Raw genomic sequence first — 144,179 nt, 5'->3', positions numbered from 1 at the left:
AACACCAGAAAACCAAATCCATCATAGTAACCAAGAAGTCAATACACGTTATCACTGCAGCAACATTCCCAAACCTCCCAACCCCTACTGAGGCCTTCCCACAAACAAACACTCACAATTCTAGCTCTCTGCCTGCCTGTGTCCTCTCCTCCTTCCACTCTTAACTGCTCTCACTCATTTCCTCCCAGTTCTGCTCCACCCTTCCTGCTCTATCCATTCACCAAACTCCTCCTACCACATGTGACTTAGGCTTCCATGTGATTTAAGCTGGTCACATGGACCCATTAATGGGTAGGAAAGATCTTCAAATTAAACAAAAATGCATTAATAATACAGATACTTCCTAGCTGTGTGACCCTGGGCAAGCCACTTAACCTCTGATTACCTGACAAAATGGATCCACCAGAGAAGGAAATGGCAAACCATTCCAGTATCTTTGCCAAGAAAATTCCCAAATGGGATCATAAAAGTTTGCATACAACTGAAACAAGTGAGCAAGCATTTATATAGCACTTACTATGTGTCATATATTATGCTAAGTTCCTTACAAATGTTATCTCATTTGATCCTCACAATAACCCTAGGAGGTAGGTACTACTATTATCCTTATTTTACACTTGAGGAAACTGAGGCAAGCTGAGATTAAGTGACTTGCCCAAGGTCACAAAACTAATAAGTTCCAACTCAGTTCTTTAAGATTCCAGACCCAGCACTCTGTCCACTATTCTGTTTAACTGCCTAAATGCTACTTCTAGCCCCAGTAACAGCTAAAGTTTACCCAGTTTCCTGGAATCATAGGAATTTGCTGGGCATCATGCCAGACTGAGGCAATTTCCTACCCTCCTGAAATGACAGAAAATAGTCAGTTTCCAAATATTGACATGTAAGATAAGGGTTATCGCATCAGAATGAAAAGGAAGGCCATGAGACTAAGAGCCCATCTATGCATCTCTGAAGTCAGGGAGGTTTGTTACCTAGGGACACTTCTGAGTTTTGTTCTCCTGGGAACAAATGCTCCTCTTATGATATTAATGGCAAGACTAAAAAAATCATGACCTGGCTGAGCAAAGTGTAGAGTGTGGGCCAGGAATGGTTCCTGCCTTGGGAATCCAAATATTCTGCTAGATGGGAGAGATTCTGTTGATTTTGGAAACATTATGAATCATTTCCTGAAAGAGCAAAATAATGGAAGCTTCTTATTTCAGAATTCCAAGAAATGTTCTGTTGAAAGTCAGAAGGCACTTGGGGATTCCAGGCTCCCAAAAAGGGCCTTTATCCCATCTAAGAGAAAGCTTTGCAAACCCTGGGAAAATGATTTGTACAAATCAGCTTGATAAAATGTGTCTTTGTCTCTCTTGTGGGATATAGATATACTTAAGAAAAAGTCCATTAGGTAGGCACGCATGGTGAAGAGAGAGTTTTCAGAATGGTTTCCTTGCTCATGTTTTACTTCATGCCCTATCTGAAAGGGAAATACATGCACACACATGTATGTGTTTATGCATATATGTGTATAGATTTCCTATATTCCTTTAGCACAGTGTCTGGTGTGTATGTGCATGTGTGTGTGGAAACACATACATATATGTTCTCTGAGAATATATATAAATATAAATGAATAAATAAAAAATAGATATATATGCACACATATTCTCTGAGGGTCAGTGAGACATAAATATCCTGGGAACCATTCGTTTAGTATGATTGCTTCTATTGAAAACCTGCTTGTCATCATGGAATTTCCAATGATGTCAGTAATTTCACCATCTTCCTCACCTATAACCCCAGAAAACAACTCTGAGGTAAGAAACTTCTGTTCCCACCACTAAAGGACTCTGGGAGCTAATGCTGCTAGGGTCAGAAAGCACTTGGCCTTTCCATATCTCTCTCTCTCTCTCTCTCTCTCTCTCTCTCTCTCTCTCTCTCTCTCTCTCTCTCTCTCTCTCTCTCTCCCTCTCCCTCTCCCTCTCCCTCTCCCTCTCCCTCCCTCTCTCTCTCTCTCTCTCTCTGTCTCTCTCTCTCTCTGTCTCTGTCTCTCTCTCTCTCTCTCTCTCTCTCTCTCTCTCTCTCTCTCTCTCTCTCAAAATTCATCACAAGTTAAAACTTGAAACCAGAAAACTTTAGTGCACTGGGAACAATTTTCTCAAACCATTAATGGTGAGATCAATGTGACCTTTCCTAGGTCTGAGGCTGAAAGTGTTTTGTGGCTTTGAGGCTTAATGCTCTAACATGATGGGCAGTAAGGAAGACCTGCATTCAAGTCATACTTCTGAAATTTCCTGGCTATGTGACAACACCCCCACCCCAATGCGCCCCACTCCTCAGCCTCTGAATTTATTTAACCTCTCAGTACTTTAGACCATTTTCTAAGAGAGAAGTTATGGAGGTGTGAACCAACACTGGGAGAAAGAGTTTCCTCACCTGTGAATTCCATATACCAATGAATTCATAGGTGGAGTCCTTATCCTATCTTACAAAATGAAACTGGCCAGGAGTTAGGGGACTCTCCAGTGTCTCAGATGATTGACACTTCTCTGAGTTTTAAACAGAAGGGAATCTGGAGACTCTTCTAGACCCTAAAAAAACCTGTTCCCTAGAAGGTATGACCCCTCACATTTGTGGCTATTAACAGGGGGACAGTTTCCAATTCTGTCACACTTGTTTCACTGATGTGGACATACAACGTAACTCCACACACTTCTATTTCTACATCTAATGTAGGCAGTCAGATGATCCGATAGATAAGGAAGACAGATTCTGTGTCAGAAACTTACTATGTCACTCAGGCAAGAATGTGCTAGTAAATGCTGAACAACTAGCTCTCTGAAAAGCAATACATACTTTACAAGTTTAATCTTCAATTATTAACATTTTCTCCTCCATTTTCTTAAGTCTAGAATGGACAATCAAATCCTGATTATCTATAACTTTTGATGATTTCTATGGTGTAAATGCTCCCACTGAAATTTTAATTAATCTATGTAAGAGAGGTAGACGCAGTGGGCTCTAGAACACTCCTGGACCCAGGGCAAATGATTTAATCTCTCTTAGCTTCAGGTTCCTCACCTGTAAAATCAGGTTGTTAGACTAAATGGCCTATGAGGACCCCTTCAGTTCTAAAGTTATAATCTTATCATCATCCTCTTACTGGGGAGAAAACAAAATAAATCCAAGTGACTAACTGCATTAGGCAGAGTAAACCTTCAATAAAAAACTTTCTTTGGGCAAGTGGACAAATATTTTTACATATGTGTACATGAGTTCTCTCTCTCTCTCCCTCTCTCTCTGCCTCTCTCTTTCCCTATGCTAATCAATAATACTTCTCATGCAAAGTCAGGGTGCCAGTATCAACAAACACACCCTGTCTGGAGAAGGCTCCACATATCATAAAACTGAAATGCTTAATTAGGCTCTGTGGCAGAAATCATAAGCTTTGAAACTAATAATTGGTACATGCCATTCAAAGAATACATTTTGTGAATAGCCTGACTATAATAACTATTTTTGTTTAGATAGACATCTTTTATTTGAAGATTTCCAAGTTTTATAATTTCATTAATATCAAGAGACATTTCTAAATGTGATTTTGAAAATGTGCTTTTTTCACATCTCTCAAATATGGAAGGTAGTGTAGTACAATGGATAGAGAGCTGGCCTCAGCGTCAGGAAGACCTACGTTTAAGTTCTACCTGTGACACATACTAGCTTGTGTGACCCTGGGCAACTCACTAAACTTCCCAGTACTCTAGGACATTCTGCTCTAAATTACAGAGAGTCAGACTCCACTGGTAGAGGGAGATTCCTCACCCAGAAGTTGTCTACATTAATGAAATTTCTGGTCTGATTGTTATCTCTATCCCTAGCTCACCAGCCCCTATATGGTCTGCCTACAATGTTCATGTGCCAGAAGTGGTTTAGTTGTAACTGACTGCTACTTTCTCTCTCAAAACATATCCTTGCTGACCCACAATAATGAACTGGTCTATATTTTCTTATTTTGCTTTCTCTGTGACACCAGATACTACTAGTTTCTGCCTCCCCCTCCATCTATTCCTTCAGTCCCATCAATGTACCACTCCACAAACTGCTGACCAATAAAGATTTCAGGTAACTTTCAATCCAATAGGCATTTATTTTGTGCCTTCTGTATGCTGGGCACTGCATGGCAGGTACTGGTGACACAAAGAAAAACTTTTAAAACAGTTCCCACCCTGAAGGAATTTAACATAGCACACAGAACTCAACATGAAACACTCCTAAATTCCAACTGAGATACTGAGTATTAGAATGGTTTTTATTTAAGTCAATCGATCAGTAAACATTTTTATATTGCCTTCCATGTATTAGGTAATGTGCCCAGTGCTGGGATACTAAAAGAGGCAAAAAAAACCCAAAAACCCCAGCCCCTGCTCTCAAGGAGCTCGTATTCTAATTAGTACACATTCTTTGGCAACATGATACAATGGAATGAGTTCTGGATAAGGAATTGAGATCTCTGGTTCTAGCCCCAGCTCACATTTTTATTCTAACATTTTCAATTCAGTTCATTAACTGTTCAGTAACATTAACAATTCAATTCAGTTCAACAACTATGAGCAATGGAAATGGAAGATACAAAGATCTATCAACAAGAATTTATCAGGTGCTTACTGTGTGCTAGGTATTTTGCTAAACAATGGAGATGCAAAAGTAGCCACTACGGAAAGCTTACCATGTAAAGGGAAGCAAACAGGTAAATAAATAGATGCATACAAGATACACACAGAGTATGTATCTAAGGAATGTAACCTTGGAGAGAAAGGCTTTCCAGTTGCTGAGAGACCTGGGAAAAACCATCTCTGGTCTCAAGATTACCTTTTGCTCAGATTGTATACCATCTTGGGTTGAGGGAAAGGGAGGGAAGGGGAGAAAATTTGGAACTCAAAATCTTATGGAAGTGAATGGTGAAAGCTAAAAATAAATATTTTTTAAAAGATTATCTTCTGCTAAGGAACCTACATGCTGAAAATTTAAAAATTTAATTTAAATTAAATTTAAAAATCCACTCTGGCTAGAGCTAGCTCCATCACACTCCAGGAACATTGGGAGGGAAAGAAGTTCAAATAAAAAGGAGGGAGAAGATGGATGAGAAGGGTGATTCAAGAGTATGGAGCCCAAAAAGCCAGAAAAGCAGCTCTTCAATGAACTGGTATATATTGATGGGAAGAAAAAATTATTAAGAACTGAGAAGTTGCGATGTGGTTCAGACACTGGAAACCTCCCTGAACTTCCCTTGAATCTCCCCACCTGGACTTTCATACTCATATTTGCAGACTGGTTCCCCCTGAATCTTGCCACTTAACCTGGCCTTTCATACTCAAATTTGTAGCCAGGTCCTCCTGAATCTTTCATATTCAAATCTCTTTCCCTTGGCCTAGCCTGGCCTTCCATTATCTGTTACCTCTGGATTGCCCCACCTACATCCCACCCAAGGACATCACTAGTTAACCCAATCTCAAGACCCTCCATAAACCCTTCCTCCCATCACCCTAGACTACCAGACCACCCCCAGATCCCTCCTATACTCTTTTCTGTATTCAAGTTCCATTTCGCCTCCATGAAGGTGCTCAGATTCAATCCATCTCAGGCTCTACCTAGCTGAGATCTATCTAGCCCGCTTGTGAATACAAGCGTTACAAATGCTTAGGCTTCTTAAGGTTCAACCCAATATGGCAAATCTTTAATAAACTTTGTTTTTCTTTGGCTTTAAGAAGGCTTGAGTTGAATTCATTCAAGCAGGACCTGATGTCGGTATTTTGGGGTCCCCCAGCAACCCTGAACCTCAGCAGTTGGATTCACAGCCATTTTCATGTATTTAAGCTGCCCAATTCATAGACTCACCATAATAACTAGATTTTATATAGTGCTTTAAGATTTGCAAAGCACTTTGCATGTATTATCTCATTTGTTCCTTTAAACAGCCCTACAAGGTAAGTGCTATTGTCATCTTCATTTTACAGATGAAGAAACTGAGGTAGATGGAGTTCTAAGTGACTTGCCCAGGGCCACACAGCAAGTAAGTCTCTAAGGCAAGATTTGAACTCAGGTCTTCCAAACTCCGAGTCCAGTGCTCTGCCCCATATACCACCTAGTTGCCTCATCTACCTAGAGATGAGAGAGACCTCAAAGGCCATATAGTCCAGCCTCTTCCTTTCAGAAAAGAAAACTGAGGCCCTGGGAAGTTAAACTTACTCAAGGTCATGTAGATAGGATCAGAGATGGAATCTGAACCAAGAGTTAGAGCTATCTCTTTCCACTGTACCATGTTGAATCCCACCAGCTTCTTCATCCTAGTAAGTGAATACCCATTTAGTTCCATTCCTTGTAAGAGGCCCCCACACACATCTGTTGCCACAAACGCTGCCTGCAGTATATGTATTAACTTGAGAATTGACTGAAGTTAGACTGAACCAGTTTGCAGTCTGGACATGCAAACCCTAGACATCTGTTTTCATGTCCCTCCTATTTTTTTTTCCTATATCTAGATGTAACCTTCAGAAAAAAAGAATATGTTCTGGTACCCTGGAAGTGAAAGAACAGTTGTTAAATTTCTTATTCACTATCCCCTTTCAAATTTAATTTGCTTTAAACAGAATAATGTGATCAGCACAGAAGATATTCAATCCTTCTATCAATGTGGATGCCAATCCATGATCATTCTTACCCATCCTAGGGGATCACAAGTTGAGAACTGGTCCATCATAAGGGACTATGAGGCCATTTAGTTCAATCCCCTCATTTTGCATATGGGGAACCTGAGGCTCAGGTGACTTGCTCAGTATCTCACAGCTAGGTCACCCATTATGCTGTGAGTTCCTTGAGACCAAGGACTGTCTTCTATCTTGGTCTTCCCAACATTTAGCATTGTGCCAGGTACATAGTTGATGTCTAATAAATGTGTATTGACTGACTAATCAATGACAGAGGTAGAATTTGAACCCAGGTCCTCTGAATCCAGAGTCAGGGCTTTTTCCTCCATGTGAAGGTCCTTTATGTACCCAGTACAGTGGACACCCTCCTCCGATAGTTTACGAATACTAGGAAAGCACTCACTTTGTCTCTGTTGTCGGTCACTCTTGCCATCTTAATAGTCTATATTTTCCAGGCATTCATATTCATGACAGTGCATCATGCGCTACGTTTGGTGCACACACCGTCATTGGTAATAGACCGCATCCTTTTCATACCCATCATCTTTCTGCCTTCCTGTTATTCTTTGGGTTACCTGCCTTTTTAATTGTTCTAAGATCGCAGTATTTGAGATTCACACATGGAAGCACCAGGATAATATCAGTGTTAAAAGGAGGGGCTTTTGTAGCAGCAAGTAATTTGGGATCATTAAAAACAAGAAAAAAAGTTTCTGTTCCTATACTATTTGCCCTACAGATTTTACATCTCACACTTTCTGAGAGGTTTTGAGGCAAAAGATTTTTTTTCCAGTTTCAAATCATGATCTATGTAATATGAATCAGAAAACCGCAAAGCTTCTCTTTTGAGTAATAAAGCCTTTTGCCTTAGAGTTTATAGCAGTTAGCTGATAGATCAGAAGGGCAGTAGGTCACAGGATCTTGAGGGGCATAGGACTTTAAAGAGATCTTGGATAAAATAAAAATTCCTCTATATGGTATTTAAAGTTCTTTATAAGCTGACGCCATCCAGTCTATTGTTCTAGACTGATTTTTATGGAGAAGGAAATTGCTCCACATCCAGCATTCTTTGCTGTCTTTCCCCCAAGGATGAGGGAAGTGTCTCTCTCAGGAGGGCAGTCTGTGAGACCAGTGCAGGGCAGCACAGGTAGAGACCTGTGTAGAGACCAAATCTCCTTGTTTCCTCTTTCCGTCTACCCACACAGAAGCACATGGTAGGATTGAGCTAGCTACACTTGAGGTTCTGAGATAAATATCTAATTATTCCTGCCAAAATAAACTTTATTGGCAACTCCTATCCTATTAGCTTCCTTTTCATGATTTAAGTCAAAAAGCCTTTACATGTTGAAGGATATTTCTCCAGGGAAATGGATAACAATTTAGGCTAACAAAAATTATCTTTTTTTGGGGGAAAAGCATTTTATACACCAAAGTGGATGAAAATGAAATTACTTAGTCCAGGAGTCGTGATTCCATTATTATTTAAATAGTTTTAATTATTTGTCTCTTATTCTGAATGACAAGCCTTGGGATTATATTCTTCAATATTTCTGCCCCATACCTCTATTTGTATCACAATTTACATGGTACACATTTGGTTTCTTATTTATGTTGTTCAGTCATTTTTCAGCAGCGTCCAACTCTTCATGACCCCATTTGAGGTTTTCTTGGTAAAGATATTGAAGTGGTTTGCCATTTCCTTCTCCAGCTCATTTTACAGATGAGGAAACTGAGGCAAACAGGGTTAAGTGACTTTCCCAGGGTCACATAGCTAGTGTCTATGACTCCTGTTTAATATTGAAATGTCACCTTTATTAACTTTACACAAGTAGTACAGTGGATAGATCAATGGATTCAGAATCAGGAAGACCTGAGTTCAAATCCAACATTAGACACCTATCAGCTGTAGGACCCTGGGTAAGTCATTTAATCCCTACCTGCCTCCGTTTCCTCATCTATAAAACAGGAGTAATAATAGTATCTACCTCTCAGAGTTATTGTGATGATAATAATATTAGCTAACATTTTTATAGCACTGTGCTAAGCACTTAACAATTTTTATCTCATTTAATCCTCACAACAACCTTGAAAGGTAGGAGCTATTATCCCTATTTTACAGATGAAAAAACCAAGGCAAGTGGGGTTAAGTGACTTGCCCAAGACCTCACAGCTTGTAAGTATCTGAGGTTACATTTGAACTCATATCTTCCTGACTACAAGACTGGCACACTATTTACCACGCCACGTAGAATAAGACAATATTTGTAAAATGCTTTGCAAACATTAAAGTGCTATACAAATTCTAGCTGTTATTATCTTTATCACTGTACTAATTATTCATATTTTTTATAATAGGTTAGAAAGGCTATTCCTCATCAACGCTATGGCATAGAGTTCAACTCATTTTCTCTCTTTTACAGATCAAAAAACTGAAACTTAACATAGTCACAGCAACCAAGTAGTCAGATAAAAAGTTGAAATCAGGAGCTTACGCCTTCGTTACGTCACCATGCCTCTCCATGGTTGTTATTTCTTCTAAGAAAGAAACCATCAGGGCAGAGGTTCCCCACCTCCGGTAGACTCTAATAATCCTTCCAATTCTAAAATTCCATAAAAGAGTTAAAAAATTAACATCCTAAGAAAAGTCCAAATGATTTAATGAGGGGATCCCATCTGAAAATTGTACTGTCTAAAAGGGCTGACCATGGGGCTTTTCTCCCCTGTCGAGACTTAAAGCATTAAATGCAGAAAGGGTCTGTTAGACTGAAAGAAAATTCTAGACTAGTCAATGTTCCTTTCTGTTACTTATGAGCTGTGACATTGTCATTTTCTCTTTGCCTTAAAACAGGGATAACAAACCTTACAGTGCCTACTTCACATGGTTGCTTTGAGGAAAGTAAATGATGAAGAACTATGTGAATGGGAGTTACCATATTTATGGGATGTGACTCCAATAAAGCCACAGAACTGGAGCCCCACCCAGAAATCAGCCTTGTTAGTATTTTGAAACCGTTCTGTATTACTAAACAGTGAAATGAATCAGAATGGGATTAATCTCCATCTATCAAAGATAGGTTAGATGTGGTTCTGTTAGGAAGAAAAGGGTCACCCTGGACAGGGATCACAAAGTCTCTTCCCACCCTAGGATTCTCCCCAAGAATCTTAGCAGTGCCCTCAAGCATCATCCAGCATTAGGCTAATGTGTGTGGGGGCTTGTCGTTTATAACGTAACTCATTAAATATGGGAGAAATGTATTATTTATAGTTATCTTGCATTTTTTTCTTTATCTGAAGAATCTGCTCTAATTGTAGGGAAGGATCAGGAGGGGGAATGTTCTCTGTGCACCTCAGGGGATTTGTTTGAGAGACTGGGATTTGAAATAGCTCATTTAATCCCTAGTGGGTTGAAAATAATTTTTTATGTATCATCAAATACACCCAGCAACATTACAAGAATAGGAAAGTAAAAAATTTAGATGGCATTAACAAATCGTGTGTCTCCCTTCAATAATCATGGTTTGTCTGTTTTTCCCATTTCAATCCATGGCTCAACAAATATTTTCCTGACTGATCAGAAGAGCTAGGTGACACAGTGGGTAGAGTACTGGACTTAGAGTCAGGAAGATCTGAGTTTTAATCCTCCTTCAGACACTTACTAGTTGTTTGACCTTGGATAAGTCACAATCTTTCTCTGCCTCAATGTCCTTCTCAGCAAAATGAGAATAATAACAGCATCCACTTTACTGGATTGTTGTAAGGATGGAGAAAGACGATGCATAAATGTTCGCTACCTTTTTTGTTGTTTCATTGCTATTTCTACAGCATATAAATCACTCCTGTAGGCTCTATGGGAAAACAAAGAAGAACAAATTTTAATTAGGAAGATAAGATATATGTAAACAAATCAACAGCAAAGACAAGTAGGTAAGTGATGGATGCAAGAGGAATTCAAAGGGAAGTGTGACCACTCCTGGGGAGGTAAGAGGAGGCCTGGTGGAGAAAAGAGAATTTGAATTGGGACTCAAAGTCTGGTTAAAATTTATATGGATGCAGAAGATACAAAAAGTCATTTAGCCCAACTCCCTATTTTACAAATAATGCAAATGAGGCCCAGAAAGTTTAAGCAAGCAATCATTTATTAAGCACTCACTATGCCAAGGCAGTGTGTGTGTGTGTGTGTGTGTGTGTGTGTGTGTGTGTGTGTGTGTGTGTGTGTGTGTGTGTGTAAAGTCAAGGAGTCCTCAGGAACTGCCAAGCATCTCTAACTAGATCATAGAGAGATTCAAAGAACATGGTCATAAAATGTTAAAAGTGGAAGGGACCTTGGAGAAGATACAACTCAAGCCCCTTAATTTATAGATGAGGGAACTGAGGCCCATAGAAGGGAAATGGCTTACCTAAATTCACATAGCTATTGTTCAGCTAAAATAGCAACTGAGACAGGATTCCCTGTTCCATGTTCTTTCTACTACCCCATGCCCCACAATTCATCAATTCTATAATGAACATTTTAAAAATTGTTTTCTTTTTTCCTTAACTATGAATAATTTTTTTTTTTAATGTGCCCTTGTTTCTAGCAAACCAAGGGGAAGGAAAGCTTTTATCCACACACACTAGATGAAACTAGGGGAAATTCTAAGTACCTTCAGAGCCAAAAAGGATCGTGGCATCAGAAAGGAGTCAACACTTTAATAGTGCTACAATTAATGGGGGAAGACAATGCATTAAAGGTAGCTGGACGGTAGAGGGAGAACATCTGCAGGAGGACAAGATGGGAAAGTCCTGGGAGTCAGGAGGAGAGCCTGGGAAGAAGCGAGCATGGACGGCCTAGGTACTTCCTGAAATGGCGATCCTGGGCAGGAACTCATGAACTGGAGGAGGGGGACATAGGAGCCAAGCCAACTCCAGGGTGAGAAGGCTGCTAGCATAGACGTGGAAAGATATGGAGAATCAAGGATGTAGCCAGAAGAAGAAATTTATATAGTACAAACGTAGATGGAGCCAGATTATAAGGTATCTTGAACACCAGGCTAAGGAGTTTGGGTTTAATTCTATAAGCAATGGGGAGTCATTGAAGGTCTTTTATCAGTGAAGTTATATGATAAAAATAATATTTTAAGGAAACTGAACTGGCATCAGTGAATAAATAAATGGAATGAATGAGCAAACATTTATTTACATATATTACATTCAAATAATTTTTTAGATACTTATTACAAGAAGGCAGCTAGGGGGCTCAGTGGATAGAGCACCAGGCCTGGAGACAGGAAGATCTGAGTTCAAATCAGGCCTCAGACACTCACTGGATGTGTGACCCTGTGCAAGTCACTTAGCCTCTGTTTACCTTAATCCACTAGAGAAGAAAATGGCAAACCACTCCAGTATCCTTGCCAAGAAAACTCCACATGGGTCATGTAGAATCTGACATGACTAAATGACTGAACAACACTATGAAAAACACTTCGTTAATCGCTGGAGAAACAAAAAGCAGTATAAGAGGGTAAATTGAATTGGGGTAGAGGTTGGAACATGGGGACATATTATTAGGATCCCATGACTGCTAACATAGGCATGCTTGAGGATTAGATCACTTATATTCACATTCACACTTTACTTCTGGGACTACTTACATGAGACCTCTTGCCCTCCACCCAATAAACTTTTCCAAGACTCTGGTGGGGTGGGGCATAGAACAGTCATAATGATATATATCACTTCTGATAGGACGTTGTCATCATTATTCCTGCCCCACTCACTTTCCAAATATGCAATAACAATAATTTAATGCATGTATGACTTTTTCCCCAAAGATCTAGAGATTATGTTCACATATGTTATTTCATGAATCCTAAGTTTTTTTAAAAAAATTTTCTTATTCTAAATATATTTAAGAATCTGACATGTAATGAAATACATCTTTAATGCTTTCAATTTTTCAAAATGCTTCCATATTCATTTGAATCATGAAGCGACCTGTGAAGTAGGAACAGCAGATATTATTGTCCCCAATTTACAGAAGAAACTGAAATAGAGAAACTTATTCTGATAGTGGCAAAGCTTTACTAAGACAGATGTCTTCTCTTTCCCAGGCTTTTCCTATGATACTCACTGCCTCTACATACACTAGGCTCCTATCATGTCATAACTTACTTTTATGCAATCTGAATTCCTATTTGTTTAAATATAGTAGAGCTAAAATATCTATCTTCCTTTGTTTTCTCTTAATAAAAATTAACAAACATGTATTAAGTGCCTACTATGTGTCAGGCACTGTGCTAAATCTGAGGATACAAAGAGATAAGATGTACCCTCAAAGAGCTAACAATTTAATGGGGGAGATAACATACAAATAAGTGCACTGTATGTACGAAGCAAGCTATAAACAGGACAAACAGGAAATAATTAAGAGAGGAAAGGCACTGGAAATAAGAGGTGATGGGAAAGGCTTCTAGTATAGGAAAAGATTTTAGTTGGAACATAAAAGAAGCTAATGTAACCAATATAAATAATTAATATAAAACTGTACTTTGAGGTAGAAATAGGTGAATATTACTTTTAAAATAAGGAAAATTAAAGCAAAGAGAAAATTATCAGACTAGATCAGTATTTTTCAACCAGACTATAGTTCTAGAAGGGACCTTTGGGATTATTTAGTCCCATTTTCTTATTTTATGGATGGGAAAACTGAGGCCCAGAGAGGTGAACATTGGTAGCAAATCACTGTGAGCTGGTAAAAAATTTCCTGCATTAGGGAAACATTGAACTACATGAACTCTAGAGTCCTTGAGCTTCCAAAATACTGTGATCTATGAGACTCAATTTTTTCCATGCTCTTCTTTATAATTGAGTCCCTGACATTAGCCTTCCAAGCAATTCCTAGAATCATAGAAATATTTGAGCTAGAAGTGATGGCAATGTTTTAGTCTGGCTCTCTCTCTTTAGAGATGACAAACCTGAGACCAAGAGAAAATAAAGAATACTGATATCTCCTAAGAGCATTTGTTCCTTGTCTTCTGGCCATTTTAAAGAGTAAATTTAATTTAGTTCTAATATTATGGATGAACATAACAAATAACAAACAATAAAATATGCATGTTTTAAAATAAAGTGACTTGGTCACTCAAGAAAGGCATCCCTAACAACAGCACCATCTGTTTGCCGTGGAAGGCTGTCACCGTCAACCTGGCACTCCAATTTTGCAGTCAAAATGTCATTTGTCTGAAACACGTAAAAAGCACTTTGCAATCATTCATTTTTAGGTCAGTTGGCTCTCTAGTGGAATCTGACTCAAGCTCAGTCCATTCTTCTGTGGCATTCTTGTTTCTGACCTCTTTTTCTCTCCAATAACATTTTCATTTGATAAGTAGACTGTGACAAGGGTCTCAAGAATTCTGGGAAATGTTCCTTGGGCCTTGGATGAGCCAAATTGCTCTGAGTGTATCCATTTTTACCATCTGTGAAGAAAGGAAGACTGAATATTGTCAAGCAATTAGAAATACTTGGGTGGAAGGTAATGCCACATGAAGACGAGATGCCTTGTATAAATACATAATTCATCTTCATTGCCTTGCTATTTATTCTTCTATATGTCACCCTTTATCCTTATGAATTATTTTGTTACCATTATGTTCATTTATCTTCATCGGTAGCCAATGAGGAATTGTTATAATCATGGTATGCTTATCACACTAGGGTACAGAGGAGAGTTTTCTAGATTTCAATCTTCAGTCAACAAGCATTTATTAAGCACCTACTATGTATCAGGCATTGAGTTAAGTGCAAAAGATTCAAAGGCAAAAATAAAGTATTCTCTGTCTTCAAGGAGCATCTCTCAGAGATTAATTTCCATTTACTCTGCATGTATCTTGTACATAGCCTCAGCCCTCAGAGATATTTGGCTTTCCCATAAAGGCAGTCCTGGGATATTCCCTATACATAGAAAACTGAGACGCAGAGACCTCTGAGGAAAAAAGAGAGATGAGAGAAATGGATCAGGAAGATAACGCAAGGTACAGACTTTGAATGGCTAATCAGCATCTCATTTCTAGGGGTTCCCATTAGCCATTCAAAACACATGAGGCAGCAGGCCCGTCCTTGGCAGGACTGCCAAACTTTCCTTTGTATGGGGTACAGGGTTACACATAGTTATTTACAGGTTGTCTTTCTCCATAGAATATGAGCTAGTTGCTGGCTCAGTAGATAAGAGTGCTGGTCCTAGAGTCAGAAAGACCTGAGTTCAAATCTGATCTCAAATCTACTAGCTCTGCAACCCTGGAGAAGTCGCTTAACCTCTGTTTGACTCATAAGGCTATTGTAAGAATCAAATGAGATAATATTTGGAAAAAGTATTTAGCAAAGTACCTGGCACATAGTAAGTACTACACATAAATGCTTATTCCCTTTTCCTTCCATCCTTGAGGGAAAAGAGTATTTTTTTTACCTTTATTTGCATTCCCAGAGCTTAGCACAGTGATATATACTAGGTGCTTAATAAATGCTTATTGACCAATTGAGTGCCTGAATGACATTCTAATGGGAGCTGAAATTAGAAGTGCCACTCTTGGAATCTCTGTAATGCACGTTCTGCTTCCCTGGACTATATCTGGCTAAACAATGAGCTAGAGCCTATTATCGTGAAATGGAATTCAACAGTTCAACAAATACTTATTAACTACCTTCTAAGTGAGAAGCACAGTGAAAAAATTAACTAGCTAAATCACAATCACCTCCATAAATTACTTTAGTTAAGTAGTTGTGTCCTTTACACATGTATTTTCCATGTTTTGCACATCTTCACATGGATAATTGTTATATTGGTTACCTGGGGAGGGCCTAGAGGGAGGAAGAGAATTTAGAACTCAATAGTTTAAAAACTGAATGTTTAAATAAAAAAAGATAAATTAAGAAGCAGAAAGCAAACAAATATACCTCATATGCATTTTCCCATTTAATCCTCATAAATACCCTGTGAGATCATCATCATAAGTGTGATCAATCTCATTTTCAGGATGAGGAAACTGAGGAATTTGCCAACACACCTTAGCTCAGACAAACTTTAAGAAAGAGAATGGTGGACTTCTGGGACCAACAGGTGATGGAGCTTGGATCAGGACTAGATCCTGGTAATGAGGAACATGATGGTGGTAATGGCAAGAACAACTGTAGGCATACCTCGGAGATATTTCTCCGCTTCAGTCCCAGACCGCTGCAATAAAGCAAATATTACAAAAAAAAAAAATCCTGGTGCACACAAAAGTTATGCTTACCATATACTGTAGCCTATTCAATGGTATCATGTATGAAACGATGTACATACTTTAATTTAAAAATACTTCATCACTAAAAAAAATGCTAACCATCATCTGAGCCTTCAGTGAATCATAGTCTTTTGCTGGTGAAGGGTCTTGCCTTGATGTTGACGGCTGCTGCCTGACCAGGGTGATGGTTGCTGAAGGCTGGGGTAGCTGTGGCAATTTCTTAAACTAAGGCAACAATGAAGTTGGTCCCATCAATTGACTCTTCCTTTCATCTGAGCACTTACAGGCCATTGTCGCTTACTAACTGGCCTAATTTCATTATTGTTGTGTCTCAGGAAATAGGGAGGCCTGAGGAGAGGGAGAGAGATGAGGGAATTGCTGGTGGGTGCAGCAGTCAGAACATTTATTGATTAAGTTCACAATCTTATATGGATGTGGTTGATGGATCCCTAAAACAATTATTATAGTAACATCAAAGATCACTGATCAGAGATCACCATAACAGGTATTGTTAAAATAATAATGGAAAGGTTTGAAATATTGTAAGAATTACCAGAATGTGGCACTGAGACACAACGTAAGCACATGCCGCTGAGAAAATGGCATCTATAAACTTGTTTGATGCAGGGTTGTCCCAAATCTTCAATTTGTAAAAAACACACTATCTGCAAAGCACAATAAAATGGTGCATGCCTGTTCTGATATTTAAATGCTTAACCTAATTCAATGGTTCTCAAACTTGTTTTGTTCATCCTCTTCTTTGTTATAAGGAAGGACAGCACATCGAATATTTAAGTGGTCCACAAAGAAAGGCTGAGGTGTGGGGTGTTCCAGGTTGGTTGTTGTTTAGTCAGTCAGTTATATCTGACTCTTCATGATCTCATTTGGGGTTTTCTTGGCAGAGATACTAGAGTGATCTGTCATTTCCTTCTTCAGCTCATTTTACAGATGAGGAAACTGAGGCAAACAGGGTGAAGTGACTTGCCCAGGGTCACATAGCTAGTAAGCATCTGAGGCCAGATTTGAACTCAGGAAGATGAGTCTTCCTGACTCTAGGCCTGGCCCTCTATCTACTGTGACACCAAGCTACCCACAGAGTACTTTAAGATTTGCTAAATGCTTTATATGTAAGATCTTATCTGATCCTCTCAATAGCCCTATAAGGTAGATATTATTATCCCCCTGTTAGAGGTCACAAGACCGAGGCTTAGAAAGACTTATCCAAGGTTACAAGATTTGAATCCATATTCCTTATGATTCCAACTCCCTTGGTCTGCTAAAGTGGATTTGTAGAGGAAGTGCAAAGTAGAGTTCTTCCCACAAAACCCTGCTTATCCTATGGAGTTGTCCTGCTTCACAGAAATCCTACTGGTCAGCGGACTTCATCGGAAGGGTAAATTCCTAGTTACTTCTTTAAAGCCCATTTCATTTGTCTGTCTTTGGCTAGTTACTTTCTATGCTTGCTTTTTTATTTCGAATTCATTTGCATTATTGGTTTCCATTTTTAAAAACCTACTTTGAATTAGCTATTAGATCTATGTGCTTATGTTTGTCTTCTTTGATAGGCAGAACACCCTGATACTTTCAGTCTTTTTGTCAGAGTTCATAAGTTTTAAACTTGGAAGGGATCTCTCATCTAACCCTTGAGGCCCAGAGGAGTATAGTTATAAGGTAATACATAACAGAGCCATCTTGGTATGAATCCAGTTGTGTTGACTTCAAATCCACAATGCCTCAATTCTTCCTCTCAGAGGAATCATAATATAAGAGGGGCTAGACTTCCACAGAATCAGAGAATCTCAGAGTTAGAAGGAACCCCTTGACCATCCAGTCCAATTTATAATAAATAGGAAGTCCTTCTATAGAGTGTTCATCAGGAGCTTGTTTAGACTTTGCTTGAAGGCATTTCCCTAAATCCATGAATTTCCTGACACATCCATAGCAACTCACAATAACCATCTGCTAAGACATCAAGATGACAAGATATCTGGGTGTGGGTGTGGGGGGCAGTACCCACACAAGTAAAATCACAGATCCTTGAGATACTGGAAAGAATATTGTTGTTTTTGTTTTTCCTTCATTTTTGAAGAGGTCTAATGACATCATGGAGTGATGTCTTGACTCATGAGTGAATTGAATTGAAGTGAGGCAGAATTTTTCATCCTCAACCTCACTTTGTCTTCCAGAATCATCAAAGTCCAGTGGCAGGACAAAAGTCAGGACACTGGCAATGACTGGGGATGCAGTGGATGACGCTGGCATCTTTGATGTCTGACCAAGCTCTAAGCACTCCACAGCATCTGCTTCAGCTGCCTTCATGGACATTAGAACAAATTGTTCTCATCCACCCATTCCATAGGGGGAAGTTTTCACATGCTTGGCATAGACACCCCCAACTCACTGACAGGTTTAAGACCCATAAATTATCCTTCTCTGAGTTTAGCCCATCTGTTGAGATGATTTTAGCAGGGTGAGGCCGCTGTACATGCTACAGCTTCTCAGAACCACAAGTGAAAGTTGAGTGCCAGGTGGACACCAAAGGTGGATGAGCAGCCCTGAAAAAGACTCGGCAAGCCCTCCCACCAGAAGTGCTAACACAAGAAATATCATAGAGAAACTGAAGACCCAGGATTCACCCACAGAACACCAAAAAGTTGAGAGCAGAATCTAAAAGTCAAAAGAGTTATATTCTTGTCACAGCCTTACTATTTAGTAGACATACCTTGGGAAGTCACATTAACTTGATAGGTATCAGTTTCCTCATATTTAAAATGAGTAGGTTGATTAATGTAATCTCTAAGGACCCTTTCAGGTCTAACATTCTGTAACACTATGATTATAATTTTGTTTAAGATCGACTAAGATAAAGTAACAGAGCTACTCACAAAGCCGAGCTCTAGAAACATTGATCAGGTCATAAACCAAGTAATAGCTTCTACAAGATTATGGGTATTGATTAGCCATAGAACAAGAAAATAGTAACAGAGGACAAAAACACCCAACCCTCTGAAACTTACAGTTATTGTCATTTCCTTTTCATCTGGAACATAAACATTGGCTCACTTGGGTATAATAAAAAGGCTATCTCCCTATTCGTACAACAATGCATCAAAGCTGCAAGCAGAGGGAGAGATTTAGGTTGGAAACAGAAAAGTGTCTAGGATTTGGATGAAGGAAGACGAGGAGATATTGCAGTATCAAAGGGCAGACCCACTTTCAAGTTCTGACTTCTGGGTTCAAATGCTGCTTTTGTCATTTACTCCCTGTGTAAATCACTTGACCACTCTAAGCCTCAGTTTCATCATCTGTAAAATTAAGGGGTTGAACTAAATGGTTTCAAAAGGCCCCTTTGAGCTCTAAATCTACGTTCTTGGAATCCATCAAAGCAGAACAATTTCAGCAAAGGCAGAAGATAAACCTGGTACCTGAGGCATAGGATAAAGACACTTAACCTGACCAGGACCCTGAGACCTTATTTCTTCTATAGTTTCCATCACTCCTTTCCCAAACCATCATATATCATTCAAGTCTCTTGTAAGAGGAAAGAAAGCAAGTACAAGAGCATGGAGGCTAAAGGCAAAAGGGATAGATGGAAACATAGCAGCAGCAGGGAGAGACATCCACCATTCCCTGGCACGCAGCACTGTACTGGGAAGCCCTGGATTCCACAAGCCTACAGAACTATGCCAAGGGGTGTGTGACACCAGCTCCAATGACATAGACAATTGTTACATTTTCCATGTAAGTATGTATACCTCAGAATTTGGCAAATGCAACCAACCAGGGCTTGATTTATTGCTTTGCTGAATGTTTACAAATGAGAAAGTGATGGAGAACGTGTTTTTGATGCATATTAAACTTAAAAGTGTATCCTGTGTACATTTTTTTTTCAGAGAGTCAGTTGTAAAATCTTTGTTGTTAATCCAACTGATCTGTTAAACTTAGTTAAACTGGTTTGTTTAAACTGGCTATGCCCAAGCCTGATACTAGTGGTGGAGGCATGGGGTCTGCAAAGAAGAAAGCAGTTTGGGACATTCAGTCCTCAATAACCAGGGCTCTTCAATAGAGCTGGCCAACGCTGAAGGGGAACCAGACTAGACCGAGAAGCACAGACTCTAAGCTGTAATACTCATTTAAAAATGAACTACCTATATATCTCTCCTGCTATATGTGTGTTTGGTGGCATGAAAAACTGAAACCAAACATAGCCAATGCTGTAGAGAAAGACTCTTATATAACAATGCTATAACTTACAGCATGCTGTTCTTGCTGAGATGTTAAGGTGGCAGCCAATATAATTTCACCATGCCCTCCACTCAACTCCAAGAGACCTGGGAGAAGAGGAAGCAACTATTTTGGTAATGGATACTGGGAATGTTCTGTTCGATTTAACCCTTTATTATTTAATTTGATTTGTATTTCAAGTAAATACTCTTTTATGGTACTATCAATTTTATTATAGTTCAATCAGCAATTAATATTTTGCTAATTATTTAGATCTGTCACCATTTTTATAGAGTTGGGTTTTTTTGACTCGATGCAAAATCATCCACATCCAGAGAAAGAACTACTCAATTAGAACACAGAATGAAGCAGATTATTTTCTCTTGTGTTACGTTTTGTTTTGGTTTGTTTTTTCTCATGGTTCCTCCCATTCATTTTAATCCTTCTATGCAACATGACTAATGTGAAAATGTGGTTAATGAGAATGTATGTGTAGAACCCATAAGACTGCATGCCATCTCAGAGAGGGAGAGAAAATTTAGAAGTTATGGAAGTGATTGTTGAAAACTGAAAACAAATTAATTAAATTTAAAAAGTAAATACCTTTTTCTTCAGATCAACTGGTCCTTTGGTTACTATGGTAAAAGAATTATTGATGGAAATATATATATATTTATATTTATACACACACACACGCCTATTTATGGCTAATGGTAGCCATCTCTAGCGCAGGGGGGAGGGAAGAAAAAAAAGAAATTTACAGATAATTTTGTTGTATATTTGAAAGAAATAGTTGCAGGTTGTGCCTAGTAGATTTGCAGTTTCATGTACAGTCATCTTTTTTAATTTGACTATGTTATGGAAATGATTGTTCTATGAATTAAATAAAATAAAATTAAAAAAAGAATTATTGGTGGGGGCTTATAAACTAATTTTGAATTGAAATTGACTTAAAGCATGCCTGAAGCTGAGGCTGCTCCTGTGTTGTGAGAAAGGAATCACTCAAGTTTCTTCATAGTCCTACAGTGGAGCTGGTCTGATGTGTCAGAATGCCCTGAGGTGATCATTAGCACTGACCCTTCCCTTTCCCAAGAAGGAGAAGGATAATCTTCCAACTCATATAACTCACAGTCCCAAGCCAAATGATAAAGTAGGATTAGGTGAGAAAGGTACTGAATGTAAAGTCTAAATTAGAGTTGAAGGTCATAATTACAATTCATGCTGGGTAAGGGAGAGGTGTGTTGTGATCTACATCAAGATAAATGCACTGAGTAGGATGATTTCTAATCTGATACACAACAGCCTAAAGCTCTTGGGTTTGGTTTAGGATTTGTTTGACCCAGGTCTCCCTCCTAGGCACTTTGCTATCCCAATCTAAAATTTTTCTATTCCAATCTATATGCTTGATATCACATAAATAAAACTTTTTAACGTAATCATTGCCCCCTAGAAAATATGACATAGCACAAGCTATATGACATTTTTCCAAATGTATCAAGAACGGGTTAGTGAAAGTTTATTTTAAAAAGTTCTCTTATTTGTTATTTTGATTTTTCAAATACTTTTATACCCTCTAAGAGGTAGCCTTGATATGACTTGCTAAGCAGAAGGGGGAAGAGCTGATGTTAATGCTTACTTTAGAGTATGCTGCCATTCCCAGGTACATTTGACCCGACGTTGGGCACACTCTATATGCCTCTATGGTTCCACTATATTTTTGTACTTAAATGGTCTCAGATAATTTATAATTTTTCTTTCCCCTCCAATTGTTTTGAACTCTATTAGAATAAATTACTATTTCCATAGTCCTAAGGTCCATTTCATACATTTCCTCTTCCACTGGACATAAACGAGTCACAAGCTACCTGCTAAAGGGCCAGAGAAGAAATAGTCTGCATGTAACATTTGCATTTGCATACAGAACTATGAGACTAATCTGTCCTGGCAAACATGGAGTAGTGCTCTGACATACAGATAAATATACCATGGAGGATGATTTCCAATTTGATAGACTACAGCCAAAAGTCACTGGGTTTCAGCTAGGACATGTCTGGCTTAAATCTTCCTCGCAGACATTTTTCCAGGCATTCTCCCCAGAAACAGTAGACAAGTTCTGGGTGATTCCTATGTCCTGGGGCAAAGGGATCAGTCATATGTAGAGCCCATCTGAGTGCTTGGTGAGAGTAAAGAGTGCCCATTGAGAACCTCTGTTCTGTTTAAAAAACAAAAACCAAAAGAACAAAAAACCTAAGCCCTCTCTATAGTCTGCAGTACTCAATAGAGGAAAGATGACCTAGAACTTGAATCAGTTTTTTGGGACCACTGTCAATAGGATTAGAACCTTCCAGAAGAACTCTGAATTAAATTGACAGGGGAAGGGTGGGTGAGGGGGGTGGGTTATGGGGCAGAAAGGAGGGAGATATCACTTGAAAGAATGAAGGAAAACGACCAGAAGATTTGAATAGTTCTTATAGATAGCCTATTCAGAATGCACATGATCCAGGAAATTTCCATACATCCTTATTATTGTAAAATGCATGTTTACTAGTTGGGATATAATCAACCTCATTATAAGGGGGAATACCAAAATATGCATTTTTATCAGGTTTCTTGGGTAAGGGCTACCAACATAACTTAACTAACATATATATGTATGCATATATATACGTATACACATAGCTTAACTAAAATTGTGATGGGCAGCTAGGTGGCATGGTAGATAGAGTGCCTAACCTGGAGTCAGAAAGAATCTTCTTCCTGAGTTCAAATCTGGCTTCAGACACTTATTAACTGTGTGACGCTGGGCAAGTTACTTAACTTTGTTTGCCTAGCTCCTCATCTGTAAAAGGAGCTGAAGAAGGAAATGGCAAACCACTCCAATATCTTTGCCAAAAAGCCCCAAATGGGGTCACAAAGAGTCTGACACAACTAAAACAACTATACAACAACAACAAATGAAATTGGGATGTTTGGAAAGTTTTTACAAGAGGCTTGAAATTTTTAACAAACATTCTGGCAAGTCAGTGGTTTATGAGTACTGTGGGGATTGCAGTGAAGAGACTTGACATTTCCTGGACAAAGGTTGAACCTCAAATGATATCACATAGCTAGTGAGTGCCCAAGTAGGTATTTGAACTTAGGTCTCCTGACTTCAAGTCTAGCATTCTTTCTACCATGCTACATACTAGAATTGTTTAAGAAATGACCTTAAAAGGACTCTCAGGCTTACTCTTGAATATAATTTAGCATTATTGTTTATATTATCACATCTGCTCTATATATCTGCTTATATTTTGGGGATTGTCTTGGTTTGGGGTTTTCATTTTCTACATTTCAAATTCTGCTGGTTAGTTGTTTCACTGACCACTCCTCTACTTCTGTTGAACCTCAGTTAATAACTGTAGGGCTGATTAACAATATAGCTTATTATTTTTAAATTTTTTACTTATTAAAAAAAGCAGAGACAAAGAAGATGGAATGTCTTTGTAAACTGCCTTGATAACTGTTGATTCAATTAGATGGTCCTATGACCCCATTGATGAGGGTGCTCCTTTCATTCATACAGATCTCATCTCATTCATGCTCACATATTCTAGGACTCTGTCTACTTTTTTTTGTGAATCCTTCAAAAGAGATCTTCGAAACATGACAGGGGTATAATGCCACTGAACTGCAGTTTCTCTTTCTTTTTATTGGGGCTTTTTCAATTACTGTAAAGAAAACATTGAAAGAAATAAAAAGAAAGATCAACAACTTGAAATAAAGAGGAATAGAAGAGGATGAAGGAGAAAAAGCATAAGAATACAATAGAGGGAATTGATTGTAGAAATTTGTTGTCATTGTTGTCATTTCAGTTACGTCCAATTCTTTGTAATCTTATTTGGGGTTTTCTTGGCAAACATACAGAAGTGGTTTGCCATTTCTTCTCCAACTCATTTTACAGATGAGGGACTAAGGCAAACAAGGTTAAGTGACTTGCCCAAGGTCACACAGCTAATTGAGGTCAAATTTGAACTCAAACTGAGTCTTCCTGACTTCAGACCCAGTGCTCTATCAACTTTGCCACCTAGCTGCCCTTTTATTTTGCTTAACTATACATATTTATTACAAGAAATTTGTTTTTATTTTTCCAATGGAGTTGGGGTGGGAGAAAAAAATAGATTCTATTCATTTTTTAAAAAATAGAGTTGAGGGTGGAGAGAGCGACAGATATAAATAAAACTAACATGAAACACTCACTTTCAGATGAAGTCACTGTAGTAATAGTTCTATGCTTTACTTTCTTACAAGAGACCTCTCACCAAGTAGAAATAATCCATAAATGCATGGAACGTAAAAACAAAACACATCAATAAAACTTTTTTAGAAAAAAGAAAAAAAAAACTGTGGGCACTTCATTAGTGCCCTCTGCTGGCATCAGTAGACCTTGCAGGTTCTTAGATCTGGGCACCTCCATTTAAATCCATAAATCCCAGAATTCCACCCCTTTGGGTTAGGACATAGTGAATCCATAGGGTTCAGCCAAAACCAGCCTAGCCTTCAGGATAGAGTGAATTGAGTGGTTATCAGATTCTGAGCTCTTGGGTATCCTATAATAATGCTTGTTGACTAGAATATTTCTAGAACTGTCTACTTCCTGAGAGAATAGCCTTTAACTGTTTTCTCTTGAGGAGTCAGAGAAAAAGACTCAGGAAAAAGGCTGCTGGTGTAGAAATAAAGGTGGCTAGTTAGGTATCAGGAACTGTAGTTCTGGGTGGCACCTTTTGAATTTAAGGTGGAACTACATCCTGAGACAAGCAGCCATCTTACATTTTCTTCAGCCCTTTCTATAGAGCCTACCTTCAAGAGAACCCTTTCAAATATCTTGTCTGAACAGCTTCAGACAAGTGCAAGCTAGAGTGAAATTGTTAAGTGGAAACATTGCCCAACATGGCATTCCCTAGCAGTTACAGAAGTTAGTATGAAATCTTCTATCCAATCAATCAGAGAGACAAAGCAGTACTTCAGAGTTTGTTAAAATGGAGCCATGATAAATACCCCACAGTCAAATCTGCAATCAAAGTACCACCCGTGGGCCCTTTAGCACAGCAGTTTGTGGTGACCTAGAAGCCATCACCATAGTTACTGTAGAAGAAAATGGGAGCCTTGTATGAGCTATGTGAGATTCATCCTGGCTTCCTAGTGCCATTTGGAACCTATTGCTCCATTTAGGGTAATTTTGACATGTGTCTATTAGGACTTCATAACATAATGACCACAAGAAAAGCAAACTTTTTTAAATTTGGGATTATTGGGATTTAGAAGGCAAACTGTTGGCCAGAGACAGTAATAAAAAGGTAGTCTTGGAAGGGTATGCAAAGGAATGGGTAGGAAAATGAAAGGAAGATGGTGTCCACTGACTAGAATCCTGGGCTGAAACTTAGACTGGCAAGTATCATAAAGGCCAAAACTGAATTCGTTATCCTTCAAACCCAAATCTCCCCTCTTTCTAAGTTCCCTATTGCTTGGGAAGGTACCAATGTAGGTGAAATCCTTGATTCTTCATTCTCTTTACTCCCTTCCCCCATATCCAATATGTTGCCAAGTCCTGTCAACTTTTCTTTCCTTTACTTACCTTCTCTCATATAGACCCTCCTGCTTCCATCCCAGTGCAGACCTTCACCACCTCATACCCAAATTATTACAATGGATTTCTGGTATATCTCCCTGCCTTGTCTCCTGCTTCTCACCCCCGCCCCCAGCTCCCCCCCCCCCCACTCCAGTTACACTTAACTATCAAAGTGATCTTCCTAAAGCACATGACCATGTTACCTTCCTACTCTAGTGCCTTCCTGTCACCTCTAGGATCAAATGTAAAATCCTCTGTTTTTCAGTTCTTCATGAGTCAACCCCTTCCCTACCTTTATAGTAATTCTATAATCCAGTGCCATTGTCCTCCTTGGTGTTCGTGCAAGACACTCCAATTCTCTCCCTCCTCAGTTCTGCTTCCCGGTTTAAGTCCCAGCTAAAATCCCATGTTCTACAATGATATATTTCTTGCTTGTACACAGTCATTTGCAGTCCTTGAGAGCAGAAAATATTTTGTTGGGTTTTTTTTTCTTTTTTGCCCTTCTTTGTATCTTCCACACCTAACACAATGCCTAGCACAAAGTGGGCACTTATCAAAAGCTTGTTCATTTGACTTGTTGATTTGAAGTGACTTGCCCCAGATTGCAGTTATTAACCAAAAGATTCAGGATTCAAATCCAAGTCCTCTGGCTCCAACTCATGTGATCTCAAAGCTTCCCCCTCTCTAAAGGTATCCTCCATTTGCAGTGCGTCTTTCTCCTCAGCAGTTTTAGAGGACTTCCTTTTACTCTTGAATGCTAACCCCTTCCATAGAACAAACTTTGATATCAGAGACAAGTCTAAAAGTACACCCACATCATTCTATCACCATGGCTTATCTGCTCCTATGTCTACATCTTGTTCCTACTACGCCTCCTGTCAAACTAGGTCTTCTCCTTTCTCAAAACTGCTTGAAGCTCGCCTCCTCCAAGAAGACCTGACTTGGTTCCAAGAAGAGCAAACCCCTTAGCTATGGGGATATGTCAATTTCTAATATCTTTTTGTTTGTGCTTCTCCTACTTACCTAATTTAAGTATATGCTATAAACATATTGTGTTAGGCTCACAGTTTCTTTGTGATTTCATGGATTTAAGGAGTTCCCAAAAAGGAAAGGCTCTCTACTAAATCATACCAGCAATTACTCTATATCTTAAAATCGGTAGCTTAAGCTAATTAATGGTTCCATAGCTTAAGAGTTTCTTAGAGCAAGGAGTGAATGACTTGCCTAGGATCACCAAAACAGTCTGAATTACAGCTGGGACCTGAAACCGGGGTTTCTTGACTCAGGGCAGCTTTTTCACCACAAAACACTGACTATAGTGCAAACAGGAACTCAATTTCTGGCTGAATGTAATCAGAGATATTGTGAGGTTCAAATGAGATAGTGGATATTACCACTTCGTTAGACACTTTGAAGCCTTAAGGCACTATGTTGATGCCAGTTTATTATTATTATTATTATTATTATTATTATTATTATTATAACCACCAGCTGTTCTGCTTGGCTTTGCCTTCAACATCAATCAGTAGTAGCAGCAGCAGCAGCATCATAACCCCTTTCCCATTTGTGTATTGTCTTTCCCCATTATATCATAAGCTCCTCCAGGGCAAAGATTGTCTTTCTTTTTTCAAATTTGTATCCCCAATTCTTAGCACAGTGCCTGGCAGATAGTAAGCTCTTAATAAATGTTTATCATATCATATCATTATCCCCAGTCCACTGAGCTCAAGTCATGTTTAGGAGCAAAAGAGGGGCATGATGATAAATGTATGATGATCAAGTCCTCTGGGGGAAAAAAATGTACACACACTTTGAAATTTGATCTGCATTGTTAAAACTTTCTTAAGTCTAGGCAACTAACAAAACAATAAATCAAGTCCTGCTTTGTATTAATTGTCAATTTCTGAGTAAATGTTCACACTGAAATTTAACATTTGCCTTTCAGAGCTGGCTCCAGCAGTCTCCTAAGTATAATATTCTACATATCATGGCAACTTAATAGATTTGATGTGCCATCTGATTTACAAGGATTTAGACTAATATTACTATAGGGCAAAAGGTGGTCTCGCCTCAGTCCCAAGTGATAATCTTTAGTAAATAGGATTCATATCATCTTCCTGAGTATACTATATCAAGTATAAATCTGGAAAGGTCTTGAAATATTTGTAATAGAATTTGCATCTCTTTCTATTTGGAAATTAATTTTTAAAAAACTATACTTCCTTCTTAAAAGAATTTAGGCCACTTAATTTTTTCCCTTTTATTTAAAGTGATAAAGAAAAGCTAAAGGTTAAATGGCCCCATTTTCCCACAACCAAAAAAAAAATTACATCTTGGTTACTAGAATATTCTGACTGCCTCCCACGTTCCAATGTAGGACTCTTAGTATTTGGTGCAATCAATATACAGTAGAAGCTGCCATCCAGTCTTCTTCATATAATCTACAGAAATCAGGAAACTTTGGAGAAAGCTTTGGATCTAATCTGTAAGTAGCAGATGAGTGTGAAAGAAATTCACAAGTTTATGAATACATGCAGGGCCTAGTACATAGTAAGTAGATGCTTAATAAATGCTTGTTGCCTTAACTGTATGCTAAAGAGCCTACACAGATTGGTTTCAGTTCAGAAAGGGAAAGTAGGAAATGGGCCATTTTAATTTTCAACAGGAAAGAAAATATTCTTAGACACTTTTATGGGAAAACAGAGGGGGAATGGAACAATTTTCTGAGAAGCTGACAAACCGATGAGATGGAGATTATGTTGTCCTTGGGAGAGTGTAATAACCAAACATAAAATGAGAGTGATGAAGTCTTCTGGTAATGAGAAAAAGCAACCGATCACAAGAGCTAGTCTGTGAATATTTTATTTCACCATTGACAGGTCTGTTCAAGAGATGCTTTGAGTGTTTCATCATGACGCTTATTTGATCCATGGCAGCTAGGAGTAAGATTCCACCTACGCATGTACTGCTAAGTATCTTCCTACATACTCATGGCTAAATGACCCATGACATTGGGTGCATATGACAGAATAAACTAATAGTCTACCTTCTTAGGATTGTGTGTGGGTGTTGATACTTTAAACATAAATCTATGAAGTGCAAACTTTAAGTGGTGCAAAGATGACTCAGAAGTTTCAGAATGTGTAAATATGGTGCGCAATCTAACTCACCACGTCACTGAAAGTTCACCCACAATCAAATTAGCTTGGGTAGATGACCAGATTGTTTGGGTTACCAGGAAATACAATTAAGTTGCTGATGAGAAAAATTCCTGGGTTCATATTTTAAAGACTATCAAATGTGGCATTAACATGTCAGTTTTATGGGCCTGGGGAGGAATTTTATAACATTTAGTATTTGTAATAATATGCAAACCACTATCATTTCCTCAATGCAGAGTTTCTAGTTGGCTTTATGAAAATGCTGCATCATTAGAAAATTTGAAGGGCCAGCGCTGTTTTGAAGTAAAGACTGTATTTGCTCATTTTAAGAATAAGAACTTCAAAAGGTCTTATTCTGGGTAGATTGTACCAATTTAAAGAAACAAATCATCTGCTCTATCATGCAATAAACTGTTTTTAGATGCTTACTGAAGCATGAAAATTTATCAAGTACAAAGGCATGAAGGGTGAAGAGAGGCGTTCCCTTACTGAACAGTACCTAGGGGAAAAATAAGCAGGAAAAGGAAGGATGGCGACAAGAAATTCTTCATTCTTGGATATTGAAATTAAAGTGAAGGGTTCATAGAACCATCATCTTCAAGTTGGAAAGGGCCTCAAGGATCGAGCTGGTACAACCACTCCTCTTTACAGATGGTGCAACAGGATCACTGTGGTGCAACCACTTCACTTTACAGATAAGTAAGCAGGCCCAAGGGGTTAAATAATTGTCCCAAGGACTGAGAGTTCAGAGGCCCTCTAAAATTTAGCACTCTCTCCACTGCACCATATTAGTCTCTTCAACATGTACATTATTCTCCTGAGGTGAAAGAGGTGGAAAAAATTTTTTTTAATGCAAATGCAACAAAATACCTTAATTCTTGGTTAAAGAAAGTGTTTATTTGGCAAGTTATAAGACTCAACCTTCAACATTTTGGGGTGAACATTTTGAATGTACATCATCTAAGGGAATTAATACTTATTCTCTGCCCTGTCCCCCTTCTTTTAGAGGTCAGGTAAGAATAAGCAAAAAAGACTAAAGGAAGATAAGGTTTAAATGCTTTGTTACCCTACAGTACCTCCAAGAAAAGACTCTGGCCTTTAAAATTCTTAGTTTTTCCCATTCTCCATGGTGAGGTGGTGGCAATCTTATAAATTCACTAAATGAGTAAATGGTAAAAGGTTTGGTTTTAAAATTAATACATTAAAAAAAACCTTTTGGAACATAGTATTCAACTTTCTGGCACTCCAAAAAATTTCAGTGGTGATGAAGATAGCTTTAATCAGATGCTTATAAGCTGATAGTTTAAATGAAACATTTCCTAAATTTCTCACATGCACAGGTGGGACATACTCTGACCTTTAGTTAAGCGGCAGCTACCATCTTTGGTCATATGCTTCAAGCTGTTGTAAATACTAAATGTTTGCCAAATTCTTGCTAACTTTAGCTATTTCCTACTTAATGAATCTGTATCCTTTAGTGAACAGGGCTGCTAGATCATTCCAGGAGTGCAGGAGTTTCTTAATGAAATGATTCACTTCTGAAGACCTAGGTGCAGTGTTTAAATGAAATCTTGATCAAAATTAGTCTAGCAGCAAAAATACTCAACAGAATTTACTGAATATCCATGGTCAGCAATGGCCTATACTAGGAAACATAAAGTCTATTGATTTTTTTTTTAAGGAATCAATCTCTAGATACTAGGAAACTTACTGTTTGGACTAATAGATGTGAAACAGATAACTAGGAGTTGGAAAGGCCATTTAGTGAAAAATATTCAGTTTGTCTTAAAAGCTAGAAATATATGAAATGCTAAAACTTTTTTTAAAAACTACAACAGGAAGCATTCTTTTCATCAGTGGACAGGCTCAATAACTCACGGAGCTACAAACTTCACATGGTAAAGGTCATATACTGGGGCACTAACCCTCTTGAGTTGTGATACTGAAGTAACCGATGGAATTTGTTTGGAGGAAGTACTCTACAACATAGTGAACTTGCTAAGACAACTGAATCATATTTACAGTTCAAATAAAAATATATATTATATGCTTTAATGTATAGCAAATTTAATACATTAGTGTTTACAAAATAAAAATTATACTTTACTGAAATTTTTCTTGTGAGGTGTTCCCCTCATCACTACTTGAAAGATCAGCATACGAAGCTAACCAATCGTACATATCTATGTATTCAAAGAAGAAATATTTTGGTCCATGCACACCTTCTGGTCACAGGCACTGTGACAAATATTAAAGGGAAGATGACTGCATCTTTAAAAAAAAAATCTGTTGCTTACTGTCTATAAACTTGAACATTAATATTCAGATTTGTTGTTTTGTTTTTTTTTGTAACCTCACAAAATCTCTCAAAACATATTAGAATACGTGAAACGTTTCATGAAACTACTCAGATACTAACCAGTGCTATGGCTAATATTAAAAACTGAAGAAACATTCTATTTAAATCCTACTTATACTATTTCCACAAACAGTGAACAAACACAACCTCAAACTGGCAACAAAGTTGAAGCATACATAAAAAGCTTGGCCAATGGTCAAAACACTACATACAGTACAATGAACCATTTAGGGAGGAAAAACCACCTTTTAATAATAGAAAAGTTGTTGACTGGTGTTTCTACTATAAAGCTGTTCCACAAATCAAAAGTGATAAAACAATTATACACATTTACAGCGATCAGGGACTACAGTGCAGACACCTCATTTAACACTGGGCTGACAAATTTTAGTATGATGTACATGATGACTGAGTAATTGTTCCATATCTACAACGCAGAACTGAATCAGAGACAGAAAAGGTGCATTTCGTGGGACACTCCATGTTCTCAACTAAGGGTTGAGTTACTCTGTAACAAGCATGGAGATCTGTCTACTACCCATGAACTTATGACTCTCAAACCAATAAGGAAAGTACATTTTGGTAAAAGCCCCATTTGTATTTTATCATGGGGAGAGGATTCAAATGTGAAATTCTTATTCTTAAGCACATAGGCAGATATATGTTCTAAGCATGTGAATATGCTATATATATATGTATATATGCATGTACATATATATATGCATGCCAAAAGTCTTACGTTAAACTGTGGAAATTAAAAACAGAAATGCATTCAAAATATTATTACTTTCAAGACAAAAAAGCATTTGAAGAAATGAAGGTGTACCAAAAACTAAACTGCAAAATAAATAACAAATATAGGTATCCACTAAAAGCACATGTAGAAAAGAATGTCTGCACAGTGTCTCCAGTGATTGGTAAAAACATAGCATCACTTGGGCAGGAGGGCACCTCCTAATGGAATCTAGTCTCTCACATCCAGCTCTGCAGGCAGAGAAAGATTTCAAGATACAGAGGAAAGTTGTTTCAGTAATGGTATACAGATTTGGCCATTAGTCATCACATCTTTATCACCTTGTGGATGAACTCCTTCTGTGATCCACATTAGTGCTCTGAAACATCCATATTGAAACCGAGCCATTTGCACATCAGTCTATCTGTCTCAAGTTTTCTGTCCAAGGAAGATATTTCAACCTTTTTTTTTAAATGCCTTAATGGTTATGCTAAGCAAAGGCCAATGTTGTAGGTCATGTCCATATGGCAGCCACCATATTGATGTTTCTGGCTTTTCCCTAGTACTTGATTAATATTTAAAAGTACACTGATGAAACCAGTAAAATGACATTACATTAATAAATGTCATATATATATATACATATATATCTCCTCTAAAACAAGCTTGGCTTTGTCAAAGGTAATAGCCACTCAAACTTCCTTCATTAAAATATGAAGTACTTGTTTTCCATTTTCTCAGATAAAGTAAACTTGCTGTTCACCTGTCACTTTAATTAGCTTTCTTTCCTATAATCCCATACATTTCTTAATTCTGATGTATAACAATCATATTTATGCTAGATACACTTAAAGTAGACATTGAAATTTCAAGTAAAATAAACTGTATCCACATCTACTGGACTGAATACATATCTCAACACCTAGAGTTTACTTTTATAAGTTATACAAATACATTTTACATTCTTAAATAATGGATGCCTACAATATTAATTTGTAAGCTTCCCCACATAATGAAACAACTTATACAGGAATGTGTATTTACCGATATTAATGTTCTAGATTGTGATGTTTTGGCTATCCCTTCTCCCCCCACCCCCCTCCCCACTCAGTTTCCACAGACTAATGTACCAGTCCTTAAGCTTTGGCTATGAAATCTGTTTGACTTGAATGAGGCAACATTGGTTATTAAGGCTTGTTTTTATATTGTAGCTTTATCCTCAGATCTGATGTCATTGTTTTCCAAGGTACAGTGGGAGAATCATGGCTATCTTGTATCTTCAGGCTCTGTTTTTATGACTTTCCTTTCTAAGTTAAAAGCTGAGTGAGGAAAATCTTTTAAAATCCCAAGGCTTTCTGCATCAAAATGGAAACAAAGAAAAATGTAAGTATTGGGATCAATGAATCATTCAATAACTATATATATCAATTTTAGAAAAGAATACAAATGCTTACATTAGGATCGTCATGAAAAATGCAATTTAATAAGTTATTTATACGACACTTTAAAGTTCAATGGGTCATTGATTTAGGTCAAGACTAACACCCCTCATTCTATAGATGTGGAAACTGAGGACCAGAAAGATTAAGTGTCTTTGCCCAAAGGCATCAAGGTAAAAAGGAGCAGGGTAGTATTTCACTCCAAATCCTCTAATCTCGAATTTAGCCTCCCTCTTCTCACTGTACCACACTACCTCTCACATTTTATACACATTATCCCATGGAAGCATCACCATCATAATGCAGGGGGAGGTATCCCCAAAACTAAGGCTCAGAAAGTTCAGTAATTTGTCCAAGGTCACAAAGGGAGAAAGTGTGAGAGGTGGCACTTGAACCTTGGTCAGCCTGACTCCAACTTCAATATTCTACCCAATCCATCATGCCATCTTTCTAATCCATGATCTCTTTCATTTATCTAACGGGCTATTTTCTTTCAAAAAGAAATATAAGACACAAGAAAACTGAATGGTAATACATAATTACAAAAAGTTTCTGGTCAAAAACATATGAGAAAAGTTGAAAACAAAATGAGAGGAAAACCTTTTGCTGAATGAAATATAGGAATATTTAAAAGATTTTCCTAAATACACAACATGAAAATAAGAGATCTAGAACAAAGGAAGAAGGTCTCTCCTTCCTTTCCTAATTAAAAAGTAAACTTAACAATGAGCATTCAATGGAATAATATATGTATAATACGCTTCACATTTCATACAAAGATAACATGAAATCTTTAATTTAATACTAGGATACAAGCATCCTAGAAATCCCAGAAAAAACTACTAGGTATTCTAAAATCATAGAACTCACTATACAGAGTTTCCTGAAATATACAAAGGTTTTCCGACCAGTCAGTAACTCCTTTGTTTTGTTTTCTATCAACCCCTTAATATAATTATGTCTACACAAGGTACAGAAGAATATGTATCTATATCGATCCAAGACATACCTAACCAAAGATATATGAGCTGTTTCTATTTAGAAAGCTTTTCACAGAATAGGAATTAGGGCAAAATGTTAAAAAGAAAAAAAAAAGCCCTTTAAAGAAAGCAATATCATTTTAAAATGTGGTGGAATCCATGAGAGTAACAGGAGAGTTTTAATCTCCCCAATTTCCTTATGGCATTCCCAGACTCTTATTAAGTGATTCGCTTCCCCTCTCCCTGAAAAAAATCCAAGAAAAAAATTACAAACAGAAATGACAGTACACAGAATTAACTAGGGCTTTCTGTCTTACTGGTATCTGCTTATAGTAGTGTGTACTGAGAGTGAATGGCTCACCTCCCTCAATATCAAATACCAACAGCATACCATACACATATACTTACTTCAAGGAACACATGTACACCTGACAAGTTAGACAGAACTCTTAATTTTTGTCATCTTAAACACATTCCCATCCCCTCATTAAGTCACAGTATAATTGCCATGTTATGATTTTTCTAGTCTTTAGTTTCCTCATCTGTGATATTATAGCGTTGGAGGAGGCCAGGTGACCTAAAATTCAATTTGCAATTTAACTAGATGCATTCTCTTTTTCTGATGGAACTTCAATTAGCAGTGGAATCAGCTCTTTTAAGTATCTGCTTCCCCTAACTAAATGGTCAGTAAACTCTGATATACAAACAAACACTTAAGTGAACTAGCATTAATTAGGAGTTGCTCATTAAATAAATTTTGGTACTATGAATATCTCCTTTTCATTCATCTGCTTGGGAGATTTAAATACTTCTACACTAAGTTTTCTTAACATATGGACACATATGTAAATGTGGAATTCCATATCACTTTAAATTTATGATCCACATAAGCAGAATAATTTATTTTTGATAGGCTCTGATTTCATCATATAGGGAGCTTCAGGTTAACAATTCCCTCTCAGTGCAAGTTGGCACCATTTCATCAATTTAGTGGATTAGAGAATTACCACTAGGGACCCTGAAAATTTAAGTGATTTTTAACCCCTGGCTTCCTGACTCTCTCCACCACTACTTCTAAAGATATAACATTAAAAATAATGAAATTAATGGTTAACTTATCTATGTATGTAACCATCACTAGAGAGCAGCTGTATCAACACATAAAAACCATAAACTGTCATATCCAAAATCTTGTCTCTGCTATATATATGTGCCCTTAATTTGCAAATGCCAAGATGTGATGATTTGTTTTATTTTACTTGACAGATTTCCAGAAAAAAAAAAACAAAACAACCTAGGAAAATAATCAAGTGATAATTTGAGGCATAATTCTGGTTTATGATTTTTTTTTAAAAACAAGAACTTAGAGATAAGTGAAGTTCTTTCTCATCATATCCTTTATTCTCACCTGATGACTGAGACTTGGCCTCATTACTGGAATACAGTCTGCTCAGCTCCCCGTCCATCACAAAATGTGGAGGCTGTCTATTTTGTAAACTGGACATTCGGAGATTCAAGGGTCTTTCTCCTACTGAAAAAAAAAACCAAGAAAATACAATAAAAATTATATTAGGCAAAACCAGGATTCTTTTTATTAAAAAAGAGTTTTAAAAATGAGAAGAAATGTTTAGAACTACTACAGTTTTCATTTTGTTTGTTTTTTAAGGACAAAAGTGACACCAGAAACTTTTTGACAGTAGTTGTGGGGAAAAAAATCATAATTATTTAAAAGGGGGGAAAAAATCAAATTCATTGAGCAAAGATAACTTAAGAGCTAGAAGGAAGTCTAGAGACCTCTAGTCCAACACTGGGCAAGCGAGTCATGGAGTGGATAGAGTGGCAGCCCTAGAGCCAGGAGGACCAGTTCAAAGCTGGCCTCAGATACTTACAAGTTGTGTGACCCTGGGCAAGTCACTTCACCCTGTTTGCTTCATTTTCCTCATCTATAAAATAAACTGCAGAAGTAAATGGCAAACCACTCCAGTATCTTTGCCAAGAAGAACCCAAATGGGGTCCCAGAGAGATGGACATTACTAAAACAGCTAGACAACAACAACTCATCATCATTACCACCACCGTCATGTAAAAGTGAGGAAACAGGTCCACAGAAATTAAGTGAACTGATCTTCTCTATGGGTAGCAAAGCCATGATTCAATCTCAAGTCCTCTGATTCTTTTTGCTTGACCAAATTGTCTCTTCTGCAGGATTTTACCAGATTTTGAGAAATAAAATTCTGTTCCATGTGCTACAAATTATTAGATTTTTTTTAACAAACTTCACAACAAAGGGGATAAAAAATTGCGATTCCCAATCCTTATTACCATATTTTTAAAAAAAAGTTTTCCTACTTAAGGCATTTTCTTGCTATAGCTCTTCTCAAAAAGGTGTCCTAATTTTCAGTGTACTGCAAAGTCCTGCAAGTGGCATCAAGCCAAATGTAGTTTTAAAAAATACCAGTTTGTTCCAGTGAGAGACCACAAGAATGTGCTTAAGAGAATAAGAGTTCAGAGATATGACTGAAAAATGGTACATTCCAAATTATATACTCTCATAAATCAAAACACATTTGCAATTCATAATACTACATTTTTCTTTCCTGATTTTTTTTCTTCCAGAGGTGCCAACAGACTATCCATGAAAACTGAAGCTTTTTTTTTTTTTAGTCTCTGAATAGATGCTTTACATCTGCAGTGAAAGTTCTTTCCCACACTATTCTTTAACCTCACTATAAAAAGGATTCTTTTCATTTGGCTACCCATGACCTCCACATGCTGCTATCCCTTCTTCTGGGATTCTCTCTACAGATACACTAAGTTGGAAGCTATATGTGTTTCATTTAAGTCTACTCATTTATTTTAAAAGCAAACCTGTTAGGTCTAAAATTAACAGTTCTCAAGGAAAATAATTTTTGGTTACAGCCACTGAAATACTCAGGTCTCTGACTTCATCCAATTCCTAAATTTACAATTCTTCATAAGCCTGTCTTCATTACATATTTATTAATATTAAGCCCATGACAGAAAAGAAAGGCACAGTGAGACTTCAATGAAAACCCTTTTGTAATATACAAGAAATAGAAAAGAATATCTTTCCCTCCGCATCTGATGCTCAGACTTTCTTCCTATAATATGTAGTATTTTGTTTCTTAGTTTGGAAATGTAGTTAAAGAAAGCACGGTCTTAGATAGGAAGAAGCTTCTTGCTGGACTAAAACAACAACTATAGTAGATGAAAGTGTAGCAGTGATGGACTCACAAAAAAATGACAATGGCTCTGAATCTTTGGAAGGAAAAGACAGGAAAACGTTGCACAAAAATTACAGACATGAGACACTTCACTCTTAGGAATCCTCTCCCAACTTCCCTATTTTACACCCCACCCCCCAAATCCCACACTTTAGTTTCTTTCTGAGAAAAAGAAAAAAAATGTCTATGTCCTATTCTGATGCCTCGTGCTGAGGTGTATATAAACCCTAGATCCTTAAAGGCCAGCCTGGCCACAGGGTGATATTTTTTTTCTGTATCTAATAGTCATTGCCAATGACCCTTTATCAGGTCGAATGAGGTTATGATTATATCACTGGAAGGGGTATCCAGACAGATGAAATCATTAATCTTTAAAATAAGATGTAGTATACTACATAGATCATCTTTTTAGAAGATAAGGAATTTTATGTGTGCCATTGAATAAAACCTAATTCATCCTTCATATTTGTCCATCTTAACAGACATGTCATACTGCTTTGGAAACAGCCACCATATTTCCAAAGAAATTAAAAACCAACACCCAACAGGTTTCACTGCTGACTCTTTTTTTTTTTTAGTCTAAGTAATACTGTCTTTTGGTCCTTCTTAGAAAAATGGGTATTCACTCTGGCCAACAAATCTTTGGGTGAAATAAGCCATCTCATTTATTCTTATTCCATTCATTAAGTCTCCCTTTCTCACCCACACATTTTACAAGATCTACGTCAATCATATGTGTCAGATAAAGTTGGAGAATATCAAAGGAAACAAAGAAAATTTTCATATCAATAGATAAATGAATCCTAAAAGCCTAAATGCCAAGCCTTTATTAAGCAGCTTTTTCTTTGTCTTTGTAAAAATGGAACAATTTATGAAAAATAATTTTAAGTAAAACCTCTAAAATATCATTTGGAAAATAAGACAAATTACTCCTGGCTATAATATCATGGCAGAGTAGCATGTCTACCTTGTCCATCAGAATTATCTGCTATTAAGCCATTTGGACTGTGCTCCTCCGAGCTCTGACGGTAAAGTCCCGCAGACAATCGCCTTTCCGCATGTTGTAGTCTCTCATAACCAGCTTGGGTGCAAAGGAACTCCATCTGTTTTGCCATCACCTTTTCGGGCTGCTAATAAAGCAAAAATAAAATCAGTGACTAAAACTGTCTAGATCAGACTCTTGAAAGGTTTGAAGGTGCCAATTTAAGACTCCAAAGCAAATATATTTTGCATTCATTAAAATAAGTTCACACTTTCATATATCATACACACGCTCGATAAATATGCATGCATGCCTATATTATCATGCTACAACACACCAAATGGATTTTTGGCAACCAAGCTGTCTTCTAAGATCTATAAAAAGAATTCCTCTTCCAACTGAAAAGCAAAAGGTCTTAGGGATTGTGGTACAAGCTACTTAGCCCCCTTTAAAGACTCTTTTCCTAAGAAATCTAAATGAAACAGCAGCATCTGTTAGGAGCTTCTTCCAACACAGAGGGTGATATCCTGGCATTTTTATTTTGGGATACTACACGGATTCTGAAAATAGAGAAGGACATTATGGCTATAGAGAGAAAAGGTGTAAAACTTCTATCTACAAAAATCAGCCCAATTTACCTCTCACAGACATTAAACAATACAGAATGACACTGAACAGCTTCCACACTGCCAGAGGATATTCACTTTCTTTATGGAACAGAGCAGGACTGAAGCATTTCCCTAAAAACTAACAATAGTTCTGATCTAAAGAGCACTTTGCAGTTTACAAAGTGCTTGATATCTATCTCACTGGATTTCACAACAACCTTGTTAAGAAGGTGGCATATAATTTCTGCAGAGGAAGAGAGCGAGGGCTTAGCAGAGCTTCTGGTACACAGCAGGCACTATCATTGAATTAAACTGTTTAGAGACATTAAACTATTTGCCCAAAGTCAAACAACTTGAGATGGCCCAGCTTTGAACTGGAAAACCTAAAACCTCTGATTTCAAATCCTATCAAAACACCCCACTTCCTACAGCTAGGAAAAATGTGTAGTTAGCTTGCTAGTAGTTTTTCCAAATCTTTCTTCCTGCACTGTCATAAATAAAAATTAATTATGTTCCAGGTGGTTTACCTTTAATGTTTTGCTGAGGAGAAAACAGTTAAAATCAACCTAATATGAATTTACCTAAAATACTGAAATTAAATAAAACAGTAGTATGTGTGATGGAATTTTTGTAAATAATGTGCTAAGTAATGAAATAAAAGTCTTGGTTTTCAATACAAAAATACACAGTTGAAAGTCTTGCAGAGTTTTGTAGTTTTTCTCTGAAAATTACTGAATACCTTCACACAAGGCACTAAGAAAACTTCAAAAACATTATATACAGTAACAGCTACAGTGTGCAAGGACTGTTTTTGATAGAGTTAGCCCTTCACAGAAAGGCAAGTACCTAAAACATTTCCAAAGGCCTCAAGATGCAAAATGCCATTCACATTCAGAGAAAAAACAATGGAGTCGGAATACAGAATGAAGCAAACTATTTTCTCCTTTGTTATGTTTTGTTTTGTCATGGTTTCTTCCATTCATTTTAATTCTTCTATGCAACATGACTAATGTGAAAATGTATTTAACAGGAATGCATGTGTAGAACCCATATAAGATTGCAGGCCATCTGAGGAGGTAGAGGGAAGGGAGAAGGAGAAAATTTGGAACTTATAGAAGTCATTGCTGAAAACTAAAAACAAATAAATTAATAAGTTTGGGGAAAACACGAAAACTTCAAAAATGGAAATATTTTTCTTGCTACCTACTGCATCGCCTCTGAATTATGTTAGGCCACAAGTACAAAAATATACAATTAACAAGTAACTCAAAGGGAAAAACATACACTCCAAACATGTATATATATCCACATGCCTAGAGGCAGTGTGGCCCAACAGGTAGAAAGCTGACCTTTGAGCCAAGAAGACCTGGGGTCAAGTTCTTCCTCTGATACATAATGGCCATAGGACCCTGGGCAAATCAATTATTTCTCAATGCTTTTGGCAATTTTTAAAAATAATGTTTTATTCCCCCCCCCAATTACATGTAAAAACTATTTTTAACATTTAAAAAAATATTTTAAGTTCTGAATTCTATCCCTCTCTCCCTCCTCTTACCCTGTCCTAAGACAGTAAACAATGATACAGGTTAAACATGTGTAATCATCTAACACACTCCCACATTAGTCATTTTGTGGAAGAAAAATCAAATAAAACAAAAGAAATAGAGAAAAAGGAAGGAAGGAAGGAAGCTATCTTCCGTCTGTATTCAGACTCCGTCAGTTCTTTCTTTAGAAGCGGATAGCATTTTTCATCACGAGTACTTTGAGGTTGTCTTGGATCATTGTATTGCTGAGATATTGCTAAGTCATTCACAATTGATCATCTTACGATACTGCTGTTACTATGTACAATATTCTCCTGGTTCTGTTCACTTCACTTTGTATCAGTTCATGTAAGTCTTTCTTTCCAGGCTTTTCTGAAATTATCCTACTTGTCATTTCTATTACAATCACATACAACGACTTGTTTAGTCTAGGCAACTTTCTAAGATTCTATCTAAATTGTGAAGGAACCTTCTTGCACTGGTAGAGCAAATTTCCACACCTGGGAGTTCCCTTTAACCAATGTAATCACTAGTCCAATCTATCCCTATGCTATTTATACACTTATTTTCCTATAACCTTTAATCACAGAATCTCAGAACTGGATGGGACTTCAGAGACCACCTAATTCAACTCATCCCTGAAAAAGAATCCTCTTTATTATATAACCGACAAGTGGCTATACACACACACACACACACACACACACACACATACTTTTTGTTTGAAGGTTCCTAGGAAAGGGGAAACCTGTGGCAGTCCATTTTATTTGTGTACAGCTCTTATTGTTTGCAATTTTGTCCCCAAATCATGCCTACATCTTCCTCTCTGTAACTTACACGCACACCCTCACAGGCCAGGTAGAACAAGTCACATTACACTCTTCTACATGACAGACCTTAAAATGCTTCAAGTTCTGTTTCCCCTAAAGTCTTCTCTGCTCCAGATTGCAGATCCCCAGATCTTTCAACTGATCCTCATATGATATGGCAACTAGATGGAAGAGTAGATATGAATGCTCTACCTGTCAGAAAGACCTGAATACAAATCCAACTGCCAACACTTAACTAGCTATGTGAAATATGGACAAGTCACTTAAACCTCTCATAGCCCACAGTTTTCTCATGTGTTAAATAGACAAAATAACAGTACCTACTAAACAAGATATACACGTACATACGTGTGTGTGTGTATATAAAACTTGCAAATCTTTAAGTGCTATATAAATGCTAGCTTAATAATATCTTGAGGTCATTCACCATGCTGACTGTCCTTCTCCTTTCTAGCCTATCAATATCTTTATTAAAATATGATGCCCAGAACAGAACACAGTATTTCAGATGTGGTCTGAGCAGGGCAGAATACAAAAGGACTATGACCTCCTCAGCACTGAGCACCATACCTCCCATAATTCAGGCTAAGGTCACATCAGCTCTTTTGGTCAACATTTCATTATTGATTCATATCGAGCTTGTGGTCTACTAAAACTCCCAGATTTTGTTTTATACAACTGTCTTTCCACTATTTACTTTAAGATGCAAAATCATAGCATGAAACACTAAATATGTCCCATCAGCATTTCAATGGAGGAAAGAGATTAAAAAAAAGGAAAAGGTTCCACATGTACAAAAATATTTAGAGCAGCTCTTTTTATGGTGGCAAAGATTTGGAAATTGAGGGGATGTCCATCAACTGGGGAATGGCTAAACAAGTTGTAGTAAACGAATGTAATGAAATACTATGATGCTACAAGAAATGATGAGCAGAATGAGAAGACTTATGTGAAATGATGCAAAGTGAAATGATCAGAACCAAGAGAACACTGTACAGAGCAACAACAATATTGTATGATGATCAACTGTGAAAGACTTAGCTGTTCTGATCAATACAATGATCTAAGACAATTCTGAAGAACTCATGATGAAAAATGTTGCCCACCTTCAGAGAAAGAACTGATGAATTTTGAGTGCAAATTAATGTATACTTTTTAATTTTCTCTACTTTTCTTGTTTTTTAGTGTATGGCCAATATGGAAATATATTGTATTGTATTGTATGATTTCACACGTATAATTAATATCAGATTGCTATCTTTCTCAGTGGAGTGAGGAAGAGTGGGAGAGAGGAAAAGAATTGGAACTCAAAATTTAAAAAAAAAGTTAAATAAATAATAAGCTTGTTTTGAAAAATAAAAAACAGGCAACAACAAATATGTTTATCATTGTCATTACGATAAAATGCATTGATTTCTAAAATCAACTTGGAAAAATTATATTCATATGAAATGTCAATTTCACTAGAAACATCTAAGTAATTTAAGGAGAAACAAATACATGAGATAAGGTAAAATAATGACTAAAATTGCACCACCTTTTGACCCAGAGATCCTCCTGCTAAGCATATGCCTCAGACATAGGAAGGAAGGTCTTATATGTGCCAAAATATTCAAAGGCACACGTTTTTGTGGCAGAGAACATTAGGAAAAGAGCAGATGCTTGTTAATTTGGGACTGGCTACCAGGGGTAGGGAACTTGTGGCCTCAAGGCCACATGTAGCTCCCCACTCCTGGGCTAAATAAATCATGGTACATGAATGTAATGGAATATTACTGAGCCATAAGAAATGAGTAATATGACGAATTCCAAGAAACATGGAAGATTTATATAAAATGAGAAAGAGTGAAAGAAAACAGGGCAGCTAGGTGGTGCACTGGATAGTGTGCCAGGTTTGAAGTCAGAAACACTCAAAATTCTAAATTCAAATCTGGCCTCAGACACTTCCTAACCGTGTGACCCTGAGCAAGCCACTTAACCCTGTTTGCCTCAGTTTCTCCATCAGTCAAATGAGCTGGAGAAGGAAATGGCAAACCAATCCAGTAATTTGCCAAGAAAACCTCAAATGGGGTCATGAAGAGTCATATGTGACTAAAAAACAATTAAAAATGAAAACAGATCCAGGAAATCAATATATACAAGGCCTATATCAATACAAAGAGAAAAAACAATAAAACAAAATTGAATACAATTTAATTAAAATGACTAAGGTTGACCCCAAAGAAGAGTTTATGAAATGTACCTCCTTCCTTTCGCTGGAGAGGCAGAGGATTATGCATGGGGAATGCTGAATATGTTGTCAGAAGTGGGATTTGTGTTAGTACTGAACTATTTCTCCTTTTTAAATTTTTTTTGCAAGGAAAGGCTTTGGGCAGGGCAAGGGAAGAAGAATACATTTGCAAATGAATGTGACATAAAAACAAAAGGTATCAATAAAACAAACATCAGTATGATGGGTACAAAAAGAATCTATGATGTCATCAACTTGGGGGGTTCCTAGTGTGGAAACTATTCACCAATGTAAACTGCAACCTATGATAATGGGGCAGTGTGCAACATTGGAAAGAGCTTTGGATTTTGGAGTCAGAGGCCTTGGCTTCAATCCTACATCTGTCACCACCTAAGTGATCCTGGGCAACTAACTTTACCTCTCCAGGCCTGAGTTTCCTCATCAATAAAATGAGGAGTTTGGACCAGATTACCTCTAAGGTGTTCACCAGTTCCAAATCCATTATTCTATGAACCGAGGAAATGGTTTGAGGGACAAGCAGTTAAAGAACTTGCCCAGGTCACATAGCTAGTAAGGGTCACAATAAAGATCTGAACCCAGGTCTTCCTGACTCCAAGTCCGACACTCCATTCACTTTGCCACACAGCCTATAAAAAACCCAGCAGTGTGTGTGTGTGTGTGGGGGGGGGGGGGGGGGGGGGGTGTAGTACTTGCTCATCAATAAACATCACTTTAAAATTTAAAAGTATGGTCAGAGTATTTACTATACAGTTTACGATACTTTAAATAATACTACTATTATTCTTTCTTTTTAAAAGTTTTAGGGCATGAAATCATTGAAAGCAAGTGACTGTTCTGCCTTTACACAGCTAACAGTAGCTTGACTCTTTGGAGTCTTCAGCCTTGAATCTTCAAAACTACAAAGACTGTTTAAGTAGAACCAGATTAGATTCAGTTCATAAATTTAACCAAACTAAAAGGATGTGATAGATATCTTGTTTATACAGCTGTGGATCGGGGTAAACTTTAGATGCAACCAGAAATCATTTCAGTCATCAAAACTTTAAAACCAAAATTAACTGATGCACTTGCTTTTTTTACTAATCATCATTTCTAGGGAAGAAAAAGTCAATGGCTACCAAACTGATGGTTTTCATTACCTGTGAATTAAGTGCTGCAAATTCTTCACCTTTAGCTTTGGCCAATGCTAACTGAACTTTTACAGCATCCTGCTGGAAAAGGGTCTGTACGGTATCCTGGAAATCTGGGAATCCATCCTATTAACCAAAAAACAAACAAAGTTAACGGCACAATTCATCTTTTTCCATGAAAATATCTATGGGCTGTTCACAGAAAATCATTCATTAACTTCTTGTTTTTGTTTTTTTTTCATCTTAGTTCACGGAATGCACTATGTATAGGGCACAGAGAGCTTAAGTGAATTTCCCTGCAGTGGTAACTGGTAAGTTAGAGTTAAGACAGCAAGAGTTTAGGTATCAGTATGGTACTTCAGCTCATTTAGTATCCAGGTTTCATCCCAGGAATATTCTATCTAATAGAACATTAGCTACCATGTTAAGTAAAACAACATCATCAAGGATAATTCTACAAGAATAATTAATTAATTTGCCTTGGCATTTCTAATGTTACAGTGGAGTTTGACTACAATGTATGAATGATATGTAATGTATGTGATTGATGCCAAAGAAAGAAGTCACTTGAGATAATCATAATAAACAAATGAAGAGTAGAAAGGCATTGTGGTATAGTAGAAAGAGTGCTAGATTTGGAGCCTGAGGACTTGGGTTCGAATCTCACCCCTATCACTTACTACCCAGCAAACGTTGGCTAATTCAGTTAACCTCTTGAATCCTGAGTTTCATTATCTGCAAAGTAAAGAGTCTGGACTAAATTACCTCTCTGGTCCCTTCAAGACAAAAAGTAAGTTCCCAAGTGACCCAGTCATCACTAAGAATTCAAAAAAAAAGTTAGCAATAAAGACAATTTCCAAAAAATATTGGCCCTCAAAGGATGGACATCTCAGGATGAGTAGGAATTGACTATGGAGAAAGCACTAAAATAAACATATCAAGATCAGATGTGTCAATGACAATAATACTGTACATGAAAAGAACACCAGGTGTTAAGTAATATGGATTCTAGCCCAAACTATCATCAATGATTACATCCAATGTGTAAAACACCTAACCCCTGAGTTTTGGGTTTTCACAACTGTAAAATTCAGTGATACTTGCCATCTTACTGCTCTTCAAGTACGATAGGGAGAAATGGAATGAAAGCACACGTTAAAAATGAATTTTATCTCTCTCATCTCCATGTCTTTTCACTAGCTTTCCCTCATGTTTGGAATTCTCTTCCTTTTCACCCTCTAACACCGGCTTTTTTCAAGATTCAGCTGAAATTCCACCTTCTGAAGGAGACCTTTTCCAGTATGCTTCCACCCCCAACTTTGTACGTATGTAGTTGTTTACATATTGTCTTCCTCATTCCTTAAAGGAAGAGATTGTGTTTTTGTCTTTCTTTTTTATCCCCAGGGCCTGGCACATAATGATTTTGTTGGGTTATTTTCAGTTGTATCTGACTCTTTGTGACCCCATTTGGGGTTTTCTTGGCAAAGATACTGAAGTGGTTTGCCATTTCCTTCTCCAGCTCATTTTACAGATGAAGAAAATGAGGCAAACAGGGTTAAGTGACGTGTTCAGTGTCCCTTAAGTGACTTAGTAAGTCACTGTCTGGGTCCAGATCTGAAGAGGGGGGACATCCTGCCTCCAGACCTGGCACTCTATACACTGTACTACCTAGCTGCCCTATAGTAAGTACTTAATAAATACTGATCAACTGACTGGCTCTAAAGAAACCCACTCTCCCTACCTCACTGGGATGCTGGGAGGACTGAATGAAAACGATCGTGAGTATGTTATGAAATGTCAAAATTGCTATTTGGGTGAAATGTGATATTATTATTAACAATCTTGCTCTTTGAAAGCCTTGCCTTCCCCTCTCCACTATCATTAACAAATCTGCCTTCACCTTATTTCTCTTCTTGTCATACTCCTACTATCTTCTGACATTCATGGTGACTCGGCTCCCCTCAGAAGACACTGGCTCCTTGGCCATTCTTTCAACTACTGAAAAAAGACTTCCTCTCATGCCTACTAACACACTGTGTAGGGAAAGATGGAACGTTCCTTGTTTGCCATTGGCACTTCCAAGCTCTCTTCTGCTTCCATCATTCGACAGCCTTTCCTCCTGGGACAATCACTTTTTCCATACATACATATGTACACACACACATATGTGTGTATATGTATCACCCTATATAGTTCCTTGTAACAGTTTATCTACAGATCCTAAATTATTATCTCTCCTTCTCTAGGAGTTCAATACTCTCCTTTTCTCCATCCCAAACCCTGCTTTATACTAAAGGACTTCAACAAACACACTGATGCTACCCCAAATACCCTGACCTTTCAGTTCCTCAATCTACTTAACTCCCATGGACCATACCTTCACACATAGTAATGGTCATACCCTCCTCATTATCACTTATGAGTTTTCACTTTCATGACCATCTCTTCTGAAATTCATTTATAACGTGCTATCATTCCATTTCTCCCTATCCTATACTCCTTTCAAACCTGCTCTTCATCCACACTGTGGATGCTTCCAATGCTTCTACCCTCAGGACAATCCAAGTCACTGCTCCTGCTTAAAGCCTCAAATTCTCTCCTTCTATATCTTGACCCTAAAGTTAAACAGCTAAACTATAAATTGTTTTCTATTCTTGAATCCTTTGTCCCCTTGTCCTAGTGTGGCTCATGCCATACCAAACCCAAATTCTGGATTGCTTCTCCCATCTGCCTCTTCTTTTTCTTAAATTCATCCTAGTGAACAGTGCCAGACTGACTCCAATAAACATGTTATTGAATCCCAACTGTCCCCCTTCCACTGCAGCAACCCTTTTACTCTTCTCTAATCAGTGAACTCTCTTTAATTGTTGTTCTAAACCTCTTCTTTCCTTCAAGCTTCCCACACCACCCAAACCCTATTCCTGCTTATGGGAACCTCACTTTACAGTTTAAGAAGAAAACAGAGACGATCTGCCATGATGTCTCTTTTCCCCTACTCTACATCTCAAGACTCCTTGACGTCATCTCATATTCTCACTCACCTTATTCCTCTTTTATAAAGAGGAGGCTCTCCTATTTACCAAAGCCAACCCTTTCACTTTTACATATTTTTAAATATTATTTACATATTACCTTCCATTCCCTCTGGCAGTTTGCCCCTTCAAAATTCCCTCTTATTTTTGTTCTCTCCCTTTTTCTTGGTTCCCTGTTCCCTATAAATAAACAAGCCCAGGTTTCCCTAGCCTTAAAAATTTGACCTTGACCTTATTATCAAATCATTGCTTTATATTATTCCTCTTTTTCACAGCCAAACTTTTAGAAACTCTTGTCTACACACATTGTCTCCACTTCTTTCTCAACCCTTTAGAATCTTGCTTACTAACCTTACTGCGTAACTGAAACCACTCTCTCCAAAATTACCAATGACCTCCTTTAGCTGACAAATCCAATGTCCTCTTTTGATACTGTTGACTATATTTGCTTCATAGATACTCTCTCTCAGTTTTCCTATGGATCTGCCCATTCCTCAGTCCCCTTTACTGGATCATCCTCCATATTCCACCTCCTAACTATGAGTGGATCTCAAGGCTCTGTTTTTGGGGCTTCTTCCTTATACATACCCTTTAACTTGGTGATCTCGTCAGCTTCCATGAATTCAATTATCATCTCTATGCAGGAGACTCCAAAATCTCTTTGTCCAGACTTACTCTCTCTCGTGACCTCTGGTCCCATCTCTCCAACTATCTAATGTATATTTACATTTGGATGTCCACTAGGTATCTCAAATTCAACATGTCCAAAAGAGAGTTCAGAATCTGTCTCCAGAACCACCCCTCTTCCCAAGCTCCCTATTTTTCTTGGAGATAGCACCATCCTTCCAATCACTCTGATTTGCAACACTGGAGTTACTTCTGATTCTTTATCCTCTCTTTCTCCTATATCCAATCAGCTGCCAAGTATTGTAGGTTCTATCTCTACAAGATTTCTCACATCTGTCCCCTCCTCTCCATTCACGTGATCACTATCCTAATTCAGCCCTCACCCCCTTGGGCCAACATTATTGCACTAGTCTCTTAAGTGGTCTCCTTGCCTCAAGCTTTTCTCCTCCCTAATACTAATACTCCCTCTACTTTGCTGCGAAAGTGATATTCCCAAAGCACAAATCTAATCATTCCCCTGAAAAAAAAAGTTCAGTGGATCTCTAGTATCAGCTGAAAAAAATATAAAGTCATCTCTTTGTACTCAAAGTGCTTCATCATCTGACTCCAGCTTACCTTTCCAGACGTCTGCCATACACTCTACATTTTAGCCAAACTAGACTTCTTGCCATTCCACACACATGGCATTTCATCTCCCCAAGCTTGTTCAGAGTTCAGCCTATGTGCTACCTTTTGTTAATGCTCCCTCCAAAAAATTTTTGCAATGAGGAAACAGAGGTTAAATGAGTTACTTAGGGTCATATAGTCATACAGTTATTAAGAGTGATTTGAAATCAGGTCTTTCTAACTCTAGGTTCAATGTTCTATATACCACACCATATCACATAGCTTTCGAAGGTAAATATCAGTAGTCCCTCATACATATTTTTATTTACTTATGTGTACATGTCGTTTCCCTGATAGAACATCAGGGTAGAGGGCAGAGACTCTTCTGCATTTGTCTTTCTATTCCAATACCTGTCATAATACCTACTACATGGCAAACAATATTTTTGATTTATTATTCTTAGAAGATAGGACCATTTCAAAAGGGAATGGGAATGCCACTACACTATCCATATGTGAAATGTTTGAGGAAAGAGTTGCCTCAAAACAAACAAATAAACAAAACTATTCAACAAATGGCATACACATAGTAATGGATCTGTTTGCCAAGACCACCACCACACATATTTCTGTCACTGTTTTCTCCAGCTTTCTATATTATTCAAGATTCCATTGGTAGAAGAGCTACGTGGGTTGGGCAGCTGTCATTCTGAAATACAAAAGGACTAAAATATCCAAAACTCTAAAGCTTTAGAAATAAAGGGATAAAGAGGACACAAGAATCTAGACTCTTTTCCAGTTTTCATCTCCAGTGCTGAGTATATCTTTTACTTATCATTTGTTTTTTCATGCTTCTTCCTAACCCTCCCCACCCCCTTCCACTCAGCCCCAATTATCACGTATATCAAGCTGCAGGCAATTTGTTTTGGTGCCATATTCATGCTCCTGTAACTAATCACAGTTCCCTTGCTTTAGGCCTAAGTCCTGGGAAAATAAAAGCTCCGGGGTGGGATGCATGTTCATGACCTAATTACTCTCATCCCACTGGTTTCCAACCCCATTCCTCCCCCTGTCTTTTCCCAAAACGCTAGCAGAAAGCCTCTGTTACTTCTAGGCTGCTGCTCAGTGGTCTCTAGAATGGCTTCTCAGAGCAGATGTTCTCAGTCCCACATGTGTTCTATCCTTTTTTCTACTCACACTTTCTATATGACTAGCAGACTGTAGTGCTTCTGTTCTTCTGATCCAGAGGGGGAAAAATCCACATCAAATCATACTAGCTTTCTTTTTCAACCGGCTTAGTAACAGGCGTAGGTGGATGCACTGCACCCTTTTCCCTCCCCCCACACAACTGGAACCGCTTGCAGATGTTTCCTGAGTCTTTCTTCTTCACGCCCCAATTTCCCCAGGGGATGCCCCCCCACTCCCTGCACCCACTGAAGTTCTTTTAAAACTTCTTTGACTTTGAATCTCTAGTTCCCTGGTCTCTATTAACTAACATTACTTCTTTTTACCCAGTTATCTCGGGTTGCTTTCCATTACTAGCCCACATGGAAACAAGGGTATTAGCACCTCCTGTCTCTCTCATCCCCCAGTCGCCAGTAATTTGTATGAGAGAAGAAAACTTACAACATGAAATCTGAACATGAACAAGAAAGCTACTTTTTTCAACCCTGGGATGAGCAGTCATATTCTCATTCACTAATGCACATCGTTTTCTAGTATCAGAAACAACTTATCTTCTGAGTAAAAAAGATCAGATGTCATTTGTTTCTATCTACTACCTTTAAAAAGAAAAGAAAAACAAGAAACAAAAACATAAAACAAGACCTGAATGCCTTACCTCCTAATTTTTCTTCTCCTTTAACTTATTTTCCTCTCAGACTGCCTACTTACTCATTCTAGACAAAGGAGTACAATAGAGATTTAAATTTCAAAAGGTAATCTGCTAAACTTAGTGACATTTTATCATTTATTTTCATTTTGTGCTCATAAATGGAGGGGCTTCCAGTCAGCTAGAAGGTAAGCTTCTCTAGATAATAAACTACCATCCATTTTTTTTTCTTTTTCTCTAAACTATCGGCCCTCTTGGATGGACCTTCTGTATGTATGCTTTAACAAAGTGTGCTGGTAAAGGGAAAAAGGGAAATATATGTGCCCAAGATGGCAATGCTCTGCATACATCAGCCCTTTAATACATTCTTAATAGCAAGTTTTCACATTTATTTTCAATTACCACAAAACTGGATTATGAGTTTCCAATGAAAAAGGACACAAGCATAATTCTTGAAACTGGTATAATCATTTTTACTTAAATTTGTGTTTTCAGAAGCAGACAAATACTCCAGGGGTGGTGTCTGGGTTAGTTATTCTTCCAGATAGAACAGGGCCATCATACCTTACTAAAGCACATTGTTGGAAAGGAGTTGAAGTCAGAAACATGGCTAACCTGACTTGAGACTTTACTCAAAAATCTATATAATAGGTTGTAAGGAAAGGGAAGAAAGAATATCATGGTACTCCCTACTCTCAGCCTGTTCACTATGTATTTCTATACAGAGATCCCCTCATTCTTGGCCTTGATTGGAGACATAAGTTTACAATATTTTTCATGAATTTTAATGAGTACCATGCCTTGTACAATGGATTTAATACAACTATGCTAATCATTATGCTTTTTATGCTGAGTTCAATATGCAAATATATATAAAAACAACAGCTAACCAGTAGCAACGAAAAAACATGCTAATTATAAAAAGAAAGGTTAGATTAAGTCCTAAGTACATTTACAGAGAAATGTGGATCTAATATGTTAAACTCAAGTCTACCCTAGCTCAACAGGGTAGACTCAATTTAGCTTCAAGAATTAGGAAAATACTTCATTCATTCACCAAGAAACATTACTACTATGCATGTTTTAAAAAAATATTTCTCCCTCTCCACATTTATTATTTCCATTCTACACTGACATTCTATTTTGCCATTTTATTCATGAAAATTTCTATTCATGTTAATTTGTAAAAATACTGAAAATGACATCACATCCATCAGAATCACTAACATGACAAAACAGGAAGACGATAAATGCTGGAGATGTGGGAGAGTTGGAATACTAATTCATTGCTAGTGGAGCTGTGAGCTGATCCAACCATTCTGAAGAGCAATTTGGAACTATGCCCAAAGGGTTATAAAAATGTGCATACTCTTTGACCCAGCAATATTGCTTCTAGGGCTGTATCCCAAAGAGATCATAAAAATGGGAAAAGGTCCCACATGTACAAAAATATTTATAGCAGCTCTTTTTATGATGGCCAAGAACTAGAAATCGAGGGAATACCCATCAGTTGGGGAATGGCTCAACAAGTTGTGGTATATGAATGTAATGGAATACTATTGTGCTATAAGAAATGACAAACAGGCAGACTTCAGAAAAACCTGGAAAGACTTATAAGAACTGATACTGAGTAAAATGAACAGAACCAGGAGAACATTATACACAGTATCAGCCACAGAGTTCGAGTACTGTTTATGATAGACTTATCCCTTCACAGCAATGCAAGTACCTAAAACATTCCCAAAGGACTCTTGAGGCAAAATGCCATCCACATCCAGAGAAAGAACTATGGAATTGGAATGCAGAATGAATTTTCTCTTGTGCTATGTCTTGTTTTGGTTTTTCTCGTGGTTTCTCCCATTCGTTTTAATTCTTCTATGCAACATGACTAATGTGAAAATGTGTTTAAAAAGACTGTATGTGTAGAACCCATATAAGGCTGCATGTCCTCTCGAGGAGGGAGTGAGGAAGAAGGGGGAGAAAATTTAAAACTTATGGAAGTGATTGCTGAAAACTTTAAATAAATAAATAAATTTTACTGAAAATGAATAAACAGTAAATTGTCAATGTAGCTACCAAGTATATTCAGAAATGAAAAATTTCAAATTTTACATCAATAAGAAAAAACGTGTTCATCATCAAACTTTAGACCAAGAGTTCTTAACTTTTTTATGTCATGAACCCTTTGGCAGTCTGGTAAAGCCTATGGATACCTTCTCAGAATAATTCATAACTGAAGAAATGTTCAATTTCTATTAGAGGCTAGTGAAAACAAATATTTTTTTTCCTATCCCAGTTCTGGGACCCCATGAAATCTATACATGGACTCTTTGGGGAAGGAATCTATAAACCCCAGCTGAAGAACCTCTATCTAGACTGAAGGGTAAATTTACTATCTATCTATTTATCTATCTATCTATCTATCTATCTATCTATCTATCTATCTATCACCTCTTAGAGCTTTAATCCCTCAAAACAAGGTAGAGAGGAAAATTCTACTTTTAAAAGCCATCTCAACATCAGTTCCTAGGTTAATTAGCTGGTTTAATAGCTCCAGTTTTCCAAGAAAATGATATAGTTCATTAAAGGAAACAAAAAAGGATTTTTTTCTTGGAAAATAGTATGTTAAAATATAAGTTATGAGTCTTGCAAAAATAAGTTTTTTTAATACTTCTATCCATATACACTTACAAATTCTTTATTTCCAAAACTTTTATGGGGTGTGAATTTTGATTTTTTTTTAATATTGGGGCAATAAAATGGGCTGCAACATGGTAAATAGTTTACTCACAAATTTTCATCTAGACTGAGCGCTAAAGCACTATCAATAATGAAATAATGACATTGGGTCTTATGCCAAATCAGAAAGCAATCTGAATGGTAATGGCTGTGCCAGTGGTAGCGCCAATAATGAGTAAGGTGAGAACTCTGTTTCCCTGCTACCTGACTTGTATTTCTGATCACTTGAGTCTCATGGTATTCTCTTTCCTCTTCAAACCCACTAAATGGGACAAAACTTTCCTAGTTTTTCTTTTATCTGTCAACCTTTCTACAGCACCAGTTTCCAGTTTTTACCATAAGAAATCAATTAATTACAATTAATAAACATGGAATCTTACTTACATCACTGCCTTCAGTGGACTTCCTAGTGATGAAACTGCTCTACAAAGGCCCTTTTGGTCAGAGTGCCCACTAAGTATATCCTTGGATGACACCTAAGATTTGACCCAATTACACTGCAGAACTCAGTGTGTTAAAATCCCAAGATAGAACTGAGAACATCAAACAAATTAAAAATAAGCAAACAAAACTTTCCATACCCTGCATCTGTGTCAATCATTTCCTTAAAATATTCTCTTTACATTTTAAAGTAAGTTCTTAGTAGAAAATGACCGTAAAATACAAAGACATAGGAATTTCTAGCAACAATTAATGAGAAGATGGGAAGTAGTCTGGCATAATACAAAGAGAGCTGGTCTAGCATAAAAAAAGACCTGGGTTCAAGTCACACAGCTTCGACAAATACCAGTTGTGCATCACTTCATCTCTCAATTCCCCAGGCAACATTTTCTAAGACTTTACATTTCAGAGAAGGTGTCAATTAGCACTAGTATAGGAAGTTCCTCATTAGGAACTCTCTACATCAATGAAACAAGAAAGACAGTGACAGAGAGGCAAAGGAGACAGAGAAGAGACTGAATCACTGATATATTTTGCTATATTCTACATATTCACACTTAAGTCCCCTTCCCTCAAAATATTCCCTTAAGCATTTGGTTTTCAATGTGCGTTAGTCCTCAGAGAAATAATCAAGCATTTAACAAATCAGCAGACAAGCAATACTGCACAGAACACTGAACCAGGAATGAAGACGGGTACTAATCCCAGCTCTGCTTACTGACTTATAACTAACTTGATAACTTACAGCAGCAACCCACCTTTCTGAATCTCAGTTTCTACACATGTAAAATGAAGGGTTTGGACTACATAGATGAACTCTAAGGTCCCTCCCATAACTTCAGCTCAGTCTTCACTAAGGCTTGGCAATACTGCTCTAGCTATCCTTACTTCATCCTTATGTTACTGGTCCTATAAAGTGTTGCAAACCTATTCTTCTCCCCTGGAGCTCTCAACAGCAACCTCACCCTCCCACACTTACAAGAGATAATTTAATCCCATAAGTCAATGAAAAGATGAAAGTCAAACAACAATTCCCCCATATTTCATAGCTTAATCACCTACTCTCTTTCTTTCCTCCTCTCAGAGAAAGACGAAACTCTATTTCTTACTTAGGCTAATCCTTCTACATAAACCTCTGACCCCCACAAACTCTTCTAGGACATTGAATCAATAATGAATTGTCTTCAATCTTTCTCTCTCCACTGGCTCCTTTCCATTTCTTTATAAGAATACTCAGGTCTCCTCAACCCCAACTGAACCTTCCTTATCATTCACTCTCTCCTCAGCTCTTTGCAATTTTCTTTTCTTTTCAATCCTCTAAAACTGCTCAGAAGTTACCAATGACCAGGTAATTACTAAATCCTCCTTCTCCTCTCTGTGGTATCTGACACTGTTGAGCAACATCTCCCCTTCTGTATATTCCCTCCATCTTGGCTTCAGATACCATTCTACTGGTTCTCCCCCTATTTCTATAATCTGTGTCTTTTGTCCTCCATCATCTTCTTGGTGACATCATTTGCTCTCTCACCCTCTACCTCAACTATCACTGCTTTTGCAAAGTGCTCCTAAATAACCTGGGACTCTAAGCTCCCTCAGACCCACATCTCCAATAGACTATGGAAACATTTCTTACCCGGATACTGTACCAATGCCTCAAACTCAACGTGTCCAAAACTGATTCATATTTCTCCAAAAATTTTGCTCTTCCTCCTGACTTTACTATTTCTGTCAGTAGCACTAAATTGTGACTGTTCTCTCTAATTCCACCTTGAATCTCTAATCAATAACAAAGTCCTGCCAATTCTATCTCTTTGAGACCATTTCAGATCTAGCTGCCACTTCCCTAGTACAGACTCTCCTAACCCACTCTCCAAACTACTTCCTTATCCACCACTTCTATTCTCTCCCCTTCCCCAAACCACTCTTTGCATGAATTATGTAGAAATCTGGCCATGCCACCTCTCTACTCAAAACCTTTCAATAGCCATCGACTACTCAACTAGCAAAATTCAATCTTCTTAGCCTAGCACTCAAAACCTCCATTATTTAGTATCAATTTACCCCTAGCACTCTTAATCTCATTCTATATTCTAGCCCAACTGGTCCACTTTTCTTACTATACAAAACTCAAACTTTCCTGTCTCCATGACTTTGTTCCAGGTATTCCCAAAGCCTATTTAATGCAATTCAATTCAACCAATACTTTTATTATGCACTACTATGTACAAGGCACAGTACTAGGTTCCAGGGAAACAATAACAAAAGTAAAACTGACTTATAATCTACTGGAATGCCTAGAATGCCCTTCCTTGCACCTCTGAGCCTACAAATTTTCTACACATTCTTGAAAGCCCAATTCAAATGCCACCAATTTAAGGAAGGCTTCCATTTCCAACTCCTCATTGGCAATGGACTTTTCTCCTTCTCTGGACCTCCCAAGGCATTTTTGTTTGTAACCCTTTAAAGAGCTTATATATGTAAGCAGTTAGGGGGGACCATGACCAGTACCTGGCTGTCATGCACACCCTCTAACATCAGAGGGCATTCTATGGGGAACAACTAGCTCTCTCCGACTCCCAGAGAGCTCATCCTGCACCTCTAGCTCTGCCTATAAACCAGGTAACTAAAACTGACATCAGCATGGCAGAGACACTGGTAGTATCATTACAAATATTATTCTGTTTTAGTTCCTCCTCAGTTTTATCTGCCCCATCAACCCATTGTTTATACCACAAGAATTCAATTTAATATAATTAATACACAAAAAGACTCACCACACTGGTGGCCCATGCAGTGGGACCCACCTTATAAGACCTTTTCACACTTTAATAAACAAATCTTGGATGAAATTTTGTTTATGTGTTATATCTTCCTACTACTAGAGGAAGTATGGTGCCATATATAAAAGTTATATCTAACCCAGCAGCTACCAAAGATCTCTGCATCCAAAAGGGGATTCTGTTGATTTGACCTCCAGCACAAACACTCTACCATCTCTTAGCACCTTCTCTTCTATACATGACAACAGAAAAAATCTCTAGTCAGGTGCTGACACTAACTTCTTTGTACCATAGCTTGGGTTTGCCTTAAAACAGGCAGCTTATTCAATACATAATTTTTTAAAAACTGTGATCATGAAACCATTCTTCAGTCCTGAGCGCCCCTAAGAGAGGGAAGTACATTCCTCTTTATACCCCCCCCCCTTGACCACCTGCAGGACAAAAACAAGAATTCTGTTATTTCAGCTACACTCACCCCTAATATAGGTCTCAGTCTTATTTATTTGAGTCTAAGAATTGGAATTTGTGCACTTAAATTTGTGCTGCCTTTATTTATCTTTCCATTACCTATTAAATTTGTACTAAGTTGATTACCTATGAAACAAAATTTAGGAGAAGACTAAAACTAAATGGGTTTTCACTCAAGTACTTAAGAAGCATTGAATCACTTATCTGCAAATTACAAGTCACTCTTCTTCATAGAATTTTGGCAGGTGATATTTTATTAGCCTTTGCTGGTTACCAGTTTTTATAAGTAGTCTACAATTCTGAGTCTCACTAATTTAGACTGTATCCTCCATAACAATTTTTTATTCAGTCATTTTTTGATCATGTCTGACTCTTTATGACCCCACTTGGGGTTTTTTTTGGTAAAGACATTGGAGTAGTTCACCATTTCCCTCTGCAGCTCATTTTATAGATGAGGGAACTAAGGCAAACAGGGTTAAGTGACTTGCCCAGGGTCACATAGCTACTAAGTATCTTAGGTCAAATTTGAATTCAGAAAGAAGAATCTTCAGTGATCTATCCTTTGCACCATCTAACTGCCATCCATAACAACAGTACAGATCATTTCATCTCTCCGTCCTTTAGTTTCATCTATAAAAAGAAAGTTAGGAAAATGGCACCCCAAAAGTTTCATTTATTTCTAAGATTCTTATAATCTAGTCAAGCCTTACTGTATCTTTTTTTAGGATGATATATTTAAAATCTATTCTATAAGCAAAATTGATATTCTATAACTTATCTCAATTTTCCTTACTAATATTAAAAAATTGATTTTTGGCTTACAAAAACATATAAGAATATAATAATACCTCTATTTTAATTCTCTTGGGGGATAATTCATCTCTTTCTCCACATTTAGACCTAGAAAAAAAATAAGCAACAAATTAAGATTATAATTTTTTCTTCTTAAATTCACCTCATTCTATATTTCATTAAAACAGATTATACAGTTGAAATTTAGATATATGTCATTGTTTAAAGATGCACAATGAAAAGCACCACCTCATCATTTTCAAGTTTACATCCAGGGCATTAATTTTACCAGGAGAAAGGTAAATAGTAGTCACTATTTACTTATGCAGAAAGGAAATGATCACTATATATTTGTAGCCCCCAAATAAAAAGCATTCAAAGATATTTGTTGACCGGCTACTTCACATCTTATCAGGAAAAGAATAAGAAATCAAACACTGCTGCAATTCTTCCTGTTATAAGCAGCAGATTAATGGTGGCAAAGAACTGGAAATTAAGAAGATGCCCATCAAATGGGGAATGGCTGAACAAGTTGTAGTATATGATTGTGATGGAATACTGTTATGCTATAAGAAATGATGAGAAGAATGCTCTCAGAAAAACCCTGGAAAGACATAAACTGAAGCAAAGTGAAATGAGTAGAAACAGGAGAAAACTATGCAAAATAACAGCAATATTGTATGATGATCTACTGTGAAGGACTTAGCTATTCTCAGCAATACAGTGATCCAAGGCAATTCTGAAGGCCTTACGATGAAAAATGTTATCCATTCCCAGAGAAAGAACTAATGGAGTCTGAATACAGATTGAAACATATTTTTTTTACTTTATTTTTCTTGGGTTTTTTATTTTGGTTTATGTTTTCTTTTATAACATGACTAATATGGAAATATGTTTTGCACCGCTACACATGTACAACCTATATCAAATTTCTTGCCTTTTCAATAACGGATGTGGGGAAGGAAGGGAGACAATATTGAACTCAGTTTTTAAAACATAAGTTTAAAATTGTTTTTAACATGTAATTGGGGAAAAATAAAATACTAAAATACAAAAATAAGGAGCAGATTAAAAATAATTTGTGATGGGAGGACAAGACTTGCATTTTCACAAGAGTTCTAGGAACTCTACAAAAATATCAGATAAAGTAATACAGACTACTTTAGGTTAAACTTTTTAGTTTGACATAGAAAACTGTAGAGAAAATGGAGTCTCAGTCAGTACAGTTTCTTCTGATTATCCATGTGCAAAAGGGGCAGTCTGTACAAGTCTAAATGTAAGATAATCTACTGAAGAAGCCTAGGTTCTTGGCCATTGAATCCAGGGTCCTTTTCCCCCCTGAAGCTACCATTTAAATACCTTGGCTACTGAGTGGATGCTACTTAAAAACAAACAAATAACACTAAAATGGCAAAGGCAAAAGTAGTGGTATGTGAGGAGTCTTGCAGGTGATAGATTAAGAAATGAGGGTCTAGTTAGGGTTACAGGTGAGTAAAAGCAAAGTGAGCCTAGACCTTCGGAACTAGATTAGGAATCTAATGGGGATGAGTTGTGGATGAAAATAATAACAGCTCATATTCACAAAGAGATTTAAACAGCATTTTCTTTATAACCCTGAGGTTATTTAGCACAAATATTACTGTGCCCACTTTATAAATGAGGAAAAAGCTGAAGTGATTTACTCAGTCACACAGCTTTTAAGTATCAGAGCTGGAACTCAAAGCCAGGATTCCTGCCTGCAAACCCAGGACTATTCCCATTACACCACACAGCCGGTGCATATATTTCAAAGTATGATATATTTATAGGTAAAATTATGAAACCATCATCATTGAGAGTTTTCAGTATTATAAGCTTCTTTGGCCTGTCAAAAGAACTGTCATATATTTTACTTGTTAATAGTAGAGCTATCTTTTCCCCTCAAATACAAGGCAACAAGATCTTTGCAAATATTTAGAATATTTGCTTATAAGCTTCTTGCCAATAAGTAACACATCATCTCCTTCTTTTGAAATCCCATAAATACTTACTACAGTTTCTTACAATCAGTGAGTGTTCAATAAATGTTAACTAGGTCTTATCACTGTATAGGATAGGTGCTCCAGAACAGGATAGAGACAGGGAGCAAGCCGCATTTTTTTTTTTTTTTTTTACAAATGCAACTCACAATATGTATCTGAGGCAGTGTTTGAATTCAGGTCTTCCTGATCCTAGGGCCGGCTTTCTCCATTATGCCAAGCTCCTTCTCTAGGTGTCTAAGAATATCTGTTAAATTCAATTATCATATTTACAACAAAAGCTTCTGAAAAGGAAGAAGAATCCTTTGAGATCTTCCAAAAATTATTTATATTTCTAAGAGGACAGTCATAATATTTTGATGAACAACATTCAATAACAGAATTTACGTTACTAATGCTTTGAAAACTCAACGGTGTTTTATTTCCTGTGTTTACCACAGTCATCCCTTTACTCCATCAGGATCACTGAATTAAAAAGAGGAAGGAAGGCACGCAGCATCTGGGGATTGTGCTTGAGCACCCTTCTTTTACCACTCGGTTACTTCAGTTGCTCTAAAGCTTACTTGGTTGTTCGGTAAGTGTACTTGTAGGTGACCTCTCGAGAAATTTGCCGAGAAAGGGCAAAGAGTTCATCTCTTCTTGTCAAAAGGGCATTGTCTTTTACACAGAGCTGAGCGGCTGCTTCATTAACAGTCAGCTGAAAATTAAACACAGAAATCATTTTCAGGCTTTTCCACTCAATTGCATAGACTGTTTCATTTATATGGCATTTCACTTAAAAACAACGGTCTTATGGAAGGTCTTTATATAACTCTGAATATGTGCATGTTCCTAATGTCCTAATTAACAAGAAAACACAATCAAGTCACAGATTTAGAGCTGGAAGAGACCTTACCTTAAAGGATATATAACATGCAGATTAAGGTCACACTCCAAATAAGTAAGAGAGCCAGGATTTGAACTCAGGTCCTCTGACTGATGATCTGGTGTTCTTTTCTAGTCCTGCTGTGTTGTTGTTCAGTTGTGTCCAACTCTTCCTGACCCCATTTGGGGTTTTCTTGGCAAATATATTGGAGTGGTTTGCCATTTTCCTTCTCCAGTTCAGTTTACAAATAAGGAAACTGAAGCAAACAGAGTTAAGTGACTTGCCCAAGGTCACACTGCTAGAAAGTATTTGAACTCAGGAAGATGAGTATTCTTGAGTTCAGGCCCAGTACTATATTCACTGTGCCACCAAGCTGCCCATAGTCTTGCCACATCCTCCAATTTATGTTCTTAGAACCCTACTCAAATGAGCCAAGCAAAATCATAATCACAATTTTATTATTTTATTTTGGGGGAGAATCATAAGGATAGCAAGTATGTGGGCAAGAAGTAAATGGATTTTGTTTTTCTCATCTCTAAAAGGAAAGGGTTAAATCAGATGATCTCAGAGGCTTTCTGATTCTAAACTTCACAGATATTATAAATTATTTGTTAAGTTATTTTTACCATCTTAAAAGTGTGGCAGTTTGGCCAAAAGATTTCATTATGAAACACAATGAGTCAAAATGACATTCTAATGTAGATTGTTTATTGAACCACAACACATTTTTGTTGGTGTTGTTGCTACATCACAGAGCCAATAGAAATAGAGCCTGGTACTACATAGTATTTGAAAAGCCCCCAGCATGTATACTCAATAGGCAACAGTCTATTAGACAAGTTGGTAAGCCTTTCACTCAGAATACCATGGAGACCTCCCAATTTTTAAACAGTTTTGTTCCGAGCCAAATAACTCGCTATTGACTTTTGCAATTATAAAGAGCCTAATTCCTCTACCTCAGGGCCAAAAGCTAGGTATCATAAATGTAGGTGGGAAAATCTGGCTTCATATCTATGCCCTCAACCTAAATGAACACTAGTGGAAAATGTTTTAAGTATTTTTGTTGGATACACAATTATACCTTTGGATAATTTTTAAAAGTATTTTCTAAAAAAGTTTATAGCTTCAACTGGGCTACTGCATTACCCACTAACCTTTCTAGTATCCTCTTTTGTATTTTATCCAGTTATTCATTCCGTGAGCTCACAAGTCTAAATTACTATGAAGTCTGATTGATCAATTAAAATTTTAAAGAACGTAAAAGAAAAGTTTTCTATAGAGCCACAGGAAAGTAATTCATTTATAAACTGAAAACAATGTGCTTCCATCATCACGTAGTAAGAAAAAAAACAAACAAAAAACAAAACCAAACAACAAAAAACAATGCACCAAAAAAACATACTACAGATTCTCTGATTCTGAATTCAGGCTCCAAAAGACCAAAAAAGTTTATTGAATTTTAAAGGTCTTTCAAGGACCGTCTATGAGAAAAGATCTGTTGATGTGCCTCTGAATAGATCTTAGAGCTTTTAATGGGTGAATTCTAGAAACGAAAAACCAAAATATTCTATCACAAATATAGAGCCAAGAAGGCCACCTCTAAAGTCATTCGGTAGAGCAATCTCATTTTACAGATGAGGAAACTGAGGGCCAGAGAGATTAAGGTCACAGAGATTTCTAAGTAGAAAAACTGGAATTTGAACTCAGGTCTTCTGATACCAATGCAATAGATTTTCCACTGCACTATCTGAATCCTAGGTCCATGCAACATAATAAATTCAATAAATCCCAACAGAAATATATATATATTTAGAATTTTGTTTGGTTATATCTAACTCTCTATGATCTCATCTGGTGTTTTCTTGGCAAAGACACTTGCCATTTTCTTCTCCAGTGGCCAGATTTGAACTCAGGAAGATGAGTCTTCCTCACTCCAGGGCCCAGTACTCTATCCTTTGGACCATCTAGTTGCCCTCATTTAGAATACACTTAATGAATAAACATCTTCCGAAGCAAACATTTCCTTCACTGAAAGCAGAATTTCTGATGATTAACCTCTACGGTTAGAGACAATGCAGTAAGACAGATAGAGACAACTCTGGAGTATAAATAAACCCAAGTTCAAGTTCTTCCTCGGACACATACATACTGGAGACTGATTCTACTAAAAAGAGTCCATGATAAGTAATGAAAATCATAATGTTTTAAGATCTGGACCATCAATGATCATTTGGTATGCATCTATATTTATATACTCCTGCCATGTCAACATATGGCCTAGAGGTGCATCTCCATCTGAATTTCGAAATGACAATAATAGTAACCACAAATATGAGAACTAAAGCTTTAGAAAATCTGAAAGCTATATTAATATTTATTCTGCCCATTAATGTTTTTCTTCCCTACTAGATTATAAGCTCCTTCAGGGCAGGGGGCATATCTTACTATTTATTTTAGTATTTTTACCTCATATTGCTTTGCACATAACAAACCTCAATAAATCTTTGTTAAGTGAATAATAAAAGGCGGTCTGAATTAGTGAAGTCTTTTTGTTTTTTCTCCAGCTTTTCATTAAATATTTGATCCAAGAATACCATTTGAAATCATGTGAAGGAGGGCCAAAAAAAAAGAAAAAAGAGGAAGGTAGTCATCAGTACCAATTGTTTACATCCAATGTCTCTTCTAAGGCTTTGAAAATGCTCCTTGGCTTCACCAGAAAACGCAGAATAATATGTCTAAGCTATCGATGAAATCAAAGAATTAAAAACCATCACTGGTATTTTAGTTAGAAGGTTTTATAATCATGACTTGGTCTCTAATTATTTACTTGGTTTTCTATGTGCCATAAAATCTAATTTCCTGTGTATATACACAAGAATAAATTTCTGGGGCAAACTACAACATTCTTGGTCTTTAGTCTTTTGGACAAATTCAACTAATTATTTTGAAACAGACAAATTTGCCATAGACAAAAAGAAATAGAGGATTAAACAAATTGAAAATTACTTTTTTTCCCTTTAATTTGTCCAGGATTCTATAATACCCTAATTCTAATAATTAATAGCTAAAGAAACTTTACCAGCAATAAAAGTTAAGCCAGAATTGGTAGATTAACAGCTCAGGAACTTCATGGGTTCAGTATTACAGGACGAGACTCATGAAGTCAAGGAAAACTACGCAATAGCATGAGTTCGAATTTAGAGAGCTCTGCAAAGAATTTTATCAAGAATTCCCATTTTAGTCATATCATTTTAGTGATGTTAGTCTTATAGCTTATGAATACCTTTATATGCCCCAGAGAAAGGCAGGAGCTTCTTGGGGAACAGTTTCCCCAAGGATCTATTCAAGCAGCTAGGAAGATCCCCCTTTCATCAGTCGAGAGATACCTCTCCCATCTTTAATTTTTAAACGGATAGGTAGAGCGGGTTCACAAAACAATTCATTCCTATTCCTGACCCCTCTGACATTTCCCCAAATATGGTCTTTTAGTGTTGACTTTGTGTTCTATTTACATTTTTAAAATCAATTTAAACAGGGCTAAAAAAACATGGCAGACTTTAGATCTTACTGAAAACATAGTTGTCTTCTGTTAAAATTATACCTGTTCTTAAGATTTTTATACAATATTTTAAAGTATCAAAGAGTTATAAGATTATACTGCAAAGCATGCTTTCCAGAATCACTGAGAGCTTTTTCCCCTCCCTAGACTGTGAATTCATAGAACAGCAGGGAAAGAAGTTCACAGTGTGGATAGGTGCCTTCATTTACCTAAAGGAGTTGTTTACCATTATACTGTAAACCACTCTTTACTGGTCCCTAAAAATCGTTAACCAAAAACATCAACACAAGCCCATGAGATGTACATTACAACTGGATTTATTACAAGAAAAAGGCACATGTATATGTGGGGATGACAGAACCCACCATAAGACAAATTCAAAAGTTCAGAATACTATACTCTAAACTGTTACCGAACTGTCCAAATTGGCAACAAATTTTGTTACAAACTTAAAAATCAATTCAAATGCACATAGTGACTGTTCAATTTATATACATATTGAATTCATATTTGTTTCTTATTCCTAAAAGGATAAATGGCTCAATCACCTGTATTTTTTTTTTATTTTTAAAGAATGATGCATAACTTAATTTCTCAAAAATACACATAAATGCAAACCAGAAAAATTTTACTGGCACTCTTTGTACTTAATCAGGACAATTTTGGATATATAGAGCTGCAAGGGTATGAAGCTAAGAATTTTTATGCCAAAGTCAAGCTAAAAGCATTTTTTAAAAAGTCATTAAAATCCGTGGAACACTGATCTAACATGAACTTTTATTGGTACAATCTGAAACTGCTTTATGTTCTGTTTATTTTCCCTTAATTTTTAAAAAAATGGTTAGTTATAAAAGTCATTAAGAATTTTATATCTATCCAAAATAATCACATGCAAACTGTATTATAAATGCAATAGTTTGATGTTTTCATGAGAGCCTTGAGCCCTGAGATTTCTTACAAAAGTAACATTATATACCTCAAAATCTGTCATCTTTGAGTTCAATACAAAAATCATGAAAGTGTTAAGTACTTTAACATACTACACATCTTTTATATTCCACCAGCCCTTTTCTCCAAAGATAATAATTAAGATCAATAAAAATAGGAAACATTTATGTAGCACTTACTATGTTCCAGGCACCGTGTCACAACACTTTAACTTTACAATTATTATGTCTCTTGATCCTCACAACAACCTTGGAAGGTAGAGTCAGAAAGACTCATCTTTTCTGTGTTCAGTTCTGGCCTCAGACACTTACTAGCTGTGTGATCCGAGACAAGTCACTTAACCCTTTTTGCCTCAGTTTCCTCATCAGTAAAATGAGCTGAAAAAGGAAATGGCAAACTGCTCCAGTATCTTTGCCAAGAAAACCCCAAATGGGGTCACGAAGAGTTGAACACGACTGAAAAACAACTAAACAACAACTTCCCGACTCCAAGCCTGGTACTCTATCCATGGTACTAACTAGTTGCCCCAATCATTAAAAGTCTAAACTTTCAAGTAGCATATGCTTTGAGGGCATTTCTAGTGTACATTTTAAATGAAATAAATATATTTTGCTCTAAAATGTTTCTAAATTTATTGTTTAAGAAAGGTACCATTTCTTGAATATGGAAGAGAAAGTGGAAAAGAGGAAGAGGGAAAAAAGTACCTAAATGCAGTTTTGTTCTGTTTTTACCTCATGAAGTGTGAGATGTTTGCCATCTTTCCTTTTTGAGTCAAATCTCCCATATATTGCACTATATTTCCGAATCTCCTCCTCCTTATGTGGATCGTCATCATTCATCTCAAAGATGTGGCCAATCATTTTAGCCAATTTCTTGTTGGTTTTCAGCAATTCTTTCACTTCATTCAAGTCACTTTTGGGGAGCGTGGGGACCATTCGTTCCACACACTCAGCCACGGACAGAGCAGCAGCTGCATCTAGAGTCTCCGTGCTTTCCTTTGGTGAGGCTGGGGAGCCAAGGTCTGCTGGGGAGAGGCTGTGCTCACTTTCTGTAGTGTGGTGACCTTGCCAAAGTCTGGAGTCACTGGCACTCTGTAGCGCTAAGGTCCCCACAACATCTGACTTACCTGGCCCCAGGCTCTGCACACATGTGGTAGCAGCACATTTTGGAATCTTCAAATGAGGTTCCCGAGCATTGCTGTTCCTCTCGTAAGAACTACAGGACATTCCCAACCATGTAGGCGAACCCTCTGGTAATTTATAAATGGGGATGCTACTGACAGGCAAGGAAGTTAGAGGCTGATTAAAAAGGCCAGGGTTTGTAACCCAGTCCCGTAAAGCCTTCTGTAACCTTCTGACATGAAGGGGCTTGCTAGCCATGCCCACTAGGGCCATAATTTCCAAAAACTCCTCTTCACCAGCTTCACACAGCTGTTGGACATCGTCACCACCTTGTTGGATGAAGGCATCAAAATAAGAAAGAAGATTGGCTTTTTGTAATATTCGATACAACTGCAACTCCCCCAGGGTCCTAGGTAGAGCTGATGCCATTACTGAGAAGGCCAACCTGAAAGAGCAAAGAAGAGGAAAAATTCATCAGATTATTCATGACTATTCAAAAACAGCTACTCATATTTGTATAACATTTTAGGATTTCAATGTAATTTATAAACATCATCTCACCTGCACTTTATTCTTTCAACAAACTAAATATCAAAGGTTTTATAGTACTAAAAAAGATGGGAGTTACCTATATTTGGAAAGAAAATATTGTGATAGACATCACTGTTTTTATAAGCTTTGGCACAAAAAATGTTGTATAAAAAGTTTAAAATTCAAGTTTTAAAGCATAAAATTAAATTTGAACTAAGTTGTCAAAAATGCAACATGACACAAAAAGTCCTGTTTTAAAAACCTTCACAAGAAATTGGAAAAAAAAATCTTTGCAGTCAGTTTTTTAAATAAGGTTATCATTTCTAAAATATAGAAAGCTGTTTCAAATTTAGATATATCGATTACAGATATATAGATTAAGATATAGAGAACTGTTTCAAATTTATGAGAACAAGAACGATTTCCCAATTGATAAATGGTCAAAGGATATGAACAAGCCAGAGGAAGAAATCCAAGTTATCAATAGTCATTTCAAACGTAAAGATACTATTAGGAGACGTACTGTTTTCCAGATCTAAGGTCCATCAAGCAAGCTGTGCCCTGAGATTGGCATAACAACAATCCTTTGCGTTCACTCTCTAGATGATCTCAGTCACAGCAAAATCCCAAAATTGTTCCACGTAATTACTGTATTGCTTTGACCAGCACCAGATGTTCTCTCTGAGCTCACAGAAGCACCAGACAAGCTTGGACAAGTTTCAGTCATGAAGCCCTGCTATGAATCAAACTTGTCACATTGTTGCTGTCACCCTTCATTGTCAGGGCTACAGCTTACAGTGTAGCCACTGCTATAAGTAATGACATTTGCCCACACTAAAGTGGCTTCCCCCACTAGGGGGCCCCGGCATATGTCTTGGATCTAATATCCCTCATCACTTGCAAGTCATTTTCCTCACTTTGAAATTAAACTTCTGTTTGATTCCTGACTCTCCTCTCTCTAGTCTGCTCTGTTCAACTCCAGTCATCCATAGGTTAGAGGCCAGTTTGGGCCAGTTGACTGAGAGTATGTTCTAAATTACAAGTAATTAAAGAAATTGAAATTAAAGCAGCTCTGAGAATTAACCTCACACCAATCATATTGGCAAAGCTGGCAAGAGAAAAAAAAAAAGGAAAAGGACAAATGCTGGAGGGGATGTGTAAAAACTCATACCTTAATGCACTGTAGGTGGAACTGTGAACAGGTCCAGCTATTCTGGAAAGCAATTTGAAACTATGCCCAAAAAGCTATTAAACTGTGCATGCCCTTTGACCCAGCAATACTGCTACTAGGTCTATAGCCCAAAGAGTTCAAAGAGAAAAGGAGCCATATGTACAAAAATATTTACAGTCACTCTTTTTGTAGTCACAAAGAATCAGAAACTAAGGGGGTGACCATCATTTGGGGAATGGTTGAATAAGTTATGGTATATGCAAGAGATGGAATAGCCTTGTGCTATAAAAAATGAAGAGGATTATTGAAATCTGGGGAAAATCTGCATGAATCATTGCAAAGTGATGTCAGGAGACTAGTTTATGCAATAACAAAATACTATAAAGACAAACAACTTTGAAAAGCTTAGGTAACCCAACCTGTACAATGGCCAACCGCTGTTGGCCATTGACAAGAACTGTCAATGAAACATTCTGCGCAAATCCTAGATACAAAGGTGATGACATGGCAAATGTGGGAATTTGTTTTGCTTGACTAGACATGTTTGTAGTGGCTTTTGTTTTTCTTTCTTTCTAAATGTTAGGGGTGACAAGGTTAGGAGAAAGTAGAAGGGAGAGAATGCAATAAAAATAACGTTTTAAATTATTTTTAAATGTAATTTTTTAAAAAACTGCCTTCAAAAATCATCCAACAAGTGCTTCTGGGATCTGTGGACCTCCCCTCAGTAGAAACACATAAAGTGAAGCACACTATCCATCAGAACAGATAAGGGAATTATTTTTTCCTAATGAATGTTATGGCAGTTATATCCAGATGGTAATTTTTACATGGAGTAAGTAATGTTTTTTCCTCCTAAGACATTCATCTATCTAGGCACATGCCAAAATTCACTGAATTCCATTAAATGCTGTAGAAAATATAACCATTATTTTTTATTTTTTGTCAGCAACTCTTCAGATAGAACCACAAATCAAACTTATGATCACAAGATTTGGAACTGGGATGGTCCTCAGAGGCCCAACCAGTCTAATCCAGTCTAATCCCCTCATTTTATAAGTGAGGAAAATGAAGCCCAGAGAAATACATTCCAGATAATAATAGCTAACATTTATATAACATTCACTTATGTGCCAGGCACTGTGCTATGATTATTATCTCATATGATTCTCACAACACCCCTGAGTGTTAGGTGCTATGATTATCTCCATGTTACAGATGAGAAAGATGAGGCAGAAGGTGGTTAAGTGATTTGCCCAGGGTCACCCAGTTAGTGTCTGAGGTCAGATTTTATGGGTAGACAGTATAATAAAGGAATAAAGGTTAAACCATGCTTGTTTCGTGGAGAATGAGAATAAAAGGCTGGATAAAAAGCTTATGTTAAAGAGCGGTTCTGAGTAAGGTATGATCACATTATGAGGGACCTTGAAATCCAAGAAGAGGAATTTTGTCTCTGATGCAGTAAGAGCCATCCAATAAGTGTTTAAGAAGTCACTACATGCAAGGAGCTAAGTTAAGTGCCAGGGTAAGTAGAGAAAAACAAAACACTCCTTGACTGCAAAGAGCTTACATTTTACTGAACATCTACAATGGGTACAAAGAAGAGTAATTATAAGGTCTATACAAAGTACATTCAACTTTGAGATGAGGGAAGAACACTAATGAAGAGGGAGCTCAAGGAAGTCCTGTGTGGCATCTGAGCTAAGAGCTCTGAAGGGAGCACCAGATTCCAAGAGGCACTGGTGACTGGTTAATGACTACCCCGAACACCACCGGCTATCCCTAGAGAGGCCAGGGAAGCTGAAGGAATCTATTTGGTAGAATAGGATGACATGATAGCATATATTTTTCTCAGTATTTGTCTTAGTTAGAGACACTGAGGGACAGAGAGAATGGGCAGATTCTTTCCTTATTATAGATTAGGAAAGTGAAATACAGAGAAGACTAGAACCTGTCCTAAGGCACAGTGAGAGAGAAGCTAAGCTGGCTCCAAACCATGGAAGGTTTTTCTGCCCTTTGGTATCAGACTGGAGGAGTGAGTCCAGTTCTCCTTTCCCTCCCTTTTCCTTGGGGCTGTCTTGGACTAGTTCATTCTGGCAGGGTAAGGTTCTGCCAAGGTCTATGAGCCCAGAGTGGTCACCGATACTGGTTCCCATGTATTGCTAGCCTCCCTGGCCTTCTGAATTAGCAGAAGCTCCATCTTTTCCTTTAGCCACACCTGCCTGACCTTCCACTCACAACTCAGGATCAGTTCTGGAGTTGGGGAAAGTGAAGGACAGAAGAGGACAGACAACTCTAGCTTACTGTCCAGCTCCTTCCCTCTACCCTTTAAGTTTAATCAGGCCAAGGGAAACAGTGTTACAGTCCTATGCGTAAACACATACGTACCCAAATACAGTAATCTACACTCATACACAGTGAAACATACACATATGAGAAACATAATGGTTTCAGTGCAAGGGTCCTGATCACCAAGACAGAAAGTTGGTGTTTGAGTATTGGTTCTGTGTCACTTGTGTGATCTTAGTCAACTCACTGTGTGAACCTAATTTTCCTTGTTTTTAAAATGAGGCAACTAGACTAAAATAGACTGGACCAGAATAACCAGATAGTCTCCAAGTTCCCTTCCGCTTTTCTCTTCAGTCTCTATTCCCTACCTTCTCCTCCTTCCCCCATTTCCTGTCATTCAGGGGTGTGCTAGAGTCAGCTCCCACCAAGAGCTAACTATTAAATTTTCTATCTAAGCATTTACATCTAAGAAATTGGCAAACAGTACATATCACAGCTTGATTTATTGCTTTGATTGTTTAAACTTAAAGTGATGGAGATAATGTTACCAATGCTAATTAAACTTTAAAGTGTGTCCTGCATACATTTTTCTAGTTGTTTATTAAACATTTACCAGCATACCCTAGCTTCATGTCTCTCAGATAAGTAAACCACTCTGTTAGCTTTAGAGTGTATACAAATTCAACTAATATCGATCATAGAAGTTAAAGCTAAGACATTCTTAGCACAAATAAAGTCCATAGGACATAAATGCTGGAAGGAATCTTAGAAATAGAATATTAAGAGTTTGAACGAATCTCAGAGATCATTAGGAGAAAAAGAACAGGAAGAAAGAGGAATTCTCTGCCATGTCATGTTAAATCAACCACATGTAAATGATATGCAAATGAATGCTAGATTTAATGCAGTCAGATTTCTGTCTCAGACACCCTCAATTTGAGAAGGCAGTGGGGCACCTAAAGTGAAAATGTCAGTTAGATAATTGGAAATACTGGCCTGTGGTATAGGTTATAAGTCAGAGATGGAGTCACACATCCAGATATCATCTGGACAGAAGTGATAAGTAAAGTCACTGGAGTACAGAGAATAGAGTAGGGGGTTGACACCAGAGCTATGAGAGAAGCATTTAATTAAGAGGCGGAAGGACAAAGATCAATCGTTCAGGATCAGTTAAAGAAAAAAAAAATGGAGCCTCAAGATGTGGGTGGCCAAGGTCAAAAGTTACAGAATAGTCTAGGAACAGAAGGACACAGAAAAAGCTACTGGTAATTTTTCAAAGGAGCTGCTTTAGTAGAATAATAATAGGAACATAGGCCAGATCTTGATAAGCTTGGGGGTTATGCCAAATTTCAATCAAAATTAGTTGCCCTTAACGGTATCCTGTAATTGAGATAAGAGTTGATGAATGGCTGAGTTGGAATAGAAACACAATCCTGATCTTTGCATTTCATTTTCTATCACTTGTAAAATAAGAGGTAAGTTAAGTCAGAAAACATTTATTAAGCATCAGCTCTGTGCAAGGTACTGCTCCACGTATTGGGAATATAAAGACAAAATTTAAAAATATTTCCTGCTTTCAAGTTTACATTCCACTAAGCTGAAATAGAGAAAGCCTAGGAAACTTGCATTGCTCAAAAATGCTATGATTTGTGACTTCTATATTTAATGGGGAAAAAAATTAAAATTTTTTTCAACATCTCTATGAAATTTTGTAGTCAAAACATTAAGCACTTAAATACTACAATGAAATTTCTCATCCCAAAATTGTACAAGAGACCATTAACATAACTAATTCTCTAACTCTGCCCACCTAACATTCAGAGCCAGGGAAGAGAAATCCAGGTTGGGAAGAGCAGAATACAGGGAGAAGGAAGAATTAGTTATTTAAATATATATGAGTGAAGCAGTAAAGACATTTACATTTGGTAGTTAAAGTTTTATGGACCACATGTAAAAAAAAAAATCTTTACAGCAAAAATGAAATAAAAACTTGCCACTTAAAATATGTAAGAAACTTTTTTTAAAAAATCATATGGGCAAGTAGAAAAAATTATTAAAAAAGAAGTACAAATGACTACTCATCAGTTGAAAAAATGAATAATCTCAATAATAATCAAAGAGAAGTGATCTAAAACAACTTTGAAGTCCTACTCCACACCCATGAAACCAGCAAAAAGAATCAAAAACAATGAAACCTAACTAACAAGGTTATGGAGAAACAAGTACATATTGCCCATAGAATTTAAAAATCACAAAATCTTCCTGTAAAGCAATCTGACATTATTCAATAAATATTACAAAAATAACCATACTCTTTGACCCAAAAATTCTATTGCTGGGAATATAACCTGAAAATACTATTTTTTTCAAAGATTTACATGGCAGTCTTATGTGCAAAAAATTGGAAACAATCTAAATGTCTAACAGTGTAATTCATTAATGTAATAGAATACTACAATGAAATTAAGGCTAATCATTAAAGATTTTTTTAAAGAGATCTGTATGAAATAGTTCAAGGTAAAAAATAAAATAATAGGCAGAACCAGAAAAATGGAATATACACTATAACTATGCAAGAGGAAAAAATGAACAAGAGTAAATGGACAAAGATTCCTAATGGATAGTGACTGAAAAAACTGTTATGATATTGTATGTACTGCAACTAAGTTAACAAATAATTCCTAAATTAATTTAGTTGGCTGCATTGATATTCAGTGTTAAATTTTTAATAAAAAGTTTAATTAAAAAACTCTTTTATGAATCAATGAAAACTGTCAGTTAAGAAACAGTTAAGAAACAGTTTTTTAGAAGGTAAAAAATCTTAATTCTATAAAAATCTTAAGATTATTGAAACAAAACTTATGAGCGAAAAAAATTAAAATAAATATGTGCACTCTGAAAGGTCTGGATGCCAACCAAAGGCAGGAGATGATGTAAACATCAAAACCACTATTTACAGACTTGGACAATACCAACGTTAGTCAAAATGCTATTAGAATACGAGTTCCTTGAGGGTAGGGTACGATGTTTTTGCTCTTCTTTGTATCAAAGGCACTTAACACAGTGCTTCACAAGAAGCAAGAACTTAACAAAAACTTGTTTGAAGACTAGCTGATCAAAGGGTCATCAGACCAGATCAGCATACAATTCACAAGAAACATCCAATATATAAAGGACTAATCTAGAACGTTTCATTGAATTTTAAGGTTTTAAAAAAATTTATTCTGAACTTTTTGTTCTAATTTTACCCAAAGACACAAAGACAATTTGAATAATCTCTTCCAGAATTTGCTAATATATGTGCTGTATATTATACATCACATATTTTGCATATACACTTAATACATTCAAATCATCTCACTAGCAGTCATCTAACCTCCTTTCAGTTGCAAATAACTCCTGTGAGCCAAAGTACACCAATATCTTCAGGTAATATAAAACAGGGCAGAAGGTACCCCATGTCATGCCATGATTAGCTTACTTCTGGTGTCAACTGATCGGTTAGAGATTCCAAAGAATGCCTGGACTCTGGATCTGACCTGTTCCTCCACTAATAAATAAACAACTTACACATCTTCTTCCCTGCCTTAGCTGACTTTCAAAAACCTGAGCTCTTCTTGCCAGAGTGGGCCCATGGGCTACCTGCCAAATTCCCATGTAGCCAGACTCCTGTACAAAGATTTTGGAGAAGAGACTAAAAAAAGGGGTGCTAGTAGTACAATCTATCTCACCGGACAGTTTTTCAATAAGGGGCTATAAAAAATCAGAAATTCAATATTACACTGTAAGAATTTTTGGAGCAAGGACTTTTTTTTTTCAATTTTGCATTTGTATCCTCATCACCTAGGTAAGGTACCTGGCAGTCAATCACTCATTCAGTCAACAATCAATTATTAAGCACTAGTTACTTGCATCAAACACTGTGCTAAGTGCAGGGGAGATAAGGCAAAACATCTCCTGCTCTCAAGCAGCTGACCTACTAATGGGGAAAGGCTAACATAATAATTAACTAGGTACATACAAGAGAACAGCAGTGTAGATGAAAGGAGACCTCAGAAGGAAGGAACTAGTAGTGACAGAGACTAGGAAAGATCTCCTAAAGAAGGTGGGATTTGAGCTGAGTTTTGAAAAGAAGTCAAAGTGAGGAGGGAGAATATTTCAGGAATGGAAGGACAGTCAGTGAAAAGGCAAGAAATTCAGTGATGGAACATTGTGTGTAAGAAACAGCAAAGAGATCTGTATAGCTTTATTGGAGAGAGAGAGAGAGAGAGAGAGAGATTGTGTGTGTGTATATGTAATATATATAAACACACATATATGCATATGTTACATGCAAATTTATTTGTGCATACATAGACATATATAGATAGATGTGCCAGACACTGTGCTAAGCACTTTACAATTATTTTCTCATTTGATCCTTATGACAACCCTGGGAAATAGGCATTATTATTCCCATTTTACAGATGAGGAAGCTGAGACAAGTAGAAGTTAAGTAACTTGCTCAGGGTCACACAGCTAAGAACTGTTTAAAGCCAGACTTGAACTCAGTCTTTCTGACTCCAACCCCAGGGTTCTATCCACTGATCCCACTAGCTGCTACATGGATAGAAGTACCAGTATAAGAAGATTAGAATGGGAGAACTGAGGCCTGGTTATGAAGGGTTATAAGTGCCAAGTAAAGGATTTTATATTTGATTCTGGAGGGAACAGGGAGCATTTCTGGAGTGGGAGAATGACAGTCAAACCTGAGATTTAGGAAAATCACTTTGGCAACACAGTGGAGGATATACTAGAGAGGGGAGAGACCTGAAGCAGAAGACTGAACAGCAGGCTATGGCAATAGCCCAAACATGAGGTGATAAGGATCTGCACCAAGATGGTGAATCTGTAGGGGGAGAGACTTATAAAGAGACACATAATGGAGATGCTGTGAAGGTAGCAACAATACAACTTGTCAACAGAGTGGATAAAAGAGATGGGGGTCTGCACCAAGATGGTGGATTTGTAAGGGGAAAGACTTATAAAGAGATATATAATACAAACTTGCCAACAGATTGGATAAAAGAGATGAGTTCTAGTGAGGAGTTGAGGATGAAATCAAGATTGCAAGCCTGGGTTACTGGGAGGATGGTGATGCCCACAACAGTAATAAGGGTGCTCAGAAGATGGGTTTGGGGGAAAAGATGATAAGTTCTGCTTGAGAAATGCTGAGTTTGAGATGCCTATGAGACATCCAATTTAACATGTCTAAAACTCAGTGGTTGATGTAGGGCTGGAGCTCAGGAGAAAGATGGGGACATGATATATAAACCTGGAAATAGTCTGTATGGAGACGATCACTAAATCCATGAGTTGACAAGGTCAACAAATGAGACGCTGTAGGTAAAGAACAAAAGAGGGCCCAACACAGACAGCAGGGGGACACCCACAGTTAGTGGGCATGAGATAGATGAAGAATGAGCAAAAGAGACTGGGGAGCTGTCACAAAAGGAGACTGGGAGAGAGAAGTATAACAAAAACCTAAAGTTAAGAAGCAATTCAGAAGAAAAGTGTCATCAACAGCATGAAAGGCTATACTATACAGAGAGGTCAAAAAGGAATGACGGCTGTTAGATTAGGCGTTGAAGAGATCACCGGTCATTTGGGAGAGAACACTTTCATTTAAATAGTGATGTTGAAAGCCAGAATGCTGGTAATTTTGCAGAACATAGTTTTTTGTTAAATGGTGGGTTGAAAACCAGGGCTTAGAAGAAAATGAGAGGTGCAGAAACAGGCTCCTTGGTTTAAACATCCTTCTCAAGGAATTTAGCATAAATGGGAAGAGAGAAATAGGATGAGAGCTAGTAGGGGATGGATGACAGGATCGAGTGGGTTTTTTTTTTTTTAAAGGGGGATACATGGGTGTTTATAAGCAGCAAAGAAGGAGACAACAGATAGGGAAAGACAGATCAATAGGGATTACAGAGGGGGTCAATCTGCAAAAGAAGACAGAATGAACAGAATCACAGGTACATGTAATAATAATACCTAACATTTATATGATACTTACTGTGTCAGACACGGTATGATTATTACCTCATTTGATTCTCACAACAACCTTAGAAATGAGATACTATTCTTATCGCTATTTTACAGATGAGGAAACTGAGGCAAACAGAGGTTAAGTGACTTGCTCAGGGTCACACAGCTAGTATCTAAGGCTGCATTCAAACTCAGGTCTTCCCAATTCCAGGCCTGCCACTCTAATCACTGGACCACCTCATTGCCTAGTAGAGGAGTTTACCTTGGTAATGGGGTTAGGGGGTCATCTCTTCATGTGAGACAAGAGAGGAAGAGGAGAAAGGCAGAAGACATCTGAGTGATATAAGATAAGGAGTGGGAAGTCAAAGGCCTCAAATTTTTTTCAGAAAGTAGGGGTGGAGGAGTATGAGATGTTTGTGGTGAGTAGGGTGGTGAAAACAACTATTGAGACATAAAAGAATGACTTTGTTGCAAGGAGGGCCCAATTGAGATTATGTAACATGAATTTGTAGTGGTCCCAGTCAACATAATTATGTGCCTTTCTCCAGCTCTATTCAGATGCAAGTGAATAGGAATGAAGGAGGTAGATGGTAGAAATAATCCAAAATAGGGATCTGTCATGGTAATAGGACAAGGAGACAGGGGATTCAACTGTAGAGGAAAGAGCTGAATTGGTCATCAAAGGATCAAGACAGGATTAGAGAGAAGAGTGTGCTCAGTGCAGGGGGAAATGACCATGGAAGGACTGAGAGGAGAAAGGACTGAAGATCAAAGTGAAAATGGAGAACATGGTTAGGGGTCATAAGGCATTGGGAAAAAATGAAATGATAAAATATTATGATCTGATGAAGAAATTTCATAGTTCATTAAAATGGAAATGGAACACTGGTGTGTGATCACAAGATCAAGAGTATAACCATTTCTGTGTGTAGCTGCAGTGAGAGTAGGTCACACAAATTGAGGTCAAGAAACTGGGAAGTCAGGATATTTGTGGAGTATCAATATCTATGCTGAAGTCCTCTAGTATAAGGGCAGAAGCTGAGGCGGAGAGGAGTCTTATGAGGCAGGCACTGAACAGAAAAGAAAAAGAATGCCCTGTGGAGAGTTAGGAGATAATAAACCACCAGGGTCTGAACAGGATAGTAACCTTGAATAGAGTGAACCTTAACTTAAAGGCAAAGAAAATTGCTGAATGATAGTGGTAGAGGGAGAATCTGGAAGTCAGAGTGTGTTGTTGATTTTTAACTCTTTCTTGCCAGCTAGACTCTGGATCTCTCCAGGTGTCTTTAGTACCTGCCCTGAATGACTTCCATTCCCTAGAATTCTTGTCCTGCCTAGACTCACAACAATCAGTTATAATAGTACTTTCCTCCCAAACTTGTGACATATAGATAGTACAGTTGTTAACACTTCTGCAATGCAGATGATTAACCATGGTAGCACAAGTAGCTTTTGATAGTAGGGGTAGGGGCTGGCATTTGAATCCAAGACTTCCTACTCTACACCTTCCAAGTGGGTCTACCCTGCTTAACTGTATTCCTAATCCTATATGTGAAACAATGTAAGCCTGGAAAAAAATAGTTATGCAAAAAAAAAAAAAAAAGGTAGGTGGTTTTAGAATAAGAGAATAAAATACCTAATTGGATAAAAAAAATTAAGTCTAGCAAACTGAATATCAAGTAACACTGAAATTATTAAATATCATCTGAGCCTTGTGGGATTTGTCTATAAATAAAAAATTCTACCTCAATGATCACCTTTGCTATATTACTAAAAATGAAATTTAGTTTAATAAATTAGATTAATGTGGAAATATGTTTTACATGATTGCACATGCATAATCTATATCAGATTGCTTGCCACTTAGGAAGGGTGAAAGGGAGGGAGAAAAACATGAAAATCAAAATCTTATAAAAAATGAATGTTGAAAATTGTCTTTACATGTAATTAGAAAATAATAAAATACTATTTTAAAAAATAATTCAGATTATATGGGGAAATTGGAGCATGTCTACCAAGAAGATTCTGAGATGGAAAATTAGAGAATGTTGATGCTGTACTGCCTGAGAATACAACTTCTGAATCTTCATTTTCAGAGAGATAATAATAAACCTGAGAATAATATAATCAGGTCAGCAAAGGAAACACTAAAGATCAAGTATCAGTTTCTACAGCTTCCCCATTCTTATTACTGCTACTCAAAAGACTTCCTCGCTTCCTTCCAATTTAAGGAATATTTACTCAAAGAGAAAAGCATTCACCCAGGAGGAAATATTTATGAGCTGGAAAAAGGAAACAAACATATTACTCTCATACACAATATCAGGACCAGGCTTTCAATTTCAAGAGAAATATGTTAACTGAAAGATAAACCAGTAAAAGTTAATGGATTTCATACAAAAGAAAATAGGATAACTCAACACCCATGTTTAATGCAAGGAAAAGACTCCTCTCACCTCTCTGTCCCACTTCTTCAGCTCTCTGCTCTTGAGTTTGTAGGGATGCTTGTTTCACAAAGGCCACTGTGATCACTTACATACCCACCACTTAGACATTAATTTAGAGTTGATTTAAAAGAAAATTCTATAGGACAATATTTCCCATGTTCCTGAAGTCTATGGTATAATTATTTTCTAATGAGGAGCCAATTAGGGCAAGAGGAAGCATTGATTTGGCATTCCTCCTGAATAAAGCAAATATCAAAAGCCCCTTTACACAACCTCTGAAGACTAGGCTTCTACTGTAACAAACAGCTAACTGCTAAGTTGTACTTTGCTTTTTAAGAGTATCCTGGAACAAGCATGCTGTGCAACCTTTTCATGAATTCCATGAGCTTAAGAGAAACCATTCACCAAGATATATTGTGTTCAAAAACTAAACCAGACCCTTACTGGCACCACTACACACCAAAACCTTTTCCTACCTTCTCTTTATTACTCTCCAATCTGGTCTTTCCTAGAGAAAGAATACTGTTGGCTCAGAGTTAAAAACCTTTTCCATTAAAGGCTGGTTAAAATCTTTAGTCTCTTCAAAATGCTAATGAGTAATTCTCAAATGCTAATGAATTATACTTTGGTTATTTGGAGTAAGAAACATCAGGGACCACAACATATGTGCCAAATCCTAGAGGAAGGAAAAGTCCCTTTTAGTCCATTAAAATTCCCCAGGGACCAATCCCTGCTGGATCCTAGAGCCATGACAAATATAGCCCAGGATCAAGCAAACTTCCCAGAAGTTCTTCAAACTTGGGGTGATCGGGAACTGGGCTAGAAAGGCCTTGGCCATCTGCTCTAAAAGGTTCTTCCAATTCGTTCTCAATACGTATAAAGATCCTTGCATTCTGGCTTCTGTCCCTACTACTCTACTAAAACTGTTCTCTAAAAAGTCACCAATGATCTCTTAATTACCAAACCCTTGGTAATTTTCTTTTTCTTCTTCCTAGTAGGTTACCCTCAGTCCTCTAAATTCTCTTCTTTTGGCCTCCGTAATAAACATTATATGATCCAGTTTTGTTCCCCGCCTCCCTCCCCCCTTTCTGATTACTTTTTCTTTGGTTCCTTGCCACCCTTTTCTCTTCTCTCTCTACATGTTCTCCCTTGCATTCTAACCTGTTTCACCTGTCATCTTTGTTCAATTTAACATACCTCTCCTGAGCTAGTCTCTCATTTCAACTTGGTAATATCAACCTAGACACATTGTAAACATTTCAAACTTGCATATAAGACCAAACCCCACCCTGCCAGACGCTCACTCCATCTTACCCCACCACTATCCTCTCCAAAGCGCATTCCTGGCTTCCCTTTTCCTGTTTCCTGTTCCCCACTATTCTCTCCCAGTCATCAAGGTTCAAAGTCTTGCAATTTCTTTGTATTTCTTCTCTCCATCATCCAAATAATCATTAAGTTCTGTCAATTCTGTCCCTGAAATGCCATTTAAACAAGGTCTATCTTTTCTATTCCCATTGGCGACCACTCTAGTTCAGACCCTAATTACCTCTACTTACCTGGACCACTTTGCAACAGCCTCATAACTAGTCTCCCCACTTCTAACCTCTAATCTGTCAGATGAATCTTCTGAAAGTAAAGCTCTGATTTTATTATTCTACTACTTAAAAACAACAACCAAACATCTTCAGCAGTATCCTTCCCACATACGTGGTCTACCAAACCCTGTATAAAATCCAAACCCTGTATTGTGGCATTTGAGATCCTCTCTGACAAACAACCACAAACTCCCTTATCTCCTACTATCTTAGAGGTATTTTAAGTTCCAATCAAACTACATTACCTGTCATTCCCTAAATGTGACATGTACCTTCCTTCCAGTTCACCTTTACTCACGTTCTGTCCTAATATAATAATAAGCTAGAATTTATAGAGCACTTTAAACTTGGCCAAGTACTTTACATCCATTATCTAATCTGAGCTTCAAAAACAATCACAGATCTGCATTCAAATTCTGCTTCAGATTTTGAACTAACTGTATGATCCTAGATGAGTCACTTAATCTCACTTTGCCTCTGTTAAATGAGGGGGCTAGAGTCTTAAGGACAGGGGGGCTCTTTCCAGCTCTAAATCTATGATCCAAAGTAGGAGCTTTCAGGTACTATATCCTAATTCTACAAATGAGTTCACTGAGAAGTGACTTGCCCAGGGGGATAGAGCTAGTGATAAAGGCAAGATATGACCCCAGATCTTCCTAACTCCAAGGTTGGTACTGTATCTCCTATGCCATTAGGCTTTTCCCTGTCTACTTCTACCTATCAACGTCCTATCCCTCTTTCAAGGCCCTGCTTAAATGCCACTTTTTAAATAATATCTTCCCTCACACTCCTACCCAAGAAAAATGGGTTCCTTCTTTCTCTTATAATTATCTGTATACATATCCAAGCTCCCTTAGTTTAGAAGTTTCACAAGGCCAATGAACCTTACTTGTGTTTGTATTTCCCACAAACCCTAGCATGGTACCTTCGACACAGTAGGAGATAAAAATATTTATAGAGTAAAAGAAGGTTGAATGACCCCACCCTTTCTCCCCTGTCATGACTGGGCCAGAAATCAATAAAGTTCTAGGAAGATGTTATCCTTTGTTGGAGTTTCAATAAATCATTAGCTTAAAGTAGACTAGGCTTTTTTCTTACTTGTACCCTTTGCATCCTTCTATATTCAACATATCATCTTCTCCAAAAGAATAGTCCATAAATCTTCATAATAATATGGCATAGGACAGATCAAATCATGTTCCCCTAAACATAACAACTTCATGTAATTAAAATCTGATTAAAAAAAAGAACAAAACATGTTACCCTCAAATTAAGGTGGTAATAATATCCTAGCATGCAAATTATAAAAGAGAGCTCAAGCAGTAATAAGTGATCCTGGATCTTCTTCATTTTGAAGCTACAGATCTGATGTCCAGTACAGACATTCTCAATTTACAAATACCCAGTTTTAAAATGGCCCATGTACCCAAACCAAACCCTGTGGTCTGAGCCCCTGTGGCTGCTGCTTCTTTAGTGACTGGAAAAACAAACACAACACAATTGGAGATTTTGCTGAATAGATGGAATTTTCTAAAAGTGGGGGAAGGGGAGAAATTGTAAAAAGTCAAAAACAGCATCAGAAACTAATCTTGAAGACACACATACGAATGGAGCTGACCTAACTCTGCAGAAACCAAAAATAACTCCCCACATGACACTATTCAAAAATTCTACCAATTGTAGATTAATTCAGGTTGAGCATTTTTTTTTGAAAAAAATGTAATTAGAATATTTATACAGGGTCTCATTTACATGTTAGCATGAATTTGTTTGATCAAATTGTTTTCTTGCTAACTCCTAGCTTCTTCACAGAGGGAATGGGCATTTTCAGAGCAGGTCGGAGAAAAGCATTCATTCTGGAGCCTGGGGCATATTGGAGAAGTGGGGGGAGGGAGTAAGTGAATGGACTTCTTCAATGGGAAGCATCACACCACTGGGAACCTAAAAAACTAAAGAAATGGACGTAAAAGGGACTTGGAAACATAAAGATAAGCATTATCTAATTTGAAATTTGGCCTAAAAGGTCCTTCCAGTAGTCTACATTCTATATTCCCAGGTCTCGATGAACACTATTTCTTCTACTACATTCCGGGTTAAATAAATTTTTGTGGACCAGTGAGACAACCAAACTACCATTTCATAGCATCGTTTCTACAAGAAAAACATGTTCCAAGGTTCAATCAACTAATTTACAACTGAACTTTTTTTTCACCCTAAATCTGAGGCTACCTATATTAATTTTTGAGGTTTATTATTACTTTAACCATTCAAGGAATAGTTATCAGGAAAAGCTGAAAAAGGTAGAAGTTCTGACACTGTTAGTGTTCATTACAAAAACAAGTTAGTGCAAATGTTTGACATTCCGCGAAAAATTAAACATGCATCTCTAAAGAAATAAATGGTAATATTCTGTAGAAGGAACTCTCATTTTCTTATATTCTAAATAAAGGCTCAAATTTTAAAATTACTTCCTCCAGACCCCTTTAAAAAACATTCATGTGTAAATAAGATGTTAAATTGTTACCTAAAACAGGGGAAATAACACAATTAGTTTAACTAGATTAACACAATTAATTTACAAAGGCTAATTATTATTTCCATAATAATGTACTGAGAAGTGGCATGGCACAGTGAATGGAGAGATCCAGCCTCCTAATCGGAAAAGGCTGTGTTTAAGACCTACTACTACAGACAACTGCTGCCTGTGAGTCCTTAGATAAGTCATTTAACCTATCAGCATCAATGCTCACATGAAATTCTCTGAAAGTGCAAATTGCAGAATAGGTGTCAACTTGCATCCCCTCAATGGAAACTCTTCATACCAATGAAATAACAGGTCTGACTTTATACACACATATCCTTATATATAGCCATCTTCTTAGGGTATAGACAAAAGCCTTCTTCCACTGTACCAAACACTGACATCCTTTTTTAAAAGTATATTCTATCTACTTCATATTTTAAGTTTGAGTCCTCTGTAATTAAATACTTAAAGGAAAAGCCAAATTACTCAGTGAAGACATAATGCAAATTTTGTCCAAATAAAGGACAAGAAAATGCAAGCAATTTAGGAGTTTCTGATTAGCTACAAAAATTCAACAGTCATAGAATAGTATTAAGTGAAAATGAACTGAAGAATAGGGTTTTCTACTCCCTTTTTTTACACACACCAATTTCTCAACTTTCCTATTTGCTCCATTATTATATTCATATTAAATTCTAGTACTTCACTAAGGGTAGGAGGAACTGAATATGTCAGATCAAGAAGGGAATTTGCATTTAATACAATACTTGTACTATTCCTAACTCTACTACTCAAGACAATGAAAGAAGTAGTTAAGATAAAAATAAATCCAAAGCAAAGACTAGCATTCCTTCTATGCTTGAGTGGGTGCTGATTGAGTATTTATTATGTAACATATACACACACACATATATATATGTATGTGTATGTATACATAAATTCCCCAACAAATATACTTACACAAGTTCAATGTGCATAAGGCCTAAATCTAAGATTTATTCAGTATGTTAATTTTCATAAAAATAACCAATCCAAAGGATCATAATACTAAAGTAAATATAGTATATCTTCACATTTAAGCATCTTTAAAAAGTCTTCATTTTAAATATATAAATACAGTAGTCATCATGATCATTATATGGAAGATAAAAGGCCTATGCCTTAAGATACTGTCTGGGTCAGCAGGCACAAAAATCCGACCTACTTTCTTTTTCCCTCCCTCCATATTCTCTCTTTACATATTTAAAGTTCATGCAACCAATTCTTCAAGCTGTTCTTTTCCTTAGTGCAGATAAATAAATTCTTCCTCTAAAACATTCACAGTAAAAAACCAGAAAGTCTCTAATAATAAACCAATGTGTTCATGGCTAAAGCAGAGTTTAAAAAATGCTCCACTAGTATTCTTTAAATAGCATCTCAAGAAGAATAACATCTAGTGAGGGTTTCTTTCTTTAAAAAAAAAAATACAACGGGTATCTAAAAGATAATGGTTTTATTTATTGATCCTAGGAGAGGAGAATTAAAAGCTAATTTAGCTGGTGATTGCTCAATTATTCTAATAATTTTCAAGTACAACTAAAAACAATGGTGTTTAGATTAGGATGCTTATGCTATTCATTTATCTCAGAATAGTATTGCAAAGGATTTTTGGTATAGGAATCCCTTCTGCAGTTAGTAGGCTGGAAAAATCAATAATGCTTCAAACATACTGGTCTTAAATTAAATTTATTGTTTTTGATACATTCACATACAACAAAAGGTCACTAAGGCTGAATGATGACATTTAACAAAGATGACCTGTTATCTTTACCTGGAAGGTGGTAGAAAGAATAAGAAAATCAAACAGGAAATCTTTCAAAAGTTCTTTGAAATTATTTCCTTTTAGAATTCCATATTCTAACTGCAAATACAAGGGGAAAGAATGCTGACCTTGCTAACAAACTGTAAACCCATAGGAGAAGCAACCTACTTTACATGGTAATGAACCTGAAGGAACAAATTTAAGAATATACTTTTATACTTACACACACACCCCTAGGAGATGAAGCACAATTCTACTCATAAAGTACAGAAAAAGAGATACCTTGGACTACAAAATCCACTTCTAGTAGCTCTTGTATTGTATCAGAGGCAGTTCTCTTAGAGTTGGTGAAGACAATAGCCTCCACCCAAAAATAAAAGAAGCAAATCCTGTATACCCTTTCTTCAAATACATCTATTTTAAAATGTACAGGCACAAAGAGGAAAGTTGACAGGTAGCTAATCAGCAGGTTTTAAAAATCAGTATGTAGAAGAAAAAAATTTATAAATTGTCTGGAGACTTAAAATCTAATCAGGTAATTTTGTACATGTAGACTTCTCTAACCAACAAAGCAATTAACCATTCCCTCACTACCAGTGAACCATGTGTAATTCACTCTTCAGTTCCTATGTAATCTAATACTATCTCTTGAGGGGCTGCCAAAATATTTCAGAACAAGGTCCTGAGAATGTATCTGATCTTTGTCCTTTCTAAGTTTGCAGACTGTAAACTGAGCAAGCCTGCTGATGGGGACAGGCTACCCCTAAATGTACAGAAATTTAAATTGGCAACTATCCAGAATTTTTCCAAGACCCTCATATTTGGTAGGGTGATAAGACGATCCCTGAGTCAACCTGTTTCAAAACCTGCTTTCTGTTAGTGTTCAAAATCAGCTAAAAGTTAGGCTGTCCGCACCTTTTTTCCAAGTTGGCTCGTTACCATGCAAGCGAACTAAAGGCTAGCGTGCTAAGAGTGCAGCAGGACGGTGCATGTCTGATTCTAAAGATACATAATATCATACGCTACATTTCATGTCCCCGAAGTCCTACTTGTGTTCGCCTAATGTATGTGCGGTTTCAGCAAGTGAGGATGAGTTTTAGAATTTTTTTTAGTGGCACTTTCAATCAAAACTGAAATTTTCCTCAAAGAGTCAGTAGAGGGAAAATCCAAAACAAGGTTCGGAAATAAAAAAGGTAAGGTTTTCTGGCACTTGCACCAAGTTTAGGGGTTTAAAAAAGCACGGTCGGGATATAACTAGAATTGCAGATCGTTAGCTATGCAGCGCTCCGGAGCAGACACGAACACGGGTGGAAGACTTTACCCGGGGTTCTCCGCAGCTAAAAGCCGAGTAAGGCACATTCCCAGCTCCCCGAGGGCACAAAGAGACAACGCGGGGCCGCCCCCCGTGCCGGCCGCCTCTCCCCCGGTCCCTTTTTGCGCTGGATTTTCTCTGGGAATCACCCACACGGGCAGGATTCCGCCCTCTCCTTCCGGCGATCTGCAGCAGCAGCAGCAGCACAAGTCAGCTCAAGCCAGGCAGCAAACTTGGGGGTGGGGGGCGAGTCTGGGGGGACCCTCTTTCCTCAGAGGTCCGCCTTCTCCTCTTCTACTCCTTTCCTTCCCTCCCGATCCCCCCACACTAAAGCCACCAACTCAACTCCGGCGCTCGGTCCAGTACGGCCCCCCACACACACTCAGGCCAAACAAGTGGCCCGGACTGCAGACACTGTGCCAACAAGTGGCTGGGAGCGGACTGGGGGGGGTCTCTATCTAGGGAAGGACGGGGAGAGGCCGCGGCTGGCACACACACGCCCTGCAGAGGGGGGTTAGATACCTACTTTGCAGGAGGCTGCAGCTGTCTCTCTTCTCTCCCGAGCTTGCCCCAACTCCGAACTTAGTGCCAATCGCTTTCCCCCCAGCGCTCTCCGGGCAGCGGCGGCAGCGGAGACTCCTCCTCTCCCATCTGGGGGGGAAGGTGGTGGGAGCCTCTCTCCTCCCCCCTCTTCAATGCACCCCCATCATGTCCTCCTCCTCCTCCTCCTCCCCTTCTCCCCGGCTCCCCGCGCGCGCCCCGCCGGCTCTGGGGGACCGCTGGCGCTGGGCTGGCGGCGGAGTGCGCGGAGGAGCCGAGCGGGGCGGGCGGCGGCGGCGGCAGCGGCAGCAGCAGCGGCGGCAGAGGCAGCAGCGCCTCCCTCCCGGCCTGCCAGCCACAACCCACCCCCTCCCCCACGCCCCCGGGTCCCCTCCCCCCGCCCCGCTCCCTCCTTCCCTCCCGCTCTCTCGCTCCCCTCCGCCGCCGCCTCCTCCACCCCCCCTAGCTGTCACATTGGGAGATTCCGCTCTTGCTACATTCGCTGCTGCTCGGTCTTCCTCCCACACACGGCCCGTGTGACGCAGATCCTGGCGTGGGCAGCCGCAGGGGCGGGGGTGGCTGCCGCTGAGGCTGAAGCTGCTGCCCGCTTCCCACCACCTTCCTCCTCCCTCTGCCAACCCTCCCCCATCTCTGGCCTTCCCTTCCCGTCCCCTCCCTTCCCCGGAATAGCGAGTACCACCTATTGGCACCCCCGAAGGGAAGGACCGAGAGGGACGCCCTGGGAGGAGCAGGGCTCCCGCTCCCGCTCCCTCTCCCGCTCCGATCCGGCTCCCGCTGCTTCTTAAAAGCGAAAAGAGGGAAGGAAGAAACGGGGAGCAGGGAGAAGCAGTTGTTGCCTCAGGCCTGGATCCGCAGCTGCTGAGATCAAGAGGGAGAATTTACTCTGCATTTTTTAAATTGTCAAACGCGTGAGGTTTGCCATGGCCATTCCAAGAGCACGCCCTGTCAAATCCTCCTTCCCAGAGGTGAAGGGAGGGTGTATCTAACCACCACCACCACCACCACCACCACCACCACCACCACCACACACACACACACACACACACACAAACACTACTCCTCTGGGATGGAATCTCCCTTCTTCCCGAGTAGAGTCAACATCACAAAAGGAATTGTGCCAAGGTCTAGGACCAAACCTCGCTCTCTCTTTGCAAGCTGTCAAAGTGAACTCTTCCAGCCAGGAAACAAGCTTTGATGACTAAAAAGGGACTGGGGGCTATGGGGGGCGGGTATGGAATAGAGCTGCAGGTGCAGGGCACTGAGGTTAGTGGAGGTTGGTGATCTGTGCTGGGCAAAGAGAAAGCAGTCCATTTGATTCGTCTGTAAACCCTAACCACCCTTTGGCTCTAGAGCGACATACACCCTTTAGGAGAAAAGCTAAACTGTTGGGAGCCGAAGATAACTCGGGATAGAATTTCAGCCTTCTTACTCTTAATGAAAATCTTTCCTTTCACTTTCCTTGTTAATGTTTCTGCATTTATAGTTTAGAATCCGATGGCACCAGCAAGGTATGTGGGAAGTGTTAAAGATAGAATTTCCTATGCCCCTCCGCAGAATTTTTTGTTTTGATTTGATTTTTGTAAACTTTCTAACCAAAGACAAGATTAAAATACCACTGACTGCATATTTCTGGTACCTTAAAAAAAATTGAAGACATCGTCTATATTTTCCTCCTCTGACAAAATAAGAAAATTAAATAGTTCTGAACTTCACGATTATAAGTACTCCTTAAGCTAAAAAGACATTGTTCGAATATGAAACCACTGCACTTGCAGGTAGAATCCTGTTTTAACAAATACCATTAAAACATCCATTTTTATATGAGACCATTTCCACATCCTGGCTGTCAGCCCATACTAAACCTGCTTTGTTGATGTGGATAAAAGGAATTCTTTTGAAAGAGAAATTCTGCATAAGAGATCTTAATGTGGAAACCGTGGCAAGAAAAAGCCATCATTAAAAACAGTTTTCCTGCAAAACAAAACAGAACTAACTATAGAACAGAATAATGCAACAAGGGAGTAACTATAACTAGATTTTAGCTTCTTTTTCCAATATTTATTGGAGATTCCAGGAATGGCAGCTTTTGTTTGGAGTAATTAAGTTGATACTGCACAGTGGACAAGATTGCTTATTTCCTGACACTTCTTCAGCTGGAGAAACCCCTCCTACAGGTCACAAAGCAAGCCAGACTCCAGGACCCAATCTCCTTGGTTTCCTTTGGCTTCTCTAATTAACCACTTAATTACAACTATGGTCATCTTCTTGCTAAGAAGGAAGACATTTTTTTTCACCTTTTCATTCCATATACTCTACTGGACAAGTTTATTTTAAAATAGAGAATCTTGGATGGATTGGAAAGTCATAGGTAAACATTGTCTCTTACCAGAAGAATTACAAAGAAATGGATGTGTGGTCTCATTCTTCTAGCCCCCTGGAAGCCTGAGGCTTTGTTAGAATCACTAAGTAAAAAATAACTTTCTTTTCTATCAGAATGTTCAGCTAAGGATTCATGAATCAACCTTAATAATTTTACCTGCACTGTTATAGTCGTCCACAATGGATTACTTGCCAGACTCGGGGGAAGCTGCATGAAATTTTCTTTGAATGTGCCTGGTCAGCACTGTATACATGATCCCTGAGTGCAAATATGTCTGGACAGGTTCTTTTTCTTCTTTTTTTCCCTCTTGTGATGTGTTAAAAGTCTCTTCTAAAGGTAAATGGTAGAATCTCTAGTAGTTCTTCTTGGTATTCATACATACTATATTCCCTTCACATTAATGGATACAAATGGAGTTCACATTGTTTTGAAGAAATGATGATAGATCTTAAAGTTTTATTTATCAATCATACTTCCCTTACAATAAATATGTCCAGAAATAAGTTTTCTCCTCAAGTCAATGAATATTAAAATGTAAATTCAAAAGAATTAGAGCATATAGATATGGCATCTAGCTCTTAGTGGCTAATGTAGTCTCTAAAGTAGAAAGAGAGGCAATTTTAGAGATTACTCATATAATGAGTCTTTATTTCCTCTTATTGATTAAGCATCTGAAAGATCTCGCTATTTGTTAAGAATGTCTTTTCCTTTTGAATTTTATGCTGAACCTCTTCCATGATGGTGGCAAACAATTTTGATGATCATCAAATGAGATAATATATGTAAGGTATTTTATACACTTTAAAGTGTTTTATAAATAAATGTGAGCTATCATTATTGCATTATGGCTAACTTGATATTAATAATCAAAGAATCCCTGAACAAATTTATCTCCATGGTTACATCTTTCAAGTAATTTCATATGATGTTAGCATGTATGGGAGACTCCTTGTCTGAGAAGAGCTTTTAAGATGGTATCTTGCTTTTTTCTAGTCCACAAACAAGTACAATGGGATCTTCAATTCTCTACACCTTTCAGTAAGATGTATAACAGTAAAGATGCAAGTTGCTATAGAATATCATTAGTAAAAGCCTGACTCCTCATACCTTTCTGAAGAATGTACTCAACAAGTGTGGACTATTCTTGTAAGGATTTTACAGCAATGGAAAAGTAAGAATATGTGTTGGTGGTTATTAATTGTGCTTGATTATCTTTTAGAATGTTTAAAATGTTTTTGATATCTGTTGTTTTCATCACCTTTGTTTCTTAAATATCTTTCTTCCCTTCCTTGCAGAGAGCTATCCTCAGGATAAAAAAAAGTAAAGAAAATAAGGCTGTGTAACAAAACTAAGCAACACATGAACAAGTTTAACATTTTATGAAGTGTTCTACACTCATAACCCCTGCCCCTCTGCAAGGAATGGAGGAAGGGATTACTTTTTTTTAAAAAATAGTAATAAGATCTATGTTTTTTTCCCTAAGTATTTAGTTTTCTTCTCTTTTGCAAACATCTTGAATCTCAGAACACCTTCAAAATTGTTTTAATTCCAGCATAAACATTCTGTAAATATACTTAATCTAGTCTAGTGACTCTTTGCATTTTTTATTTTCTTTAGTGCCATTTCTGTTTACTTATACAGCACATCCAGATCTACGAAATTAGAGTTCAAACATGGTGGCTCCAACATCCTTGATGGAGACCTTTTCCAGTTTTCTCGACCCTTCATATATAGTAAAGACTTCCAGATATATCTGTTTACAGATGACGATGCTGATTGCTGTGCTAAATGCTTCCTTACAAATTTATCTCATTTGATCATTACAACAACTCTGAGAGATAAGTGCTGTGATTATCCCCCTTTTACAGTTGAGGGAACTGAAGCAAATAGTGGTTAAGTGACTTGTCCAGGGTCACACAGATAGTAAGTTTTTGAGATGGGATTTGAACTGAAGTCTTCCTGGCACCAGGCCTAGCATGCTATCCACTATACCATCTAACTGCTTCTAGATATTTGAGGAATTAGAATTTATTGGTAAATATCTTTCTGAGTGAATGAAATATTAACCATGTGAAGTCAATGACACATAAGAATGCTTCAAATTTGTAAATTTGCTGCTTGGCATTTTCCCATAACCTTTCTCTGCCTTATACCTCACACTGAAAATTATTTTGCATGTCTCTTAATAAATTCAGCATGATTTTTTAGTATTATAGTTATGTGTTTATGCTGCATATCCACCTACGCTCAGTATGCTCAGTGACCAACTCAACTTTTTCGCTCTCCTAGCACCTAATATGGTACTGTGTAGACAGCAGGTGCCTAATTCCTTTGGGACATGACCTGTGATTTCTATCTGATACTTCTTGTTGCTTCCTAATAAATATTTGTTGAACTGGATTGAACAAATTATTTTGTATTTTCAAGGAAGTCTGCAAATTGATTTAATTTGTAAAGCCATACATGGATACAAATGGAGTTCACATTATTTTGAAGAAATGATGATAGATCTTAAAGTTTTATTTATCAATCATACTTCCCTTACAATAAATATGTCAAGAAAAAAGTTTTCTCCTCAAGTCAATGAATATTAAAATGTAAATTCAAAAGAATTAGAACATATAGATATGGCATCTAGCTCTTAGTGGCTAATGTAGTCTCTAAAGTAGAAAGAGAGGCAATTTTAGAGATTATTCATATAAAGAATCTTTATTTCCTCTTATTGTTTAAGCATCTGAAAGACCTCACTATTTGTTAAGAATGTCTCTGTCACTTTTATTTTCCCAGATAGAGAGCTGAATTTGGAGTCAGGAAGACCTGAATTCAGTTATGGCTTCTAACACTAAACCAGAGGTGGGGAGTCTGTTAAGGTGTGGGACAAGTGTCTTAACCTCTCTAAGGCTCAGTTTTCACATCTGTAATATGAAGGAGTTGGACCTCTGAAGCCCCTTTCAGATCTCAATCTATGATCCTAGACTTTAATAAATGATATTTATAAGGGAAGGTCTTAAGAACACATAAAAATAAATAATAGATTAGAAATAGAATTCTCCATGTTTCTTAGGCCCCTAAATCTCATTGTTTCCAAGAGGCACAGTTAATTTCTAACGTCTGCCTACCTGAGGTTTCAGACAGAATTCTTGATGGGGAAAGAAAGGATGCTAAAAAGTCATAAAGATAAGAAATCTGGGCTATCACATGCAAACTATCCCAACTGACAACCAGATCAAAGCTAAGAAGTAGAGCCAACAAGATTTGATTTTCCTTTAAAAAGTTACCCCAGTTTCCTTGACTTACCTTGTCTCAGCCTAATTAGCGAACTATTTTTTAGGATTTAGGGGTGGGTTTTATTTTTTTTTCTTTCCATGGTATGTGTGGGAGAAGCAACTCACAGCTGGTAAATGTTCACATAAAAATACGAGGAGACACACATAAGCACATAAACTCTGTTTTATATTTATAGTCATATTTTTAAGTGTCCTCTAGATGAATTCATGAATAGCATGTTGCCAAGTCTGATGTGAATCTTGACAGTTCCTTTTTATATTGCCACAAGAAACTATATTCCCTCTCTATTTTGTAGCAAGTTCCAGATACAAAATAGATTTTGTTTCAGAATGAGTAGAAATCTACACAGAATATGGCATGATAGACATCTCATCCTTGTATCAGAGATTCTTGTGACCAAAGGACCTAACTACACTTTGGGAGTTTATCATTCTCTGTCTATGGCACTACCCAGGAAACCCAAGGGGAAATAGGCAAAGGACAAGCCTTGTTTGTTCACTACTAGTAAATACTGAAACCAAGTCCCCACTTTTGAGTAAACAATTCACATTACAAAATAAAATTTTATTAACTATAAGACAGCAAAAATAAATCTTTGAATGAGTTCTTGGAAAATAAAGACCCTCTTCACTCAACAGTTTCCTACCAAAGATCTATACAGGATCTCAGCCACTTTCAGCCAGACCTCCCAAAAGACATTATTTCCTGGAGTTCCTCAACTGCTCTAACAGAGTCAGGTATCACTCCAACAGTCAGACGCTTTTTCATCATGGCTCCTCTTACAGTTCTACATGACATCAATATTGTTATCAGGCCCAGCAAAAAAACAAAACAAAAAAAACCTCTGTGGGAATAAGCTGTGAACAATACTTCTCTAAGCTACAAGAGCCAGCTTAGAATAGCTGATGGAGAGTTGGCTGGCCTAAGTCAGATAAACCTAACTTCAAGGCCCACCTGTCCCACACTCTGGCCGTGTAGGTCTAGGCTAATCATTTAATCTCTACGGCAAAGTCCCTAAGACTATAAATTGTTTAAAAAAAAAATAAAGATCTACACTGACAAAGAAAATTCCTCATTAAGAGCTCATAACATCAATAAAATCTCAGGTCCAGTCTCTGTCCCTTTGTGATGGGCTCAATCTTCACCTGATTACAAAGGGAAGACTTCAGGATAGAAGATACATTCCCTCATATATCATAGCTTTAGTGACCACAGTGCCAGGAACCTCCTTTCAATCTATTTTTCATTTCTACTTTTCCTGCCAACTTCTGATGGCACAAACCTACCCAGAGAGCATGGAGCCTACCACAGTTTGGCCCTTTGACTGACTTGTTCCTCCTAGAATCTCCTTTTTAAGGAGTCCCAGGTCAATCATGTCGCCATTCTCCCCAGACTATACTGCTAACTCATCTCCACAGGACTTGCTCCAGACCTCTAAGGGTATCTTTTAATGTCACCCCTTTTCTGCTTCCCTTTATATATCATCTTCCACCATGAGTCATGTAAGCTCCTTGAGGTCAAGGACTGTCTTTATTTATGCTCATTCTTGTATTTGCAGCACTTAATACAATACTTGCCATTCATATGAAGACTTCCCCCAGTAGAATAGGTAGATGAGAGCAGTTGGTCCCAATGGCCATAAAGGTGGCTGAAGTGGAGCACTTACAGCTTGATCAGACATCCAAGATGTCAAGGTCACCCACTACGTCCCAGGCCATTGCCAGTCTTCCTGATTTTTGCCTTGCCACTGGACTATGATGACCCTGGAAGAGAGAGAGGCTGATGACTTTGCACAACTCTGCCTCACTTACATCCCGTTCACAGGAAAGTCAAGACATCACCTTATGATGTCATTGGTCCTCTTTGAAAACTAAGATGAACAACAAAAATAAATGCTTGTTGCCTAGGTTCATGTATAGAAACTAAAATCTAATTGCCCTTTCTCCCCCTCATACATATAGCAATTGTTTATTTTTGTATGTAATGTGTATATTTTTATTTATGTATTTTTTCAGGATTTGACAAAGCAATCCAATTTTCCCCTAATTATTTCCCTTAAACTCCAAAGAATTTTACTGAGACAATTGAGTAGGATTATTCAGATCAGCCAAGACTGTGACCAGCCATGCCTAAGGTAGAGTGTAGGTGGAAGAAGCAGGGTGTGTATTCCATCAGGGCATATAACTCCTTGGGTCAAGCGAACAACAATCTCCCTACTGGATACGTTTATATTTTTAATATGAAGTCCATTCATATGAAACTTTATTTTTGTAGGAAAGGGCTAATTAATAATAAACAAGCAATGCCACCCACCTCCAAAAGGCAATGCTAGATAAATCCTTTGTATATATCTGAAATCCTAACTGAGGAAAAAATCCACGAGCTTCTAGTTAATCTGTGCCTCTTTTGCCCTACTCTAAGATACCATCCTGTGACTGCTGTGACTACAGTCCTCCCTAATCTGAGCTATATACTGTCTATACTGGTCTGAATAGATTTTATTATTGTCATTTTTCTCATAATATTTTTCAAATATGTTAGTATTGGCTCTCCAAACAAACTTATGAGAAACACAGGATCAGAAGATTATAGCATTTAGAACAGTTCTTGGGGGGAAATGGAAATGTCCTATCAGGACATAAAAGATGGTACTTCCATAAAGCTGGTTATCTCAAAAGCTTTGTTTTAAATGTTAGTAAAGGACTGGCTCCAACTGGCCAGTCCATCATTACATGAAAAAAAAAATCTGACTCTTTTTAAAAACATAATGTATTTATACTGTATTACATTAAATATATATAATGGGTTATATACATTATATATGAAATACATGGTAATATAGTCACATATTTTAAAATTCAAGACACTCATTAGGTGACACGTATTTTATTTCTCCACACAGATATCTGTCCTCATGTATATCTATATAATAGACATACATGTTTATATATATGTATATAAGTATGTGTGTTATATTTGCATCTATATGTATTTTATATAAATAAATAACATGTATCTGTATTGTATATAACACAGATATAGTTACATTATATATTATTTATCAATATAATACAAATACAGACATATATAAATGTGCATGTATGTGTGTGTGTGTTTGTGTACCACAGTATACACAAAGGATTGATATCTGTGTGGATGAATAAAATATATGGCATCTAATGATTATCTAAGATTTTAATATATATACACAAATATGCATATATTTGTATATATGTATGTGTTAAAATCCTATACACAGGTACATTATATACTATAAATATAATATTTATACTATCTTATATATACATAGACATACAATATATGTGCATAATACATGTATATATGTATGTATAATGTGCCTGAGTATATATCATATATAATGTATCAGTGTATATAATACATATATATATATCTGCATATATATTTATGTGTAGCACAGATATACACAGTGCTATTTATATTTATAAAAAACACAAACATATTTATCTATGTAAACACACATATATACACATATTACTAGAAGTAACCAACTTTTAAAAGGCTGTGTTGCAAAAGTTCACAGAACAGAAAGTTGGAAGAGACCTCGGAGATCACCTAATCCAACCCATATCTGAACAGGAATCTCCTCTACAACATTCATAAAAAATCTTCATCCATCCTCTTCTAGAAGAGTTTCAGTGCAAGTGAACTCACTGTCTCTTGAACATGCCATTTCACTTTTACTTAGCCATATATTATACAATATATGTAATTTATTACATATGATGTCATATATGAAATGTCATAACATTGTCATGTTTTAAAATCCCAGACAATCATTAGATGTCATATATTTTATTTCTCGACACTGATCTCTGTCCTCTGTGTATATTTGTGATACATATACATATATACATGTTCACATATATGTGTTTCCTTCCTTCTTTCATTCCTTCCTTTCTTCCTTCCTTGCTGCCTGCCTAAATCTACTTCTCTTCAAGTGAATTGGATCCCTCACTTAAATCCAATTCACTTGCAATTTATAGCATCATCTTCCTGATGTCATGCTCCTCTTCTAGGACAAAGGACAAACAAACCATGCTTCTCTTCAATTTCTACCCAGTTCTCCCACCCCTCCTCCTAACTTCTCTACTTCTATCAAGGGTCCTACCATTCTTTCAGTCACCCAAGGGTGCAACAGAAGGACTCTTCCATCACGTTCCCCCTATGTATTCACTCAGATGCCAGCCTTTTTCTGCCTCTACCCTTTCCCTGTTCATCTCCATTTCTTTACTCACCACAATTACCCCTAAATAGTCTAATTGCTTTTTCTGCCATATTTCTGCCATTCAAGAGGGAAGACCCTCTTTCACCCATCGACCAAACTGATCATTCTGAAAGTAAAGATCTGACCTTGTCACTGCCTTTCTCAAAGAGCTCTCTGATGGTTCCCTCTTACCAGTAGAATATGAAATGCTCTCTTTGGCATTTAAAGCCCCTTACAGTCTGGCTCTAGCCTATCTTTCCAGGCTGAATAAACATTGCTCCCTCTCTAGCACTCTGTGTTCCAGTCAAACTGACCTACTTGCAACTGTGTCCCCGTTCATGACATTCCTCTCAAATCTCTGACTTTGCCAAACTGTTCTCCAAGCCTGGAGATTCCTCGATTCTTACCTCCTCCTCTTGAACCTCTAGTACCCTTCAAGGGTCAGCTCAGGTGCCACTGTCTTTAAGAAAATTTTCCTGGTTCTCTAAGTTGCTAGTGCACCCACCTCCAGTCATGAAACTATATTCACCTTGTATGTATCTTGTGTTTACCCATCTATGAACATATTATACCCATCTCTCCAGAAGAATGTAAACTTCATGAGGATAGAGATTATCTTGTTTTTGAGTTTGTATTCCCAGGTCCTAGAAAAGCACTTGTCACATGACTGGCATTTTCTGGTTTCCACACTACAATCCTGCAAATGTATTTAAAGATAGTTACTACAGTCTTGCTAAATCTTCTCTCTTCAGATTAAACACCTCCAATTCAGCACCAGGGCCTACCTGATACAAGTATTATGCTATTGGTCCTCTGTGGGTGTACCACCCCACCTTTCCCTCCTCTTTCTTGATTTTGCTCTGGGGACAATAATTATATCATTACTACCATTGCAATTAAAATCTACTCACAATCCCTAGGAGTGCCTAAAACAAAAGTCCTTGCCCTGGTTATCATTTCCCCACAACAACTATGCCTTTAAACCCAGATCACTCTGGCTCTCACTGATTGGTCAATAGTCAGTCCCCGCCCAAGCCTCACTTGGTCATTATTTGAGTTCTGATGGCTCCAAGTGAGCGTAAATGGTAGTTGTTTCTGTTCTGGCCAAAAATTCTGGGGGTCTTCCCTTCCCAGACTGATTCTTTTATGAAAGCAAATCAGGCCATCTTTTGCCTCCATTCTTACCTAGTTTTTAATTGTTGACTAGGTGTGAGTCAGACAGAGGAGGACCTGGGAAAGCTTAGCTTGAAAAGGCCAAGGTCTCGCATTGCATCTGGGGCCAGCACCAGTGACCTGATCCGTGTCTTGTCACTGGACTCTAATAACTCTGGAGAAGAAAATGCTGATGACTTTGCACAACTCTGACTCACTTCTATCCAATTCACTTGCAAGTCAAGACATCACCCTCCTAATGTAATTGGTCTTCTTCTAGAACAAAGGACAAACACTTCCCTACATCTATCGTATCCTCCTATGAGAATTTTAGCTTCCTGAGGGTAGAGATGGCACCAGTTTTATGTCTATTGAGCTAATTTCTCTGTAAGGAGAGGCTGTCCTGATTGGTCAAGTGGGACTAGAATTTGAATTATTGGTTTGACTTCCTTGTTCCTTCAGCAGTAAAAGGCTGTGCCTAAGTTTAATTGATACTCTGAAAGATTTAGCAAATGTTCTATTGCCCTGCTGGAAGGTCTGCTTCACAAAACTATGGTAAAGGAAGAAGCAGAGGGAAGTAGCCTTTTATTTGATTTTAATTAGGGACTTTAATCCTTTTTAATCTTATCACAAGTTGTTTTAATTGCGTTTTGTGGTTCACCAGGGCCTCATTGAGTGCTAATCCTAAAACTGAATCACTAGACTGAACTGAGCTAGACCTAGCCCAAAATAAACTTAGAATAGAAAAATTGTAGAAAACAATACCATTATAATATCAATTATTAAAAGAAGCACAAGCTATCCCAATTTGAACTTGAATTAGTAGTTTGGATTGCCCAGACCCTGACTAGCTATTCTCCTTAGGATTATAGAGATAACTTGAGATGCTGGAACATCTGTGTGTTTCTTCTACCAATGTCACTTGGCAGTTAATATCTCCCTAATATCATTTATAGCCAATTAACATCAATTAGATTTTACAAAAGTATTTTACTGAGAAAGTATAGGCAGGACTTGAGTACAATGTGTTAAACTGAAAGCAGCCCTCAACTCTTCCTCCCACTCTCCCCCCACTTACACACCTGGTCCCTAGGGAGGGTAGACTCAAACATAATGTGGTTGCTTTAAAAAACAACAAAACACTCCCACTCACCCAGCCTAAGGGATGGGATACTTTCAGAGAGTCCTTTTTCTCCCTTTAAGAAGTTTTCACCAAGTTCACTTCTGGTGGTAGCAGAGCCAATGGACAGATTCCTCCTTTTCTTGCAGCATAGAGTGCCTCAGCTGATAAATTAATTTACTTAAGGATTGGGTCAAATCACTTGTCCTACAGACTAAGCTTCCCTGGATTCATTCAAGTCTCAGCTAAAATCCCACCTTCTGCAGGAAACCTTCCCTAGCCCTCTTTAATCTTCCTTGAGTCTATATCCAGTTTATCCCATGTTTGAACATAGATGTTTGCATGTTTTCTCTTCCACTGGACTGTGAGCTCTTTGAGACCAGGGATTGTTTTCTTGCCTTTCTTTGTATCCTTAGTTTAGCACAGTACCTGGAACATAGTAGGTGCTTAATAAATAACAATTAAATATGAGAAGTGGAGACGTGTGAAGACTGAAAGGGATATATCTGATGGAGGTACAAGATCTGACTTCCAATGCTGACTGACATGTAAGAGTGATACTTACTTGTCCTCCACTTTTGAAGAGGGCCAATGACATCATGGGCAATATCTTGCCTTGCATGTGAATTGGATTTAAGCAACAGAGTTAAAGTCATCAGTCTCACTTTCTCTTCCAGAGTCATTGAAGTCGCTTGGCAGGACAAAAGTCAGGACAACTGCAGATGGCCTAGCACGAAGCGGATGACCTTGGTGTCTGACCAAGTTTTAGTTGTATTTCCTTAAGCAAATCATTTTATCTTTCTGAGCCTGTTTCATCATCTGTTAAAAGGCTGTGAGTAATACTATTGCATGATCGTTAAGTTGCTGTCGGGCTCAAATGAGATAACTTCTGCAAAACTATTTTTGAATTTTAAAATGCTGTGTAAATTTCAGTTTTTAGTGAATGATCACATCGTATGTTCCTTGAGGGCTGGAGCTGTTTTTGATTTTTTCATCTCTGTATCTCCAACGAAAAGTACAGTGCCCTGTATATAGTAAACACTTAAAAAATAATTGCTAAGTTTAACTGATGTATGATACATGAGTTTAATTTGAAATCTGTGGGGACATCGAGGTCTCTGGCACAGCGGACAGAGCACCAACCCTGGAGTCAGGAAAACAGCTCAAATGCAGCCTCAGATATGTGCTAGCTGGTAGTCACAACCCCAACTGCCTCAAAAAAAGAGAGAAATTTATGGATTTTCTTTTCCTTATCACAGATCTAAATGTAGCATGGTATAATGTCTTCAAAGCCAAGAAAATAGGAGTTCAAATCCTTCCTCTGCCCCATGATGGCTGTATGGCCCTAGCAAGCCAAAACCTCAGTGCTCTAGGTAACTAAGACTGTCAGTTACAGAGAAGATGACCTGCACTGGTAGAGGAAATTGCCTCATCCAGCAGTTCCTTATCCCAATGAAATCACACTTTCAGGCTATATCCCCTAACACAGGTATATCACTAGTTAATTAGCCTTTATTTGGATCTTTGTGGAGAGTTCACCAAATATAACAAGAAGAGAAAGAAAAAGAGAAACTTTCCTGGGGGTAACTAAAAGTCAGAAAACAAAAGGAAAAACAAAGACTTTTAAAATTTGTTTTGATCAAAAACAAAAAAAAACCCCTATATTGTGAATAGTGAAAGACAGTAGAAAAAAGGGAACCTGGCATGTGTGCAATCCTTCTGGACGAGAAGAAAAGAGGAAGTAGTGAAGGGATAGACAATCAGACAGTCCCCTAAGTCCAAGACAGTTTAACAGTATCAGGGCAGAAAGGTAGGGAATAGGGAATGGGGAACAAGCAGAAAGAACAGAGGTGTACAAATAAGTACTGCCTAATTCAGGATGCTCATAAGCCACTCACATATTAGCTTAATTCATCAATTCAGCATTGGAGAGTGCTCTCATTAGAGTGGGAACAGATGCAAGGAATTTCCATCCCTTCACAATGCTCCTGCTACTCCACCAGCAAACTGGTTATAAATATAATCTTGGTTTACCTCAGCTAAGCCAATAGCAAAAAGAAATTGTGCTAAGTGTTATACTAGATAACTGATAAAATACTATTCCTGAATCCTAAAGGGTAGATTTTTTTTTTAAAAAAAGAGGACAAGATAGATAAATATATTACACGAAGACATTTAAAACAATTGAAATAATTTTTTAAAACCTAATGTAGTGAATCTGTAGTTATAATTACATGCTTTACAATTTGGATTCTATTTTTATTTTCATCAAGATTTTGTTTCATGGGCTACATTATTATCTGTCCTGGATAACTTGATGAGTCATAACTTTTAAATCTGGTGGCTACTGGGTAGATCAAAGTATCCATCCAATAGTTTAAAAAGAATGATTCATCAACTTATCCAGGACTGATAATAATGTATACTAAGGGAAAAGTGCCCAAAGCTTATTTCTTAACTTTAGTATGATAGACATTATACACATACATGCATACATATCTGCATATATATATGTATGTCGGTGTATCTGTGTAGATACCTACACATGTGTGTATATACACATTTTTTTCCTTTTCATCCATTGTAGCAAGAATTGAAAAATGGCTGTCAGTCAATAAACATTGGTGTCTACTATGCGTCGAGTCCTGTGCTAAGTTCTAGAGATACAAAAAGAGGCAAAAGACAATCCCCATCCTTGAGGAGCTCATAATCTAATGAGGAGACAACAAGCAAACAAATAAGTACAAATATGCTATGTACAGGATAAATAGGAAATAAATAAGAGAGGGAAAGCACAAGAAATAAGAGGGGTTAAGCTATGTGCTAAGCTCTCTCCTAAGAGCTAGAGGATCAGGAAGAAAGGAAAACCACACCCACCGCCCCAAAAAAAGTTCTGTCCTTAAGGAGCACATTCTAAGTTGGGAGAGAACATGTAAATAACCAGATATATTCTTTTCTGAAAGTCATGTGCAAAGTAACATAGGGTAGTTGATTAAAATAGGAGGCATAAGAAAAGGAGTGCAAGGGAGCCCTGTTTTGAGCCAGTTTCATAGATTTAGAGGTGGATAGAGCTTACAAAGTTCACCTAGTCCAACCCTCTCCCCTTAGATTTTTGGTATATAGGGAAAAAAAGTCCCAAAGACATTAAATAACTCACCAGAGTCACACAGGTGGTAAGTAATAGGGCAGTGTTCAAATCAAGGCTCTGACCCTAAGTACTCTCAACATTTTAGGTCTTTTCTTTCCCGTTCTGAGTTGGAGGGGAGAGGGAGCAGGGAGGGGATGTAACTTACTTAATCTTAACTTACTTAGCTTGAGAATCAATGATGATATAGCCAAGAGAGAGTTGGCTTGGAGTCAGGAAGATGGCACATACTGACTGGTCACTCTGGGCAAAGTCATTCAACTTCTTACTGCTCCCAAGCAACTCTCTAAAACAGCTGGTTGTTGATCTGCGCTTATAGAGGGATATCTTGGGGTTTACAGGCTAGATTTCTTTCTTAAGGACCATGCCTTAAACCCAAATTACCCTGTCTGTCATTGATTGGCCAATAATAGGTCCCAGCCCAAGCTTCCCTTGATCATTGTTTGGGCTCTAATGGCTCAGAGTGAGTATAAGAGCAATTGTTTCTGTTTTGCCCAGAAACCTTGAGGGTCTTCCCCTCCCAAATTGATTTTTTCTTTAAGTAAAAGAGGACATCCTTTGCCTGCTTTCTTACCTAGCCTTAATCACTGAATGGGTAATTGTACAATTGAAACCTGGAAAAGACCTCCGCTTAAAAAGGTCAAGGTCTCCCATTGTATTGGGGCCATCTCCAGTCATCCTGATCTATGTCTTGCCACTGGACCCAGATTGCTCTGGAGGAGAGGGTGAGGGTGGTGACTTTGCACAGCCCTCCCTCATTTAAATCCAATTCAGTTGCAAGTAATGACATCACCTCCCTGATGTCATGGTTCTCTTCAAGAAGTAAGGACAAAGAACAACAATAGAGGGTGTTCCTCTGCAACAGTGAAATCCTAGCTTAATTCAAAAGGCCTAACCAAAAAAAATTATAATAACAAATTCATGTTGTATATATCTATATCCATTCAAGGAAATGAAATATGTCAGAAGAAAATAAAGCCAGGTAAATCTGATGGATTTAAGTTTTCTTTTCTAATGACTTTCTCTGCTTTTCCTCCTGATGAGGTTAAGGAGTGCTGGAAACCCCAAAATATCGACATACCAGGTCCTGCTCGAATGAATTTGACTCGTCTTCTTATAGCCAAAGCAAAGCAAAGTTTATTAAAGATTCGCCATCTTGGGTTGGCTCTTAAGGAACCTAAGCATTTGTAAAGCTTGTATTCACAAGCAGGCCAGATAGAATCTCAGGTAGACAGAGTCTGAGCTGGATTGAATCTGAGCACCTTCATGGAGGCGAGATGGAACTTAAATACAGAAATGACTGTAGGAGGGATCTAGGGGTGGTCTGGTAGTCTAGGGTGCTGGAAGGAGGGGTTCAGGGAGTAACTTAAGGAGAAGTCCAAGGAGGACCTCAATGGGATTGGTCAAGGGTTGGAAACAGCTAGTAGACAATGGAGGGTTTGAGTGAGAAGCAGGTGGGGCAATCCAGAGGTAACAGACAATGGAAGGTCAGGATACGCAGAGGGAAACAGATTTGAATATGAAAGATTCAGGAGGTCCTGTCTGCAAATTTGAGTATGAAAAGCCACATTAAGTGGGGAGATTCAAGGGGAGTTCAGGGATGTTCCCAGAGTCTGAACCCCATCACTCCCACTTTTGTTCTATCCTCATTCCAGTTCCCCTAAATTCTTGGTTTGTTGCACTGTCTGTCTTGCTTTGCATAGATACTTTTCACATTGTTGCAAAGCCTCTGATGGCAGGCTGTCCTAGTGCTTCTGACATCTGTCCTCTGGGAGTCAGGGTAGTTAGTTCCACAAGGCTCCTCTGTTTTCCTCATTGTCTCTCTGCACTCCTACATGCATATACTGTGAATGGGTGGGAGTTTGGAAGTTCTTAAAGTACACTTTCCTTCTGTTTTTCCAAGGTCAAAAAATGAGCAGGTTATACTCCAAGAAGTAGGTAGGAAACGTGGGTCAAAAGATGCCATAGCAGGTGGTATCAACAGTCCAAGACACTTAAAGGAAAAGATGATCTGACAGTAGGTGTCCTCCAAAGTATATATATGGATTGGGCTGGAGAGGATAGGACTGTGAGGATAGCCATAGTGCAGTCAGATGTGTTCTACTCACCTCCCTGACCAGAACTGGTCCTGGACAAACTTGGGATATAAAATAAGTTTGACTTTGGAATTTCCTGTCCTTGTGTCTTCTGCCTTTCTTTCTATTACCCCTACTTGAGTGTCCTACCCCCATACTACCTGGAGTTCCTTCAAAGTAGAAAGTGATTTGGTAAGTTAATTCGTGCTAAAGTGTTAGCATGTGGTTCCTTCTGAAGATGAGGATGTTTGCATTTTAAGAGTTCTAGAAAGGCAATACTGATGAAATTTGAAGCATCTGAGCTGAGGAAATAGGTTGAGTTGGGGGTTTGTCTCCATATCTTTCAAATCTATCCAAATTTTGTCAGTTCTTAAAGGTATATAACAAACCCTTCTCCTTATGTGAATCCTCCCCACGCTTACTTAACACACATTGATTTCCCCCTTCCCATAAGACTTCTTATCAGCAACATACATTTTAGCATTTAATTCTAGTCTGTCTTGTGTTGTTCTATAATAGTACATGATAATAATAAAAGTAATGACAGCAAGGATTTATATCAAACTTAAAGGTTTTCAAGATGTTTTACAAATATCTCATTTTATTCTAAAAACCCTGAGGGGATATTATAACACCTATTTTACAGATGAGGAAACTGAGACAGACAAAAATTAATGACTTGCTCAGGGTCACACCACTGGCAAGGGTGAGGGAGGTAGGCAGTCCCTTATACTAGCTATATGGATGACCCTAAACAAGTCACTTATCTCTTTTACCACCTGACCAAGGTTGAGACAGAAATTCCCACATTAATAGTTGAGGTGAAAAGTTAGAGGACATTGTCTATAGAAGGCTACAATAATTTTATTGTATACATGTATTGCCCTGGGCAAGTCACTTAACTCTGTTTGCCTCAGTTTCCTCATCTGTAAAATGAACTGGAGAAAGAAACGGAAAACTACTCCAGTATCTTTGCCAAGAAAACCCTATTTCTTGTCATGAAGAGTTAGATATGACTGAAACAACTGAATAACAAACAACTCTATTTACCTTGCAAGAAAAGGACTGGGTACTTATAGGAACACTATAGAACCCATTAATAAGTTCTCCCAAACAACTATCCAGATCGCTCATTCTCTTCTTCCTGTTTAGTTAAGGACTAAGTTCATTGATTATTTATTTCTGTTCAAGATATATGCACAAGAAGCTTTATGGGTTATCTATCCAGTTTCATATTATAAGCTTTATAATAGGTATTATTCATCCAATTGTTAAACCATGTTTTTTAAATTTTGTAAATATTCATTCATCTCATTTAAGTCACTGATTTTATTGGCATATAATTGGACAAAATAGTTTCAAATCATTTTTTAAAATTATTTTATGTGTTTTCAGTTTTTTACAGTCACTTCCATATATCTTAGATTTTTCCCCTCTTTCCCCTTTCCTCCTCCCTTTCCACTCCCTCCCCGAGATGTGTGCAATCTTATATAGGTTCTACACATACATTCCTTTTAAATATATTGTCGTCTTAGTCATGTTGCATAGAAGAATTAAAATGAATGGCAGAAAACATAAAACAAAACATAACATGAGAGGAAATGGAAAGCATTTTGCCTCAAGGGTCCACTGGGGATTTTGTAGGTCCTTGCATTGCTGTGAATGACTAAGTCTACCAGAAAAATTCCTCACCACTGTGGTTGTTGCTATGTACAAAGTTCTCCTGGTTCTGTTCCTTTCTGATCATTTTTAAATTTCGTCTGGGCAATTTGGTTTTCCTCTCTTTTAAAGTCAAATTTGTTAACTTTTTATCCATTTTTTTCAAAATATCAGACCAGTTTTATTTATCAATTCAATAGACTTTTTTCTTTTAATTTTGTTGATCTCTAGATTCCAGAAATGCTGTTTTGGTGTTTAATTGAGATCTTTGGATTTGTTGCTTTTCTAATTTAAAAAAAATTTTTCAGTCCAATTAATTGATATGCTCTGTCTCTTTTGTTAATAAAATATTTAGAGATAAATGTTTTTTCTTTAGGACTGCTTTAGCTGCATCTGAAAAATTTTCACATGTGGTCTTACTATTGTTATCTTCTTTGGTGAAATTATCTATTTCTCTTATTCTTCTTTGACCCACCATTGCTTAAGGCTTAAATCATTTATTATTCAATTAATTTTAATCATTTTCAAAGGGTCATTATTCAACATAATTTTATTGCATTTTGGCTAGCATGTGTTTAATATTTCTGTTTTTCTGCATTTGTCAAGTTTTTATGCACTAATACATCGTCAATTTTTAAGTGCCATATGCAGCTGAGAAATATACATATGTCTATGATTTTTTTCTAATTCCACTTTTTATTGCAAAGGATCTATTATATCTAATTTTTCTAAAATTCTGTTCAGATCCTTAATTTCTTCCTTATATTTTTTTCTTAGATTTCTCCAGATCTTAAAGTGGTATGTTGGAGTTGCTATTGTATTACTCTAGTTTCCTGTCTATTTTTTCCTATAATTTAACTTTTCCTTTAAATATGTAGTTACTATTGCATGCAGAGTCTATATATTAAGTATATTCATTCTTTGTCTGTGGTTTCTTTCAGCATAATATGGGTTCCTTGTTTTTCTCTTTTAATCATGTCTGTTTTTACTGTTGTTCTAAGATCATTCTTAATGTCCAAGCTTTTTTAAGTTTACCTGAAGCAAAATAGATTTTGCTTCCCTATTGAACTCTGAGTAAATCTTTGTTTCAAGTGAACTTCTTATATAAAAGACATTATTGGATTCTAGTTTCTAATCTATTTTGCTCTCCTCTTTTACTTTGTGAATAAAGCCATCCTTTGAAGTAAAGTGCATCTGGAGCCATCTCCAGTCATCCTGATCCATATCTTGCCATTGGACCCAGATGGCTCTAGAGAAGAGAATGAGGCTGATAACTTTGCATAGCCCTCCTTCACTTAAATCCAAATCACTTGCAAGTAATGACATCTCCTTCCTGATGTCATGGTCCTCTTTGAGAACGAAGGACAAAGTCATCCTTTTAGTATTCATAACTATAATTTTATTTAGGAATTTGCCTCCATCTTATTTCTTTATACCTTTTTGCTTTTTTTTGCTTTGTGCTCCATTGCTTACAATGAAACTAGTAAAAGAAAATGAATGTGCTAAGCACTGGTGATCTGTATTTGTAGCATTGTTCTCATTCAGCTGTCCCTCTTCTCTTCCCCTCACCCAGACCCCAGTTTTATGACCTTAGCCTTATTTTCTCTCTTTTTAATCCATCTTTTACAATCTGCTCTCCAAAGTTGGAATTGGTTTTTCTTATACCTTCTTTTCTCCCCAAGCCATTCTTTTACCATAGACTGCTTGTAAATGTTGCAGTTATTTGTATTCTTCTGGGTTTGTTTCTTTTGTATCCATAGACTCACAAAATTAGTAGTCAGTGACTTCTTTTTACTCATATTTTCAGTCTTACTGTTGGGGGTGCTGGGATCCTGAAATAGTGATGCGCAGGTCCTGCCCAAATGAAATTGACTCAAGCCTTCTTTCAGCCAAAGAAAACAAGGTTTGTTAAAAATCCACTGTTGGCCAGTCTCTTAAGGAATCTGAACATTTGTAATGCTCATGCTAGATTGAATCTGAGCACCTTAAAGGAGGCTGAGATGGATATTATATATATAGAAAGACTGTGGGAAGAATTTAGAGTGACCAAGTCCAACGTGACTGGAAGAGGAGTCTAGGGAAAATATTGATGGGAATGGCCAGTAGGCTGGAGTGACTGGAGGAGAGATTTAGGGAGGATCTTGATGGTAATTGCCAATAGGTTGGGGTGACTGTGAGGTAACAGAGAAGAGCCAGATCACCAGGGACTTGGACCACATGACCAAGGAAGAATGCAGTCTAGATAGGCTCAAGAGTGGGAAGTAGCTGGAGGCAATCCTGAGGTAAGAGACAATAAAGGCCTGGGCTATGTTAAGGGTAACAGAGATTTGTGCATGGCAATAATGGAAAGCTTGTAGCTTTTATAACCTAGTCTACTTCTCCAATGTCTGTTATCTCCAGGTAGCCTTCAGCTACTTCCTACCTTGAATTTCATTCTCTAGGTTCCAGGTGTCTGACCTCTAGTCACCCCAGCCTATTGGCTCTTCCCATCAAGATCCTCTCTACACTCCCCTCCTTCTATCATCTCCCTAGAGCAGATAGACTGATATCTGCCTTCTCAGGAACTTTTATGGCTCCTGACCCCAAAACACAACTATAGGTTCCATGTGTCCCTTGTTTGCTCTTGGCCCAAGCTTCCATCTTTGTGCTCCTCCCCCCCCTCCCACCACTATGTAATTGCTGCCTCCCATGTCCCTGACTCAACCCTGGCCCATATGCTGAAAGGCTTCTTCTCTGCCCTACCCTCCTTGCCCTGTGTTTTCTGCTCGGATCCCTCCTATAGTGCTCACAGGCTTCAGGCTGTCTCCTTATGCAAACTTGGGTTGGCTCCAAACCCTTACTGTAATTTCTCCTTTGGTTTCTTGATCATTATTGGGTCTGATACTCTTTTTTTTTATATCCTTGCTGAAGTATTTTAAGGGGAACCTGAGCTTTTCTTATACTATTCACTTCTTTAGCTAGAACTCTGTTCTTCATCCAATTGGTTTTTCCTGCATGAAGTTAGGTCATATATGGAGTTCCATTTTCTCCTAAGAATTAAAGTTAAGGGTCACCTAAAGGGCAATGCAGAAGTACATAGTGGGTACTACTAGGCTCCAGCACATTACTAATGAAAAACTGAGTAGATGTGGAGTTAAAAATACCCAAAGAGAGAAGTCTATGATGGGGTGGAGGGAAGGGAGAAGAGAAAGATAGGCTAGTCTAAAATGAGAGTAAAGAATGAATAATCAGGGTTCTACCTACCCTCGTGGTATCCAGACAATGTTAAGAGAGGTATAGAGAAAGTGCCACAACAGGTGGAGTGGGCCATCTAAGGAAAGTTTGTGGAAGGATATGGAAAACAGGAGAGAAGCAGCATAGTGTAATAATAGATGAAAAGCTAGCTTTGATCCAGGAAGCCCTGGGTTCAAATCTTACCTATGATAAAAAATTATTATATGACCTGGGGCAATTAATGTTACCTCTCACACTCCCGGTAACTCTCTAAGATTATAAATTCCACAGGAGATGCTGATTAGTATTGGAAGAGAAAATATCCTCCCAGAGGAATCTCTTAATGAAATCAGAGATCCAAAAAGAAAAGAAATACAAAACTCAAGGAGAAGGCAAGGATGGGTTGTGATATGCATGGGAATATTCACGTAAAATCACAGATCCATTGATGTAAATTCTTGGACTCAATTCTTGGACCCAATTCAAGATAGAAGCACCTAGTCACTTGAAGGGCCCTGAGGGAAATAGACATAGGTCAGATAATAGTAAGTGGGAGTAGGAAAAACTTCCTTCCAACAAGGAAAGACAAAGGGAGGTGTTCAGACAAACTTCACAATTTTGCCTAAGGTAACCTTCTGTGAGGTAGAAGGTAAGGGACTCTTAAGACAATGAAAATTAGTTTTACTAGTAGTGAGACTTCTGTAAAGCTGAAAGATCTGGAACTGCAGAAAAGATAGAGACATTGTGACGGAGAAAATAAGATGTTCAGGTGCAAAATAAACATGCTAAACCTTAAAAAGGGTCTGAGACTTGAATAAGCTCAATTGCATAAGAAAAAGTAGAAAGAAAACCCCACAAAAATCCAACAACCTGAATTTGCCTCTTGGGCACAGGCATATTCCCAATTTTGTCCCAGCCACTCCACATGATATTCCTCAAAAGTAGCATGGGAGTGTAACTAGCTAAAATGGGACTGACCACCAAAACATTGAGGTGTAGGATACTTCCTGAAGGAACCGATTTTAAACCAGGAAAGATTGTCAGACAAGAGAGGCTAAACTTCTCTTATATCCAATTCAGAGTCAAGGATATGGGAAAGTCAAGAAGCTCTTGCCAATCCTAAAGCACAGGAAGATAGCTATTGAAAAGAGAGCTGGTTCCCACTGGGGAACAATCCTAGGAAACAAGTCCAGCAGAGATACTATACCCCCCAGAAGAGCCCAACAGCCAAACAATCTCATAGAACATCCTCTGTGTAGAAGTTGCATCAGTCAAGCAAGCTGACAGGACCTAGCTACACATATATATATGGAAATGTTCACTTTTTTATGTTTGTGAAATTTATAATAAAATAGTATCCTACCCCCCAAAAAACAATAATAACATGACAGGAATTTATCCGAGGTTTACCTCTATCTGAACTCCATCAAAAAAATAAGAGTAAGATAAATTAATCATTACCTATTAATAGTGGGCAGCAGCTGGGTGGACCACTGGATAGAGAGATAAGAGTGCTGGGCCTGGAGTCAGAAAAATGAGTCTTCCTAATTTCAGATCCTTAGTTTAAAAAGACCAAGGTCCCCTACTGCATCCTGGGCCATCTCCAATCATCTTGATCTATATCTTGCCACTGGATCCAGATGACTCTGGAGGAGAAAGTGAGACTGGTGACTTTGCACAGCCCTCCTTCACTTAAATCCAATTTACTTGGATGTCATGTGTCAACCTGAAAGTTTGGTGAAAAGAGGCAAAAAGGCTAATTTCATAGTATTTGTTCCCTTAAAGCTAGCAGTTACATGATCATGGAGCCAGAAGGAAACTTCTGACTGTCTAATACAAGAATGACCAGGCTTAAATACATTTTACCATGTAAAAGGAATTTCTTAGTTGAATAAGTTGTAAATACAGTGAAGATAAGACAATTAACAAAGTAGTGTCAGTTGGAATTTATGATCCCAGGATATCTGAGTTTCCTCCATATAGCCTATGTCTCTGTGAAACAATATGAAGAATCCCACCACTGTGGTTGCAGACATCCTGTCATAAAACAAGTCTTTGAAATTGCTGACACAGGAAAGGGCATTTTGAGAGCAAAGCAAAGCAGTCAGATTGATTAGTTCAGGCTTTGGTCCTTATTAAAGTCCAAAAATTATATTAAATATTATCACATGGCATTACCTTCCTGATGTCATGGTCTTCTTTAAGAATGAAGGACAAACCACAAAAACAGTGGATAGAGGAACAGAGTGCTGGGCCTGGAGTCAGGAAGATGAGTGTTCCTGAGTTCAAATCTGGCCTCATACTGGTTATATGACCTTGGCCAAGTCACTTAACCCTGTTTGCCTCCTTTTCCTCACTGTAAAATGAACTGGAGAAGGAAATGGCAAATCATTTCAGTATCTTTGCCAAGAATACTCCAAATGGGGTCACAAAGAGTGGGACAAAACTAAAACAACTAGACAACAACAATATACTAATAGTAATTGACTTAATATATTTATATCATAATATAAAATATATGATATAAAAACATAATATAATACATTATAATATAATCAATTATATGATATAATTACACAATATATAATTACATAATGTAATAAGCATAATGCCATTTCATTGCACTTTACATTTTGCAAATTGCTTTGATCTTATTTGAACCTCAAATCAACTTCTTGTGAACTTGACAGTTCAATCAGTATCATCTTCACTTTCCAAGACAAAAATGAGCTTCTGAGAAGTTATAGAACTTGCCAAGGTCACCAGGATAATAAGAGACTGAACAGAGGCTCCATGATTTAACAGAATCTCAGAGTACCAGAACTAGAAAGAACCTCAGAGGTCACTTGTATACCATAGGACTGGAACTCTAATCCAACCAGTATCTTACCAAAATTCCTCTCTAAAATAACCCCAACAAGTTGCTCTTAGTCTTTGCTTGATGACCTTTAGTAAGGGAGAACTTACCACCTCTCTAGACAAATTCCATTTTTGTTCAGATCTAATTGTTAAAGAGATTTTTCTCATCCAAAATTGACCTCTCTGCAGCTCCCACCTATCACTCCTAGTTTGGCTCCTTGTTGCTAAGCAAAAGTCTATTCCCTCTTCTCTAGGATAACCCTTTACACAATTAAATTCAATTATCACTCTCAAGTTTTTCTTCTCCAAGCTAAAAATGGCTAGTTCCTTCTGCTAATTGTTGGATAGCATCAACTTCAGACACATCACCATCTTATTTGAAGGTCTTTCCTTTCTCATGTCTCCTGAACAAAATTACCTGTGACCTCTGAGGTTCAAAGTAACATAAGATGTAGAGCAAAAAGAACCTTTGAATTCATTTGAACAACATTCTCGTTTTACAGATGAAGAAACTGAAGGTCAGAGAGGGCTAAGTGATTTAGCCAAGGTCACATGAGTAGATAGGGCAGCTGAAAGAGACCAGGTGCATATAATTCATTAATTATTATTAATAAAAAAGTTACCTCTTCAGGAATATGAAATTATTATTTCTCTCATATTAATAACAAAATATTAAATTAGGATTAAGATTTTTCCTTCTTATGTCCTCATTCAGAAATTGCCCAAGTCCCCCCTCACCTTCACCCCTCTTACATGCTTTTCTATCCTAAGTAAGAGAGCACACCCATCTAGAAAAGCTTACAAAGAATTTCATCTAAGGTGAATTCTGACCCATTGTGTTCCATTCAGTTGAGGGAAGCTGGGGTTAGATTCTTTGTCTAGATTGTCAGAGGCTGGAGGTGGTCTTAGAACAAGAATAATCAAACACATCCCCCAGACCCTCATTAGAATAGTTCCACCTCTCATTATAATATGCACTCTTCTCATTGATTATTGACCAATTGGAGTTGATTACCAGCTGTCTGGACCGCTTACTCTTCCAAGGGTATATAAGCCTCCACGATCCATCCTTGGCATTTGAGAGTGTCACTGACCCCTTTTATTAATTATCCACTAGCAATAATTAATATAATGATTAATTACCCAGAAACTATGACTCTAGAACTTTCTTTGGAGGGAGGGAGGCAAGGCAATCGGGGTTAAAAGTAACTCGCCCAAGATCACACAGCTAGTAAGTGTCAAGTGACTGAGGTCGTATTTGAATTCAGGTCCTCCTGATTCCAGGGACAGTATTCACTGCATCACCTAGCTGCCCCTTGAACTTTTTATATGTCACAAATGTTAGAAACTGAACGTTTCTTAGAGAGGCAAGTAACCCAAAGAAATGAATCTATAATATCATAATTTTGGCTTTGTATAAGCCTAATCTGTCTGTTACTCACCCAACACCAAGAAGACATGTAGGAACTGGTAGTAGTTGAATGGAGATATTCATATTCTTTTTGTCCCCAGTCCCCTGATCAATGACACAGTTTTGAAATATGAAAAAACCATCATGATGTTTATCCATGCTTGAAGTCTTATAGGGGAAAAAATAATACAAATCAGATTATAAAACTAATTTAGCTCCTTTAGCACAGATTGGGGAAAAGAAGAAAGTATGCTCTACTTGGCTTGGAAAGAAAAACTAGAAAGATCCCGAGGTCAAGAAGTATTTATTAAGCATCTACTATGCGCATTCATTGTGCTAAGCATTGGAACCTAATAGTTTTGGACATATTTAAGCAAGAGTGGAAGAGCTTCAAAAAAGCATCTTTTCCTTTGTATTTGGAATAAAGAAATTACATTCCTTAAGAATAAAATACCCAATGCCCTGGGTGTATCAGGCACTTAAAATATTTGTTAATTTAATTTAAACTAAAAAGAAGAAATGATTTTTACGATTCTAGTAGTGTCTTAGTGTCTTTAGTTGATTGGTAATAGGGAGCATGTTGCTGTTGCCCTAAGGTGAGGTAGGGGTGGTGTAGCTAGGTGGAGCACCTGAACAATGGTTCAGAGTCAGAAAGACCCATCTTCCTGAGTTCAAATGTGACCTCAGACACTTACTGGCTATGTGACCCTGGGCAGGTCATTTAACTCTGCTTGCCTCAGTTTCCTCATTTGTAAAAATTAGCTGGAGAAGGAAATGGCCAACAACTCTAGTATCTCTGCTAAGAAAAACCCAAATGGGGTCCTGAAGAGTTGAACAGGACTGAAATGACTGAGCAACAACTAATAGGGAGCTTCGCTTCAGCACTCTGTGACGGGTAAGTTGTCAACTAGAGACTGGGGTGGTGGCAGTGGTATTGTTGAGTCATTTCAATTGTGTCCAACTCCATTTGCGGTTTTCTTGGTAGATACTGGAGTGGTTTGTCATTTGCTTCTCCAGATCATTTTACAGATGGGGAAATTGGAGGTAAATAAGGCAAAGTGACCTGCCTAGGGTCCCACAACTGTCAAATGTCTGAAGCCAGATTTATGAATTTAGGGAGCTGAGCAGTTCCTGACTTCAGGCACAGCACTTTATCCACTGAGCCATATACCTGTAATCCTTGCTCCTGGGGGAGGCTGAGGCTGGTGGATAGCTGGAGTTCTGGAATTCTTCATTGCTGTAGGGCTAAAGCCAAATAGATGTTTACATTAAATTCAGCACCAATAAGGTGGGCTCTTGGAAGGTGACAGTCACAATGCTTTCTATAGATGGGCAAATGAACAAAACAGAATAGGTTAAAGTTTCCATACTAATCACTTCCTCTTCTCCTACCAGATAGGGAGACCCCAGCTAAAAAAAATGTTATCTAGAATCCTTCTGGACTAGAAATGCCCAAGCTTTAGAACATAACACAGGAATGATCTTGCCCAGTCAAATATAGAATGAGTGAAGGAAGCAACACCCAGACTTCTATTTTTTATTGACCTCATAAAAAGCCTCTTAAACTCTTAAGGAGAACTAGTCTCTGCCAATTGCCAATTGCCAAGCAAGTTGGGCTGCTTTGAGAAGTTCACTAATACGTCATTAGCCATAGTTCAACCTCTCATTTCTTTTCATCTTCTCATCTCATTGTTATAATTTCCCAATTGTTCCTGCCTCCTTTAGATCCCCTCTCCAACCTATTTGCCACATTGCTTCCAGAGTGACCTTCCTAACTTACTACTATGATTATGTCACTTCTCTACTCAAAAGTCTTCCATAGCTCCCTATTACCTACCAACCAAAGCATAAACTCTTCAACTTGACATTTAAGACCCATTGCAATCTGACTCCAAATCATTGTTCCAGCCAAACTGTTCCCTGTTCTTGTCCTGTCCTTTTCTAGCTCTTTGCCTTTGCACTTGCCATAGCTTATGCTGATAGTGGACTCCCTTTCTCCCAGATCTATCTGTTCAAATCATTTCTTTGCTTCAAAACCCAAGTGAAAAGTGGTGGCTCCTCCAAGGATTCTTCTCTATTATCTCATAACAGGGTCCAATGCTTTTTGTTGTTGTTTTTACAAAGGGAGTCTCCAGATCTATTTTTAGGTATAAGTCTACATACTAAGGTGGAATCTCTCATAGCAGTCACCAACTCCTGGTACATTGGCTAATTCAGGACTCATTTTTGGTTTCACCCAGCTTCACACAAATATATGCAGCAATCAAAGACATGCAAAGAAGCTCTGTTCTCCCAAGGATCCTTGACCCACCAACATCAACTTACAACATAAGGGAAAACTGAGCCCAACATGTTTCAGCCTCTTACATCTTCAGCTAAAATAGATGAAATAATACTGCCTTTTATATAATTCAACTTTATTCCATTGATAATAGAGAATGGGTCAGATAATTACAGTATCAGTTCTCACATAAGCAGCCATACAACCAGATGCAGTTGGTTGACAGTTGCAGTTTTAGGACATACAGGGTCCTAAAAGGGTATCACATCACTAAGCCATCTTATCTACTAACATAAAACAGATATACCTTGATGGTATAGTTAATTCAACAAATTTTTCTAGATCCTTTCTATGTGTAAGGTCTATTTTCTCGATCCTTTCTATTTGTAGCCAAAGGAAGATACAAAATGACCTACCCTTGCTAACGAGAACATCAATCTAATGTAGGGAAGGATAAGTAAGTAAATAATTATCATAAAAGGTACAGTGAGATAAAAAAATTGAGAAATGAAAGACAATTTTTACCTAGTGTCAGTGTAAATTAAATATCATCTAGACCTTTATTTTAAAAATCTACTGATTGACTTTGTGCCTAGTGTAACAACCTCTGGAAAGGTTTTGACTGATAAAAAAAAAAAACAAAAAAAAAAACATGGGAATTATAGTTCTTCCCTTTGGGAAGAAAGGAAGTTATGTAAGATCAGGACTGGTTGGAGCAGGTTTTTCAGGTGCAGAGGATAGTGAAGAGCTCTAGAAATGTTCTTGAACAATACGGAGAAGAGAAGAGAGAGGTGGCAGATTGTGCCAAGGTAGCAGCATGGCTATGGTTGCTGATGTCTGTCTATAATATCTGCAGTCCTCTTCTTCAAGACCATCAGAGGTGACTTCTAAACAAACAGAGAAATACATGACTATATTTGTTTTTATTTTCTTTTGTTTTGATCTGAGGCTCTTAGAGCTCCAATAGCTAGAGTGGGGGAAAACAGATGTAAAGAACTGGCAGTTCTTAACTTGTCCTCTGACTTATTTTTGCTAAATTGTGCTCTTTACTTTTGTTAAAGACTGCATGTGGCTGGTTTAATATGATTTCTTATAAACACCTATGGTTGACCCAAGTATTTGAAAGTTGCCCCAGGTCTCTTTGTTTTTGGCATGAGAGCTGAGATAGCTCTGGGAACAGAGTAGAGAATGACCTTCCCTAGCACAGAACTGGGATCTCAACCCCTGGCCCATTGCTCTCTAACTGGAGGCATAAACATAAGCCATTTCATAGCTAGACTTCCAAATGCACAGTTACTATGGACTCAGCCCATTTTAAAATTTGTCTCATTAGACACAAATGTAATAAACAGTTATACTAAAATGATACCATCTAATGCCCTCACATAAATATCCTTGAATTAGTTATACCTTTAAAGTTCTGGAAGCTTTTGTAGTTACTTTAGACTCATGTTGAACTCTCAACATATCAAAGTATAGTCACTCATGATGCTGTGGGTATTAATCCACAGCACATCTTCTTCTCAGTCAGGACCCTAAAAGGAAGAGAATTGTCATTCATCCACTGATTCTCCCCCCTTATGAGGCAACGCAGGATGTTGCATCAATCTAGGGGTGTGTATGTAACCACCAATCAAATCTCTAGACTCATGTCCCTACAACCCCTTCCCTTCCTTCATAGTTGCCCATCAACTGTCCCATCATCAGCACCATTATATTAGCAACAAAAGGTTAATTGGATTAATTTAATACATTTTGAAACTGTTACTTGCATATCACATACCCTGTACACTTCAAAAGAGGAAAAAAAAGGAACACAACTTTGTGCAAGTTAGCATACACTCATACCCCAAGTTACAGCTTCCTTTCCTAAGATCTGGGCCACTGGACTTTAGGAATCACTAGCTACATCAACCCTCCCTATAAAACTGGATGTGGGCAAAGATAGCGCTTGTGGCTCTACCAAACTATAAGGATGATGTGGAGGCCTTCAGAGATTCTCATGGTCCCAGGAGGCTAGAGCAAGGAAGCAGTATACCAGTCTTGGAATACAAGGAATGGTACTACCCTAGATGTGTAACTTTGCCTTGCTTTGATCTATCCATATGACACCAATACTAGAATGGCGGGAGTCAGGAAAAGTAGGAGAGATGGATGGAGAGTAGAAGAAGAGGGAAATAAAAGTGTCCCAAAGGCTAGAGGCCATGTGAACTACTAAAGTTATTGCACAGATAAATGGCCCAAGTCTTAGTCTCTCTCTAGATTGCCACGTGCCTTTTCCCTTTCAAAACCATGAGAACACAGTCCCGCCTTTCACATCATTGTGCCTCATTTGTCATCAGCATCAAACTGGGAACCCAAAGAGAATGAAATATCAGAGTGCTGACAAGAAAGGAGAAAGAAATGAATATTTATAAGTGCTTACCATGCTTTATAAATATTATTTCATTTGATCCCCACAACAACCTTGTGAAGTAGATCTTATAATTGTTCTCATTTTACAACTGAAGAAACTGAGGCTAATAGGTTGAATGATTTGCCCATCTAGTAAGTGTCTGAGGTTAGATTTGAACTCAAGGCTTCATGACTCCAGGTCCTTCACTCTCTCCACTGCACCACCTACCTACCTCTAAGGCTAAAATGCCCCTCATCCAAATGAAAGAAGACTTAAGATAGGTTACTAGTCATTTAATAAAATTGGAGATTCTGAGATCATAGCTCCACTAAGTCCTACTCTGCTATTCCATCAGGAAATGGAATCCTGATGGATCCTGAGCTCTCAATGGATTTTCAGAGAAAGACAATCACCGAAGATCTTTTCAAATTGGAAAGACTAGAAGGGAAAGTTAAGCTAAGTATAAAGGTACTCATTCCCAGAAGGCTGGTCTTCAGTATTGATTTTTTTTTTTTTTGGTCATAACAACTCATTAAGTCATATACTAAATCACAGAAGGTATTAGTCTGTGCCAATAGAGAAAGAAACTCCATGAATAAAATGATGAATCCTTGAAATATTGAAGAAATAGAGCTATGTAGATGGAGAATAAACTTTAAGATGATTGAGTTTCTGGGTCAGCCTTTCTTAAGAAAATTCTACACACACAGCAGAGAACTTTCATCAGAAAGATAGATTTTTAAATAAATAAGCAAATGAATGACTATAAATAAATAGTTAAAAGGGAACATCAATTTTAAAATAACTTTTTTTTAAAAAAAGGCAGAATTTTAGTAGGTAGGAAATATACTAATTGATAAAGAAATAGAAAATGAAATCAAGGAAACTAGTGCTTCCTAGGATGTGAAATATGATATTAATGGATAGAGTACCCAATCTGAAGTTTCCTTTTGGGATCCTAGCATGTTCTGTTTCACATCTTAGAAGCCTAGATGCTTCTTGGGATTTTAGAATTTCAATTAAGAGATAATCTTACTGATCTGAAACTTCCTCTTTCAAATTTGCAAATCAATTCAATTCAGTCTTACAGTATTGGGTAAGCTCCTGCTATATGCAAGTCACCATACTGAGTGATAAGGATGAAGGAATGTAACCCTGGGCTCAAAACTGGCATTTGTATAGAACTCCCCTCATTGATGCCAGGAACTATTACTTGATGTGATTCCTAGATGCTCAATGGCTTTCTAAGGGGCAGAGTTGGTGAGAACTTAGGGAGAAAAACCTCTATTTTTTCTGACTTCTGACTTTAAGAGAGGATATGTGTGGTTCTAGACTCCCTTTCAGGAAGAGCTCTTGGAGGGAGAGAAAGACTTTATGAAGAAGCTAAGACACAGAGGAGCCAGTGCCTCAGTCATGTCCTTGTTCCAGTTTATCACACTACTGACTTTAAGGAATTCCCCCTTGGATGAGATTGGGATTCCTTCTATCTTATGATTGAGCTGAAATATCTTTCTCTCAGGGGAGAACTCATTCATTCTGCTTATTGTCTGGTATATTTCCATCTGTATAACTTCTCTTATTTCTGTTTGCTATTGTCTTGGATAAATTAATTTTCTATTCACTATATGTGATGACCTTTGTGTAATTAGCATTTGGTGGGAAGGGAGTTAAGTCTTTGAATATAGCTTGGGGAATCCCCTCCCTGTTAAGGAATAGTGATCAAGAAGAGTAGCCTGAATCTAAAAAAAATTATATACCTTAGACTAACAATATTGAGGGCAGCTAGGTGGTGAGTGGGTCTACTGTTAGAAAAAATCATCTTTCTGAGTTCAAATCTGACTTATTATCTGTGTGACCCTGGAAAAGTTACATAACTGTGTTTGCCTCAGTTTCTTCATCTGTAAAATGAGCTGGAAAAGGACATGGCAAACCACTCCAGTATCTTTGCCAAGAAAACTCCAAATGGGGTCATGAAGAGTCAGACACACCTGAAAAACAACTAAGCAAAACTATTAATGGGGCAGATAGATATAATTCTAGCCTGGTTAGTACTCACTCTCAGTAGAACAGTGATCTGCCTTGTGGCCTCAATCTTCCTTTCATCTCCTGGCAGAAATCAAAGTTTTCCTTGGGGAATAATGGGCAGAGAAGAGTAGAGCTCTCCATAGGTGCCTCCCTGCAAACCACATCTTTACAAACCAATGAGAAAATGCATAACTTACGTGGGAAACACACACATTGCACATAGACCAAACAAAACAGTTTTTGTGCTCAAGGACCTTAAATTTTATTGGAAAAATTCAGAAAGCACATTCCTTAAAAAGCAGTAAGAAGTAGATTTGTTTCTCATGTAGGAGAAAGAAGTTTTAGGAAACAAAAATCAAGAAATCAGAAATTCACTTTACAGTAAGGTATTATAGTCCTGTGGATAATCGTTGAAAACAACAAGCAACTTTTTTCAGGCAACATTTACCCAGAACTTGACAGTGAGCTGGAGCTGCCACACGTATCCATTGCCATTCTCTGTAGAGCTGAAGACCAGAGTCCAGTGGGCAAGAATCCTGGAATCTGCTTATTGACCACACCTCATACTCAGAGCTCTATCTCAGGAAAGCTGTCCTCTCTTCCCCTCTGAAGCCAGATGTCAATGACCTTTGGAAAAGGACTTTCTGCATTTGTTATGAAGAATCTGTATATTTTCCATGTTCCTGGATCACCTTTGAGTGATAAAATGTTAAGGAAGTTTGCGTTTGAACCCATTCTACTATAAAACTGTTCTTCACTTCCTTCCACTGGTGAGTCTGGTCTGCAATATTAGATGTCATAAAAAAAATTCAGGTGAAAAGAAAATGACAAGTCAAATCAAACTGGCCACATTCAGAAGAATTCATAAGATTGCCAAGCACTGTGCTGGGGGCAGGGGGGAAACATCTCAGATCAGGTCTAGAGATAAAAATTGGAGGATCAGACTCATTCATGTGAGGCAATAAAGAACAAAAGGAAAGGAGTTAATTTTGGAGGACATTATTAAAAGGTAGAAACAAAAAAAGAATACAATATAATGGAATCCAAAGAAAGAAATTGCTTTGAGAAGAATATGATTCACTGTGTCAGATGCAACTGAGAAGATGAAAAGGGGAGATGATAGCAGCCCTCAAGTGTCGGAAGAGCCATCATAAAAACCAACAATTAGACTTATTCTTTTTGGACCCAAAGGCCAAAACCAGGATCAATGAATGAAGGTTCCAAAGGGACAAGTTTAGGCTCAGTCTCAGGAAAAACTTTCTAACAATTAGAGGTAGCCAAAAGTGCAAAAAGCTTTCTCAAGAGATGGTGAGTTCTCCTTCCATGGAGATCTTCAAGAACAGGCTTGTCTGATACGTTTTAGGGGGATTCCTTTTTGAGATCTGATTTGACTTGTATGGCTGCCGAGATCCTGTCCAACTCTAATTTATGTGACCTGAGGGATCAGAATTAAGAAAAAAATGGGATTTGGCCACTTTTGATTAAAAAAAAACTCCTTTGACTTCAAATCCAGTGTTCTTTCCATGGTAGTAAGAAGGGGCATTGGTACTGCAGTCTGAAAACCTCAGGAATCTGTACTCTGTATTTTGCTAGCAGATGCTCCTGAACTAGATGCTAGGAAAGCAAGCAGAATTGATGTTGTGCTTTCCTTCTTTCTGAGAAGAGAATATTTCATTTCGTATTGTAGTTTCATACTGGGGCATGTTCTGGTCTGCAGTGTACACTACAGGTTCAAGGGTTCTCCTCTTGGGAGTAAGGAAACTCCCAGATGTGTCTCCTCTGGCCCAGGTAACACAGCATGCTTTCTCAGGATCCCCTAAACCATTTCACATTTTCCCCCAAGAAGAAAAACAAAAACAACAAGAAGAATAGCTGTTCAGTCATGTCCAAATCTTTGTGACCCCATTTGGAATTTTCTCGGCAAAGATACTGGAGTGGTTTGCCATTTTCTTCTCCAGCTCATTTGACAAATTAGAAAACTAAGGCAAATAGGATTAAGTGACTTGTCCAGGGTCACACAGAGAGTAAGTGTCTGAGGCCAGATTTGAACTTAGAAAAATGAGTTTTCTTGACTCTATGGCCAGCATTCTATCCTCTGTACCATGGAGCTGCCACAGCCTGAGATTTTATGCACTGGGCCACCTAACTGCCCCAGGAATAACAAAGATTTATAGCATTTATATAGCAATTTTAAGTATGCAAAGTGCTTTATCTCATTTTATCCTTGCAACAACTCTGGGAGGTAGGTACTATTTTTATCCTTGTTTTATAGATGAGGAAAATGAAGCCAACAGTTTAAATGATTTGCTACGATAACACAGCCAGTTAATTGTCCAAGGCTGGATCTGAATCCAGGTCTTCCTAATTCAAAGTTCAGTGCTCTATCTACTGTACCACCTAGCTGCCTATAAATATTCCCGTAATGAACTGTCTAGATTTTTTCTTTCTACCCATTCCTCCAAATTCTTCATGCTGGTGCATGGGGAAGAATTTCAAATATATTCAGTACTAGGCAAATAGCTGCAGAAATTCCCTGGAAGCAAAGGAGTGGTTGAGTATAAAGTAAATAAGCCAGCTCCCAAATGCTATGATTCTATGATTCTAATGATATTCAGGAATAGGAGGCAGGATGACAGACCCAGAGGCGATTCTGAAGCTTCCAGCAGAGCAGCTGGTGGAGCTTCTGAGATGCTGCTGGCTGACTGTCTTTCACAGTTTGGCTTCTCTGACTGCAATGGGGGAGGAGGAAGAGGAGGAGGAGGAAGAGCCCAATATGAGGGAGGACATGGCAGTGGACTTTCTTACTACCGTCTGTTTCTCTCCACTGATTAGGTTGGCACTTGGATATAAAAATGTACGTCTAAACCTATTTCTGGCTTAAACTTGTGTGAAAGAAACACATAACTTTTTTTCGGGTAAAGTTGAAAACAGGGACAGATGCCTCAAAGCGTATGCATTTTATAAGATTTCCTACTCTTTGGTTCTGGATCTTTGGAAGGAAAATGAAGTAAGATATGTCAACACCCACTAAGCTTTTTGATGGGAAAATAATGGTGACAAAAATGACTAGGCTGCTTTGGTAGTAAAGAAAAGAAGGTAAGTGGAATTAAACTAGTGAAGAATGAGATTTAAATAAAATAAACACCCTCACTTACAGGGGAAAAAATCAAAAGTGTTGATATGATAAGTATGTTCTTATTTAACATCTATTGGATGCCAAAAATTCAGTTGATGTGAATAACCTTGCAAAATTAGTTTCAAACAGATGAACATATACAGATAGTAATTTTTCCAAGGTGTTGGGGAGTTTTAAAGTCACTTACATCATTTTATGAAGTCAAAAAGAACAAATTAGAAATGGGAAAACTGGAAAAAAGCAAACACCATACCAGAATGATGGCATAGCCAATCCATTCCTGCAAGTGGTTATCCAATAAATTTAACTTCAAACTTAATACTGTACAATCATGGGAAATGAGAAAGCAAAATATTCAGAAGATAATGAGATCAGAGAGCTATCGACATAGACTTATAAAAGACAAATCATACTTGAAAAATATACTTGATTTTCAAACAGTTCCATGGAATAATGAAAAAGACAAAGATAAGGAAAATTATTGACATTATGTTTAAGGAATTCCTATCATAACTGGAAAGATCTCATTTCCTTTTGGATTGGATCTTGCATTCTCAAATGATTTTACACTTTTCTGAAGCATGAAAGATCTCCAAAACATTGACTGGATTATACATATGGGAGAACATGGGCAAGAGTTTCATCTAATAGGCCAGGAAGAATGGGTTGCAACCTGCACTGCTGGAGGGAATACCTATAGATCACAGACTCATCTGGGTATTTTGATTCTTCATTCATTCCCAAAGTGGCTATAGTTATCAAGCTTTAAGTGATTCTTTAAAAGGTTAGACCCCATTCTACACAATTTCTTCATTTCCCATTTGTATTGCTTAGACCAGTCCCCAGAGAGTAGGTAACTATTTCTCACCTCAGGGGTAATAACCCTGAAGGGCAGATTGGAATTTTTAATATTTTTGTACGAGTCCCCATAGAGTGTACTCCTCATTAATTATCAGTCCAAATGAATTAGTTTTTCTTTTTTTATACCAAAATGAGTGTGTATTTTATTCTTTCCTTGAGTCAAATGTGATGAGAGTAAGCTTCATGTTTTCTCTCTCACCTCCCCCCTTTTTGCCTCCATTGAAAAGTCTTTTTCTTGCCTCTTTTATGAGAGATAATTTGCCCCATTCCATTCCTCCCTTTCTCCTCCCAATATATTCCTCTCTCACCCCTTAATTTAATTTTTTTAGATATGATTCCTTTCTATTCAACTCACCCTGTGCTCTCTATATATATACATATGTGTGTGTGTGTGTGTGTGTGTTTGTGTGTGTGTGTTGGTGGAATTACACCAACTACTTAGATACTGAAAAAAGTTTCAAGAGTTACAAATATTGTCTTTCCATGTAGCAATGTAAACAGTTCAATTTTAGTAAGTCCCTTATGATTTCTCTTTCCTGTTTACTTTTTATTGCTTCTCTTGATTCTTGTGTTTGAAAGTCAGATTTTCTTTTCAGCTTTAGCCTTGTCATCAAGAATACTTGAAAGTCTTCTATTTCATTGAAAGACCATTTTCCCCCCCTCAGTTTTGCTGGGTAGGTGATTCTTGGTTTTAGTCCTAGTTCCTTTGACTTCTGGAATATCATATTCCAAGTCCTTTAATCTCTTAATGTAGAAGCTGCTAGATCTTGTGTTATCCTGACTGCATTTCCACAATACTTGAACTGTTTCTTTCTTGCTGCTTGCAATATTTTCTCCTTGACCTGGTAACTCTGGAATTTGGCTACAATGTTCCTAGGAACTTCTCTTTTTGGATCTCTTTCAGGAGGTGATTGGTGGATTCTTTCAATATTTATTTTGCCTTCTGGTTCTAGAATATCAGGGCAGTTTTCCTTGATAATCTCATGAAAGATGATGTCTAGGCTCTTTTTTTGGTCATGGCTTTCAGGTAGTTCCATAATTTTTAAATTGTCTCTCCTGGATCTCTTTTCCAGGTCAGTTGTTTTTCCAATGAGATATTTCACATTATCTTCCATTTTTTCATTCTTTTGGTTTTGTTTTGTGATTTCTTGGTTTTTCATAAAGTCATTAGCCTACATCTGTTCCATTCTAATTTTTAAAGAACTATTTTCTTCAGGGGGCTGTTAAACCTCCTTTTCCATTTGGCTAATTCTGCTTTTTAAAGCATTCTTCTCCTCATTGGCTTTTTGAGCCTCTTTTTCCAATTGAGTTAGGCTATTTTTCAAGGTGTTATTTTCTTCAGGATTTTTTGGGGTCTCCTTTAGCAAATTGTTGACTCACTTTTCATAATTTTCTTGTATCTCTCTCATTTCTCTTCCTAATTTTTCCTCCATCTCTCTTACTTGATTTTCAAAATCCTTTTTGAGCTCTTCCATAGCCTGAGACCATTGCATATTTATTTAGATGTTTGGGAAACAGAAGCCTTGACTTTTATGTCTTTCCCTGATGGTAAGCCTTGTTCTTCCTCATCTGAAAGAAGGGGAGAAGACATCTGTTCACCAAGAAAGTAACCTTCTATAGTCTTATTTTTTCCCTTTTTTGGGCATTTTCTCAACCAGTTACTTGACTTTTGGGTCCTTTGTCAAGAATAGGGTATACTCTGGGGATCTGTAAGATCTCAGTTCCTCCAAGGTGACACAATCAAGCATGTAAACTGGTCTGGGGGCAACAAGAAACTTTTGTGCCCAGAATCTGTGAGTAGTAGATTTTCCTCTCCACAACTAACTGGCCTCCAGTTCCACCAAGTCAGCACTGGGGGCTGAGATTCGGATAAGCTGCTCAATTCCCCCAGGGGCTTTCAGTAGGGTCAGGGCCACCATTCAGTGTGAGATAAAGATCAGCTGCTGAATTCCTCCAGGAGCATTAGGTGGAGGCAGGGCCACCACACAGGGCTGAGGGAAGGATCAGCTGCTCAGTTCCCCCAGGGGGTTTAGGATCCAACAATGTATGTGAGCTGCAATGGGAGCTGCTGCTGTCTGAGGCCAGAGATATGGGAAGACCCTGCTCCCTTTTCAGCTCTCTCACTGACCTTTGGCACCTGTAGGTTGAGGGATTGGCAAACCTCGGCTACTGCTGCTGGGAATTCCACCCCCGAGGCCAGCTCTCCTCATCCTCCTGGCTCTGCAGCCAAGGCTGGGCTGGGCTCTGCTCCACCTCTGGTGGGACAGACCTTTCCTGTCGGCCTTTCAGGTCACCCCGGGCTAGAAATCTCCTCCACTCCATTGTTCTGTGGCTTCTGCTGCTCTAGAATTTGTTGAGAGTCTTTCTTTACAGGTATTTTATGGGCTGTAGGGGAAGAGCTAGTGTTGAATTAGTTTTTCAAAAAGGTATGTATTCATTGAGTACATATAGTCAGTGGTGCTATGAGGTTTGTTTCAAAATGCAAATTTGGTTCAACATGATTGATATATTAGGGAACATTTTGAGCATGATGTAAATTTTGAGTTGGCTTGTTCATGACGTCTTCCTCAAGAAACAGCAAGAATGCGGAAAACTTTACCACTTCACAATAACTCACAAGCTACAATCATATCAAGAAAAGTCTGATCTCTGTGAAGGTAAAGTGCCATATTTATTGTGTTTCTTCTGATATAACAGCAATTGTAAGTGGAGAAAGGCTGGTTCTCACCACACACAGATATCTTTTGGCATGACTTTCAGGCCCCAGGGCTTGAAATTATGGCCTGCTCAACTTGCTAGAGACTTTGTCAGTTCAGTCCACAAAGAACCAGGGCATAGGCTGACCAGCAGCCTGAAGCCATGCATAGCCTAAGACTCTGGATACCACTATTTGTTGTATTTATGTATTTCTTAATCATTTAATATGCATAAAACACTTTTTAAAAATTAGATTTCTACTTTTTTAACATGTCACTGATGAAGTTTTTGAGTGATGAACCCCTAACCCTATTTTCCCTGTAAGTTCTGTTGTTTTTATTGCTTGGTTTGCATAGCCTGTGCTTTTTGAGGATGAATATGTCATGTTATAGCAGAACTGATTGTAAATCAAATTCTATAACCACTGTTGTTGCAGAAATGTCTCCCCAGACTAGGGGAGCACTTTTCTCTTGCCTGTATACTGTGCCTGGGTAGAGTGGGCTCAGACTTAAAGATGATGTATGTCTGGATGGTAAACTCATATCCCCTAATTATTGGAAGTTCTTCATGGAGACCTTATGAATTTCTCCCTACATATAGCTCTCTGGTGATTTCCTGGGGCCAAAGCCTTTGTAGAGTTCTGAAACTACCTTTCTTCAGTGTGTCTAGTTTGTCCTTCGTGTGTCTCTGAGTTTATGATACAAGAGCTGCTTTTAGCTTCTGTTTTTCTAGGAATACTTCTATTGCCTCTGGTGAACACTGCTTTGGATTTCTGGTCACTGGTGGGACCTCTGATAGCTCTGATGGATCTCCTGAACTCAAATGGTCATCTAGAATCAGGATATGATAATATTTCTCCAACTGATTCCCTCTCATCAGCTTGGCTGGAGCTCTATAACCATAATCCTGCAGTTGGAATTTGTGATGCTCAGTTGACTCATTGTGTACACAGGCCTGAAAGTGTGTCTGATTTTTTTTTCAGTCAGTCATAAGATTTTTCCTTTTTGGTATCATTTGTCTTTAATCAATGACCAAACACTTACTTCTCTCTTCTCAAATTGATTAAGGCCTTTTTTTGTACCCAGTTGATACATTGATTCAATGAAGAAGTCTGACTTTTCTGTGTTTAGATTAATTAGGATGAATTTTCTAAAAGAATTGTGATGATAATAAGAAATTCACCTTACAAAATTAAAATACATTCAATTAAAGATTAGGCTATAGAATAAGGTTATTGCATTGTAGGAAAAATGTTACAAAGTCACAATGCAAAAACAATATAACTTGAAAAGAAATAGTAGGCATGGGAATAGTTGACCCTGCTTCAGACTTTGCTATTATAACTAAAATAAGGCAATAGAATCTTACTCATCAGGATTGTTTTTAGCCTTCAATAATTTTTATATTACATGGTATTCATATCATTTTATATCCTAACCCATCTAAAAATAATATTTTGAACTTTAGAACCTCTTTAGAGGTTTTTGTTGTTTCATTGCTTTCCTGGCAAACAAGAAAACAATCAAGAAAGATTAAGGTGCATATATCAATATTCTACTAAGATTTTTTTCTCCAAAAAGTGTTAGCTATGTAATTCCCATTGCTGTCAGTACTAGTCACATAGTGTGATGTTGACCATCTGTTTGAAGTATTGCAGACATACTCGGGAAATTCACAATGATGGGAATTCAGAACTATAGTGGTTAGAGAGACACCATCAGTCCAAGAAGACACTACTTTGGCTTGGTTGTCTTCCTTAGAGAGACCATCTGGATTCCACGCCTACCCATACCACAGACTGTCTGTGTGATAATAATGCATTACTTGGCTTTGTCTGACCCATCATCTTAAAGTATAGTTAAGATAATGTCTGCCACCCACAAGGGTTTTGTGAGAATTGTTGAGGCAACAGATATAACATATACTGAACACTGCAAAGATGAAAGGGTGCTATGTCACTGGCCCAAAGCATTATACACCCACAGCTATGATTTCTGAGTGGTCTTAATACAGTAATATAAAAGGGCATTCTTTGGGTTCTATTTAAGTATCTGTATTTTTATTATACTTTTTGGATATTAACAATAATTTATCAAATACATTATTATATAGGCACTGTGTCCTATAGGTGCTAGGGATGCAAATACAAAAAAATTAAATAATCCCTATTCTCAAAGGAGTTGATATTATATCCTGGAAAATAAGATGTATGTACACATATATGTGTATGTACATATGCATATACGTGCACACATATATACATGCATATATACACACATATATAAATATGACATAAATACAGCATAGTTAAGTATAAGATAGGAAAGGAAGGCACTAGCAGTTGTGATTAGAAAAGTCTTCATGGAAAAGGTGCATCTTTAAGGAAGAAGAGAATTTTATGAAATAGAGGTAAGGAGAGAGTGCGTTTCAGACATGAGGGATGGAGAGCGCAACAGTGTGGAGACAGAAGATGGAGTTCTTCGTTGATAAAGAACAAAGATCTATTTAAAAGAACAGTAGAATATGTGAAGGACAATAACATATGATGAAGTGTTGAAGGCTGAGGAATCCTGTGAAGCGTTTCCAAAGCCAAAGAGAGGAGTTTGTCTTTTATCCTGGAGGCAAATAGACAGTTGCTGGAGTTGATTGAATGAAGATGATATGATCAGAGATACACTTAAGGAATCACTTTGATAACTATATGTAGGAAAGAGATAGGGCATGGAGATCAATTAGAGGACCTTGCAATAGTCTAGGGAAGAAGTGATAATAGTCTGAACTAAAATGATGGTTATATGAATAAAGAGAAGGAGATGGATGCCAGAAATGTGGAGGTAGAAATGTCAAGACTTGACAATGAAATGGCGGTGGAAATCAAAGGGATGCACATCAACTGGGGAATGGCTAAAAAAAACTGTGGGATATAATTGTGATGAAATATTATTATGCTAGAAGAAATGATAAGCAGGATAGTATCAGAAAAACCTAGAATGACTTATATGAATTGGCGCGTAGTGAAGTAAGCAAAACCAAGAAAATGCTGCACACAGTAACAGCAATATTGCATCATGAACTGTGAATGACAGCTATTTTCAGCAGTACAGTGATCCAAGACAATCCCAGAGAAGTAATGATGAAGCATACTATCCATACTGAAGTATATTATCCATCCACATCCATATTCATTCATATCTTGATATATCTGATTTCTTTTCAATATCCCATACCATCACCATCATTATTTGTTAAAAAATGTTTTGTGCTTTTGTAAGAAAAATCTTTCACAATAAAAAGCAAGAGGTCTAAAGTACTTTCCCATCCCTATAGGCAGCACCAAGGACCAGATAAATCTGCATTTAAAATGGAGATATAGAAACAGAAATTCTCCTGGAATGCAGTAATCTCTTCTGTTCTGGCCAGAACCTAGGGGAGAAAGGAACCCAGGACTAGGCTGGTAATAGGGTTGAAATGGGGAAGGGCCCTGAAAAACTACTTTTGTTCAGGATGTCTTCCACTGTTGCCTTGAGTAAGTCCACCAGGGAAACTTCAAGGAGAATTTTTGGAACTAATCAGAGTCAAAATCCTAGACTCAGGGTCCAGACTTCCAAAGGTACCAGCCTAACTGACTCCCTGATTTCCTGGAGGGATATTCCTTCCCTGGAACTCCCAATGTGTTTCCTTTCATACTTTTTCTCCTTTAGACTCTGGGGTTTGTTTTCCTGTCTGATCTGCTCAGCTTAGAATGGTAAGTAAGGACATAGGAATCCTTGACCTAGCTTTCTACTGTGACCTTCAGCCTTAAGAAGATGTCCTTCTGCACAGCTCTCTTTAGACTGATTCACCACTCTACCCTGAATCTATTAACCCCTTTAGAAAGGCAAGCATGGGACTTGGGAGGACATACAGGATGCTCTTTGCTAAGAACTCTTCAGTCATTTTTTTTTCCTCTCAGCTCCTTCTGGGCTGATTCTTGGCTTCTCTATCCCAGACTCCCCAACCTTATTCACCATGCCCCATTTGGAACAATTAGAATAGCAGGAGGGGACAATGAATCCTTGTCTTAAATTTCCTTCTGAACTTTCAGGATCATTCCAGAAAAAATACCTTGTCCTATGGTTCTCTCTAGGCTGGTTGCCTGCCAGTGAGGTACTTGACCTAAATTTCCTCCTTTCTTTGCAGATTGGTGTTACTGGTACTGTTGGCAGATGGGTGACAGAGGTGGCATTGGCACATAGGCGACAATGATTGAGGATACATAGGTGTTATTTGACTATAGGTGGCATAAGTGATGTTGGCATCCTGGTATCATTGACTCATAGATGATATGGGTTGCATTGACACATTGGTGAAACAGGTGACATTTGTCAGTAGGCGAGATGTACAGACAGATGATACGCACATTTGTCAGTAGTTGACATGTCAGGTGAAATGTACAGATAACTGACATTAGCATTTAGGTGACATAGTTGGCATTGGCAGATTAGAGACTTAGATGACTCTGGCACCTTGGTGACAAAGTGGCTTTATTTTTCCCCCTCTCTCCCCTTCTCCCTTATCTCCTCCGATGAATAAGATTTTTCTTAACTCTTTTATGAGTTATAGCCTACCCTGTTCCATTTCTCCCTTTCTCTTCCCAGAATTTTCCTCCACCCTTTAATTTTTTATTTTATTTTATTTTTTGTGTGGATATCATCTCTTCTGATACAACACTATCTCTCTATCTATCTATGTGTATGTGTGTGTGTGAGTGTGTCTGTGTATGTACAATCTCTCCATCTACCCAAATACTGAGAAAAGATTCAAGAGTTAAAAATATTTTCTTTCCATGTAGTAATGTAAACAGTTCAGCTTTAGATAGTCTTTTATGATTTTCTTTTCCTGTTTACCGTTACATGATTCTTTTGATTCTTGCCTTGGAAGGACAAATTTTTCTCTATAGATCTGATCTTTTCCTCAACAAGAATGATTGAAAGTTGTATATATCACTGAATGACCATTTTTTCCCCTGAAGAATTATACTCAGTTTTGCTGGATAGGTGATTCTTGGTTTCAATCCCAGTTCCTTTGACTTCTGAAATATCTCTTTCCAAGCCCTTCGATCCCTTAATGTTGAAGCTGCCAGATCCTGTGTTATCCTGATTGTACTTCCACAGTACTCAAATTGTTTCTTTCTAGCTGCTTGCAGTATTTTCTCCTTGATCTGGGAACTCTGAAATTTGGCCACAATATTCCCAGGAGTTTCTCTGTTTGGGTCTTTTTCAGGAGGTGATTGATGGATTCTTTCAATATTTATTTTGCCCTCTGATTCTAGAATATCAGGGCAGTTTTCCTTGATAATTTCATGGAAGATAATGTCTAGGCTCTTTTTTTGATCATGGCTTTCAGGTAGTCCTATAACTTTTAAATTATTTCTCCTGGATCTATTTTCCAGGTCAGTTGTTTTTCCAATGAGTTGTTTCACATTATCTTCTATTTTTTCAAATTTTTGGTTTTGTTTTCTAACTTCTTGGTTTATCTCAAAGTCATTCATTTCCCTGAACTCAATTCTCTCTTTCAACGAATAATTTTGTTCAGTGAGCTTTTGAACCTTCTCCTCCATTTGGCTAATTCTGATTTTTAAAACCTCCTTCTCCTCGTTGGCTTTTTGGACCTCTTTTTCCAATTGAGTTAGCCTCTTTTAAAAGCTGTTATTTTCCTCAGCATTTTTTTGGTTCTCCTTTAGTAAGCTGCTAACTTGTTTTTTAAAGTCTTCTATTGCCTGAGCCCAATTTAAGTTCCCTTTGGAGGCAGGGACCTTGACTTCCTATGACAGTACGCCTTGTTCTTCCTCATCTGAAAGGATGGGGGAAGATACCTGTTCCCCAAGAAAGTAACCTTCTGTGGTCTTATTTTTTTCCCCTTTTTTAGACATTTTCCCAGCCATTTACTTGACTTCTGAGTTTCTTCTCCACAACCACCCCTCCTCCAGTTCCACCAAGTCAGCACTTGGGGGCTGAGATTCAAATGAGCTACTCCCAAGCCTCAGAGGTTTTAGGCTGGGGCTGGGCTGCTATTCAGTGTGAGATTAAGTTCAGCTGCTCAGGTGGGGGCAAGGCCACCACACAGGGTTCAGTTCCCTCAGGGGCTTTCTGATGAGACCTTCAACAATGGATGGGGCTTCTACCTGCTTTGGGAGCCCCTTCCACTGCTGCCACCTGAGGAGACCTGAGTTATGGGGACACCCCACTCCCTTCTTGGCCAGCTGAAAAGACCTTCTCACTGACCTTTGGCACCTGTGGGTTAAGGGATCTGTGCTGCTGCTGGAGATTCTGTTCCTGAAGCCTGCTCGGATCTGCTCCTCTCAGTGCTGCATGGCCAAGGCAGGGCTGGGCTCTCCTCCAGGTCTGGTGTGCAACAGACCTTTCCCATTGGTCTTTCAGGTCTCTCTGGGACAGAAATCTCCTCCACTCCATTGTTCTGGGCTTCTGTTGCTCTAGAATTTGTTGGGAGTTCTTCCTTACAGGTATTTTATGGGCTGTGGGGTAAGAGCTAAGCGTATGTGCTTCTTTCTACTCCGCCATCTTGGCTCCTCCCCCCTTAGTGACAAAGTGAGATTGACTAACAGGTGACATGGGTGGCATTAGCACATTGGTGACATTTACAGACACGTGACATGTACAGATAGGTAATAAAAGTGACATTTACATTTAGGGGACATAGGAGACATTTGCACATAAGTAACACAGGTGGTATTTGCAGCTATATTACACAGGTGATATGTGGTGATTGCTGTCACAGGTAGCATTGGTAGATGGGTGACAGGTAACAGTTAGAGATAGGTGACTTTGGCACATAGATGACAGGTGACAGTGGCACCTTGGTGACATAGGTCAGAGAGGTGACACATACACATGACATATAGGTGACCAAAGTGGAATTGACAGATAGATGACAGAGATGACATTGGCAGTGAGATGAAATAAAAGACACTGTAGACATTTGACCAAGCTGCCGTTAGCAGCTAGGCATTAAGAGCCAAAGATAACAGCCGTAGACTAAGTATTGCTCCCAGGCAGGATGGAAGCAGAGTGAAGACAAATGGAGCAAAGTAGTTATCTGTGGGAAGTGAGGAGGGGAAAGGTATGTCAACTCTGTTTCACCAAGATACCATCTATTGTTGCCTGTGCCACCAAGGTGTGCCAGGTTGCTCTTTCTCCTCTTATCTTGTTGATTCCATTTCCTCAACATCACTCCCAACCCTCTCCTTCTCTCCACTCACAGTACCACCACCTTAGTCCAGACTCATCATCCACTCACTTTTTCCTTCTCCAGTTTTGAACTTGGGTCTTACTGACTCCAAGCCTGGTGCTTGATCCAAAGTGCCACATAGCTGATCCTCTGGCTTTCCTTGTTAATGGGAGAAATTTGAATGCTGGCTCTGCTACTTACTTTCTATGCCCCTTTGGGTAACTCTTATAGCTCAACCAGCTAACCAGCTAGTTTGTATTAGGTGCCGCCATGTGCCAGGCTCTCTGCTTGGAGATGAAGACTATCCTCAAGGGTACTGTTAGAAGTGAGCCCGTCTAACAAGCCACCAACAGTGAGAAACATGTTCACCTTAAATAAAGTACAATACCTGTTGTGAAATCAAGAAAGTTTTTATTAATTTTTATGTCCGTTCCCCCTGAATGGATGGGTAGCCTCCCCAGTAAGGTTACGGGATGTAACCTATCTGAACAACATGTTCAGATAGATGGGGTTTCTTATACTTTTTTCTGAGCTTTGGCTCTCCCCAGATACTGTCCCCTGGTCATGTCACTCCATGTTCTCCTCTCCAATATGCCCTTCCTCACACAGCTCCTTGGGCCTGCACATTACTTTCTGACCTCTAACCTGTCCATGCTAGGTCACAACCGTTATCACCTAGGACTGTAGAAAACAGAACTTTCTTACTTCCTACAGTACCACATCTCTTTCATAACAATAACATTGTTAAGAAGAATATTTAAAGTAACCAGATTTCCCTAATGCAAGAAACCCCCAGAGGCATACTTGAGTCTGATGGTACCTATTCTTGAGAACTGATTGTTAAATTTTCAGTGTGAGCATTTACACCTTGGAAATTTGCAAACCCTATTGGGAAGGGCAGTTAGGTAGTACAGAGAATAGCATGTTGCCCCTGCAGTCTGGAAGGTTCATCTTTGTGAGCTCAAATCTGGCCTCAGGCATTTTTACTATGTGACCCTGGGCAAGTCACTTAACTCTCTTGGCCTGACTTAAATATAAAATAAATTGGAGAAGGAAATGGCAAACTACTCCAGTATCTTTGCCAATCTTTGTGGGGTTTAGAATTGAAAGGAATTTTTGAGGTTATGTAGTCTAATCTCTTCATTTTCTGGATGAGAAAACTGAGGTCTAGAGAAGCAAAATAATTTACACAACATAGCAAATAAAAGGATCAGGATTTGAATCCAGGACATCTAATTCTTTATCCAGTGCGCCTTCAACTATATCATAAAGCCTCAATATCTGTGTCATTATTAAATGTGTTGAATAACAATTTTTGTTTCACTATCCTCTAAATGTTTAGTCTCCCTCATTGACAAAATACACCATCCTGTCTTTGTGAATTTTACTGTCATACTATTTTGCCACGAATTTAATTTTGGTTTTAGATGTCATGGGTACAAGGAACACCTTCCCAGACCTGTCTGAGTAAAACACAATAGGCTGGAATTCATCAATTCACCTAAACTAAAATTTCTTTACCTTTTGAACAGATCTGAGTTTTCCCTCTTGTTATCAGCCCTAGACTTCAAGGTGCCTGAATAACCTGCAGGGGATGATTTCTGAAAGGGGGAGTAGAAGAGGGGAAAAACCTTAGTCCTAATTCAATAATTGGTTATTAATATAAGAGAGAAATAATCCTTTCTCTCAAACTTTGTGAGGTAGATTCCATTATTATATCCATTTTACAGTTGAGGAAACCAAGGCTAGGTGATTTATCCAGGGTCACAGAGCTAGTTAGTGTCTATGGCCAAATTTGAACTCAGGCCTTCCAGACTCCAGACCCACCTTGCTACACAGTGCACTACCTACCCACATAGGTTAACAAGTTATCTATCTGAGAATCTGAAAAAATGGGTTAGTTGAAAGAAATAGAGATGTTTTGCCAGGAGAAGAAAAAGTTAGGCTATAGGAAAAAAGCATGAGAGTTGTTTTCAAACACTTGAAGATCTGTCACATGGGAGAGGGAGTAAATTTGCTCTGCTTGGCCACAGAGGGCAGAACTGGAAGTAAGTGGTTGCAAAGAAACAAATTTCAGCTTGGTCTAAGGAAAAAACCTTATTAAGAATTAGAGCCCATATCAGATTGTATGCCATCTTGGAGTAGGGAGAGAGAAGAGAAGGGGAGAAAATTTGGGACTCCAAATCTTATGGAAGTGAATATTGAAAATGAAAAATTAATTAGTATTTGAAAAAAGGATATATTTTTTAAAAACCACCCAAAAGTAGAATGGCTTTCTCTTGAGGAGGTGAGCAAGTTGCTCCACACTGGAGGTCTGTAAGCAGAAGCTGGAGGATGACTTATTAGGTGAGATAGAGGGGATTCTTTTTTCAGATAAAAGTAGGTCTTCTCTGAGGTTCCTTGAACATGGTGATTCTGAATAAGTTGAAAGTGTGTTATTTAAACTGTACTTTTCATTTCTTCCACATGGACAAAGTCAATTTTTTTTCTTTTCACTTTATCAGCTCTCCAGTATCTATAATTAGCATTGGAGTTAAAGAACTGTTGGGGACAAATGGTCTGAAACACCTGACTCTGCTATTAACTGCTTGTTTATGACCTTGGGAAAGTCATTTATATCTCTGAATCTCAGGTTCTGTATGTATGAAATGAGTGGATTCAACTTGATAACCTCTAAAGTCAATTTCAGCTGTAAATCCTATGAAGGTAAATGAATTAACCCTGAGCCACATGAGAACTCTGTGGAAGAGATGAGTAAGAAGATAAACAGAGGGATGCAAAGAACCATAATTGACCTAGATTCGATTAAGATCGTTAACATGAGGAAGTTTTCAGCAAAGTCAGAAGCATATTCCTCTGTTTCAGCCAAGTGACCTGAATGTTTAGTGTGATAGCACTTCTACAGAAGGACAACACATCATCATGTAAGACACAGTCCTATTGCATTTAAATTAATTAATTAATTTAATTGCTATTAAATTAATGATGAGATTCCTCAGGTAATATAAAGGAAATGGATAGTAGCTGAAATAGCCACACAAAGCAGGTCCAACTTGACATGATTAAGGAAATTATCTTAATGTTGAAAATTATTTGAAAATCAAATCAGAAAATGTAGGTTAAATGCTTAACAGTAAGAACCTTGCTGATGAAAATTTAAACTATTGTATCACAGCTTTGCAAACCACCACATTTCCACATACAAGGCATAAAAGAACTGAGAGATGACATAAAGGAAATACTGAAAGTGTCTTCTTTCTTTTCAGTTACAATTTTATTATGTAGTTCAAGGATTTGCATTTGTGGGTGCACTCTGACAGAGTTTCCCAGACAAAGATGTATTCTTTTGACCTGTTGATGTGGAGATGAATAAAAGAGTATAAGTGTGAAAAGGTAGGATAAAATTAATTTTTATGTATAGTGAAAACCTTTTTTTAAAAAAAAAGTATTTCATTGATACTTTTTTATTTTTACTTTTATGTTACTTTTCAATTAATTCCCCACACCCAATAGAACCCTCTCCTATAACAAGGTTTGTTGTTTAGTCATTCTTCAGTTGTGCCCAACTCTTCATGACCCCCTTTGGGGTTCTCTTGGCAAAGAGACTGGAGTAGTTTTCTATTTCCTCCTCTAGTTCATTTTACAAATGAGGAAACTGAGGCAAACAGAGTTAAGTGACTTGCCAGGGTCATACAGCTAGTAAATGTCTGAGGCCAGATTTAACCACAGGAAGATGAGTCCTCCTGGCTTCCAGCCCAGTGCTCCATCTCCTGTGCCACTTAGTTGCTCCATAACAAAGTACATTTAAGCAAAATTTATTGATATATTGGTTGTATCTGGCAACATAAATCACATTCTTTACCTCCATAGACTATCACCTTCAGTTAATTATCAAACAGCATTTATTAAGCACCTACTATGAGCCAGGAACAGTGCTAAATACTGGGAATAACAAAAAGAGGGCCCTGCTCTCAAGGAGTTTACAATCTAATGGAGATAGTAATATGAAAAACAAACATATACAAGTTATTTACAAAAGAGGAGGCGCTAAAGTTAAGGGGGGATTGGGAAAGACATCGAAGAAAAGATGAGATTTTGGCTGGGATTTAAAAGAAACCAGGGAAGTCAGTAGGTGGAATTGGGGAAGGAGGGCATTTCAGGCTTGGGGCACAGCCAGAGAGAATGCCTGGAGCCAAGAGATAGAGTATCTTCTTCCTGGTATAGCCAGGAGGCCAGTGTCACTGGATCAAAGAGTACATGCTGGGGAGTTCCGTGTAAGATGGCTGAAAGATAGGAGGCAGAAAGGTTATGAAGGGGTTTGAATGCCAAACAGAGCCTTTTGTATTTGATCCAGGAGGCAATAGGAAGGCACCAGAGTTTATTGAATAGGGGAGTGATATGGCCAGATATATGATTTAGGAAAATCACTTTGGTGGCTGAATAAAGGATCACTCAGAATGGGAAGAGACTTAAGGTGGGAGAAGCATTAGCAGGACTGCCATGAACCAGGCCTGAGGTGGTGAGAACCTGCACCAGTGTCAGGCAAGGAAAAAGGGGGCATATTCTGGAGACGTTGTAAAGGTGAAATCCATAGGCCTTAGCAACAGACTGGATATGAGGGGTGAGAGATAGTAAGGAATCCGAGGATGACTTCTAGGTGGTGAGCCTGACAAGTTGGAATGATGGATTTAACCTCTACAGTAATAGGGAAGGTAGGAGGTAGGGAGGGTTTTGGGGGAAAGATTATGAGTTTTGTTTGGACATCTGCTTCAGAAAAGATTTCTAAAATGCTTGACACCATACTTGCATATAGTCCGCACTTAATAAATTCTTGTTCCCCTCCACCATCCACCCACCCAGGAGAAGTTAAGCCACTTGGGGGGAGGGGGGTAAAAACCACAAGCTGAACCCAGGAAGACCTAGTTTCAGTCTTGCCTTCATGACTTACTAGCTGTGGGACCCTAGGCAAATCACTTAGCCTCTCACCCCCAGTTTCCTCATCCCTAAAATGGGGATGATAATAGCACCTACCTCACAGGGTTGTTGTGAGGGTCCTATTTAATAATATATTTAAAGGGCTTTGCAAACTAGCTCAATATTTATATGAGCTTTATTAGGTGAAACAATTTTCAATCTAGCATGTTGGATTTGATGTTGTCTTTACTCTTCATAGGGAGAAGTCTCTACCAGTTGATTTAACTCATATATGGAACATCTCACATGGAAACAACTTCTACGGGTACAGCAAATTTTTCAGTACAATTCTTCTGTAACTTAAAAGCATAGAGTTGCCTATGACCACCGAGAGACTAAGTAATGGCCCACTCCACAGTCACTCAGCTGAGAGGATTCTTCTTCACTCTGAGATTGGCTCTCTGTCTCCTCTACCATCATACCTCTCCATATGGTTTGGTATGTTAGTTTGTTATGATAGTGGTAGTTATTTTTAGTTCAAATCCTGCACCAACCAATTAATCAATCCACAAGCATTCATGGAGGGCCTACTATGTGCCCAGCATGCAAAAATGAGTAAAACAATTCCTACACCCAAAGAGCTCCCATCCTATTGAGGAGACTACATGTACCCATATAAGTATATATAAATTACATAGAAAATAAATTAAAGGTAGCTTTGAAAAGGAGGGTACCAGCAGCTGGGGAAGAGGGGTACCAGAAAAGCTTCATCTGGTGGAAGGTGGTGTTTGAGCTGAGAACTGAAGAAACAAGTGTGTCTCAGAAGCACAGCTGAGAAGGGATGGCATTTGAAGCAGAAGGGACAGCCTAGACAAAGTCATGGAGGTGGAAGATAGAGAGTCCTGTAAGAGAAATGACCAGAAGGCCAGTTTGGCTGAACCCTGGAATGAGGAAGCAAAAGTAATGTATAATAAAGACAGAAAGTAGGTTGATACTATTTTATGAAGGGATGTAAATGTCATACAGAGGCGTTTATAGGGAGGCAATAGGGAACCACAGGAGTTTATGTAGGGGAGAAACATGATCAAGCCAGAGCTTAAGGGAATTTGCTTCCTCAGTTGTGTGTAGGATGAACCAGAGGGGAAAATGACTTGAGGTGAAGGAGGGAGAACACTTCACAGGCTATTGAGAGTCCAGGTGGGAAATGTTTAAGGGTCCCAACTATGAATGCCAAAAAGGGGTTGGATGTGAGAGGTTGGCCTGCATCCATCATAAAATTATAAAATTGTCTCTTAGCTTCCATCTATCAAACATGGTCTGATTTCCAGTTTCTAGTGAGAAATAGCATAATACAAAGGCAACTCTCCCAGATTTATTGAAATATAAGTTCCCATATCTACAAAACCTTGACTTCAGTGGGATAGGACCCAATGGACACTAAGAGGTCAATTAAAGTGAATAATAAATGCACAAAGGCATATATCATATATATATATCATATATAGGAAGTCAATGACCAAAAAAAGACCATTCCCCAAATATATAAAATCATTTATGGAAAGACTTTTCTGTGGCAGGAAAGACATAGAAGTAAAGGAGATGCCTATCAATTGGGAAATGGCTAAATAAGTTGTGATACATGAATATAATGGAATATTATAATACTGTAAGAAAGTCCCACCAACAACAATGACTTGATTAATATGAGAAGCTTGAAAAGGCTTCCATGAAGTGATGAAAAGTCAGCAGAATCAAGAAAACAATATACCCAATGACCTCAACACTGTAAATGGAAAGAAGAGCAGTGGCAGCAGCAGTAACAACAAAACAATTGAAACTAACTGAATTCCGTGAAATTGTATGACCAAGTTTGGCCCCAAAGAAGAGATGTGAGAAAATGCCCCGCTTCCCCTCCTCCCTCCAGTCTCTTGTAGGAGCAGAGTGCCTTGGATGTAGGATATGGCATATAATGGTGGACGTTTTTCAAGTTGCTTCATGTTGTGGCATCTTTTTTCTTTCCTTTCTTCCATTCTTCTTATTTTATTGTGATGATGGTCCTGTGGGAGGGATACAGATGATGTAAAAACAAAAGATTTCAGTAATATTTATTTTAAGAATATGTGCAGAAATTATAGTAGACACTTTATTATAGTCAGAAGATTCATAAGCTACTCAAACAGTCAACAAATACAAAGGTAGTGATACGGATCAGGGCTAGACTTGTGCTTTCACCGGTTTAGGGAACTCCCAAGTGAGGAAATTCCTTTAACCAATGTAGGGTGGCATCTTCTCCTACAAATATGCACATACACACACACGTATAAATATATGGGGGCAGTCCTGTGTAGTAGACAGAGTATTTAATAGGGAATCAAAATATCAGGATTTGCGTCCCACTTCTGGCACTTGCTAACAACATGACTATGAGTAAGACATTTAACCTTTCAAAGCCTTAGTTTCCTCATCTGTAAAATGGGGATAATAATTCCCATAGAACCTACCTTCCAATGTTATTGTTAGAATCAAATGAGATCATTTCTCTAAAGCCTTTCGCAAATTTTAAAACATCACATGTATTCCAATTGTTATTACATATGCTAAAGAAAATGTCACAAAATTAAACATTTAAATGCAAAAAATATTAACTTTATGGAAAAGAAAACAAATTCATTTCAAGAACAAGCATTAATTAAACAACCATTATGTGCCAGGTACAGTTCTAGGTGCTAAAAATATTAAGCCAAAAATGAATGAAAAGCAATCACTAAGTGCTAACAATTGTGTTAATGCTGAGCATACAGATGAAAAAGAGACAGTCCCTAGGCTCAAGGAGCCTATATTTTAATGGATTTGATAACACATATAAGTGGTAGCCTGGGAAGGGTGTTTTGTTTTGGAGAGTTACAAATACTGTGTGGTGATGTCCTTTCTGAAGTCATGCTGATTTGATTACGGTTCTCTGAGTAAGAGATGGAAAGTGCTGGGAAAGGAATGGGGTATGGTACACAAGTTGTCAGGGCTGAAGATGAGCATGTTCAGTTCCAGGGAACATGGGGTGAGTGGCTTAGCTCCTTCCCAGCCTGGCTTCACGTAGGCAAGTGAAGAGGATGAATAAAGCATCTGCAACGGTGGCAAGGCAGAGTGTGGTCTCAGGAATGCCAAGCTAAGTGAAAATTAAACAGACTCCGTGCTCAAGGAGCTTATATTCTACTTTGGAGAGAAGTGACACATGTACAAAGACTTGAAATGTATATATAGGTGTACTACATATGTGTATATACGTACATATATTTGTACTTTTTTAAACCTGATATAAATGCTGTGTATATTTTTAGATGTACTTATTTCTCCCCTGTTAGGCTGTAAGCTCACTGCAAGTAGGAATTGTTTTGTTCCTTGTACTTCACCTAGTGCCTGGCACTTAATAATAAAAAATGTTGATCAATAGATTGATTGATAATGCATGGAGGGAAAGTGGTAATAACTGATAGAGTCAAGAAAGCCTTCCTTGGCCTGGAATAGAGCTAGGGATTCCAAGAGGCAGATTTGAGGTGAGATTTTCAAGTGTGTGCAAAGACAGTGGGATGCAATGTCCTACACAGAGGTCAGTTTGACTGGAATGTGGCAGGTGTATACTTTGCAAGTAGTTTTGCGTCTGCAAGATTTATAAGGGGAAAAATCTAATATTACAATAACATCACTATTAAGGAGAGCAGGAATTTCAATCAATAGTCATTCTAACTTTTTAATTAGTAAGCAGACCACCATGCTATATAAGTGACAAACTATGAAGACTGAGAATACTTGTATGAAATTTACAACTCAAAGCAATAAAAATTAGAGCCAAAAAGAGTTCATCTGAAAGTAAGGCTAATGTAAAAACAAAATCTGTCAGTCAATAAGCTATTAAGGACCCAGGCACTGTGCTAAGTGCTGGGGATACAAAGAAAGGCAAAAGAAGGTTCCTACTCTCAATCTAACGAGAAAGACAGCATGAAAGCTATGTACATACAAGCTATGTACAATACAGGATTAAGTTGAAGATAATCAACACAGGGAAGCTCCTAGCTTAAAGGGAGACCAGGAAAGAATTCTTACAGAAGGTAGGAACCTGTTTCATGTGCAATCATCTTTTTTATTATACTATATTATAGAAACATATACTATGTTGTAATCTATAAATTGAAAACAATTTAAAAGAAAAAAAAAGAAGAAAGAAAGCCTGGGCAGCCATAGGACAGAGATGAGGAGGGAGAAAAGTTCAGGTATGGAGGACAACAGGTGAAAATGCCCCAAGTCAAGAGATGGAATGTCTTGTGAAACAAACAGCAAGAATCCAATGTCACTGGATTGCAGGGTATGCATCAGGGAGCAAGGTGTTTATGTTCATCCTTCGATACTGAAGAAGACCATACCATCAGAGAAATAATGACACAACTGGCACTTGACTTTGTTTTGAGTGAGGAAGGGCTGTGCAGGTCACCAACCTCACTTCTCCTCCAGAGTCATCTGAATCCATTCATCAGAATACCTGGAGATGACCCAGGATGAGGCAATTGGAGTTAAATGCCTTACCCAAGGTCATACCACTAGTGAGTGTCAAGTGTCTGAGATGAGATTTGAACTCAGGTCCTCCTGACTCCTGCACTAGTACTCTATCCACTGCACCACCTAGCTCTATCCAGTGCACCACTGCACTCCCCAAGGAGTAAGAGCTAAGGAAATAGAAAGGGAGGAGGGGACCAGTATGTGGAGGACTTTAAATAATAAAAAAATGACTTTATATTTCATCTTGAAGGTGATAGGGAGACAATGGGATTTATTGAATGTAAGAGGGAGGGGGCAGCATGGTCATGTCTGCAGTTTAGGAAGATTAATTTGACAGCTGAGTAGAAGATGGACTGAAATGGAGAGAAATGCCAACAGGCTGTGGGAATAGCGCAAGTGTGGATGAGGAGCATCTGCACTAGGACTGGAGC

General features: G+C 37.9%; 1 protein-coding gene across 2 annotated transcripts; it reads right to left on the bottom strand.

The window, feature by feature from the left end:
* Window positions 1–28,621: 28,621 nt before the first annotated feature.
* Window positions 28,622–87,426, bottom strand: NAB1 (NGFI-A binding protein 1). Of its 2 annotated transcripts, none has more exons than XM_072612688.1 (8): window positions 87,082–87,426; window positions 66,475–67,309; window positions 60,935–61,068; window positions 58,410–58,461; window positions 45,047–45,163; window positions 38,660–38,819; window positions 35,856–35,978; window positions 28,622–33,383 (listed from the first exon to the last, which is right to left on the bottom strand). In XM_072612688.1, the coding sequence occupies exons 2-8, from the start codon at window positions 67,291–67,293 to the stop codon at window positions 33,295–33,297; spliced, it is 1,494 nt and encodes a 497-aa protein (XP_072468789.1). In that variant the 5' UTR covers window positions 67,294–67,309; window positions 87,082–87,426; the 3' UTR covers window positions 28,622–33,294. The 2 variants fall into 2 exon arrangements, with proteins under 2 accessions (XP_072468789.1, XP_072468788.1); XM_072612687.1 differs by having other exon boundaries at window positions 38,660–38,822; window positions 87,082–87,423.
* Window positions 87,427–144,179: the final 56,753 nt, after the last annotated feature.

The sequence above is a fragment of the Notamacropus eugenii genome, chromosome 5, assembly GCF_028372415.1.
Source record: "Notamacropus eugenii isolate mMacEug1 chromosome 5, mMacEug1.pri_v2, whole genome shotgun sequence".
Classification (NCBI taxonomy): domain Eukaryota; kingdom Metazoa; phylum Chordata; class Mammalia; order Diprotodontia; family Macropodidae; genus Notamacropus; species Notamacropus eugenii.
This window is presented reverse-complemented; position numbering and strand designations above follow the sequence as displayed.

Coding starts and splice junctions, on each gene's coding strand:
- NAB1 (XM_072612687.1), bottom strand. CDS start 67,293: ATGGCATCAGCTCTACCTAGGACCCTGGGGGAGTTGCAGTTGTATCGA. Junction 61,069..66,474: donor AACATCTCACACTTCATGAG/GTAAAAACAGAA, acceptor TTTAATTTTCAG/CTGACTGTTAATGAAGCAGC. Junction 35,979..38,659: donor AGATAATTCTGATGGACAAG/GTAGACATGCTA, acceptor TTTTTTTTTCAG/TAGGAGAAAGACCCTTGAAT.